This window comes from Silurus aristotelis (assembly GCF_946808225.1).
Source record: "Silurus aristotelis genome assembly, chromosome: 19".
In the NCBI taxonomy this organism is placed as follows: Eukaryota; Metazoa; Chordata; class Actinopteri; order Siluriformes; family Siluridae; genus Silurus; species Silurus aristotelis.
The window spans coordinates 4,730,832-4,875,010 of record NC_139592.1 but is presented as its reverse complement, the minus strand read 5'-3'; the positions used below and the strand labels follow the sequence as shown (position 1 = coordinate 4,875,010).

The following is a 144,179-nucleotide window of genomic DNA, read 5'->3' as shown; positions in this document are numbered from 1 at the left end:
GGGTCTTGGACTTAAACCCATGACCTTCTAATCTCTAAGATTAGATTACCATGTTCCTTTGATTAAAAATTTTTTTTTGTATAAAATAAAGCCCTGGTCCCTTGATCCATGTTACACCCAAACAGTGTATCCATAATATTAATTTCATGACCAGAAGCATTTCCCTGCACAGTTTAATTGTGCTTTAAGGGGAAAGTGGTAGCTCTTCAGTTACGACGTTTAAAACCACAGCACTGCCAAGCTGCCAGTCCTATGCCCTTGAACATGACTCTTAACATTTTTTATTTACATTATAGGGCATTATGGCAGACGCCCTTATGCAGAGCGTCTTACAATTATCTTATTTAGACATATGAGTAAAAGAAATGGGGCAAGGGCCTTGCTCAAGGGTTGGATGTGGCAGCTGTCAAATGTCATAAATGTAGACACTTTAGGGGGGAATTCCATGCATTTTCTAGCTTTGTTACTCTCATATACATGCAAATGCTCTTGGACACTAAAGCTCACAAGTGCTTCATTTAAACAGGTGCAGCTAGCCAATTAAACATTTTAAAATGGCTGCTCTTATTTAATGTCAGTGCAGCACACACTTTAGGGCTAAAGAGCTATCTGCCCTCTTCTGCATCTTATTCCAGATCTGATTCATCCAGATGCTCTACCTTCTTCTCAATTGGAGACCACTGGCTACTGTTTAGATGGTCCTGCATGAACAGTCTAAAGATCCATGAGGTTACTGTAAAGGGACTTAGAACCATGAAGATGGATTTGGACTCTAATTAAAATAAACATGAACAGTCTGCTTCAATGGTTTACAATTGCCATGAACAGCATTTACATGCATTTATGTGCCCATCAGTGATCAGTTGATAACCATAAAAATGATGGATTTGTAATGAATGGATTTTTGGTGTGGCCCAGATGAGGATGGGTTTCCTTGACTTTGGTTAATTCCGAGGATTCTCCTTTATACCATCTCAAGACTTTTTCAAACAATCGCCAGAAATTCTAATGTTTATCTTTATTTTATTTTTTATAAAACAATCATACCACAACTGAGTATGCATTATTAATGCATTACAAAATAATTTACTTAATTATTCTGTGAAAAAGATTCTTGGAATAACAGGTTGTGTTTTCATACATCTATTTATATCTTTACTTTTTTTATTTAGTTTTTTTTTATTCCCGAAAGTCGTTTTTTTATAAGGTACTCGAATATACTTTGAGAGGTTCCTGGTGATGATAATGGCTGCCTCAGGTTTCACCGATAGCCTCTTTTGTTCAAAGCGGATCTTCCTCACGCCATGATGTATGCTTTTATCCAATCTTTTTGTAAATGGCCTAAAACAACGTGTTTATTAGGACCATAAAAACAGAATCTCAGGTTCAGAAGTAGTGTAAGATGGAAAACACATCTCCGTCAGGTCGTTAAAGACGGTTACAGAAAGGTTAGCATAGCCTTAATGCCTCGCATACCAGGTACGGGAAAGCAGCTCAGTCCAAGAGAGCGTCTGCTTACACTGTGCTGAGCGATTGTGGGCAATCCATCTTTGCAGTGTTTGGACGTCGATTTGACCCCTGACATAACGTAGACAAGAAGCTCGGAAAAGGCTGTGAAATAAAAAAAGGGTAAATCTGCGGTATGTATTAGGTCACAGAGCTGTTACGTGCATTCCAAAAGCATCTACAAACTCCAAAAATGTCTCACATCATGGTCTAGACTTGTTTAGACGTACACTATGTGGACCTAAGAATTGGGACACTGGACTTTTCCAGCCATATGTGAATCTTTCTTGAAATGTTTGGGTGTGGTAGCATTACATTTTCTCTTCATTTGAACTTGAAGACCTAAACCTGTTTTAGCATGACAATGCCTCTGTGCACAAAGCCAGATCCTTGAAGATATGCTTTACATAGGCTGGGGTTGAAGATCTCCTGCAATAACGCTGAATCAACCATATTGAACATCTTTGGGAATGCTGACTGCACTCTAGGCCTCTTCACCTCACCTACATCAGTACCTGACTTTACAAATGCCTTTGTGGCTGAGCGTACATTTCCACAAACACAAAATCTAGAGAAACATCTTCCCAGAAAAGTGGTGACAGCAAACGGAGACTAAATGTAGAAACGTTGCTCCATATAGCGTATTCTATAGTGAGTTTATTGTGTCGCCGCTTTAACAACAGCTTGATTGTGTTCTCTATGGCGTAATAACTTTCCATTGTTGTGGCTCGGCGCAAATTTCACACACAGGTTTTAACACTAGCACACTTGGTCCTGTGCTGAATGGCGCTGATATGGCAGCTGAATGGAGCTGATAAGTGCTGAGCAGCCGTTTGATCCCGCGCCCGGTTTCAAAGCGGCGTTACCTGAGCTCCGCCATTAGGGAGAAAAACCAATCAGAAGGGCCTGCTCGGTGTGTAATGCCTGTATCACATTGCGGAGATCTGAGAGATAGCAACCAGGTTGGAGAGAAGGGGAAAACCCGTTTATTGTCAGGTGAACTGAGAGCTCTTCAGAGCAGCCAGACGGAGATAAAGGAGGCCCGTCATTTTTACTCGGAGCCCTTTGATCTTTATCACAATTAATTCTCTAATTAATTTCAGCATTACAGAGTGTTTCTACAGGGAATACATCTGAGTATTGAGAAGAAAAAAAAACAATTTCTGTTTCTCAAAAGATATTTACAATATTTATACTTTAATTATGTTATTACTTGTTTTTTTCTTTTTTTCTAGTTCCTTTTTTCTAGTCATATTTTCTTTGCTCATTTGTCTCTTTGACATTCTTTATTTCATACAAAAAGCAATGCAGGTCAGATCTGCAATAAAATGTTATTATAGAGAATACAGCAGACAAAGGAATACAATTTTAGATAAGGTCATTTTTCTTAAAACAAACAAAACAACAAAATCTAAAAAAGGAAGGGAAGCTCCATCCTCTTTTTTTTTTTTGTTCAGCTGCTGATATAGAGGATAAACATGTCCCCAATCATTTCTGAACTACATAAATACAATGTTTTGGATGCAGATTTCGACTTTACAATGCATTTTCATTAACAGCTTCTTAATATTAGTATTCTTTTTTTGGCTTTGTGCAATTGCAAAAGAAAGAACACTGAAATGTTTTATACTTTTCATGTGGATGATTCAAATTAGGCGGATAATATACTTACTGGAAAAGGGTGACATCAGATCTACCAGACTAGCAGTTGGTGTTATGCAAGCGAGATCTTGGCAGATGAGGTTAGGCAATTTTAATGATTTAATCGGCAAACAATCCAAAACATGAAACAGGCTCAGAGTCGAAAGCCAGGCAGTAGGTCAGGTCTGGTCATGTCATCAGTAAATAGGATAGACGAGGCTAGAAACAGGTCAAGATCACCAATCACAAAACACAGACTGAAGACTTGGTAATGACAGAGACACAAGGATACCTGAGTGTATACTTTTTGAGGTAATGAATGAACTAGAATCTATTTTATAGCCTGTGTCTGTGTGAGTGATTCCAGTATTCCAAATCACTTATTCACTTATTCCACCTCAAGTCATTTACCTCGTATGTGTGACTTATTATTATCTTTCCTTGCTTATTGTCATGCTGTGACTGTCGTATCTTTATAATAGATGCTTACAGTATGTAAGAGGTGGAAAGTAGCGAAATACAGTTACTCATATTACTGTGATTGGATAGCTGTTTTAAGGAATTTTTAAAAAAATCTGTCATTTTACTTGTACTTAAGTACAATGTTTCGTTTGTATTTTTTTGTATGTTGTATGTTTTGTTTGTAATTGTATTTAACTACATTGTAAATCATATCTGTTACTGAGTAATAAAATAAATAGGTAAAAATAATTCAAACTTTTATACTGATTAATGAGCTAAACGCACAGAAAATTTAAATGCCATAAAATCGGTTGTTCAATGCGTCTGAATTAAACAACTTCAACGACATACTGTCTGAATTCTGAATTTGCATTTGTGATTTTCTCTTATTATCATGTTGTAACAGGATTTTTTTTTTTTTTGCAGTAAAAGTACATCATTTACATCAGGCTCTGTAGTGGTTTATTTTTTTTATTTTTTTTGTTATTGCATTAAATTTGTAAAGGTGTTACTTCAATTCAAATGAACTAGTTTGAGATTTACATGCGCTTGTCCTTTTTTGAACTACACTAGAATCCCACACCTTGCTCATCAGGGACAAACTTATTCATTCTTTATCACCGCATTATCTGCGTAAAGCTGCTTTGAGACAATGTTTATTGTTAAATGTGCTATACAAATAAAAATGAATTGAATTGAATGAAATATCTATATAGGAGAGACTAAAAGAATGAGCGGGATGGGACTTTAAGTCGTTGCTAGCTCAGAGATTAGTCTAACAGTGTGTGTATGTTTTTTATTATTTATTTATTTGTGTGTGTGTGTGTGTGTGTGTGTGTGTGTGTGTGTGTGTGTGTGTGTGTGTGTGTGTGTGTGTGTGTGTGTGAGAGAGTGCACACTCAAAGGTATGCTCAATAAATAATTAATTGAAAGAGAGCGATGTAGAGTATGGAAAGTTGAGTTTTTGGCAGCCATGTTTGAAGACCATTGTGCTTGCTAGGAGAGTCCAGGCTGCACTGAGGCCTGAAAGGTGCTATACTCACATGAGCACGTGTGCACATTAAGTTTTTGATAATGCTTTCCTATGTTATGTTTGTATAATAAAATTGTTGCTGTATGTACATTTAATAAATGGGTCTCAAAGGGCAAAAACAAACAATAATGTCAAAGAATGGCGCCGTTTCTGGATCATGTTCACAAATGCCTTCTTCTTTGCATGATAGACAATTAACCTGTATTTGTGGATGACGTGGCAAACGTCTTTTTTGGAATTGGGGTTATAATTTATTTAGACCTACCGTATTTTTTGGACTATAAGGCACTACTTTTTTCCCACGTTTTGAACCCCGCGGCTTAAACAACAAAGCGGCTTATTTATAAAGTTTTCCTGGGTTTTTCCCTGTTTCACAAACTTCAAGCCAAAAAAATTAGCCCCATAACATTAGACCAATGAAATTTCCGAATGGAAACGAAAAAACGCACCTCACCTGTGTTCTGAGCTGCACGACATCAGGAGAAAAAAAGTTTTTTTTTTAAACGCACGACGATGACAAAAGATAAACTCCCAAGAGAAATAGCTGTGAAAGAAAGAAGGAAGACAGTGAACAATTACTTTCTTGGTCGGCTACTGTTTAGCTACAAGCCATTGTAACGCGTTGAGTCTGGGTGAAGGGAGAGCTCGCTAACTCCAGTTGCAACAGAAATCATATAAACACAGACAGGTTTCCAAAACTCATGCTTTTTTATTTTTTATTTTTGGCAACAGCGTTACGAGTTAGTCAAAGAAACTTAGAAATGAGCATCAGAAAATAATAGGGACATATTCCTCGTCTTGCACACACGCAGTAATACCGGGAGAATGCATTGGCAGGCTATTCCCAAAATACCGCTCTGCTCTTAAAGGAAGCGCAACATATTTCACCCGTTACACCGTGTGTAACGTGTCTTTCGTTAAAGCCTGTGTAAAGTTCATTATGTTCACTGTAGACACCTGCGGCTTATAGACAGCTGCGGCTTATTTATGTTCAAATTAAAATTTTTTGTAAAATTCAGTGGGTGCGGCTTATATATGGGTGCGCTTTATAGTCCGGAAAATATACCCTCGTGGCACTAATTGATCTTTGTGCATCAAGCACATTTCCAGATCCATTTATTAAATAACCAGTAAAAGTGAACCCTTAGTTTTATCCATTTAGGCATTTCGGCTCTGCAAACATCAGTGCCAGCTTTAATTTGTCAGTGCTGACAAATGACCAAGGGCATATAAGATATATAATCCATGGCTAGGTGCACGTTCCCCCATTTTAATGCACTCCAAGTCTGGCGGTTATTTGCCTCCACATCATCCTCTGGAGGTTCATGTGTTGCTTATCAGTGTTTCTTTCGCTGAAATGTCGGTGTAGCCCTGCCTTGCTAACAAACGTTATTTTCACCGTTGTCATGATCCTCGAAATGTGTATAAAATGCGTCAACTAACTTAAACAATTTATAACGTGTATAAAATCCTTTCATGTTATTCCATTATGATTGACTAGCACTAGTGACTAAGTATATTAATCAGAACTACAAGTAAAAACCTCTTAATTTAGATTTTTCCTACATTGGTGTAGCCAGGATGTTTTACGATTTCAAGTGCTCAAGTTATTAACATTCCCGGGTGCTTGAAGAGCTTTCCTAACAAACAATTCCTTTTAATTTCTGCAGTAAGCTATTGTTTATACAGAAAGAGTGTACATACAGACTGGTGTGGTTGGGATTTGACCTTCATATCAAAAGTCCAATTCTTTAACCACTAAACTACCAGCTCCCCAATGCCATGGATATAGATATTATGTGTTAAATGTCAGGTTCTGCCCACAAAATTTTAATTAGTTTTATTTTGTAAACTACATTACATCTTCAGGGTAAAAACTCTATATAAATGTCAGGATCTCCCTGGCACACTGCCCCATTGCTCAGCCTGATTACTTTTTATTATTAAAGCCTGTTTTTTCTATACCCCTGTGTGCATCTTGCATTTGGGTCCTCACTAAATATATATATATATATATATATTTATTTATTTATTTATTTATTTATTTATTTTACTTGATCATTGAATCCTAACATTACATGGTGCTTTGAGTAGTAAAACATAGTCCTGTTCTATTGTCCTATATTTTGTATTTGCTATTTGAACATCCTATTCCACGTTTAGTTCCCATTTGCTGTTATAAAAACCTCCACTTTTCTGGGAACATGTTTCATTAGATTTTGTGGAGATTTGTGTTCATTCAGCCACAAGGATGTAACTGAGGTAATGAAGGCCTGGGGTGCATCATCGCAAAGATATTTAATAGGGTTGAGGACAGAGTTATATAGCAGAAGATCTTCCATTTCTAATATGAAACATACCTTCATGGAGATGGCATTGTGCACGGAGGCACTGTCATGCTGGAACAGTTTAAGGTCTCAAATGAATGGAAAATTTCATGTTACTGCTTCCAAAGACGTCCTATACAATTACAGTATCTTACAAAATTGACAACATCTTCTCAAGGAAAAATACTATAGAAATGAAACTTGGATATATTAAAGAGTAGTCAATGTTCAGCTTGTATAACAGTACAGATGTACTGTCTTCTGAAAATAACTTAACATACAGCCATTATTGTCAAAATAGCTGGCAACAAAAGTAACTTCATTCTAAGAGAACATGTCAAAACTGTGTCCAAAGTGTCAATATTGACAGACAAGCAAACTTTTAGTTTCTGTAACCTCTAAATCCGTGCTGACAGCACTCATGCATCTGTTTTTAAAAGCTAGCTTCTGCACCTGACTTAACTTCTTTGTTGGACCCCTGCAAGGCCTGATTTCTAAATGGAACCTCTCTTGGAAAACCTCTGTATGACTCTGGCCACTGTACTGTAACTCAGTTTCAGGGTGTTACTGATCTACTTATAGCCTCAGCCTTCTTTGTGGGGATTAACAATTCTAATTCCTCAGAGAGTTCTTTGCCAAGAGGTGCCATATTGAACACACAGTACAGTGGTCAATATGAGAGAATTGTCCTACCATCACAATTTTTTTTGCCCTAATAGAAGATAATGTGAGGGGTGTACCCACTTTAATGAGATACTGTATATGCCTCTAATTTTGTGGTAACAGTTTAGGGAAGAACCATATACAGAAGGCATTAGTCAGGTGTATTAATACTTTTGTGTACTTTATGTACTGTAGGTAGTGTACTATTAACACACTAACCATAACCCTAACCCTTGCCTTTACTGTAATTATACTGAACAAAATTATAAAGGCAACACTTGTGTTTTTGCCCCATTTTTCATGAGCTGAATTTAAAGATATAAGACTTTTTGTATGTACACAAAAGGCCTATTTCTCTCAAATATTTTACAATATTTATAAAAACGTTTATAATTTTGTTCAGTATAATAATAATCCAGTTATATTATATATGTCAGAACTCGAATTCCCAGCAAACACTACGACATAAAACATGGCACATTGAGCTACACCACCCACAACCTGCAACACGGTCACCGACATACCAGTTACTTAAGTTGAGAACACTTGTGCTTAATTTTACACACACACACACACACACACACACACACACACACACACACACACACACACACACACACACACACACACACACACACACACCCTTAGGAGAGTCTCTAATCCTATCCACAAATGTGAAGTATTTGCTCAGATTTTGTATTTGTCTCTTTGATTGGCCTTTTGATCTTAACTCATTTTGTTTCACGGTACTTTGGTCCCAGTCTGTCCTAGTTCTGCTTGTTTGTAAATCACCTGACCTGCTGATGTTTGATGTTTGAGTCTGTTTTGTCTAAGCTGTCTGTATTTGGTTTAATCAAAAACATAAAACTGAGCTTGAATCTGAGTTTTCACATTGTGACAATAGAAAGTCTGAAAACATGTTTCTGATTGGCTTTTCTGAATTGGATTTTCTCTTCAGTGTGAATACGATGGGATGCACTGAAGAAAGACAAAACAATATTGCTGACGAGGACACGCACTATACACACACTTTTCACACACACTTTTCATTGACATGGCAATAGGCAGTATGCATACTAAAGTCTCACTGGCTGGAATGTTGAACACATAATTATTTCCGCTTTAATAATTGGTCTAAATTAATTACACCTTTCTTTCTTTCTTTCTTTCTTTCTTTCTTTCTTTCTTTCTTTCTTTCTTTCTTACAATTTTATTCCTCTTTCTTTCATTCTATCTTTTTTCTGTCCATCTATATTAATTTTTCCTTTCTTTTCTTGTGTTTTTCTCTGTTATTTTCTGTCTAGAATCATTACTCAAGCAGTAGAACTGTACACTGTACTAAATATAAAAAAGTGTACAGATTGTGCTGTAAGTGATGTAAGTGTTTTTTCCTTTTGCACTTGTTTACACATTTTTATGGCAGAACAACACATGTGCTTCATAAACTACAGCTCTTTTAACACCATTAGTGTGAAGTATACTCACATTAACACTGCACTTTATAACAGCACTGTGTCTCCGACTGGCTGTTTACTGCATTCTTTCCTGTGTGTGTGTGTGTGTGTGTGTGTGTGTGTGTGTGTGTGTGTGTGTGTGTGTGTGTGTGTGTGTGTGTGTGTGTGTGTGTGTGTGTTTAATCATTACTTTTTCATTGCAAGTTGACAGTTACACAGTTTATCTGTTCCTTGGTCTACTGTTTTGGTGAGATGAGTGCTGTGGATGTTCTTTCTTTCTTTTTTATTTCTTAAACATTTTTTTCTTCTTTGTCTAAATTTCTTTCTTTCTTTCTTTCTTTCTTTCTTTCTTTCTTTCTTTCTTTCTTTCTTTCTTTCTTTCTTATTTTATCTCTAACAAAAGCAATGCAAGTCAGATCTTCAATGAATTGATACTTACTACAGTAAAATGTAAAATGTGGATAAGGTCCACTCTCCATTGTCTTTTTTTCTTTTTTTTAATGTAGAGGATAGGCATTTACCCAATCATTTCAAAATCCATGAATATGCTGACATTTTGAACGCAGATGCTTGGGGTTAGCATGCTTTGCGTATCTGATTTATTATTTACAAAAAATTCACTTTTCACACTTTTTCCTTCATGTGATTGTTTCCTGTTGCTCTGCTTTATTAGAATATTACTTTTTTTTTTAGCTGTGTTGTACTTCTGCTTGATCACGTGTTAACAATTTTGCAGTGTTTACATCTGCACCTTTAAACCTTTAACCTTTAGGGTGAAAAGACACACAGCAGATCAGTTCAGTGTTTATGTTAAAATCTGATTCGGATCTGGGTGGCACACAAGGAGCGCCTTTCTGTAGCAGATTAGTGCTATAGGCATTTGTACTGAAAATGTTTAAATATCCTGCACTTTTTGTACACAGTTGGTACTCGGTGTAAAAGGAAAGTCCTGTGTCCTGTAAATGTGGTTACCCATGCACTGATGTTTCTCACAGATGTTTACAGCTGCTGTCAAACAAGAGTCACGTGAGAAAACGCCAAGTCCGCTTGGGACCAAAGAAAAAATCTCCAACACACTCACTCTATTGTAAATGAATGACAGGGTATTATTTAGGAGGTGGGGTTACAGTAAAGGTGTGAGGTTAAGGTGATTGTAACTTATGTTAACACTGCAAAAGTAAGACGCTTCGATTTTGTACTAAAATCCAATTACAATTTTTATAAGATGGTGAACACTGCAGTGATGAAAAGCTTATTAATAATAATCCAAAAATAAGCTAAAAAGAAATTAGCTTCAAAACGTTGGAATAGCCTTCCTAACAATGTTCAGGGCTCAGATATAATCACTTAGTTAAAACGTAAACTTGTGCTCCAATACATCTGATTAAATGCACATTAACAGCTTGTGCTTGCTAATATTATAAATTCCTCTCCACTGATACTCTTTTTGCTCTTTTGCTGATTTCTCTTTTGCTACTTATCCAAAGGTATTTAGAGGTTGCGACAGTTAGGTGCCAGCTCATGAAGATTTCTGACCTTCAAAAAGAGGATGCCAACCCCGTGAGGATCCCGAGTCATCTAGAGATGTAACAGCTCCAGTTGTATCTCACTTCATGAAGATTTTAGACTTTTAAGGATAAACAACCTCTTAATAAATATGTAAAATAACCATCTACATATGCTGTTTCTCTATAATTTAACATTTAAAGGTTCTGGCATGGAGGAGTTGGTGTTAAATTAAACAAATAATATTGAATATCAGACTGTAGAAAGGACATTAATTCTTATCATACACTTGGGTGCTCATGGTTAGTCTCACTCCAGGGTTTGTAATGTTTTTATAATTTATAATCACACTTTTGGTGTCACCCAGATGAGGATGGGTTCCCTATTAAAAAACTAATGAATACAATAAAATATAAGCGATTTTTGCTCTATAATTCTGTAATTCTAAAATTCTGAAAACTACTTTGTCAATGTCCATTTTTAAAAGTGCTATAGAAATAAACTTGAATTATTCATTCATTCATTCATTTTCTCCCGCTTATCCGTAATTCGGGTCGCAGCAGTCTAAGCAGGCCCCCGCCTTCGACTGCTGCCCAATCCCCACAGCACCATCCCTTACGGTCCCTCCTGCAGGTGGTGAGCCCACGGGGAGTAAACTTGAATTAAATAAAGTGTAAATAAATTAGAGATAAAAGGACAAAGACATACCTATATACATTTCTTTGATATAGTTTTATTTCACCGTAATATAGGGACTCTCCAATATCAGTGCTTTTGTCCTAGTCAGCAAGTTTTCCACCACATTTTGAGAATGGAATATTCAAGATTCGGTAGCACAGGAGACGTTTGTTAGGCCAAAAAATTTAATTCTTCTCTGCAACCCTTCCCAGCGACCTCTGATAAAATATATAAAAGACACATTTATTTGTGTTTTTTTTCTCTGTAACCTGTTGCCATAACAATGATTGACACGGAGGCTGGTGATTATAGCTGCTATAATGTAAGCAATAATAGAAACTTCATCATTAATTTTTTTATATAATTAAACTTAAATATAAAGGGATAAAAAGTGTAAGTTGTATAATAAATGAAAAACAACATGTCAAGGTTGACCAAAAGGCTGAATTTGGCTTTGATTCAAAATCTGGTGTGAGAATGTGTTAAAAGAATGTGTTAAGAGTAGTGTGTCACATCACTGACACAGCTCTGCATTAGAAGGACATTCCTTCTGGTCAGCAAGAGGACACGCCACGTTCCCACCAACACTGTGGAGTGATAAAATGAAAAGAGATGCTTTATAGAGCACAAAGAAAAGTGTGTCCAGGAAAAAATCCTGGCTAAGCTCAACATGGCTGGCACTCCATCTCTATTTTTTTTTCTCTTCGCACAACTTGATGACCACAAACTAGGATTGTTGGCTACATCGCAAAACGTCGTCCAGTCTCAGTGCTGGGTTTTGTCTCCGGTGTGGATATGGAGGGACGCCAAAATCCTTGAGGAGAGACAAAACAATACCACTGGATACAGAGCAGTTTTACAGCACAGTGCACTAATAAACCTACTACACAGACTTCACTTCATTATTACAGTTTATACCACAGTCAGTCTAAATATTCGATTCTGGTTGGATGAATGGTATGAGTTCAAAGCGTTAATAACACAGGGAGGCCAATTTAACCAATGTTCTATATAAATGTACTGTTCTATAAATAACTGTAACCATAGTAATAGTTTTGGTTTCATACAGAGTCAGACATTGATTGTAAATATTTCCTAGCTATGTTAGAGGACTTTTGGGTATGGTTTAACATTTGGTGAATATGGGGAAAGTTGGGATGTAAATATAAACTGAATTATGATTAATCGATATTCTATTTACAATATAAAAAACATGAACATTTAAAAAAAGTTGGGATAGGGCCATGTGTACCAGTGTGTAGCATCACTTCTTCTGTCTGTATTTATCTGGGAACTGAGGAGACCAGTTTTAGGAGTGTTGTCCTATATGTACAGGTTTCTAGCTGCTCAACAGTTCTGGATGTCCTTTGGTGTATTTTTTGTTTTGTGTTTTCAAATTGTGAAAGGTCCAGACTGCAGGCAGGCCACTTTAGCACCTGGACTCTTCTACTACCAAGTAATGCCATTGTAATAGATGCAGTAAGCATTGTTTTGCTAAAATATGCAAGGCATTCACTGAAAAAGAAGTTTTTTGGATGTAAGCATTTGTTGCTCTAAAATCTGTATATACCATTCAGCATTGGTGAAGTCTTTCCATCTTTCAAAGATTGGTGAAGCTCTGCCCATCTTTACTTCATAGAGACTTTGTCTCTTTAAAACACTATTTACACCTAATCATCTTACTGACCTGTTGCCAATCAACCTAATTAGTTGCAAAATGTTTCCCCAACTGTTTCATTTTATTAACACCTACATTTTCCAGACTTTTGTTGCCATGTCCCAACTTTTTTGAGAAATTTTGCAGCCATAAAATTTTAATTACCTTATTTTTTTTACTTAAAATGGTACATTTTCTCAGTTCAAACATTTGATAAGTTTTCTATTGTAAATAAAATAGAGGTTCATTAGATTTGCAAATAATTGCATTCTGTTTTTAATAACATTTTTGCACAGTGTCCCAACTTTTTTGGAGTTGTTGTTGTTGTTGGAGAGAAAACGTAAAAATGAGAAAGAAAAAGCATAAGGAGCTAACACCAACAGTTTTATTATTAGGTCATACTCTGCATAGGTGCACGTACCTTTCTCTCTCAAACGAATCACGTAATTGAATTAAATGAAATTTATCTGAGTATGATATAGCGCAGCAGAATTCTAAAGCTGTGTATAAAATAACTCACAACTATCAGTCTTGACAGCTCGAAATTGTCAGTGCTGGTTAGTGAACATAATATAAGGAGGATAATCCGTGCCTAGGTGTACATTACATGATTTTAATGCACTCATTCTGGCAGTTATTCACCTCCACACCGTGCATTAAACTAGCCACTAATTATCTCTTACTTATACAGTATGACTATAAATAGACATAGAAAGAAATATAACCCAACAGACAGATAGATAACCAGACAGAAAGAATGCAGTAGTCTGACGTTAAGCTGCTTGCCATTCCGGCCTTAACTCGACCCGATGCTGTGTTAACGAGGAAACCAAACATTTTGTCCTTTCAAAATTGACGCCTCGCACCACCACGAAGGAATTTCCCCCAGTCCATTGTAATTAAGCCTGTTTCTCGTTAACCTCCATCTCTGGGTGAGAACTGCTTACGTTATACACCATAAGTGTTTCCACCCTTAGGGTGATACGCTAACGACTAATGAGTCGCTTCCGCACTGGGAAACTGCTTCTGTGAGACAAAACCCACTTTTTATAAACACTGTATAGGAGGGTTGATTCAGCAGATTATCTTTGTTTAAATAAAGAGCTACGGTCCATCAACACACAATAATGTCTACGTTCTGGATACAGAAGATTATGCAGAAATATGATATAAGATAAAGAAAGAAAGAAAGAAAGAAAGAAAGAAAGAAAGAAAGAAAGAAAGAAAGAAAGAAAGAAAGAAAGAAAGAAAGAAAGAAAGAAAAGGAGCTTTATACTTGCCACATCCACTTTACATTTACTGTAAAGTTCTTTTTTCACAATTCTTTCTTCATATATTCCAGCAATATTAGGAAGCTGTGGTCAGAGCGCAGGGGCAGCCATGTTACAACACTCCTGGAGCACAAAGCATTAAGGGCCAAGTGTGGCAGCTTGGCGATGCTAAAACCAAAGGTTTCCAAATTATTTGAGCAAAAGTCTCCAAATGGAATTTTGGATTTATAGATTTTCTGTGACTGCAAGCTTTGGCCACCCTAGATTTATTTAAGAATTTAAGAATACTCTAATATTTCCTCACATCTTAGAAACATAAACTCACTGTACATTTTATTGGGAACAACTGCAATTTATTTACAAAAAAGGCATTTGGCAGACACACTCATTCAGAGCAACTTTAAAATATTTTAACCGTTTGCTCAATTTGAGGGTTGAAGGGTAAAAGTCTTGATTAGAGCCCCAGATATGACATACTGACATTTTAACTTCAATCCAAAGATCTAAAATTTGTACTTTCAATGCATTCATTTTTCAATTTTACTTGCAATCCGAAGTCCAACACCTAAACCATTGAGCTTCTCACTGCCACCCTTTTAAAAAAGTTTATTTTAGTTACATTTTACATTAAACATCTGAATGAAAAGAAATTGTTATCTCTGTTATACTGGATGTTAGTACCAAAAGGACTGAATTGAGTATTTCAGTAACTTCAAATCTGCAAACTTTCACATACAGTCTCTAGAGTTTAGACAAAATGGCAAAAAAAAAAAAAGAATAAAAAATATCCTGTGTGCGGAGGGTCTGCTGGCTGAAACACCTTATTGATGAAAGATATTAAAGGAAAATGACCAGACCTCTTCAAGCTGACAGGAAGACTATAGCAAAAAGGGTGAGCTTTCATCGCTTAACAAAGTGTGCATGTCTATTTTCACATCCAACTTCAAACACGACGTAACGAATAAAACACGAAGAGGCATGATGTTTTAGGGAAATAATTGACGTGAAGCAGAGGGGCCTGGTTTATTCTTTGAGCACTAAGCATATAAGCATGGATGATGTGAGCACCATTATCTACACGCTCACCTGCATATTGTACTTACATCTGCAGGATTTCAAGTGACATCTACTATAGTTGGCGAATTGCAGTCAAAACGTTTCTGGCCATCTGTTTGAAGAGATGGAATGTACAATGTTTAAAGATTTCATGCACAATTCTGAGCTCGGCCAAACACACTGATGAGCTCGGGCTCTTTCAAAACACTACGCCATCGTCATGGTTGTTGTCATTAACTGCATACAATCAAAAGAATGGGCTAATGTCGAAAATACATACGACTGAAAGAGGATTCGAGTTCAATCGAGAAATCAATTATGGTGTAGAATAGTGTAGCAAAAGAAGTACTTGTGTAATTGAGCACTCCTATTATCTGTACCACAATCCAAAGTTTGGTTTTAAACCAAAGTGGTTGTGTCCTAAACTGTGTCTTCAGAACACTGAAGACACAGTTTAGGACACAACCACTTTGGTTTAAACTGTGTCTTCAGAACACTGAAAAAACCCCTAACAGACATACATAATGTCTGTGATAATTCCTCAGTTAAATCATCCACACGAGATGAATGCAAGACTATTCCTAATCCTGCTTGAATAAATAAATGATCAACATATTGTACACAAGACACATACAAAGGGAAATAAGTTAAATGTACATGATTACATGATTTTTCTCAAATGTTCTTATTGTATATAACCAGAGGCAATAAAGGATGTTGTCCATTTTCTGTTGCACACTCATTGAAAAGAAGGAATGAACCTTTCCAGTAACAGAAGATAAACTCATGCATAATCCTCATCCCTCTCAACCTTTGATCATCATCCTTTTATACAATGAAAGACCAGATCCTGAATAATTCAGACCTGGGTTTTTAATCGCATGTACAGCATTAAACCTGCCACATTTCCCAAATCAGTTCAGGTTCATTACTTCACAACCTCACTTCAGGAGGTCTCCATGAATCTGTTTTTTACCCCCTCACCCCACCAACCCCCATTTCTCTTTATATCTCGTGAATCTCTGAGCTCAGTGATCAGATCTCAGGGCTTTTCCCATACCACCGCTAAACCTAGCCACAGTTCCTTTTCACTTCTTTCAGAAGTTATCGCATTTCCTTTTTGACATCACTTTCAGGATGCAATTCAAGCTCACCAAAGCAGACTTGGTGATCTATTCACCACCTATGCTGCATGGCTCAATCACAATTGCCCACTCATGTATAGTCCATCCAAACCATGTGACTCAGGCCAGATTTATTCACAGCACCAAAATCCACTTTCCCATTTTCCAAATTTCCCATTGTCCATTGCAATTTAATAATTCAAAATAAAGAAAAAGTGCTTTATTATTGAAATTCTTTCTTAGCATATCCCAGAGTTGTTAGGAAGCTGGGGTCAGCCATGTTACAGCACCCGTAGAGCAGAGGGTTAAAGGCCGTGTTTAGGGGCAGATTGGCAATACTAGGGCTTAAACCTCTGAGCAGTAACCCAAAATCTTTACTTCTAAGCTGCCACCTCCCATTCAAGGTCAGCATATATAATACTAGTTGCATGATACAATTCAAGTCAAGTCAAGTCAAGTCAAGTTTATTTGTATAGCGCTTTTCACAACAGACATTGTCTCAAAGCAGCTTTACAGAAAACAACAGTGAAGGTGAATGGTGTGCGTTTGTCCCTGATGAGCAGCCGTGGCGACAGTGGCAAGGAAAAACTCCCTTAGATGATATGAGGAAGAAACCTTGAGAGGAACCAGACTCAAAGGGGAACCCATCCTCATATGGGTGACATCAAAAGTTTGGTCATAAATCTTTCAACAATACAGAACAATTTGTGATCATCATAGATCCAGCATCAGCTTCTCCATGCCAGGGCCTTTAAACACTCGGCATCTACTTCTCCATGATCATCCATAGGTCCATAATCTTCACGAGGTGGGACGTGACTGGAGCTGGCCAAACCTCAGGAAGCCTCGGGATGGGGAGAGAAAGAGAAGCAGTGGAGAGGAATTAGCGTAGCTGCTGTTCATGATATTAACAGCACAAGTTGATAATGTGCATGTGATCAGATGTTCTGGAGCACAAGGTTGTGATGTGATGTGTGTGATGTGTGTTATGTGTAGGCTTTGCTAAAAAGATATGTTTTTAATCTACACTTAAACTGGGAGAGTGTATCTGAACCCCGAACACTGTCAGGAAGACTATTCCAGAGTTTAGGAGCTAAATGTGAAAATGCTCTACCGCCTTTAGTGGACTTTTCGACATTCAGTGAATGTCGAAAAGACAACGAGTATGCCCTTGGCCCACTTACCTCGTCTTTTTCGGTCATAAAAATGATAGGCTCTTCGAATGCGAAGGCAACTGCTTTATCTCAGGGTTGTACCTGTACACCCAGGTTCTGTCACTGGTAATGATCCTCAACATGAAGCAGGGTCATCCACGGCACAAGTTCTTGACATATGTTGGAGTCTTTTGGCACACTGACTTATAAAGGTCGGTGCTTCATGGTACTGTGCATGGAGCCTTGTGCTGCCATCTGTTGGCATATTTACAAAACTAGTCTCAAAACATTTTAACTCACTGGGTATTTGACCCCTTCTTTGACAGGCCTGTCATGTGATGTCACTGGATTCTTGGTGTAGACACTTCTATTTTTTTCAATCTAATTTAATTGACATATCTTTGATGTACATCTGTGAGCTAAAAAGCATCTCGGGCCATTCAACATGTCATACTTTCAGCCACACAGCCAACATGAGCAGAAGACCACTCTAGACCTATTAGTTGCAGATTACTTCAAAGTTTGACATCTTTTTTCAAAGTTTGAGATGCTTTTCTGCTCAACACAGGTATAGAGAATGCTTATTTAAGTTCCTCTAGCCTTCCTGTCCTGGCCAACTGGTCTGGCAATTCTCCTCTGAAATCTTTCATCAACGAGGCACTTTCACTCAATGAATGAACAGATGTGTGCTATGATACTTAGCAGGTGCACTTTGTTGAGAAAATCAAAGGACGATAAACAGAAACGATGAACAAAACTAAATTGCCAGCCAATTCAAACTTAGCCTCCAATGCGTAACAATGTGTAAAGTGTGTAAAACCAAGCACAAATCATTATGTCTGGGATGCTGTGTGTCATGGCATGACTCAGAGTTGTACATTTGTGTGTGTAAGTGTGTGGGTCCCACAGGCTATAGGGAGGAATGAATCATCATTATCCCCCAGTTCTTCCACACTCCTCTTCCTCCTCAGGAATGCATGAGTGCGCTGTGTGCCATTCGGCCCATCTGCTTCAGGGTTCATGCACATACACACACACTCACACACACACACACACACACACACACACACACACACACACACACACACACACACACACACACACACACACAAATGTTCGTTCTCTGCTAGTCCACATCAAACCAGCCACCATGCCATAAACAGATCTGCTGTAGATCTGTTGAAACTGGTACATGGCGGCAGTTGTCTGAACTCCTCTGAGCAATTAACCTGTTTACACTGTCTTGGGTCTGTCTATCTATCTATTTATCTGTTTGTCTGTACATCTGTTTGTCCATTCAACCCTCTGTCCATCTCTGACTTTGTCTATTTATTTAGCTATCTGCAATATACAGTACGGGCAAAAAAACATGTACACCTGACTGCCATATGTGGCAAACTGTAACCACAAAGATGGATGCACACAATTGTATAGAATCTCTTTGGTTGCAATTGCATACATTTTTCTCATTACTTGAATTCGATGGCCCAAACCTGTTCCAGCATTGCAATGAGCTTGTGCACAAAGCTGCTATAGAGCTCTGACCTCAACCGTACTAAACACCTTTGGGATGAATTGGAATGATGGCTGCAGTCCAGGCCTGCTCACCTAACCTACCTGACTTTGCTGACACTCTGGCTGAATGAGTACTAATGTTCACAAACACACAAAATCTAGTGGAACATCTTCCCAGAAAAGTGGAGCTTAATATGACAGCAAATGGAGGCTAGTTTACGACAGGTTTACTGGCTTTACTGGCATACTTACAGGTTTACTGGCGGCGCTATTTTGTGTTTTGTGTATTGTGTATTGTCCTGCACTGTCCTGTGTTGTCTTGCACTGTCTTTTGCACTTTTTGCACCAGTTGCACACATGCACTTTATGTGGCAAGATTCTCCTACTTAGTTCTTGGCCCTGTGTTTTTTCTGTTCTGTGACTGTTGTTTTGGGTTCTGGAGGAACGTTGTTTCATTTCACTGTGTACTGCATCAGCTATATATGGTTGAAATGACAATAAAAGCTTCTTGACTTGATTTGACTTGACTTGACTTGAATAATTGTGGAATGGGATGTTCAAAAAGCACATACTAATCTTATGGTCAGGTGTCCACAAACGTTTCTCCATATGATGTATTTTTTAAGTGTTTTTATTGTGTTGTCAATTTAACAACAGCTTGATTATGTTCTCTTCTGCGTAATAACTTTCCATTGTTGTGGCTGAATAAGGACAAATCTTCACAAGCATACTCTAAAAATCTAATGGAACAACTTCTCAGAAGAGTGGAGGTTATTATAACAACAAATGGGGGCTAAATGTGGAAAGGGATTTATTATCTTCTTCTTCTTCTTCCACTTCTTCTTTTGCTTCTTCTTCTGGCTGCTCCCATTCGGGGGTCGCTACAGCAGATCATTCGTCTCCATACTACTTTGTCCTCTACATCTGCCTCTTTCAAACCAACAGCAAGGGATTTATCTATTTTTCCTAAATGTTTTTCTCCCAACCAGCTTTACCGTGAGATTTAAACCCTCAGGGTTCTAAAACAGCATTCATAACAGTTCTGATTTATAACATTTTCCATGTGATAAGCAAATTCATCCCAAGTTCTCTTCATAGAGCACCATTTAGCCAATAACACACAAATAACATGTGGAATGTATAGGTGGATATAGAGATTAAAAACTAGCCAGATAAATATAAAGACAGAAACACAGATATACAGTCATTTACATTAGTGATAACTTTGCAAAGTTAGTACAGAAACCTGAAAAATCACATTGGTGTAGTTTTCCAGACCCTTTTGCTTTGATTCTTGCGGTGTAGCTCAGGTGCAACACCTTTCTCAGTTCTCTGGATCATCTTTGAGATGCTTCTATACGTTGATTGGAGTTCACTTCTGGACAATTCCATTAATTGGACATGATTTGAAAAGGCACATGTTTGTCTATATAAGGGCTAACAGCTGAAACTGCTGGTCTGAGCCAATAAAGAAGTTATCAGAAAGGTGAAGGAACTGGGTGTAGAACTCAGAGACAGGGAGTGTGGTGGCATGGATCTGAGGAAAGCTACATAAACATTTCTGCTATATTGAAAGTCTCCCAAGAGCACAGTGGCCTCCATAATTCTTAAATGGAAGAAGCTTTGACCAAGCAGGAATCTGGCTACAGCTGGCTGGCCAACTTAGCATTCAGGGTAATCAAGAACCTGATGGTCTCTCTGGTTGTAGACAGAAGTCATGTGTGGGTTTTTATTTTTATATATATATATATATATATATATATATATATATATATATATATATATATATATATATATATATATATACACACACACACACACACACACACACACACACACACACACACACACACACACACACACAAGCGGGATTTGATATGGGTTACAAGACTCGGGTGCAAATAATCGTGTGACATAGAACATGGAGGTGCAATGGCTAATAGGAAACATAGTCCTGTGACCTAAACCCACAGCAAAGCTTGCTTGTAATTAAATTGTTCAGACTGGTTTTAGCATTTAAGTGATGCTTGAGCTAGTGGTTGTTACTTTTATCTCCAAACATGACCTCTGAAACTGAAATACAGTGGACATTGGTCAGTGGTGCAGCGGCTGATCGAAATTGCCACAGTGTATACAGGCAAGTAGTGCACTCAATCCCACATTTCTTGAATTTTTTTCATATTTCTTTTTTTCTATCTATACTTCCTCTTGTACTTATTTCCTATATATTTTTTCCTCTGCAGTTGTATTTGATTTATGCCTGGATTAGTTATATCACTTGCATCCACTTGCATCCAGCTGTACCTGGTACCTGGTCCTTACAGCCAAAAAGCATTTAAGTCAAATCTGATCACGCTCTCCATCTTGTGTGCTTTAATTACAATTGTTTTAGCGATGTATAGATCGACACATGTGTAAACAGTTTGGTGATAACGGTGCACAATTTTAGTTTTTTAAGATCAGCCAGCAGTAATTGAGACACATTATGTATACGGCATGTGGACTAAATTCAAGGCTCATGGATCTGCAATGAGAGACAGAGAGAGGCGGAGTGAGAGAAAAAGTGAAAGAGAAGAAAAGAAAATCCAACAGAATTAAATACACAACATATGTTTCTGAAACTGGGGAAATATGGCAAGTCTGTTTTTTTTTTTTTTTTTTATGTTAGCGCTTGGCTGACTTAGCTCTAGAGTTGAGCATGAATGACCAGAGATGTACACAGATGTTCAGTAATTGGCCAGTATGAAGTGACGCAAAAATCACCCACTTAACCAGAAATCAATTGTTTTTCACAAAAAATGATATGTTTTGCATTAGTCACCAATGAAATATCTGTAATTTTGCCAGAAAATCTGCATCTACAAAATAGCACAAGCAATCTCTTCACTTATTGCAAAATAAAGCTGAAGGGATGTAAATATCTAGAGGTATGTAATAGAAGCACTGGCATCACTGAAGGTGTACAAGACAGTGAAAAAACTTTACTATGTGATTTTTGAATAACATCCATTCTTCTGGGAACCAGTATAACCAGTATAATGATGCATTTATTGATAAAAGACTTAAAAGTACTCTGGATGAGGTCAAATGCCAAATGGAACACTCTCTCCGAAAGTTATGCTTAATCATGCATGGGGTAGATATTTTATATTGCACATAATGCAGGACAAGTGCAGGCCACCACTTTGCCAAGAGTATTTTCTGCATGATGCCACCACCACCACCATGCTTCTGTCTTTCTGCCGTGTTTAAAGAAAGAATTTGGCATAAGCATGACTTCTCATGTTTCTCAATGGTGTCTGACAAATGCTGTAAATGTACTGTAATTGTGTAATCATTTAATGGAAAACAATGCTAACTCCACCCTCCTTATTCCCTTCCAAAAGATGTTACGCTCAGTCGTGTGTGGATTAAATGTTTTGGAGTGTACACAAGTTTTAAAGCAACGCAGAACAAGTGCAGACAGAAAACATTTCAAGTCGCCTCAGATCTCTAATCTGTAAAGGGCACAGAGAACAGGAAACGTGCTATTCGCTCTGATACGTTCACAAGATTTGGGTATAATGAGTCTCATTCCGACCAAATGACATCATTGTGAACTTTAGACATCTAATCGAGGCGTTGCTTCTACAGATAATCTTCATGACATTCCTATTATCCTCACATAAGTCCGAAAGCAGCATTCTGATTGGCTGGAAAAAAAGATCTGTAGGGACAACAATGCATAATGCACAGAGGAAGGCAGTGAATGAGCTGAATTGTGAGCAGCCATTTATTTTTTTTCACTTTTCAGGAAGTTCTTTGGTCAAGAGTTTAAAGTGACCAGAAGAAAAATTAATGTTTTACTAACAAGTTATTTCTAGAAAAGGCTAGAAAATAACAACAATCAGCAAGTCATGCAACAAAAAATAGAAAGCTGAAAGTGCACAAGGTTATAAAAATAGACATTAGCTAAACAGAAGGCTTAGATATGACTTTATAAATTATAATGAATGTAAAATGAAATTAAGACTAAATATCTTTATTTAGATATTTTAAATATCTTTATTTAGGGGGGGGGAGAAGATTATTTTAATGTAAATATGTTAAAATTATTAATTAAAATATTATTCTAGCTCTTTATTACCTACTCTTTTTCTAATGCAAATAACAAAGGAGATTATCTTTGAAGAATAACAAGAAGATCTCAGTGAGAACAGTGGCATGTTTTGATTTTATTACTTCACTTGTCATTGACAGGCAACACTGCTGTATTCTAGTTTAGTGCTCTGCTGTAGCCAGATTCCTGCTTGGTCCAATCTTCTTCCATTTAAGAATTATGAAGGACACTGTGCTCTTGGGAGACTTTCAGTGTAGCAGAAATGTCAGACCATGACCTACGACCACTCGACTTGGAACATACAACCTCTAATATATATAAATATATATATATATACATATATATATATATATATATATATATATATATATATATATATATATATATATATATATATATATATATATATATAGAGAGAGAGAGAGAGAGAGAGAGAGAGAGAGAGAGAGAGAGAGAGATTTTCAGACATTTTTATGTAATTTATTAGTACAATCTCTGTTTTGAAATGTCACTCCAAACTTTTCTCGTGGCTTCTCACGAACTATCAGATTTTTCACGAGTAGATTGTAAAGATTGTAATTAGGCTGCAACATTACAAAATAAAAAAAAAAGTGAAATAGGATTGAATGTTTACCGAATGCATAAAACACCATCTTGTAAATAAAAAAATATACAAATAATACTATTCTGTACATGATCTAATGTATTTTGGCACATTAAGATATACAGAACTTACAAATTATATTTTTCTATATTAAAATTTTATATTTCTTCTCAACTTCTTAGATCAAAAGCTGTAGATCTGCTGTGAAGTACCTGTGCTTTGTGTTACAACCCACTTTGCGAACAACTCTGGCATTTAAACTTGTCACTGTGCTCCATACGCAAAACTAATATTCTGACCTAAGATGAACTTCAATCCACAAAAAATCCTGCTTTGTGTAAGACAATGACGTTACTGTGAAAGTACAGGAACCAGGATCAGATCAGTATTATGGGACTCTGGACATGCATCTGCTTCTTGTTAAAATTAATCATGGCGTCTTTTAGGATCATGGACACACAATTCAGTAACATAGTTTTTGCTCATTTTTTGAGTCACACACACACACACACACACTTTTCCATGACACCACTAAGACTTAAACATGCGACATCTGCCGCTATGAAATGCATTGTTAAGTGCCTTGAGGCTTAGCATCTACAGGAAAACATACAGGGTAAACAAAAGTGAGAGGAAATACATTGGGGTTCATCAGTAAGATGGGAAAAGGTGCATATTAAGATTTTTTTTACTATAGTTGTTTGGAAGTACAGAAGTGACCTGAGGTGAAGGGGAAGCAGCATAATGAACCCTAGAATAGAGTTGAACCTTTAGCACTTCACAGTGACTTAACCTAGAATATCCAAAATTTATGAGAATGCTACCTTATTCTGGAAAATCCTTCACACGTCACTATGACGTGACTTTAATAGATTGCAGATACCGAATAGAACATGAGACTAGTTGTCATTAAACTGGCCCCTTTTTTTCTTTAATTCAATGCCTTTTACAATGCTTTTTTATTCCAGATATTACAGCTTGTTAGGAAGTCAGGGCCAGCCATTGTACAGTACCCCAAAACAAGCTTGGTTAAGGGTCTCACTCAAGAGCCCAATAGTGGCAGGTTGGTAGTGCTAGGACTTAAACACCTGCCCTTCTGTGCAGGTTGTCAGGTGTTCAAGGACTACCTCCAAACACTCCATCAAATCTTTACTGTTAAATGTTTGGCCCCTGGACAGAAGTAATGAGATAATAAAATTAAAAGCCATGTAAGGGTGGTGAAATGTGAAACATTGCCACACTTCTGAATAAAAGTCGAAGAATGAAATGTGTAGTGTGACTGCAGCTTCATACTGTAAGATTGTGTAATGTAGCAGTAGGATATATATATATATATATATATATATATATATATATATATATATATATATATATATATATATATATATATATATATATATATACATACAGTAAGGAAAATAAGTATTTGAACACCCTGCTAATTTGCAAGTTCTCCCACTTAGAAATCATGGAGGGGTCTGAAATTGTCATCGTAGGTGCATGTCCACTTTGAGAGACATAATCTAAAAAAAAAATCCAGAAATCACAATATATGATTTTTAAACTATTTATTTGTATGATACAGCTGCAAATAGGTATTTAAGAAGCATATCAAGGTTCTGGCATGGCCTAGCCAGTCTCCAGACCTAAACCCAATAGAGAATCTTTGGAGGGAGCTCAAACTCCGTGTTTCTTAGCGACAGGCCAGAAACCTGACTGATCTAGAGAAGATCTGTGTGGAGGAGTGGGCCAAAATCCCTCCTGCAGTGTGTGCAAACCTGGTGAAAAACTACAGGAAACGTTTGACCTCTGTAATTGCAAACAAAGGCTACTGTACCAAATATTACCATTGACTTTCTCAGGTGTTCAAATACTTATTTGCAGCTGTATCATACAAATAAATAGTAAAAAAATCATACATTGTGATTTCTGAATTTTTTTTTTAGATTATGTCTCTCACAGTGGACATGCACCTACGATGACAATTTCAGACCCCTCCATGATTTCTAAGTATAGAAAAATAGCAGGGTGTTCAAATACTTATTTTCCTCACTGTATATAAGATAAGATAAGATAAACCTTTATTCGTCCCACCATGGGGAAATTTCTTTGTTACAGCAGTATGAAGGAAAAAAAAAAAGAAATAAATAAATGCAAATATATAAAAGAATAGACAAATAAGACATACTATAATATTACAAGTATATACACAACACAACATGAATGTGCTTTCTTAAAAATAAAAAAAATAAAAAAATAAAATAAAAAATACATAACCCTTAGTAAAAAACTTACTAATTAGTAGTGTCTGTCTGGCTAATAAACTAATAAAACTAACAAGCTAGTAGTGTAAAAAATTTCATATGCTGGCCGTAAGCAATATTCATCTCATGTTTGTACCAGTGTAGTTGTTTAGAGACAGACTGGTTTTATGATATTAGTTTTAATTTGATTTATTTGATATACTTACCATTTTTTTCTTCTAATATGTAGTAATGTGTAGGAGTAAAGCTTAAGAGAAAATGTGTAGAAAATGTAGCTCTGGTTATCCAAGATGACTGCCCCCATAATATTCCTTAATAATTACAGTACATTAGGAAAGCCCATGGGATATTAGTGAGGAACTGGAAGGGGTCTGGTTTTTGAGGAAAAGATTGCAAGTTAGCTACACTGGCTATGCAAAGCTGAAGAAACAAGCATCACTACACATGAAACATGTCTTGGAGTATTGAGTGCATTTGAGTTGAGGAGGATTTTTCACTGACAATTTTTTGAGCTTTGACACTGGTCTGTCACTTTAGGGCAAAAAAAGCAACTATTCGCTATACAGCACTGGTGAGTTTATCTGTAATTTCAGTTGTGGCTTTTTGTAGCCTTGAATTTTGTGATTTGTGTTTGTACCATGATCTGTGTGAGTCGAGTAAAGTCAAATAGACATAACACACAACCTCATAAATACACGAATTTCAGGAATGTTTGAATTAAAACACATGGTGTGTGTGTGTTTGTGTGTGTGTGTGTGTGTGTGTGTGTGTGTGTGTGTGTGTGTGTGTGTGTGTGTGTGTGTGTGTGTGTGTGTGTGTGTGTGTGCGTTGCATGTGTGTCTGAGTGAGAAAGAAGCACACACCACCTGCAACCAATCAGCACTTTCTCTGTTTAAACTCATCCAGTGTAGTAGAGATGATCTAACTTCACAAAACTCCTGTGATTCTGTCCAAGTCCTCAATCCTCTGTGCATTGAAGTTAGAAATCTCCAACTAAACTCAGCTTTAGTCCCTGGATTGAACACTATATTGTTGAGTTAAAATGTTTACAAAGTGTCTTTTGCCCTGCATGTTTACCACAAAGTGAGTGTGGCTGGTATATATGGTTGGTGTTGGTTTTCAGTGCTCTACTCTGTTTGGTCAGACGATGTTGATTATTTTCTATAAAAGCAGCTTGCAAGGTTCATATAAGATTCGTTCCATGAAATTATGTACTTTTTGAAAATGCCGTTCCACATGTAGTCCCAAAGGATGTTCTAAATTATTAAAAGTGCATGGGGAGATTTGTGCTCATTGAGACACAATCAATCAATCAATCAATCAATCAATCTATCTATCTATCTATCTATCTATCTATCTATCTATCTATCTATCTATCTATCTATCTATCTATCTATCTATCTATCTATCTATCTATCTATCTATCATTGGGAGCATTGCATTGCACATTTAGTCCCAATTTGCTTTTATAATTCCCTCCACTCTTCTGGGAAGATGTTCCACTAGGTTTTGGAGTATGCTTATGGATATTTATGTTCATCAGCCACAAGTCCACAAAGCCAGAAGACATGTACTGATGTAGGTTTGAAGACCAGGGGTGCAGTCAGCATTCCATTTCATCCCAAAGGTGTTCAGTAGGGCTCTAAGCTCTATAGCTTTTATATATATATATATATATATATATATATATATATATATATATATATATATATAGATCTTCCTCTTCAAAGCATGTAAACTATATCTTCAAGGAGCTCACTTTTTGCACAGGGGCACTGGCACGCCCCTGTACAATTGAGTGCCTCCAGCTTTGTGGTAACAGTTTGATAAAGAACAACATATAGCAGGAAAGGGCAGGTGACCCAATATTTTTGGCAATATAGTGTAGATGTGACAATGTGAAAAATGGTCAAAATGGAGATAGAGCACAAGTAGGGTAGTCAGTAGGCCTTTAGTTGAATGATTTGCCTATGGAATGATGTCAAATGCAGTGTTGTGCTCTAACCTAAGATTTGAATTATGTAACACTAGTGATGTACTGTTTGGCTATGTTGTTTACTACAATAGTATTGTAATGCAGAAGAAAAAAAAATACATTCTAATTATCTCTGAATCCTGTGGCGTGTTCAGTTAGAGACATTCTGTAGCCGCAGGCTAAACGTTCCATGCGACAAGCTTTACGATGTTGCGTTTCTGCATTTTAATATATATTAGCTTCCTGTCGTTGTAAAGTAACAGCTGTTTTACGTTTGAAAACCTACAAATTTCATTTTTATGGCTTGGTTAACACGTCTTTGACACTAATGACATGTTTGTCACCATGTCCTTCTCCATGTCTGGCTGTCTCTCTTTTTCCAAAGATGTATGTGTGAGTATTTGTGTGTATTTAAATAAATAAATAAATGTATTTATGTGTGTATATATATATATGTATATATCAAGCACAATGTATTCTTACTAGGGGTGTAACGGTGCATGTATTTGTAACAAGTTTTCCGGTACAGGGCTTTCGTTTCGGTACACATGAATGCAATCCTTTTTACTTGCGGAGCATAGTAACAGTCTGAGTTCCCTCAGGAACGTATTAAATAGTGGAACGCAAGTTTGTTTAGTTTCCACCTTGCACTTAAGCACATTTTATAAATTACTTTTAAACATGAAAACATTCACAACAATGCCATGCTCTAATGTCCAGCTTCAAGAATTTTTTCCTAAAAGGAGAAAATCCTGACAATTCCACATATCGGGAAAGTGAGCAAATTTATGTTTTGCATTTCTTCCCCTTAACCATACTGGAATTGATTCAAAATGTGACTTGAAGACTGAGGTATATATTGAACCATGAATTGTGTACCATTACATCCCCAATTCTTACTAAATTAGGCTTGCTTAATAGTTAAGGCTTAGGTTATTAATCCGATGGTCAGGGGATCAAGTCCCAGCTGCCAAAGCTGTGCTCCTGAGCAAGGCCCTTAACCTTATATGTCCCAGAGGTGCTATATCATGGCTAAACCTGTGCTCTGACCCCAGCTGATGCAATAAAAAGAATGTCACTGTGCTGTAATTTGGTAAGGAAATGGTAGTGGTTAAGACATTTGACTTCTGATTGAAAGGTCATTAGTTCAAACACCAGCATTTCCAAGCTGACTTTACTGGGCACTTAAGCAAGGTGGTTAACCCTCACCAAAAAAGTGTGTTTAGAAAATTCCACAAATATAATGTATATGTGACAAAAAAGACTTCATCATATAGAGAAAAATAAAATGTATTCATTTCTTTTATCAGAATAAATTTGAATAAGAATACCTATGTGATTCATTACATAGGTCATAGTTTGCTAGCTATTATATTTGTATTGATCGCTAATCCCTGAAATGTGAGCATTATATCAAGTGACAAATGGCATTGTTTGTTTGTTTTTGTTTTGTAGCACAATAAGAATAAGAATGTATATCGTATGGATATTTTAAACTTTTTATTAGTCATGAACCTAATTTTTAACCCAATATAAAATTTTGACAGTTTTGTTTTGTTTGTTTTTCTCTTTTATACTAACATTTTCCACTCTCTTCCCGTGGGCTCACCACCTGCAGGAAGGACCGTAAGGGACCGGTGCTGAGAGGATTGGGCAGCAATCGAAGGCGGGGGCCTTGACAGCCCGATCCCTGGACACGGAAAAGTGTCTGGGGAATCTGCTTAGACTGCTGCCCCCGCGACCCGAATTACGGATAAGCGGGAGAAGATGAAATGAAATGAAATGAAATTTTCCACTCTACCGCTATGGCACTGGAAAATCCACAGAGGTAGAAATACCAGCAGTGCCAGCATGGTGTGTGAATTTCCAGCCCTGACTGTCCCACTCCAGTTCGTTAATTGGTCTTAGCAAGAGATGCATCGGATTGTTTTCCTTTTAATCCCACTAAAACCGTTTGGAGGTGTGTTTTCTAGTTTCACACCTCCAGTTTCAAACAAACAACCTGTGAATCTTGCAAAACAAAGATAAAAAAAAAAGGTTTTTATTCATTCCTTTCCTCCTCTTGTACCTGTTTTGAACGCATTATCCATTCATTCTTATTAACATTTATATTTTGTGTACATAACAAAACCAGACCTTTGACAATCTATCATCCATTTAATTGCTAACAGTGACTTATAAAGTGTTAAAAACCACATACACATGGAGGTTTGAGACACAACTCCAGATGAGAATGTATAATGATCTTTAGCTTCGCAGCTTGAACAATTCGAAACATCTGTAAAAAATTAATAAATTAATTAATAAAAAATTCTCGTTCATGTTATCTGGGACAACTTTGAAGCTCCAGTGCTTCAATTTGTGCTATTGATATCAGAAGGAAAAATACATCTCTTTAATGGCTGCTAGGATGAGCTGTCATAAAGCAGAAATTACCCACAAACATTCAATATTTACCTCAGATGGGTTAATAAAATATTCAAAAATAACCCCATATGATTAAATCTAGCATTAAATGCCAACCATGGGTTTATTCAATAAGGTAAAATAACATAGTCCTAAATACATTAACACAGAATATGTATTATTTGAACTCTACAAATAAGGTGAACAAGATTAGCAGTTCCAGAAAAAGTATATTTCCACCTGTGAATGTTGAATAAAACATAATAAGCGACTAGCATTATGCTGTGTCATACTTCCAGTCATCTTTTTTGTCATGTCACATCACATAATATCCTAGTGTGGCATAATTGGTGTCTAAACTGACTTTAACCACCATTATGCATTTAGCACAAAAATCATTTGGCTGTACACTTCCTAGCTTTGTTAGCCTTGAAGCCTAATTCAAGAAACAAACTTCAAGCATAGTTTGCCTAATTGACCAAAATGCTCTGTTACAGGTAAATGCATAGCCGTCATGTTCAATATCCTGGTTGGGTGACTGAATAAAGCGGGCATGGTTAGAACTGGGCAAATCTCACAAAGAGTGTAAACGTGTCTTGTTTCATTTCCCTGAGTAATACAGAGCGCTTATATTCAGCCATATTTAATTATATGGGAACAGACAAGCCGAGTCAAAGTGACAGCAATTAGACAAGATTCCTGACATGCCATGTCAACCCACAAACCCCTGCAGGGCAAATAGGGAGTTCTTATTCACACACAGCCATATTGCCCTTTAACCACATGCCTTTTTCTTTCTGTCTCTCTGAGGAAAAAAAATAAAAAAGACTTCCACTTGATTACCCATAGTTGTTTGCGGATGTTTTAAGAAATGGATACCGCAATGTGGGTAGCATTTAGACAGGGGGAGAGTCTGCAATTGTGTCCTGAGCATTTCACTATGGGAAGAATCAGCACTTAAATCCACCATGTATTCAACAATTATTAAACTATTCAAGCTTTCCTTGTCCTATTATGAGAGTGCTATATTTAATAATAATCTAGCATGTTCCACCATAAGTGTGGAGTTGAGCTACTTGCTGAGGACTTGCTGTGCTAAACATCTGGCTATAATTTGCTCTGAAATGTTGGCTACAAACCTAGCAATTGTATTCATTATAGAAATGTGGTAGCAGTTTTATGTGGAATATTTCTATGACATTCTTTCAGAACACTTATCAAAAAACTTCATCCAAGAAGCTACTGTTGAGCACATGAACATTCATTGACAAAATTGGCCTCATTGGTATTATTTTACTATTACTACTGAAGCTGGATTCTTGTTTCTGATTGGTCAGAAGGTGTTGACTGGTTTTCTATTATGTCTTATTCACATCACTGGAGGATTAGTGGTTTCTCTTACTGCCATGGCTTGGGTTAAATTTCCAACTAGGTTACCAGTCCCAGTCAATCCCCTTGTGTGGATTTACACAAGACAGTGTACTCCCAATGCCGGTTCCAAGCCTGGATAAATCAGGGTTGCATCAAACGAAGGGAACTCAGAATAAAAAACTGTGCCAAATCAAAGCATGTGCAGAACACTGATTTTTTAAGGAGTTAAGTTAATGAAGCATTTCATTCACATGGACCTTTTAGGGTATGCCAAACACTCCACATAATTCTGTGAATTTTTTCGTAAAAAAATGTTTATTTAACATTGTTGGAAGAAGGCTTCAGTGTCAGCAGTCAGAGGTAAAGGCAGAGGCACAAAAAAGTCTTAAAGAAAGAAAATGTTACAGGAATGAAAATGAAACTTTTAGCTCTAGCTGTTTAGTAGCTATAACGTAAATGATAACAGCAACAAGGTTATTTCTCTGGCATTCCAAAAAAGTCCAATTAAGTTTTTTTTTTTCAGAAAATCTAAAAATATTAATCATTAACAAATTGCTGAAATATCGTCATAGGGAAATGAAAAATGTTTGGGTTTTAAGTGTACTTTTTAATGTTCCTTAATTATTTTCCTATAACAGCATAACCCAAGCAATTTATTCCTTATTAAGTGTTATGTTGTGCCACATTACAGGTCAGTGTCCTCATCTCAGGCCTGATATTTTCATTCAAATTTGTAGACATTTACTAAACTGACGAAGTCCAACTCCCTACCATATCTCCAAAATTGTTCCACAATGCATTAACATCATGGATCCCTCACACAGTAAAGATAAAATCACAAGGACATGAAAACACACTAGAATAAAGAAAGTATCCAGTATACAGTACTCTTGCACACCCGGCCTGGATATTCTCTGTCAAAGAAATTCTCAGTGTCTATTTATTATCAAAAATCATTTCTCATACTTAATATAGAACCAAATAACCACAGAGTGTGTGTTCTGCTTTCCTGCACCCTTGAACCTCTTGAACTGTTTATAGAGCAAGGTCGAGTTTTTGGCATTAAGATATTCTACCCGTCGTACACACAAATAATGTGGTTTTATCCTGAGAAAGTACAGTTTGCTGAGTTCAGGCATCTTGGATGAATTTAATGACTGGGACTTTGCCAGGAGAGGAAATAGCAGCCTTTGTGATCGGTAGCTCCTGTATGTGGTGTTATGAAAATCCTGGAGTTTTACCCACATATATGCAATGTAATCTGTCTGTTAGACTGAGGAGCTACTGGATTTTACCTGTGTGCACAGAGGATGGATGGTTTTTAACCCCTTACACTTGTTTCAAATTTTTAATTAAATGCAAAATCAGACCGTTCCTTTCCTTTAAACTGTTCTATCATGGTGTGGATGGAAAGGGAAATGGTGTAGGGGTGATCCTGAAGGAAGAGTACAGTAAGAGTGTAGTGGAGGTAAAGAGAGTTTCTGATGAACGGGAAGCTAAAAGTTGAAGGGCTGATGATACATGTCATCAGAGCTTATGCGCCACAGGTGGGTTGTGTGATGAAGGAGAAGAAAAGATTCTGGTGTGAGTTAGATGAAGTAGTGGACAGTGTACCTAAGAAAAAATGTTTGGTGATTGAGGCAGACTTTAATGGGCATGTTGGTTAAGGGAACAGAGGTGATAAGGAGGTAATGGGTAGGTATGGCCTTAAGAATAGGAATGTGAAAGGGTGAATGGTGGTAGATTTTGCTTAAAGGATGGATATGGCAGTGGTGAATACAAATTTTAGGAAAAGATGGAGGAGCATAGGGTGAGTATAAGAATGGAGGAAGGTGCACACAGGTGGACTATATTCTATGCAGGAGATGCAACCTGAAAGAGATTGGAGAATATAAGGTGTTGGCAGGGGACAGTGTAGCTAGACAGCATAGAATGCTGGTCTGAAGGATGATTGGGCAACTGATGCAGAAGTGATAAGGCAGACTGCTAGGATGGTACTTGTTGTGACATCTGGAAGGAGAAAGTAAGACAAAGAGGGATGGTGAAATAAAGAAGTGCAGGAAAGCATAAGGAGAAAGAGGTTGGCGAAACAGAATTGGGATCGGCAGAGAGATGAGAAAAGTAGGCAGGAGTACAAGGAGATGCGTCAGCAAATGTAAAGATGTGGCAAAAGAAAGAGCATATGAGAATCTGTATGGCAGATTCTGGAAGGTGAGAGGATGCCTGTGGAATGAAGAAGGAGTGTGATGGTACGATTTTTTTTAAATATGGGAGATGTGCAGACCTGCAGTAACTACAAGAGAATAAAGTTGATCAGTCACACCATGAAGTTGTGGGAAAGAGTAGTGGAAGGCCAAGGAGGATGTGGTGAGGGAAGACATGGAGGTGGTTACTTTGAGAGACAGATGTAGAGGACAGGGTATGGAGACGGATGAGCCTCTGTGGTGACCCCTAACAGGAAAAACCAAAAGTAGAAGACTTTTTTTTTATTATAAATCTATTTTAAATGCACTCTACAAGTTAAATTGGTTTGGATACAGTTTAATTGAATTGGGCCTCATAATGGTTTTGATGGTTTTCTAGTTTGATTTTGACTCTTCTTACTTTCATTTGGACTTGATCTTGACAAGCTACAGACTCCTTAATATGAACAAAGTGGACTGGTACACACACAATCAACGAAAAAAAAAACAAAACAACACAAGCTGTTGTTTGCACACTTCTGTTGAACCAAAAGTTTAGTTTCCAGTCAAATGTTTACATGTACGGTTTGTATTTTAAATTTGTATATGAAAATCCATTTGCACTAATGTGTTACTGTTTTTTTTTTTGTCTCTTGTTTATTGTCTTTTATTGTGTGTGTGTGTGTGTGTGTGTGTGTGTGTGTGTGTGTGTGTGTGTGTGTGTGTGTGTGTGTGTGTGGTTGGGTGTTACATAAGTTGCTACATGTTGGATGTAGCACCTTGGTCCTGGGAAACGGTTTGTTTCACTGTTTACTGCACTGTATATAGTTAAAATGACAACAAAGCCTACTTGACTTGACTTGACCTCAACCCACTTAACACTCTTAAGTCCTGGACTTGAAATGACACCCATGACTGCAGTCATTTGACCTCTGGAAAAACTACCCCAAAAATAGGTGTGCCATGCCTGTAGCATCATACTCAAAAAGACGTAAGGCTGGATTGAGCAAAGGCTGTGAATACATATGTACATGTCATTTTTTGTTTGTTTGTTTGTTTTATTTTTTATAAATTTGCAAACAGATTTCAAACAAATTCTTCTTACGTTGTCTTTATGGCTTATTGTTTGTAGAATTTTAAGGAAAATAATGAATTGAATTCAGTTTTGGAATTAAGCTGTAACATGACAAAACGTGGAAAAAAATGAAGCGCTGTGAATACTTTCCGGGTGCGCCGTAAGTCATTCCTCCTAGCTTTTAAAAACTATAAATACATCAAATTCTCAAAACTTTTTTCCAACTGCTTTTGTTGTCTTCTCATCTTTGTTTTAGATGATGACAGCACAAATAGCTGCGTCATAAAACAGCATAGTACACATTGGGGGAAAAAAACCCTATCCGCCCTCTTCCACGTGCTTGAGCTCATAGACAGCCACAATTGTCTAGTGTCTGTGTGATTGACAGGTGAGGAGCGTATTCCTTCCCTCCCACCCAGATAACATGGCCTTATTTTAGACACCCAGCGGTTGTGGCAGAAAATCAGATTTGTGTCGCTCTAAAATAATATGCGAATATATGATAATTTCATATCCATTGTTTTTTGAGGAAAGTGAACTAATTCGCTAGTTTCCAAAATGAAGATTTAACCATGGATTATTTACCAAGGTTCCACAAATGATTCACAGATAAAAGTGATTAAAAAGTAATGGTTAGAAAGCAGATGTCTTCTGTTAGAGCCCCAGACTCAGGTTCCTTGCCTGACCTGACTTATCCCTTCATGATGGCTTTCATTTAGGTTTTGGTTCTTGTTACAAATGTCTGACATTCACAGGAAGCGCAAAAGGGAGAAAAAGGATTTTTCTACTAGAAACTGTCATTTGGATCACAATCAGATGGGGTTTGAATCTGATTGGGAAAAGAATTGCATGTGTTTTAATGCATTTCAAATGTCATTAATGTCACAAGGCTTGTGAAAATGGTTTCACTGATCTCCTCGATACATTGACAACCGAGAACGTTGTGCACAAATAAAAAAAATATATAGATTTAAATCCAAAGTGCCTTGAATCTGGATTTCATATGTTGGTTTGCTATACAGACCGTTTAAACTAGTTTACCCCCACCAAAAAAAACCATGATCATATGGTCTTATATGTGTCCTCGTAATATGTCATGCCCTAATTTGGGAATACCATCAATAAGTACTGTTTCGATTGATCACCAGCGGGGTGAAAAGACAGATCGATACAGCCTGCAGCAATGTGACACAACGTTATGTGGTAAACCCACACAGAATGTTTATGATGATCTGGTTCCTCCACATGCTCATGTGTTATGGACAGGTGTGACGGATCCGAGCTTTCATCAGCCCTGTGCGTCAGCCTCGTCACCATAGTTACGGTGCCAAACACCGGAGCAAGTGTTCATGACACGCCTGAAATAAAACAAAGGATGCAATGTCGGCCTTGAGAGTGAGCCGACAGCTGCAGCGCTACGCAGGTGGAAAAAGCGTGCGTTCACTTTAAAGAACTAATAAAGCTCATCTCAATCTTTCTTTATTTCTTATAGAAGTGTTAAACTAATATCTGACTAACTGGCTATTGTTGTATTCATTGCATTGGCAATACTTTGTAAGGAATAAAACACTGGCTAGTGTGATATTATAGGAACGTAATCAGCGACTGGTTTTGTGATTTAGCTTGACATAAAACAGGAAATGTTACCAACCCGAAGTTGATTTTTTTCCTATGTCAGCAAATTCCTAACTGTTTTTTTTCTTTTTACACCAATGATATTTGCCAGTGATTACACAATTTATCCTTTTATAGTTGCATATGTTCTCACAAGGTAAGTAACACAACATAAATAAATTAAAGCTTGTCATATTAAATAGAAAAATGTTCCCATGGAAGAAACCTAAATTTATGGCTTTACCTCTAACCTTTATGTAGCACTAACACTACTTATGTAGCACTGACACTGTACTTCACTAGGGCATAAATATTGAATAAATCACACATTTTATCTGTTAATGCACAACATCTGGCTTACAGGTTCCTATGTATGTTGTTGCTCTTAAATGTCATATATTAAAACAAGTATGATCATGTAGACACTTTATAATTAAAATGTTTACAGCTCCTGCAGTGGTTGTAATACGATTTTAAAGTGCATATGATCATCTATATTGTCTTCTGTACAAACTACACATTTCACATGATACGTTGCCAGATGTTTATTATTTGCTTATATACCCGTCAGCCACATTATATTAAAATCACTGATAGGTGACTTTTAGGACATTGATTATCTCATTACAATGGCACACTTTTGGGGGTGGTATATATTAGACAGCAAGTGAACAGTCAAAGTTGATGTGTTGGATGTAGGAAGGATAGACAAGCTGGTAAAAGAAGTGTGATGCTCTGGGCAATGTTCTACTAGAAGACCTTGAATGTGGATTTGACACATACCACCTACCTAAACATACCAACAGTATAATGATAGTAGCATATTTTAGCAGGATAATGCACACTGGCAAAAGAATGGTTTGTAGTACATGACAAAGAGTTCAAGATGTTGACCTCCAGAGTCTCTCAATCAAACATCTGTGGATGGAAAAAAAATCTTAGACGACTTATATGTTCTGGTCTTGATGTCAAGTTTCAAGACTAATGGTGCTAACTGGTGCTATTCTGACCACGTGCATTACCACATCTGTGATTTCATCATGGTCTGCAAGTTAGAACAAAGAGCAAACGTGAAATTCTTTGTGAAACTGGGCAAATCTGCCACAGGGACATTTGACCTGACATATGGCGATGATGCAATGAGTCCTTCAAGAGTTTTGAGTGGCACACACGCTTCAAGAAGAACATCACTGGAAGTCAACAAGGTATCAGGAAGACCATGATTGAGTTCAACTCCAAATAATGAAACTGTTAGGCAACTTGTGCATGACCATCATCATGCAACTTGTGCATGATGATGGTCAGAAAACAATCGACATGATCTCACTTCCGCATCTACCTTACTCGGCAAAATTTGGCTCCTGGGGACGTGAGGTCACCGCGTACCATTGCAGAGATTCAGTGCGAATCACAGAAGGTGCTTGACATGATTTGAAAAGACGACTTCCAGGACATATTCAAGAATTAGCAGGAATGCTGGGAGCGCTGGATCTCCACAATGGTGTCAAAACATTGACTATTTTGAAGGTCATAATGTGTAAGCATAAATAAATCAACTTTCTTGTAAAGCCACCTTGTAATTCATCCCTTGACAGGTCAGAAATGTTTTGATGCCACAATGTAACCTTTACAATATTAACCAGGTGGGTTTTGAGTTATGGCCTATCGGTGTATTGAAATGTAACAAAGAGAGGTTAATGGTAGCTAATTGTATAGGTAAGTCTCTCATATATACACTTTGCTCCTACTCAAGGATTTAGTCGAACATTAAGGATTTAATGATTGTTTGGAAATGATTTTTTTCAGAGGAACAAAACTAGACAGGACCATAGTAATAACTGTGTAAAGGGGCTGTAGGGAGAAACACTGGTACTGCTAAATCTACAGAACCAGCCTCAAGCGGAAAAAAAATGAAATTGTTGCCGTGTAAGCACTACCAGGGCATTTAATGCACTTTGTAGATATCAAGATATGTCAAGCATCCATACATCTTATATTGGACCGAAAAAAAAAATCCATTGTATAGTTTTGTGTACTCGGGTCGAGCCTCCTACATGCAGGACTGAGTGAAAATGTGAAATATCACTCCCTCCTCTTCACTCATTCACTCCTCAGCTACATCCTCCCACTGCACAGCCCTTCAGAGCTGCCATTGTCCTGTCAAGGCCGAGCAAACATCCACCCTGATATCGACAGATGAGAGATGGAGAATAAACATGACACGTCGGAAAACAAAGAGAGCAGGAGTAAAACATAAAAGATGATATTCATGAAGAAGCCGTAACTGCTACTGCCACTGTCTGTCTGTGAAGCTTGCAAACGTCTTTAAAGTACAAACAGGGTTATTTTATTCAGATTTTTAATACACATGAGCACTAACATTTGATCCATGACTTGTCTTTTATTATTATGATTTGCAAGTTGAAACTTTAGCAAGTGCATATACTATAGAAGTAGCTTTGAAGGTATACCATTACAATCGGCTCTTATTTACGCTGTCCATCAGTGGAAATAGGATCATCACTGACCAGATGTTATGTAGGTGGAGGACCATTCTCAGCACAGGAGTGACATTGAGATGCATGTGTGTGTGTGTGTGTGTGTGTGTGTGTGTGTGTGTGTGTGTGTGTGTGTGCGTGTGCAATTGAGGTGAGTGTATCATGCACAGCATTGTTCCTTGAATGTATCACTGTGTTAAGAAACACAGCAAAAATTCTCCAGGCAGCAGTGATACTGAGCTTATAAACTAAAACTCATGACTAGTTGTAGCTCATCTGCCTTAAGGTTCTTACTTTTCTACATTGTCCGCTTTTTTTCAGCTTGGACCTGTCCATTGTATTCCGATTTCTCTCACAAACAAGCTGGATATTTTTTGTTGTTCGCACCATTCTCTGTAAACTCTGCACACTGCTTAATGTGAAAATCCTTTTGTGTAAAAAGCTCTGCACTTAATAAAATGTTCAATAAAAACAATAGAGGCTATGTGTTTGCAACTAAGATCACATTTGAAATCCAATTCTGTTTTTTTTTTAATGTGGAAATTACCTGAAGCTCTTGATCTGTATCTGAATGTTTATCTAAAATAAGTAGGTGAATAATATGGATGTTCTTAATAATGTGTTTTTTGAGTGTAATTGTGATTGTCATTCTTGTTTATTAAACAAAAATTATTGTGCACATTATAGCACATGGCCAAGCTGTGAATGCTAACGTTTTAAATAATTAGAAATGCACGGCATATTTTTTTATTTAAATATTTCTTTAATAAAACCCATAAAATAGCATGTTTTATTTTCAAATACCAAAATGAAATGTATTGATTTGAATAGAAGATATTTGATTTTTTTTTTTTTACAAAAACAAATACCCATGAAGGTGCATGAAAAATTAGCTTAGCTACTCCTTGTTGTTCATTATTATATATATATTTTAAAAGGTATGTAAAATTAATTTTATGACCATCAATTCTGTTTTGTCACCTACATATTACATACAGTATAAAAACAAAGGTAACGCATACCATAATGGAGCTCACTGGAGCTCACAGGGCATTGCCATGCTGGAACAGGTTTGGGTCTCCTAGTTCAAGTGAAGGGAAATTTTAATGCTTCTGCATCCAAAGACATCATTTAAATTTGTGTGCCTTTAGCTTTGCGGTGATAGTTTGGAGACGAACCACATATGGCAGGAAAGTCAGATGACCATAATAATACTTTTGTCCATATAGTGCATATAAAATTATTTAAATCCTTGTACAGTCCCTGTGCAGTTCTTTTTCTTACATTATGTGTTAACCAATCCTATTTTATTTACAGTTAAGACTGCATTTCAAGATGGCTATTTCATATCAAAATCAGAGCATCATCTCAGATCCCATTTTATGAATAGAATAGTGGTGTTGCACTTGATATGAATGAAGTAATTAAATCTATGAGCACCTTACAAATATATGAGCTCCTCCCCCCTTACCATAACTATAGTCATTCATAAGTTTACACACCAACTGGAGCAGGAAGTTTTGGCGTTTTTTTTTTTTTTTTTTTTTTGCAGCAGAAGCGTGCCATCCAGACCTGAGACACAAGACCAGGTTTCACATTTAGAAAAGCAGAAATGAATCAATTCATTGTAATCTCTTTATATAATGGAACAATAAGTGCATTCATTATCTGCACATAACACTGCAAATCAGATTGAAATTTAGGTTGTTTTACTGGCCACAAAATATAAGAGCAAAACCTTGACAAAGAAGTCGCAATAATAAGTGAAAGTGTAACACTGAAAATAACAGTAAAATGAAACCAATTCTGTAGTGTCCCTCTCAAAGAATCTTCCCACATTACCTGAACTGCCTTCAGCAAACCGGCAACATGCCAACAGAGAAAACATCAAAACATTAGTGTCACCACACCTGGAGGATGGAGAAACACACACACACACACACACACACACACACACACACACACACACACACACACACACACACACACACACACGTACACACGTGTGTGTGTATACATGTTTTTTAGATTAAAATTCTGATATGCACTAATGTGTAAGATAAAGATCTCGATTCCACTTAAGCAATCGAAAGAAAAAGCCATTTAGCCGAATTCCTACATATGAAAATATTATACAACATGATAGTATTTGTTACTGTGTTAACACCCCAGTGTTTATCCTTTTAATTTTTAACGTTTGTCAGGATTAGGCAAGTTCACAAAGCAGCCACACCTTCATTTCAGTAGAAAATGCTATGGTGAAGAATTTCATGACAAAGTATGTTTCAAAGGGCAAATTAATGATTGGTAACCAAAAACTTGAAATGAGTCACAACAGAAGAAAACAGGCAGAGGTTCACAAACCGCAAGAGAATGTTTAAATTTATACACTAGGAAATTTAGCAAGACTTTGCAAAAGGTAGTCTAGAACACTAACAGACGGGACTGATCGTTAGTAAGCCAGCACAGAGAATTCATGGAATCTTCTAGTATGTCTAAAAGTATGTCTACATTATAAGAGTGTCAGCTCCCCAGACACACAACCTGGGCATTAGCCGGGTAACTGAGGAGCAGGTTGACTAAGATCTGGGACGTCATTTGATCATACACTTGGCCTATCATACACTGTAAACTCTGTAATTACTGTAGCAAATTGTGCACACAATAACTGTCTACTAATGGAGAAGTGTAGGGCTCTTGGAGGAACCAGAAAGGAACCAGAAACCACCAATCGTAGAGGATTGCTAAATTTAAAGATTGCAGTACAGTTCAGTCAAGTGATAAGTTTCAGGGTTAACCTGTCAAGACAAAAGTATAAGTTCAGGGGTAGAAACCAAGAAGCCGGGTTGGACTATAGGAAAGTTACTATTATTTGGGATTGTGTATTTGCCATTTTGAAAAAAAAAAGTGTAAAGTTCTTCCAAGAATTACCTCCACTGGAAAATAGAGAGTGATCATTCAAGGTGAACTGATTTATGATATCAGTGAAGGAATGCTGCAACAGAGTTTTATTAATTTCCACATGGCTGGTAGCCAGATACCAAGTCTTGTTAGGGTAGGCTGAAGTAAACTGTGGTCTCTGTCTGAAACTACATTTTCATGTATCATGCACAATATGGCGTCAATGGACGTTTGTGAATGTTTGTGGACACCTTTGCCAGAAAGTTTGAAGCATTCAGTATAAAAAGTATTTGTTTAGTGCACAATTTGTTTTACTGCAACTGAGCGGTCAAGTTAAATGCGTTCTAGGCACAATGTGACATCAGTGAAAACATGGTTTGCCAAGGTTGGAGTAATAGTGACCTGTACATAGATCAGACTTCCTCACTGTACACTGTACACTGTATGACTTCCAGTGATATAAATTGGAACATAAACTGCACCCCAAGCCTTTTCATCTAGCCTCAGTGCGTGATCTCACTAATAATATTGAGAAAAAGAAAAAGGGGGTGACAATATCTAAAATGGTATATGGATACATATAGGCATATGGTTTGATGGTCAAGTGTCCACATAGAGAATTTTTCATTTAAAACTCTATCAACTATTATAATGTTGTGTTGCCTTGTGAGAATAGTAAATAAAATAATTATTATGTACTATGAGGTAAAAACACCTTCACACCACCAGATCTTCATTACTGTGGCATAGTTGTGGTGCATGAACCATTTAAATGGAAATTTTATGGCTAAGTAGACTACCAGACTTTTTTTGGTAAACTACTGAATGGTCTATACCTCAATGTTCCATTGCAACAGCAATACCTTTTTCAGTGATTAAAGTGCATTTGAAAGTGTATTAGATGACAGATGCAACAAATGACAAGTAATGGATCATGGTTTCTTCGGGAACACAGTCTTTATCACAAGTACATTATAATCCAGGATACAATTTAGTGTAACAAGTGAATAGGAGAATCTTATTCAGATTAGACTACCTTGAATATCTTGAAGAGCAAGGATCTGATAGCTACCAATGAGTCTTGAGAGCTCTCCAAACAGTATCTGCATTCCTTGAAGGACATCTTAATAGCCAACAGCACATCTCCCCAGAATACAGGTTTTAGAGATCTATGTGCACAGATTCATTTAAAAAAAAGATCCTGTTATTGAGGCAGAACCACTGTCACTTGGTAAAGCAACTATTTTCATTATAAACTGAAGTGGAGGGTGAGGAGATTAGAGGCGTATTTTCTAACCATTTTTAATTTTTGAAATGATACAATTAGAAAGCAACTACATACAAATATTGTATCTCCAGCTAATTTTGTCACTACAGCACCTTTTATTACATTGTACCTTTTTTCACCTCTAATCACAACGTTTGGAATAAAATAGCGATTTTGTTTAAGAATCTTTTATGCATTAGAATTGATTTTCTAGCGGATGTGTCAACAGAAATTGTAGAAGTGTTCATAACAGATTATATGCATGCATATATATATATATATATATATATATATATATATATATATATATATATATATATATATATATATATACTGTATATATACATATACTGTATATACAGTGAGGAAAATAAGTATTTGAACACCCTGCTATTTTGCAAGTTCTCCCACTTAGAAATCATGGAGGGGTCTGAAATTGTCATCGTAGGTGCATGTCCACTGTGAGAGACATAACCAAAAAAAAAAAATCCAGAAATCACAATGTATGATTTTTAAACTATTTATTTGTATGATACAGCTGCAAATAAGTATTTGAACACCTGAGAAAGTCAATTGTAATATTTGGTACAGTAGCCTTTGTTTGCAATTACAGAGGTCAAACGTTTCCTGTAGTTTTTCACCAGGTTTGCACACACTGCAATAGGGATTTTGGCCCACTCCTCCACACAGATCTTCTTTAGATCAGTCAGGTTTCTGGCCTGTCGCTGAGAAACACAGAGTTTGAGCTCCCTCCAAAGATTCTCTATTGGGTTTAGGTCTGGAGACCTTTTAGGCCATGCCAGAACCTTGATATGCTTCTTACAGAGCCACTCCTTGGTTATCCTGGCTGTGTGCTTCGGGTCATTGTCATGTTGGAAGACCCAGCCTCGACCTATCTTCAATGCTCTAACTGAGGGAAGGAGGTTGTTCCCCAAAATCTCGCAATACATGGCCCCGGTCATCCTCTCCTTAATACAGTGCAGTCGCCCTGTCCCATGTGCAGAAAAACACCCCCAAAGCATGATGCTACCACCCCCATGCTTCACAGTAGGGATGGTGTTCTTGGGATGGTACTCATCATTCTTCTTCCTCCAAACACGTTTAGTGGAATTATGACTCAAAAGTTCTAATTTGGTCTCATCTGACCACATGACTTTCTCCCATGACTCCTCTGGATCATCCAAATGGTCATTGGCAAACTTAAGACGTGCCTGGACATGTGCTGGTTTAAGCAGGGGAACCTTCCGTGCCATGCATGATTTCAAACCATGACGTCTTAGTGTATTACCAACAGTAACCTTGGAAACGGTGGTCCCAGCTCTTTTTAGGTCATTGACCAGCTCCTCCCGTGTAGTTCTGGGCTGATTTCTCACCTTCCTAAGGATCATTGGGACCCCACAAGGTGAGATCTTGCATAGAGCCCCAGTTTGAGGGAGATTGACAGTCATGTTTAGCTTCTTCCATTTTCTAATGATTTCTCCAACAGTGGACCTTTTTTCACCAAGCTGCTTGGCAATTTCCCCGTAGCCCTTTCCAGCCTTGTGGAGGTGTACAATTTTGTCTCTAGTGTCTTTGGACAGCTCTTTGGTCTTGGCCATGTTAGTAGTTGGATTCTTACTGATTGTATGGGGTGGACAGGTGTCTTTATGCAGCTAACGACCTCAAACAGGTGCATCTAATTTAGGATAATAAATGTAGTGGAGGTGGACATTTTGAAGGCAGAATAACAGGTCTTTGAGGGTCAGAATTCTAGCTGATAGACAGGTGTTTAAATACGTATTTGCAGCTGTATCATACAAATAAATAGTTTAAAAATCATATATTGTGATTTCTGGATTTTTATTTATTTTTTTATTACAGTGGACATGCACCTACAATGACAATTTCAGACCCCGCCATGATTTCTAATATAATATAATAATATAATATATAAGATAATATATCTAATATATATATATATATATATATATATATATATATATATATATATATATATATATATATATATATATATATATATATATATATATTATGGGTTTTGTGTGTAAGAGCTTTGGGTGTCCAAATCTATTTCAGAAGTTTTTCAATCACAAAAACACACACAATAAAAATTATGACCTGGCAAGTGTGATCTATTTACTTAGAAACATATTTTTACTAAGTAAATAGTTTATTATTCAAGACTATAAGATTTATTACCAAATTAGCCTATAATTATACATTAGGCACAGTGACCAGAATCCTGTGGGCCATTTGTTTGAATAAAAAAAATCAAGCATAACGTCAACATTTAGCAAGAACAATAGGTGTAATCAGGCCAAGCAGACATGCCCATATTATACATGACAACCTGTCAAACCACTTTCTCTCAATGATTGCAAATACACACACGGATTAGCGCAAACAGGAAAACACAGGTTTCTACTATCAAAACCACTCTATTGAAAATCCTTCATCCACTTAGCTCTGGCACGGCCACTCTTATTCAAACATGAGTATCTAAATAAATATTGGCCAGCCAGAACAGGAAATAATGGCCTACTTTACAGAGTCAGCATGTGCAACTTGGGCTGATTTGTTGTTTATTGGTTTCTGATTTTTCTTCCATTACAACAATGTGTTGCTCTGAGACAGACCACACATCGGGTGAAGACGAGCTGAACAGAGAGTGTGGATGTGTGTAGAATTCGTTGGCCGTGGATCAGTAACAAGCGTTATCTCAGAATTTTAAGAATTTTTTAAGGAACATTTAACACAAGGTTGTATTATTTTGATTGGAATTCATTTAAAGTGTAAAATATAAAGTGTAGCTGTAACTTGAGTTCTAAGTTAATATTAGTAGTATATTTGTAAGGTGATTCACGGTGCATCTCTATTTAAATATATTTATATATATACATTGGAGACCCCTGGGTAAGTGTACTTGTAAGTGATAGCATAACATCTGAGGCTACAATCTGGTGTTTGTTTCTTGAGGTTTAGGTTAAGTGTAAGGGTGAGAGAGAATGTTCTTAGAAAGCCCTTGTGTGTATCTCATACATAAGTAACATATTTTCTACTTTTTCCGCACAGTAGGAAGGTCTAGTTTGTAGAGACCGCTCACTGGCTGAAGGGTTATATAGGTAGAATAGACATGGTTCAGTCCCGGGACATGCCTTTGAATTGTGAGTAGAAGCAGCTGGCATTTCCGCACACAGCAGGAAAATGCATTCTAAAGATGCCTGACCTTCAGAAACCTCAGAGGTGGTTCATTTTTTTGTAATGTATTGTACAATACTGTTTATTGATGTTGGTTTTGAAAATGACTCTAATAGAGTATGATGGATGGTTTAGAGGGTTTTTTAGCACAACTTAGCAAGATTATACTGTCAGTAAACACTATGCTAACATGATCACATTAGGAATTCAAAGTGTTTGAGAGCAAGAACTCCTAAAAAATAGGATGTGATGTGGAAAATTCCACAATTATATTCACATTAATATTTCACAATTTAAATAAATTGTATTAAATCATCATATCATTATAAATCACCCAGGCGCTTGGCATCAAAACTGGTGAAATCTTTGTTGACACAAATACATCTGAGAGAAGATTCTTAAAACAATTCTTACGAAAGTGTGATTGATTGCATAAATCCATTTGGTGTAATAAACAGTGGACAAAATGATATTATATACTATATATTGTCTACTGGTGGTCTAGTGGTTAGGATCCGGCGCTCTCACCGCTGCGGCCAGGTTTCGATCCCCGGTCAGGGAACCAACCCCAGCCACTCTTAGTGCCGGTCCCAAGGCCGGATAAATGGGAAGGGTTGCGTTAGGAAGGGCATCCAGCGTAAAAACGTGCCAAATCAAACATGCGGATGATCCGCTGTGGCGACCCCTGATGGGAGAAGCCGAAAGAAAGTTTATTATATACTATATGGACAAAGGATTGTAGACACTGTATGTCTATTTTGAACATGTCATTATAGATTTATTCCTCATTTGCTATTATATAATAACTTTCATTCATCTGGGAAGATGTTCCACTAGATTTTGGAGTGTGTTTGTAGAGATTTATGCTCATTTAGCCATAAGCTATATTAAACTGTTTTTTATGCACAGGAGCATTGTCATGCTGGAGCAGGTTTCCCTACAACTGAATGAAAACTTTTATGTCCAAAGACATTCTATACAATTGTATGCCTCCAACCTTTTGGTTATGGTTTAGGGTCTAATGACTCTAAAAAAAAAGTCATGTCTCATGTCTCACTCGTTGCAGGTGTTTCCAAACATTTGTAGTGTACTAAATAAATAATGTGCATGCACATAAGAAAACCATGGATACTGTTTTCATTGCATTCCTTACCATAAGGAATTGAATGAATTAATTCCATTCTTAACATCACTAAATACATGTTATTATAATTGAGCATAGCATAGTTATACTAAACTGAGATGAATGATTAATGTACATTATGTCTATGTAATGAGGTATGATATGACCTGGAGAAATCCAAATCCTGTTTATCCCTCTCTTTGCGAACAAAAAAAACACCATCGGAAACGTAAAGCAGAAGCAGAGAGGGTTTTGTTGTGTTGTGTAACCTGAGCAGTGTGTGTTCAGTGTTTAGCACTGGGTGTGGTGCGACAGCACTCTATAGATCAGTGCATTAAAGCTAACACACTAAAAACAAGGGATTAAAGGCAAGCGCACAATAATTGTCCGCCACATGACATCCCGGTGTTAAAAAAAATAAGCGATTGGACAAATTTAATAAAAAAAAAAAAAAAAAAAATCATATATATATATATATATATATATATATATATATATATATATATATATACAGTGAGGAAAATAAGTATTTGAACACCCTGCTATTTTGCAAGTTCTCCCACTTAGAAATCATGGAAGGGTCTGAAATTGTCATCGTAGGTGCATGTCCACTGTGAGAGACATAATCTAAAAAAAAAGATCCAGAAATCACAATATATGATTTTTAAACTATTTATTTGTATGATACAGCTGCAAATAAGTATTTGAACACCTGTCTATCAGCTAGAATTCTGACCCTCAAAGACCTGTTATTCTGCCTTTAAAATGTCCACCAACACTACATTTAGTATCCTAAATTAGATGCACCTGTTTGAGGTCGTTAGCTGCATAAAGACACCTGTCCACCCCATACAATCAGTAAGAATCCAACTACTAACATGGCCAAGACCAAAGAGCTGTCCAAAGACACTAGAGACAAAATTGTACACCTCCACAAGGCTGGAAAGGGCTACGGGGAAATTGCCAAGCAGCTTGGTGAAAAAAGGTCCACTGTTGGAGCAATCATTAGAAAATGGAAGAAGCTAAACATGACTGTCAATCTCCCTCAGACTGGGGTTCCATGCAAGATCTCACCTCGTGGGGTCTCAATGATCCTAAGGAAGGTGAGAAATCAGCCCAGAACTACACGGGAGGAGCTGGTCAATGACCTGAAAAGAGCTGGGACCACCGTTTCCAAGGTTACTGTTGGTAATACACTAAGACGTCATGGTTTGAAATCATGCATGGCACAGAAGGTTCCCCTGCTTAAACCAGCACATGTCCAGGCACATCTTAAGTTTGCCAATGACCATTTGGATGATCCAGAGGAGTCATGGGAGAAAGTCATGTGGTCAGATGAGACCAAAATAGAACTTTTGGGTCATAATTCCACTAACGGTGTTTGGAGGAAGAAGTATGATGAGTACCATCCCAAGAACACCATCCCTACTGTGAAGCATGGGGGTGGTAGCATCATGCTTTGGGGGTGTTTTTCTGCACATGGGACAGGGCGACTGCACTGTATTAAGGAGAGGATGACCGGGGCCATGTATTGCGAGATTTTGGGGAACAACCTCCTTCCCTCAGTTAGAGCATTGAAGATGGGTCGATGCTGGGTCTTCCAACATGACAATGACCCGAAGCACACAGCCAGAATAACCAAGGAGTGGCTCTGTAAGAAGCATATCAAGGTTCTGGCATGGCCTAGCCAGTCTCCAGACCTAAACCCAATAGAGAATCTTTGGAGGGAGCTCAAACTCTGTGTTTCTCAGTGACAGGCCAGAAATCTGACTGATCTAGAGAAGATCTGTGTGGAGGAGTGGGCCAAAATCCCTCCTGCAGTGTGTGCAAACCTGGTGAAAAACTACAGGAAACGTTTGACCTCGGTAATTGCAAACAAAGGCTCCTGTACCAAATATTAACATTGACTTTCTCAGGTGTTCAAATACTTATTTGCAGCTGTATCATACAAATAAATAGTTTAAAAATCATACATTGTGATTTCTGGATTTTGTTTTTTAGATTATGTCTCTCGCAGTGGACATGCACCTACGATGACAATTTCAGACCATTCCATGATTTCTAAGTGGGAGAACTTGCAAAATAGCAGGGTGTTCAAATACTTATTTTCCTCACTGTATATATATATATATATATATATATATATATATATATATATATATATATATATATATATATATATATATATATATATGTCAAAATAAACATGCGATAACACATTTAATTTAACGGCACTAATGTTATTAGCGTGCACTTAATGCAGCGAACATTTCGGTATGACCATTTTTATAAACAAATATAAATGTCAATATAAAATTGGTGAAATTAAAACTTCCAACGTAACACATATTTATTCACAATGTCCTTTCTTTACTGATATAAAACAAATCTATAAACTCCACCCACAAATTATTTTAAATCACTAAACATTTGGTTTACTCCTCTTCCAAGTCTCAAATCAAGTACCAAAAACCGCCATGATGCATCCGACAGTTAAAACCGTCTGTGTGGAAACGGCAAAAGTTTTGTTTAGTGTCCTGATGATTTGCGTTATTTAAAACATTATAATTAATTAAAAACATTTGCAAGAATATTTTGTCTTCATGCTCTATGTTGAGTTTGGTTTCACTAATAATTCTCCATGCCTATGTTGATACTCATGACAATCATGCGATTAAATATTTCATTAATATTTCATTAATTAGTACCTGAATACCCCTAACAGTATTAATTGGCTATAATTAATAATTCAGAGGTGAAAAGTTATTGGAACTTTCCCAGACATGCGTGTCAAGTAAGATCTCTTAACACACGAAATCTCAGGCTAATGATAGACATAGACATGTCAGGCGTCACATGCCCAGAGTTGCAGGACAACCTGAAAGCAGCAGAATATTAGTAACAACAGATCAATAAGATATTAAGAGATGCGAGAAATCATGTTTATTAATCCAGCAATCGACGATCTGAAGGAAGGGGGTTGAAAATACAATAGCAGTTAATGGCTTTGAAATCTGTGTAGAGGATTCTCTTGTTTCTCTTACAAACATGTGTGAGAACTGGGAGGACATTTCTTATGTTAGAGCAAACTTTAAGCATTTTATTTTAGGTATGCAAGGCGAATTTATTATAATGTTAGGAGTAGCAGGGTTAGGAGTGATAGTAGAAGGAGTAATAGTGGTAGTTGTGGGGAAAGGTTAAGTAGAAATTATAATATTAGTATTAGTAGTAATAGTAGGAGTAGTCAAGATTCATAGTAGTACTGTGCTGCATCACAAACATGTATCCCCAGCAGAGAGAATCAATGCCATTACTAAAGCAAAAATAAACATAATTCAACTCATTCATATGCCACCCGCATACATGATTTGAAGCAGAATCATCAACCTCATAAAATTACCAGGGTTCTTTGCAAGTAAGAATGTACAAAAAGTATAAATGGTTCATTGAAAAGCCTAATTGTTTTGAACTGTTTGGGCTGACCTTTTTATAATATCCAGCTTTTCTTGAAAAGTCCATCTTGTTAATGTTCTTGTGAGTATATCTGTTATCAAATCTATTTTTTTTCCTCTCTGTCAGTCATTACAGAATGAAAAAATCAAATTCAATTTTTGAGCTTGTACGGTTTACTATGGATGCAGGTTGTGAGCTCTCAATAAAGTGCTCTCTGACCATCCAATCAAAGGACGTGAAAATGCAGAAATGTTTGGACAGCTTAAAGTGGGCCTCAGAGTGACCAAATCAACGTCTGGTTGGTTAAAGCAACAGCTTCAAGCAATATGGATTTGAATCAATAAGAGGCCAGCGATGGGTGCCAGCTGAAATTTGATTGGATAGAAACTCTATCCAAAACTTACATTTGATGCACTGCTCAGAGACGCAGCACATACAAAAGAAACTCTATAAAATAAAGATAATAGACTATTGGTTATATTTTCAAGGTCTGGGGCTCAGGATTTTGTTTTAATTCATCACAAAGGTGTTTAATGGGGTTGAGGTCAGAGTTCTCTGCAAGACACTCAAGTTCTTTCACTCTAACCCTAATACACCATGTCATGGAGCTTGCTTTGTGTACAGGAGCATCGTCATGCCGGAACAGGATTGGTCCACACACACACACACGTTACTTCTAGTGATTTACCCATAGCACCATAGATTTTTTCAAATCTTTAAAATCTGATTGGGCAGAAAAATACATTTATAGGATACATCTATAACATTATTATTTCTAAATTAATAGAAACAGATGGATGCTCCACATAAGTGGATCAAAAATGTCTATTTCTTGATACGGAGGGCAATTTTGCTACACAGAACCCTATCTGGCATTTATAGAAGAAGTCTCCAGAGTCAAGAGCTGTAGCAGTCATAAGTTTGGAAAGGTTTAGGGTTCACAGAGAGGTTTACACACTGTAGTTATTCTATATAGTTAATTTGAATAGCTTAATTGTTTTTGCCTTTGGGAGTGAAGGATGAGAGGTTGGGGAGGAATCAATATTGTGTGTGTGTGTGTGTGTGTGTGTGTGTGTGTGTGTGTGTGTGTGTGTGTGTGTGTGTGTGTGTGTGTGTCTTTTTATCAGTGTAAAGACTTATTAGTAATTGTAACAGTGATAATGCAATTCAACCTTTGATACCTAAAACAGACAAAAACAAAACATCTAGCAAACTCCCTTCACAAAAATCCATCCTCTCCTCATCAAGAGTTGAAAAAAGTAAACAAAAGTTCAATCAACGTGAAGCGATGAGCTCTGGAGGGGAGGAGCGGCTGCAATTGAGGGAGGGAAGAAGGGAGGAGGAGGAGAAGTGAAGGCATTAGGACCTGCTGGCTCACTCTGTGCAAGTTCAGAGAGGAGAAATGTACGAGTGCAACTTTCACAGCCATCAGTTTTCACAGAGTTGAGCCTGGATAATCCAAAAATATATATATTTATATAAATATACACACAATCCACAACAAGAGGATTCTGAGTTTGGGATAAAAAGAATTAATAATAAATTATTCAATAAAGTTAAAGAAGCTGGACTATTGTCAACTTTGGGACTTGTTTTAGTTTTGTACACGGTTGCAAGAGAGGAAAAAGAGAAGAGATCTGAGAGATCTGAGGTAAGGCCCGACGGCTGATCTGCTCCTCGCTGAAGTGAGTGTCTATGTGTGTGTGTGTGTGTGTGTGTGTGTGTGTGTGTGTGTGTGTGTGTGTGTGTGTGTGTGTGTGTGTGTGTGTGTGTGTGTGGACAAAGTTTTTGGCTGCTTTCTCTACCTGTCTGTGCAAAACGAGACGTCTGTCATTATGTGCATGAAGCAGAAAGACCTGAAATGCAAGAAAGGAAATAATATAAGAATATCCCAAGAAAATAGTTACATACAGAACTGTATACTCTGTGTGTGTGTGTGTGTGTGTGTGTGTGTGTGTGTGTGTGTGTGTGTGTGTGTGTGTGTGTGTGTGTGTGTGTGTGTGTGTGTGGCAGGTTGGTTGATATACTGTATCATTTTTGTTTCAACAAGAATACACTGCAGTCTGAACAAATTCACTCCAGTGTGTGTGTGTGTGTGTGTGTGTGTGTGTGTGTGTGTGTGTGTGTGTGTGTGTGTGTGTGTGGGAATTGATGGTGTGCAAGGTAAAGTGGGATCTTCTCAAACATTTTTTCCTCTTTCCCACAACGGAGAGACCCCTGAAACATCCACCATCAAATCCTCCACCCAGTCAACCCCTCTTTCCCTCAATTCTCCCTCCCCTTCTATATGTACTGATCGTGTTACACAACCAGAAAGGCTCGCTATCAGTGCAGACATGGAACACGTTACACGCTCGTAGCGTTTTCAGCGGGGCAGAGTCAAGGCTTAGCATGTCAACCTGACTGAGGAGGAATAACGATGGGGATAACATCAGTCTTATCAGAGTCAGGTTTAAGACAGGAAATGAAAATCATGTTGCAATTAGTCAGTTAAAAAAATGTACATTATTATTATTATTATAATTAAAAGGGAATGCACAATATTGAAAACAGCAATAATAAAAAAGTATGTATTTTGTGCATTTCATGCATAAAAAATGTTTCAATAAAAACAGCTATAACAGAAACCAAAATTTGCCTAAGCAGTAAAAAAGAAAAAGAAAAAAAGACCATAATGGAAAAATTGAGATAAAGATTTAATGATAAAAGTTGTATCAAGGTGAATAAAGATTAAAGGATACATTTTAGATTTACAATTACATTTTACAATTAGAAATGATTTCTATCCAAACAGCTTAACTACATTTTTTTCCCAAGTCTAAGACCTGAGAAGCTCTCTTTAGCATGTGAAATTTTATCCACTCACACGAGACACTGATGAAGTACAGCCACTGTCTGTAAAGGATAAAGAAAGATATTCAGTCAGAGCATTGTCTGGCAAAAAAGGAAAAAAAAAAAAACCTTCACACATATTTGTTTGTTTTCTTTCTCTAATGTGTTGATTTTGTTCTAACATTTTGATTCAATTTTTTGTTTCTGACTGTCAGATTAATTTCTGATAAACTTTCATGTCTGTGAGTCGAAGTTCAATCCTGTAGAGCAGAAGTGTGTACAAAGCAGAAAGCCAAGACCTGCTTTTGTTCCATTGATTTTAAATTCAATTTGTCAAATTATGGTTCCTTCGTCTTGAACCTGAAAAACCAAGCGAATGTCTTATGGAAGTGAAGTGTCATAAATTAGCAGAATACAAGATGTCTGTTGGGAAAAAAAAGTGTCTCTGAACACTAGATTTCAGTCTGGAGTTAACCAGAGAAAATCAAGCACGGCTGAACTTTTTAAATTTCCTAGTAAGCAAATGTCTATTTTTTTTATAATTATAATAATGCAGTGTAATTCATATAAATCTATGGTTTACCATCAAATCTTAAAGTTGCAAAGACACACTAATCTGTACACACTGATTCCTGCAAATATATTTGACAGACAGACAGACAGACAGACAGACAGACAGACAGACAGACAGACAGACAGACAGACAGACAGACAGACAGACAGACAGACAGACAGATAGATAGATAGATAGATAGATAGATAGATAGATAGATAGATAGATAGATAGATAGATAGATAGATAGATAGATATTATGCAGAGTCCCACAAAAGTGAGTACACCCCTCACATTTTACCAACCATTTTAGTATCTTCTCAAGGGACAATTCTATAGAAATGAAACTTTATATATTTTAGAGTATTCAGTGTGCAGCCTGTAGAGCAGTACAGATTTACTGTCCTCTAAAAATAACTCAACATACAGCCATTATTGTCAAAATAACTGCCAACAAAAGTGAGTACACCATAAGTGATAACAGCTGTACGTTTAACCATGCAAAGCCAAATGTCCTATTCATCATGTCCATGTTTTTGTCTGCTTGACAGGACCATAGAAATTTGTGTATCTTGTATTAGAGCAGTTAAAATATGAGTACAATTCTCTCATACTGTCAACTGGACATTCCAAGCATAGAAAACCTGGAAATAGTTAGCATTTGTCTTCAATGCTGAAGAATGAAAGACAAATCTCACTTATAGCAATTTAGAAAAAAAAATATCATATTCCTAACCAGAGTCTGGATTTGATCATCAAGCTTGAGACCACGAAGAGCTGCATTTATTCTATTTAAAGACAGAATGTCAAATTATATACGTATTTCTGTTTAAAGGATTTAAGCCTGAGCTGCTCTCATTTGTATTAAAAATTTAATAAATGAAAGGACGAAAATAAATCGCAATTTAAACCGATAAAACCTGACAATGCTGCATATCTCCTCCTTTTCGTGTTCGCTATTACATAGCTATGCTTCGTTCGATCTCCTTAGAGCTTGAATGTAATGGCAAATACATCAGAGGAAAGTTAGCATCCTTAAAAGTTTTGTATTTTTTGGTACCATGACTTTAGCATTACATTGTCTACATTGACACAATAATGTACAGATTTGGGTTATTTAGCTCCACTCAGTAACCGTCATCTATTTATGTCACCTAGCAACAGAGTTCCAAAAACTTTAACCACGTAGACATGTCATGTGCATGTCAAAAAGCATGAATTCAACAGTTCTTTGTGAACGCCCTGTAATGTGGACTGTCATACAGATTGCACAATGTTCGTCAGTCTAAGAAATAATGAGCAATAATGTCCTATGTGTCATATGATGCCTATACATTAAGTTACATGCCTAAGGAAGTGTCAGAGCTTGGTATAAAAAGTAACATGCCGAATAACCGAATGTGCTGGATCAAGTGCTATTTTATAATCTGCAAAAAAAAAAGTAGATAAGGTATTTAAAAGAAAGTTTTGCGGTAATTATTGTAAATGCTATAATTATTTACACTATTTATTTTTCAGTCCGAAATTTCTATACCTCTTTATTTTATAAAAAATGTTAAACTAAACCCTTGCATTTAGGTAGTTGTGTAGACACTGACAAAACTAGTACATTTCTGGCCAAAATAATATCAGGCAGCCTCAAAAATAGGACAATTTTAAAATTACACACAGCAGCGTCGTAACCCAACTCTGAATACTCTGAACTTTCCTTGCAAACACACCACTATAGCTTTTACACACTGTAAATAATAGGAACATTCATTCTTCATAGTTAATAAATCAATTAAGAAATTCTGTGAGTATTCCCACATTAGATGAAGCATTGCTGCAAGGGTGCCAGGTTTTTTTTTCCGGTTGAAGAGCACAACCGGAAAAAAAAGGAAAACGTTCTACACAACATCAACTATACATGTCTGCGTTTTTTACAAGGTTTTTCCACACATCGTTTTGGGGGTTTTGCCACTATTGCCTTTAGTTTGCACATCAGGGATACATTTATACATTTAAAAATGTCTTTAATGAAATCGATATATTTCCGTAATGCTACTATGTGACCATGTGTATATAAATGACATTGAATTAAATAGACATTATTCCATGTTAAGAAGTTTGGCATTCTGTGTTTCCTATAATAATTTTATGATTTCATGGTCAGATTTGATTAGGATTCCATATCAGTAATATACTTTTTCTTTTTTTTTTTTTTATGTGAATGCCTTAAAGGCTTCAACTCAAGTAATATCTAACCTCAGAGGGAGGACAATGACAATGTGAACGCTTTACACAGCAAAATTTACTTAAGCAGCTGCATAACAGAACTCAGACAGAATCTAAATAACTTTTGCACACTGGAAATGCAAGTATATGATTATTTATTTATTTATACAAAAATATATCAAATTATATAGAGATTAATACAAAGTATACGGTATATATTTCAGTAAAGCTGCTTAGTGACAATAAAATATTGATTGAATTGAAAGGTCATTAGTATATGTTTGGCATTGAGTGTTTCAACATCAAACTCAACATTACAACAACTAAAACCAACATCTTAAACCAATTCAAAAGTTCAAAAAGGTGAAAAGAAACACATCGTCAGTGCTGTAAAGGTATATGGTCCTGTCATGTCACGTCATGTCAAGTTTTACTGAATTGAATCGGGAGGAAAAAGAATAAAGGGAAAAAGAAAAGAGGGAAAACGGTATGCATGGTAACACTGATCTGAGGTATGGAAGCAGATGGACAGTGGCCTTCTCCTCCTATACAATGATGTGTGTTGTTATTATTCATGAGGCTTCTCGGGTTTCCCATTGAACCTGAGTTAAAGGTCTCTCTCTGTAGATATGTGCTCACGCAGCGTAGCACGCCGCAGTGTAATGAGACGTAATGAGGCCTAATGAGAGCAGCTGGGACGCTCGCGCAAACTCTCGGGGGAGTTACAGACAACTTCATTCAGCCAGCTTCCTCGTTCAGAATTCAAACAGTCCTTCATTTATTTACGAATAATACAGTATCTATTGTACAGATTAGCAATGTTGCATGTAGGGTTTATGAATTCGGCACTGATATTCACTGTAGAGACGCGCTCTTTGTGTCGCTCTGCTTGTGTATCAGCATCATTACATAGTTGATTTAGCCAAATTTTCATTAAGCTAATGATCAACACTTGTCTCACATCGCTCGTCTAGCCGCATGCTCATAGTGCACTAATCTCATCAAATCTCCAAAAGTTTCTAAAGAAAAGTTATTTATAATCTTAATTAATGCGGTCAAAAAGAAAAACTACACACAACAATTTGGCATCACTTTTTTAGTGCCTTATGTTCTGGAAAGTTCTGAAGGTTACTTCAGTTGAGATTCCAGAACCAATAAGGAAGAACACTAAACTTTTAAAAAGCAATACAATTGTATATCTAATCTTTCTTGTTAGTATAACAGATAATTAATGAATATGCAATATTAGCCCTGGGAATCTAATGCTCTAGGAAATATTAATTCTGAAGATTAAGGGACGACCCTGGGAATATTGATCCTAAAGAACATGGGGCCCTGGGAATATTAATGCTGATTAATAAAGGGCCATGGATATATTATTCATGGGGAATAACCCTATGGATATTAAGTGAGACTATAGTGGGAAGTGGGACTATAAATCATGTGAAAGGAAATGGCCCTGGGAATATCAATCCTGGGGCAAAAAAGTGGGAATATTTATCCTGGGGAATAAGGCCCCTGGAAATATTAATCAAATGGAATAAAGGGCCCTGAGAATATAAAATCTGGGAAATAAAGGGCCCTAGGTAAATGTAGAATTTCTCTAAGCTTTATCCTTCCCTTCCTGATTTGTATTTCAGTAGTAAAGGATTAATGTTCCTGATTAGTCATCTTTGCTTCGGAATAATTTTTTATGTATCTTTCAATTAGTCCATATTTATTTAAACATAGCAAATTAGCCAAGATATTAGGGTAGCAGATAATAAACTAATGTAGCACTTGTAATCAGGCTCGTCTCTGCGTTGTGTTTTAAATAATGAAATTGGCTTGATGCTTCATTTCTGTAGTTTGGACAATTTGCCTTGAAATGAAAACAGCCTGAAAAACTGATCAAAGTCTGTAAAAATAAAACGTTCTTTATGGGAATCACCACATGATATAAACAAGGATTTATAGAACAAAAGATATAAAAATTATTTCAAAGCCAATGAGAAATTAGATGAAGGCAGAAGAGAGGAAGAGATAAAGAAGAAGCCAAACAGACAGGCAGAGAAATGGAGTGAGAGAGATGGACAAACAGAAAGACACAAACAGACAGAGGGAGAAAGTGTCAAACAGACAAATAAAGAGAGGCAGGAGAAAGAGAGACAGACAGACAGACAGACAGACAGACAGACAGACAGACAGACAGACAGACAGACAGACAGACAGATATACAAACAGAGGGAGGAAGAAAGAAATTAAAAGAAGTAGACAGACAGGTAGAGACAAACAAAGGAAGAACAGACAGACAGACAGACAGACAGACAGACAGACAGACAGACAGACAGACAGACAGACAGACAGACAGACAGAAGAGAGGGAGACAGAGAGAGACACATAGTGAAACAAATTCACAGACAGACAGACAGACAGACAGACAGACAGACAGACAGACAGACAGACAGACAGACAGACAGACAGACAGACAGAGAGAGTAAAGAGAGTGAGAAAGGTGGACATACAAATACTGTAGAGACAGGCAGGCAAACAGACTTGAGGAGGAGAAAAAGATACAGACAGACAGACAGACAGACAGACAGACAGACAGACAGACAGACAGACAGACAGAAACTCCCATCGCAGTACATTGCAATACTTTCGTTGTTCTTCCGCATTTTATTATTAGAAAAGGAAAAAAAGGCAGAAGGTTGCAATTCCTGTCATCTGGCCCGTTTAGTTTGGCGCTCAGAACTCTTTATGTAGGACATTTTTCCCGAAATGTCTGTAGTGGTGATTAACGGGAAAGGAAACTTCCAGAATAAAGATTGCTTTTCAAAAGTGAGCATTTGGTGTTGTACTTGGCCATGTCTGTTATTGCCTTGTTCTGTATTTATTGGGCCTATTGACTTTGATTATGCTCTGGTTTGGTTTTATAATTATAAACAGATGCACCAACATTTTGTTTGGAAAAAAAAAAAAGCTGACTTCATTTAAACAAACCAGTTTTTGCACAAAAAAAAAATCCCTCTTTTGAGCCATAGGACCAGGTATAGAAGGACATTTTGCTTTGATAATAATGTAAAATAAAAATTCCTGTTCTGCACGGCCGTTTGAACGAACGTCAATACATGTTCAGAAATCCTTGTTTCCATTCAGCCGCTGCACGAACCAGTCACTTTAGTTCATCTTCACTGAGGCGGTAAACTGCACATCATGCCTAGTTTACGGTATTTACACTCACATCAAAAAATGACTGTCGGGTGTCAGGTTGTTTAACATGCAAAGATTTAAACATGATGGGGCATGCTTTTACAGGAAAATAACAAATGATAATTCATACATTTGAATTCATCTTAATTTTATTCCTCTTATCCAGGGAGGCGCAAGGAAATGAGAAATTATGGAACTAGGAGTTGGTGACCCTAGGGCATCGGCTATCATTTGGAACCAGTGCAACCTCATTTAGAACCCCTTGCCATAAGTTATAGTGGAACAATGGACTGGTGCAGCAAACGAGCATTCACTGAAAAGCATTTTCTAAGAGTGAAAAAACGTCATGATTGTGTCCTGTCTGCTCATTTCAAAGAAACGGGTTCAACCCATCAACTCAAATTTTCTCAGGTGGTAATCGAACGGCCCACACACCAGAGAACACTGAAGCTGTTTGAGCTTCCACCGTGAGGAGCCTCAGCGCTTTGTGCCACAACACGCATCATTGCTATGTTGAGCTGTTTCTTCTAAATGACGTAACCATGTTGTAATCGCATGAGCAGACGGAGCATGATCACGACATCCTAACTGGTAACGATGCCGATATTCACTTTGCCCGGCACTCACACTATCACCATTGTTATTAAAGATTTTACAGCGAACGCTCTTTGCGTACCACTCCACTTCTCTATTATAACTACTGGCGAAGGGTTCTAAATTACGTCACACCGGTTCCAAACAAATGCCGAAGTCCTAGTTCCAAAATGTCCTGTTTCCCTGCACAATCCAGTACATGTATATCAACTTCCCAACTGTAATAATCTTTATTTATTTAATTTAAAAAAAAGGTTGTACTTTTAAGTTATTTATCGCTGCGTTTGATGTTGTGCAATGTCTAAGAAAATATTTCCTGTTAACACTTGCGTTACAGCAACTTTTTGAAATGTAACAGATGATTCAAAGAACTTACCAGCATGAAACATAGACGTAAACCTGAAAATGAGCACGAGCACTGAACTGAAACACACACGCACACACACTAAACTGTGTGACTGATCTCTACAACCCGGACTCAACACACACAATCATATTCATTGCACACATCCATGCCCATAAAATATCACCTCAGTACTACAAACTGTTTACATGATGTTTTTGCACATCTTTTTTGACTGCTGCTATTGCTTTTTTGCACAAACCATTTTGTGCAAATTTTTTTAATTACAATGTTCACTTCAGTTCTCTTTTACACACCGCACTGTTTAATATACAACAGCTTTACTGTGTTGTCTTGCACTGTCTTGTTTTGTCTTTGCACTGTCTGTCTTGCACTGTTCGCACCAGGTTGCACACGATGCACTTTATGTGGCGAGGACAATTACTAGTCCTTTACCCTGTCCTTTTCTGTCATGTAGCTTTATGTTGTTTATGTAGCACCAGGGTTCTTGAGGAACGTTGTTTTATTTCACTGTGTACTGCGCCAGCTATATATGGTTGAAATGACAATAAAAGCCTCTTGACTTGACTTGACTTGAGCAACATGAAATAACAAACAGAACCTCGGAAGAGATGTGAAGGACAAAAGCTGTTTCTGAAATTGCTCACTCATTCATTCATACAAAAATTTATATAATTTTTAAATACATTATTATTATATAATTCATTAATGCATTAATCACCGATATACAGCCTGTCACAAGGTTATTAGATATAATTTGCACCAAAAATTTCCATACTTAGTTTTTTCTATTAGTTTTCTTTGTGTCCTCAGATATAAAGTCCAAGGTTAATTAAGAAATGAGTGTTTACATGTTAGATCATCACGTGTGCATTATGTGTATGGCTTTTTGTCATTTACTATTCGTTATCTTGTTTGCAATATATAGCTGTATATACATATACAGTATATGTAAAACATTTGCATCTCTTGCTGATCTTGATCGGAAGTAAAATATGGTGCAGTTTTAATCGCAGTTTTCATAATTTACAATGAAATGATTTATAAACTGAGCTGAAATGCAACCTAAAAGCCATGACTTGATGTGTGTTGATTTCCCCCGGAAACAGCAAGTCAGAAAAGAGGTGTTTTGCCTGTATCTCCTGCTGATTTAGCAATGGCTTAGCAATGTATATAAATAATAAGAACCTTGAACTCTTCTGCATGAAGATTTTTTTTACCAGTTTGACGTAAAGATGTGCTTTGCCTGGGTTGGAGTAGAAGATCTTGAGTGGCCTTTTATTTATCAGGAATACATAAAGCAGGACTGGGGTTATAGGGATTTTGTGTGTTGGCATCTATATGCGAGTACAAAGATAAAATGAGAGGGATTGAAACTGGACTGATTTTAGTTTGCACACACAGGTTTGTTTGTTTGTTTGTTTAAAGAGCTGGGTTTTTTTTTTTTATAATGTAGCCGCAATTCTGCACTATATAGACAGAAGTATTTGGAGCCCTCACTTTTCCAGCCATATGTGGTTCTTGTGGGGATAAGTTAAAGATGAGTTCTGCGGTTAAGGCTCTGGATTACTGAATGGACGGTCAGGGGGTTCAAGCCTGGGTATTGCCAAACTGTAAATCTTGGGCTCTTTACCCTCTGTGCTCTAGGGGCACTGTATCATGGCTGACCCCAGCTTTCTAACATCACTGGGATATGGGAAAAAATTATTTCACTGTGACAAAAAAAAGCCTCTTTCTATTTACCTCAAACTGTTACCACAAATTTGTATACACAATTATATAAGATGTTTGGATGTGGTAGTATTATATTTGCTTTATATGGTTTGGAGTGGAAGATCTTCTGCTTTAGGGCTCTGAACTCAACCCTATTGAACACCTTTGGGATGAATTAAATGCTAAATGCACACCAGGCCTCCTCACCTCACCTACATCAGTACCTGATTTTACTAACACTCTTGTAGCTGAATGAGAACAAATCTAAACATACACACTCCACAATCTAGTGGAATCCTCCCAGAAGAGTGGAGGTCTAAAATGGGGATTAAATGTGGTATTGGTTGTTCATAAAGCACAAGACTCTAATATTTAGGTGTACGTAAATGTTTGTCTATGTCATGTATATGATTTAAGTAAATATACAGTGAGGAAAATAAGTATTTGAACACCCTGCTATTTTGCAAGTTCTCCCACTTAGAAATCATGGAGGGGTCTGAAATTGTCATCATAGGTGCATGTCCACTGTGAGAGACATAATCTAAAAAATAAATCCAGAAATCACAATATATGATTTTTAAACTATTTATTTGTATGATACAGCTGCAATTAAGTATTTGAACACCTGTCTATCAGCTAGAATTCTGACCCTCAAAGACCTGTTAGTCTGTCTTTAAAATGTCCACCTCCACTACATTTATTATCCTAAATTAGATGCACCTGTTTGAGGTCGTTAGCTGCATAAAGACACCTGTCCACCCCATACAATCAGTAAGAATCCAACTACTAACATGGCCAAGACCAAAGAGCTGTCCAAAGACACTAGAGACAAAATTGTACACCTCCACAAGGCTGGAAAGGGCTACGGGGAAATTGCCAAGCAGCTTGGTGAAAAAAGGTCCACTGTTGGAGCAATCATTAGAAAATGGAAGAAGCTAAACATGACTGTCAATCTCCCTCGGACTGGGGCTCCATGCAAGATCTCACCTCGTGGGATCTCAATGATCCTAAGGAAGGTGAGAAATCAGCCCAGAACTACACGGGAGGAGCTGGTCAATGACCTGAAAAGAGCTGGGACCACCGTTTCCAAGGTTACTGTTGGTAATACACTAAGACGTCATGGTTTGAAATCATGCATGGCACGGAAGGTTCCCCTGCTTAAACCAGCACATGTCCAGGCACCTCTTAAGTTTGCCAATGACCATTTGGATGATCCAGAGGAGTCATGGGAGAAAGTCATGTGGTCAGATGAGACCAAAATAGAACTTTTGGGTCAGAATTCCACTAAACGTGTTTGGAGGAAGAATGATGAGTACCATCCCAAGAACACCATCCCTACTGTGAAGCATGGGGGTGGTAGCATCATGCTTTGGGGGTGTTTTTCTGCACATGGGACAGGGCGACTGCACTGTATTAAGGAGCGGATGACCGGGGCCATGTATTGCGAGATTTTGGGGAACAACCTCCTGCCCTCAGTTAGAGCATTTAAGATAGGTCGAGGCTGGGTCTTCCAACATGACAATGACCCGAAGCACACAGCCAGGATAACCAAGGAGTGGCTCTGTAAGAAGCACATCAAGGTTCTGGCATGGCCTAGCCAGTCTCCAGACCTAAACCCAATAGAGAATCTTTGGAGGGAGCTCAAACTCCATGTTTCTCAGCGACAGGCCAGAAACCTGATATAATCTGAAGATCTGTGTGGAGGAGTGGGCCAAAATCCCTCCTGCAGTGTGTGCAAACCTGGTGAAAAAAATATTAACATTGACTTTCTCAAGTTTTCAAATACTTATTTGCAGCTGTATCATACAAATAAATAGTTAAACAATCATACATTGTGATTTCTGGATTTTTTTTTTTTTAGATTATGTCTTTCACAGTGGACATGCACCTACGATGACAATTTCAGACCCCTCCATGATTTCTAAATGGGAGAACTTGCAAAATAGCAGGGTGTTCAAATTCTTATTTTCCTCACTGTATATATTTTTTCGCCATATCTCAGCTCTGTTTTTTGTAAATTACAGATGTCTACGTTTCTGCTTTTACCATTAAAATCCAATGCACACAGGTTGCTTTACTGATTAATGGAAAATTCCACTGGACCTTACCAAAACAAATGTTTTTCTACAACAGTTTGTCATTTGCTTATTGCTCCAGCATTCCTGGTTTGAGTTGAATTTCCTGTCTGTTCTAAGTTTATTTTATGTTCTCCCAAGGCCCATATGGTTCTTCAGGTTCCTCTTTTTTCCAATAGGTGAACTGACTGCTCTAAATTTGAAATGCCCTAAATTCAGTCAGCCTTGATGTAACCATAAACTGTACTTTTCTTTTGCATATTGATAATCCGACAATCACATGCTCAGATATAGAACTGTTATAAAATAATGTATAAGTTTGTTCTTTATAATTGTACGTTTTCCCCAATGAGCGAGCCAGTGGCGAATGTGGCAAGGAAAAAATCCCTTAGATGGCATGAGGAAAAACAGTTGAACACTCAAAAAGGGAACCCATCCCCATTTGGGTGGCACTGAATGTCCATTAGTTACAGAATCATCATTGTTAAGGTGCACAGTGATTAGCACTTAAATGCAACCTTGTTTTCAACCTGCCTAGATTCCTCCACACTACCCTACTACTATACTCCTTCCACTGGCCTCCTGCAGCCACCGAACATCATATTTAAAACACTGATGCTCACAAACAAAGCCAAACGATAGCAAGCAAAGCTTCATCATAGCATTTTTCTCATCTCGCACTGCACCACGCACCCTCTAAACCTCAACCATTGCTCGACTTAACCATTTATCTTTCAGGGAAAACTTTAGGACTCTTCTCTGTTCTGGCACCTCGGTGATAAAATTAACTTCCACTTGATGCCCGGACAGAGTCACTAACAGTCTTCAAACAATATCTCTCCTTGCACTATATAAATAGCACTTCTCATCCCCTTTTACTCAGATTGTGTTCTTTCAAATCTGCATTAGAAAACCTGATAAAGACTTCAGAGCAATTTTGTAAGTCACTCTGGGCATAACTGTCTTCCAAATGCCATCAATGTAAACGTAAATTGTTCATAAATAGGTCTCTTCACATTTTCTCTTCTGTTTTCTAAAATTAGAAATGAAAAATCTTGCTTAATTTTCAAGCATGTGCAACATAGAAGTGTTCTACTTTGACATCAGTCTGTGTACGTTGCATTCGTTAAATGTTAAAAAACTATGAAATAATTATTTTAAAATATTTTTTTTATTTAGAATGTTAAATATTTAAAATATGCCTCAGTTTTTTGTCACCGAATTGATTCCTACACTTTGTGATTAATTGAATAGAGAAAAAATTATAAATAAGCAAACAAAAAAAGAAACAAAAAAAGACAATTTTTTCTTTTATTTTATCCAAATGAAAACAAAAAAGGAAACAAGGGGTCATAATTCTGAACCTGTAGTGACCTATTGCTTTTGTAGTTTTGTAGACGTAGTAATTATACATCTAAAAAAAAAATCAAGCCTTTTTTGTTTTCACGTATCCATAAAGAAACAGGAAAATTACTTGTTTTCCATAGTTTGTTTCTGAAGTATTAGAAGAAAAAAAAATTAATAAATCAAAGAAAGAATTAATGCAACTTACACTTACACTTACTCTTATATTATGATGGTTAGTAAAAGTCCCTAATCCAATTAAAATCTTGTTAAACTCTCTGACTTACCCAGAGCCATGTATATGTAAGTGTGTGTGTGTGTGTGTTTGTGTGTGTGTGTGTGTGTGTGTGTGTGTGTTGTTATAGTAGCGTCTTGTTTATTTAAGAAGTGATTACCAAACGGCCCCAAGGCCCGTGCAACACTAAAACCCTTTACAGCAGTTTGTAACATGTTTATATAAAACGTGTGTATTCTGTACCGCTTAACTCGTGCTGAAAGAGCTGTAACACACCCCACAGTGTGATCGTGATCATGCGCCAACTTACAATTTATACCTGATCACCGAAACATTTTCCTAACGGTTCTACTCTTTTTTATTACCATAACCACTGCTTATTATGATGATTGAAAGTTAATAGTTCGCACAGGTGTGGAACAGCTGCACAAACAGTGTTAGAAGTATTATGTGTGTGTGCACACACATAATATTTCTTTTTGAGGTCTGGATTTAAAGTGTGTATGCACGGATGTCTAGCATTGTTTGTGCAGCTGCAATGCACCTGAAAAGTATCAAACAAACATGTTAATCATCATACGAATCATCTTTTCTTTTTGTTTGGGTTTATCCCATTTTTCTTCCAGATTGGTTACAGCTAGTTTCCAACTCCTGGCTAGCTCTCGACGATTACATGACACCTACCAGGCTAATCAGATGTCTGTCAGATGTTACGCCTGACACAGTTTCTTTTTTTATATTATAGTGACTTTAAAAATACATTGGAGTAACACTGAATGTTTGTTGTAGCAGATTTGTAGGGTAACAGAGGCGTATATAATAAAAGAAGTGTTTGAGCTAGCATATGCAGTCTATGCATATAGTCTGGAGAAACATAAGTATGTGCAGAAGCATTGGTGTGTGGTGTAACAGAACTGTGAGGTGTAAGAAATGCTTGTGGAAACACAGACGTGTCCAAAGTGTGTGAGTAAATGGTTGTGTAATAATATAAACATAAGGTGTAAGGAGTAACAGAAGTATGTTTAGTAGCAGAAGTGTGTAGAGTAACAGAAGTATGTGGATTAGCAGAAGTGTGTGGAAAAACAGAAGTGTGTGGAGTAAAAGAAGTATGTGGATTAGCTGAAGTGTGTGGAAAAACAGAAGTGTGTGGAGTAACAGAAGTATGTGGATTAGCAGAAGTGTGTGGAGTAACAGAAGTTTGTGGATTAGCAGAAGTGTGTGTAGTAACAGAAGTATGTGGATTAGCAGAAGTGTGTGGAGTAACAGAAGTTTGTGGATTAGCAGAAGTGTGTGGAGTAAAAGAAGTTTGTGGAGGTACAGAACTGTGTGGAGTAACAGTCATGTGTGGATTAGCAGAAGTGTGTAAATTAAAAGACCCTTTTCTCCATGCCTTAAATGCTTTATTATGTGCAACTTGAAGTTAATAAAGTTATTGAAGTTACTTGAGTATGGATGTGTGAAATTTATCCAGCTAAACACCTGCTAAAATGTACAAATGTTCATATTGTATAAATTATCAGGCAACCAGAAACAGCTAAAAATTCCAAGAATGTGACCTACCTCTCTCAGTCTTTCTCTCAGTGTGTATAATTACACCTCAGTGCTTCCGTTATTGATATAAACTCTGTAATGAGTCAGGTGTGTAAGATACATTTTGGAGTGGCGTGTGTATGCCAGATGAAATTATGTCAGGTTAGAGCTAGTGTGTGTGTGGGTGTGTGTGCATGTGTGTGTGTTTAAAAAAAGTGAAAGTGTGAAAGAATGAAGGTTTACATTCTCATACCATGATATAAAATTATTACTGTTACCAGTTCATATAGATAATGGCTTTATACAAGGCATTTGGAATTCTTCTATAATATTTAATTATATTCATTCCAAAAATCATGTTTTATCTGATTTCAGTGCTGTTCAGCCTTGGAGTTCAGACACGAAAAACGTTTCTATTTTTTATTTAATTTCTCTGATGTTTTATTTGACCATTTATATATGATTTGGTGTCGTTTTTCATTTTGTCAGATCAAAAAACCTGGCTCCGTAATTTTTTATGGTTGAATAAAGAGCGTGCAGACAGCAGAAGGTCGTTTTTAAAGCAGCAGATGTGAGCAGGAGTGCTGAAAGATGGTAAACTCATCGATGGGAAGCGCAATGGCGTTCAGCCGAACAGCAACGACTCCAGTGTCATGAGAACATCGTTGAATGTCAAGGCCGTAAAGACATAGCAATCTGGAAAATGTGTCGGAGTGGTGCTCAAGGTCTTTTCCTCCCACGCTACTTCTGTTCTTATGTACATGTTCAATTTTATCAGCCAGTTGCAAAACATGGCCGTGTAACACGTGCCAATTAGCAAAAACAACAAAAAAAAACGGTAATCTAGGAATTTCAGTAAAGGTGTTTTAGTCTAAAGTCTAAAATTTTACATTTAATCTTAAAACTTAAGCCCAAGAAATATGGGTCAGGAAATATAGCTGGAAAACTTCATCCAAAGATCTTAAGCAGAAGACCTTTAGCCCAAGTCCTGCATTTGAGGAACTCTATGTCCTGTAATTTGCAGCTAACTTTTGCCCTGAAAATGTATTTCATATACTATAGGTGAGACTTTTACTAGGAACTTAACATTAGAAACTAAGGCTAAGGAAGGCAAGAAATGTTAGGTCAAGAACTATAAATGAGAAATTTAAGCCAAGGTACTTGCATTTCTTAGAATGCCCTTATACAATTCCTCAGCTATAGTTCCTGATAACATTCCTTGTTTAAAATTTCTTCAGCTAAATTTCCATAGCTGAAATGTCTGTTATAGCTCCTGACCTTAAGTTCTTTGGCTTGCTTTAGTTTAGAAGCATTAGATGAAGAAAAAAATCTGTGAAATTTTGCCCAAGGAGCTTAAGTGCAAGACCTCTTACCCAGAACCTTCAGCTGAGGAGCTTGTACCTAGTAATTTACAACCCCAAACTTTATCCTAGCAACTGTAGGTCAGGAACTGTAAATAAAAGATTTTTTGCCAAGATATTTTAGTCCAGGAACTCAAAACAGGAACTACTGCTGTGGAATTGGTCCCAATATACTTAAACCCAAGGACATCCAAGTGCAGTTCTCATTGTGGCTCTTGGTGCAATTTGCCATTGTTGTTCTAGGAGCCAGGAAATGTGTCAACAAACCCATCAAGAACCTAACCAATTAACAACAACAAATCAAAACCAGTTTGAAAGTGGTAACCATACCAAATAAATACAATGTAATAATTGATTATTCTGTTTAGTTCGGACCCTGCCTCCTACTTTCAATCATAAAGAAAGTTTGACCTCAAGAAGGTTTGAATGGTACAAGGTTTGGATGAGAAGGCCTCACACGATGTTATTATACACATCAATGTTTTATTAATGTAACAATATCATGCTATTATCACAACTGACTGTAAGTACTCATACGTCATGGCAGCTCTTTTCCAGATCATGTTGAGCAGCTCATATTATCAGGGCATTATTGTTATTTCTAAAGTTCACTAACTTCAAGTTAATATGGGACTATGTTTGTATGTATGTATGAAGGAGTTGCATTGCGTGTTTTTGGATTTGGAGAAAGCGTATGACAGAGTGCCGAGAGAGGAGTTGTGGTATTGTATGAGGAAGTCTGGTGTGTCAGAGAAGTATGTGAGGGTGGTGCATGATATGTATGAGGATAGTGTGACAGCAGTAAAGTGTGCAGTAGGAACAACAGACTGGTTCAAGGTGGAGGTTGGACTGCATCAAGGATCAGATATGAGCCCTTTCCTGTTTGCAGTGGTGATGGACAGGTTGACGGACGAGGTCAGACAGGAGTCTCCATGGACTATGATGTTTGCAGATGCTGTTGTGATTTGTGACGGGAGTAGTAAGCAGAGTGGGAAGAGCCTGGAGAGGTGGAGGTACGTGCTGGAGAGAATGGGAGAGAATCAGTAGGAGTAAGACAGTGTACATGTGTGTGAATGAGAGGAAGGGCAGTGGAGCGGTGTGGTTGCAGGGAGAAGAGGTGGTAAAAGTGGATGAGTTTAAGTACTTGGGGTCAACAGTACAAAGTAATGGTGTGTTAGAAAAGTGAAGAAAAAAGTGCAGGCAGGGTGGAGTGAGAGGAGAAGAGTGATAGCAGGAGTGACACGTGATAGAAGGGTGAAACGGAAATTTTATAGGACTGTGGTGAGACCTTCTATGTTGTATGGTTTAGAGACAGTGGCATAAGTAGCAGAGATAAAGATGCTGTAATTTTCTTTGGGAGTGGAGTACATGGGGTATATCGGTATTAGAATGCTGCGGATGAAGCCGCCAGGAAGGAGGAAAAGAGGAAGGCCAAAGAGGAGGTTTGTGGATGTGGTGAGTAAGGACATTTAGGTAGTTGGTTTGAAAGAGGTAGATGTAGAGGACACGGGAATATGGAGATGGATGATCCGCTTTGGTGACCCCTAATGGGAGCAGCCAAAAGAAGAAGAAGTAATTCTATGATTCTCAAGACAGTTATAGTTCTAAAAACAGTGTGGTTTTAGGATTCTCACGATGTCCCTGGATAGGTGATACAGTTCTAGGCATCTCACTGCAGTTGTAGAGTCTTCAAAGTAGCTTTAGGAGTCTCAAAGCATGTGGATTCCCCATTTTTTTGCCATTTCTAGGATCCACATTGCAGTTTTTGGATACTCATTGTGGTCCTTGGTGCAGTTCTAGGCATCTTATTGGTGGTTGGTCATTGTTGTTCTAGGATCCTCAGTGCATTTCTTGGAATTTCACCATAGTTCTTTGGGATATCAGTGCAGTTCTAGGATCCCTGGTGGTCTAGTGGTGGATGTGGCGCTCTCACCGCTGCGGCCTGGGTTCGATCCCCGGTCAGGGAACCAACCCCAGCCACTCTCAGTGCCGGTCCCAAGCCCGGATAAATGGGGAGGGTTGCGTTAGGAAGGGCATCCAGCGTAAAAACATCTGCCAAATCAAACATGCGGAGGATCCGCTGTGGCGACCCCTAATGGGAGAAGCCGAAAGAAAGTTTAGTGCAGTTCTAGGATCCTTAATGTCGTTTTTGTGTTCTAGGCTTAGTTGTACCTCACTTAAATGCTCTCCCCATTGTGCAATAAAAAAAATATACGTGCAATGCCACTTATTTACTTATTCCTGTCTTTTACTGTGCAATAAAAGCTTTTATATAAATTTTGAATAAAAATGTGCAATACCAATTACATTTTATTTAATTGTATTTATTTTTTCTTCCTGATTCTGATTGTAGGCTATTCAGGTGAGGTTTAGGTTCCTCTGTGTTGTTTGTTTAGCATTGATCTTGGTTTCCCTGAATAGTTCTTAGAACCTCAGTGTGGTTTTAGGGAAATCATTGTGGTTATAATTTCACCACCGCTGTTTAGTGTGGCTATAGGATCCCTAATAGAATTCTCCAGGTTGAGCTAGGATTCTACAAGCCTCAAAGCATGATCCTCAATGTGGTTTGAGCATCATCCTCAGAGTTGTATTCGGATCCTCAGTACATTTCCAGAATCTGCACTGCAGTATTTTGCTCCCTAGGATAGTTCTCTAGAGAGTTCCTGGATCCTCATTGTGGATCAGGTTGGGATCGGATTTGACTGCTTGTCTGAATGAACTATTTAGGGTGGATCATTTCTGAGCTGAGAAAACCAACAATGTTTCGTAGATATTGACGTGATGAAAGCATTGTGATTGCTGATGACCTCAGCAGTTTATTAATGAAAACACTTAAACGCTAGCACTTAAACGCTATTTCCATGTGTATTTTTTTCAATCAGAGTTCACAAAATATTGAGTAATGGAGTAAGACCTATTACACGGCAGGGACGTCCGAAATCACGGCACTAACTATAAAGTCTGTCCCCATGCTCCATCTGCTTTCACTGTTAGACAACTTAACGATCTTAACAGCAGAGCATTCAGAAAATCTTCAGTGGTTCTCTTCTTCTTTAAATCTTTAATTGGTTTCATCTTTTATCTTTTTATTTGTTGCTTTTATTGCAGTAGTGTGCCATCAACGGTGAGACACACATATAATACATTTCCTAGAGTAAAAGTAACAAAGTTTCGAAATGAATGAAACCTGCAAGCAATTGAAAAATTTCTAGTAGTTAAAAATTTTTTTTACACTGTTCATTCAAAAACCTGGGAAAATCTGCTTTTTTTTTCACCCAATATCTAATTTTTTTCCCCAGGTTTTTGAATGAACAGTATAAAAAAAAAATTTTACTACTAAAATTTTTCAATTTCTTGCAGATTTCAGTCATTTCGAAACTTTATCACTTTTAATCTAGGAAATGTATTATATGTGTTTCTCAAAGTTGGAGGCACACTACTGTATAGGATGTCTTTGCATTTGACAGAATTAAATGTTATCCTCACTTGAACTAGCAGACCCAAACCTGTTCCAGTATGACAATGCCCCTGTGCACAAAGCCAGCTCCATAAAGATGTAGTTTATACAGGTTAGAGTGGAAGATCTGCTGTTATAGAGCTATAAACCTGATTGAACACCATAGGGATTATTGTGAAAACTGCCTGCACCCCAGACCTCCCCATCTCACCTTTAGTGTGTATTAAGAGCTTCAAAAGTACCACAAGTACCTTCTTGAGGCCTGACAATGTGCACAAACACCAGCTCACTTTATATTATACCTTATTATATTCTCCCTTCACGTAAACCAGGAAACCCAAACCTGTTCCTTGACACTGCCAGTGCACAAAGCCAGCTCCATGAAGATATGCTTTACACGGCTTGGAGAGAAAGATCTCCTGCTACAGATCTCTGACCTCAACCCTATTGAACACCTTTGGGATGAATTGGAACTCTGACTGCACCCCAGACCTCCTCACCTCACCAGTACCTGACTTCATTAACACCCTTATGGCTGAATGAGCACAAATCTCCATAAGCACATTCCAAAATCTAGTGGAACAGATTGCCATAAGAGATTCCCATCAGAAATGTGGAAATATTCAAAAAGTGCAGGTGTAATGTATTAGAGTAATGTGTTAGGAGTAACGCTTTTTCGACATTTTAACAGACGTTATCTACCTACAAACTAAAGTGATTAGAATTAACTCATTAATTCACTATTTTTCACTATTTAATTTTACTTGATCTAATCGTGTTATTTACTGTGTAAGTACAACATATAGTAGACTGGTTATAAAACATTACATAACATGACCTTTGCAGGAATTTAGCCATGGCAATAAATAAACTTGTGAAATATAGCTGCGTTTTTATTTAAAGTTCTCAGGAATAATTGCTCAACTCGTTAATCAAACCCAAATGACATTTACAAAACGACAACACATTCATCTTTTTTAATACAATTTTACAATTCAACTATGAGTTATTTATGCAAGTGACAGATACATGATCAGGTTGAGATTTTGTTTTTGATACTGTACAGAGATTAGTATGAATCCCGGGACTGCCACAGAGCCGACGGGCAAACCTGCACACTGTGTTCACTAAGGGAAAATCCGAGAAGGGCAAAGGAAGGGTAACTGTGTTTTGACATGGCCTGTGACATCTATTATCTGAGAGCGTGCCCAAACATGCCAGATATTCATTTGAAGTCATGTGCATTTAAAATATGGATAGCTTTAAACCTTTCCACAGTCTGTGCAATTTCTTTACTTAAACTTCCAGAGTAGTCAATGTTTGTCTTGAGGCCAATGATTGTTGACAGTCTACATGAACTGTGGATTATGTCTATCCACTGTTTAAACAATACAAATTGATAGTTTGGTGCATCCAGGGTCCAATACTGACACTTATTGTCCAGGTAATTTTTTGTCCTGTGGCATAGTGGGTCTAACAGCACAGCAGGTCTAGTAGCTAGAGCTAACAGGCCACACCCACCTTGACCATTTTTTAATTCATTCGGATCAGTGAGTTCGGCTGGGACTTTTGTTTATTTCTGACAAAGTATTTTTTTAAATAATATTTCACACTATACTGTAAAATATGACATTTTAAATAAAAAAATACATGACTGGGAGATTCTTGAGTTTATAAATGTTGAGATTTAATTTATTTAATAAAACAGTATCATTTTTTAGCAATATTAGCATTAACCAATTCTTCCACCAGGCAGTATAGTTCAACGAGAAGTTTTTATAGCTAAGCATCATAACAGACAATGATTAGCATAGCCTATGCACTAATCTTTAATTGGTCTCATCTGCTATATTTTTTCACAATGCTTTTTTTGCTGATAAAAAAAAAAAAATATATATATATTTTATATAACACATATTAAATGTACAGTAATAACTAATTCTTTTACCAGGCAGTGAAGTTCAACAGTAAGTTTTTGTAGCTAAACAACATAATGGACAAAGATTAGTGTAACAAATTGCAATTATGGTGATGTGGCCACTGCACACTTCAAACACACCTTAGCCAATTAGAATTTACAAATATGTATTACATTATCAAAGGCATCAATTCACCCACTCTAGCCATGGACTGTTTACTTCTACACTACTTTACCATGGACTGTGCCCATCTGGGAGATGGTATAGGAGCCTTCGCTGTCACACTATCAGACCCAGGAACAGTCTTTCTTTTCCTCAGTTGTCAACCTACTGAACTCCTCATCCAACTCATTCAACTTAACACTACTCATAAAGACTGCATTGTACAATAACATGTCTCCATACTTTACACTTCAATTCTTTTCCGTGATGTCTCTTAGTGTTATTGCCTACAGCTGCACATTCTCTTACTATTGCAGAATTTACACCATTCTACCTCATGTTGCCTTTTTGCACAGTTATAGTCACTTTTCAAACCTTCTCTTCACATTCGCATTCACATTATATTAGATTTATTTATTTATATACTTTGCCATTTGCACGTCTGGTTGGATTCTAGCTGCATTTCATTGACCCTGTAGCAAATATCATTAAAAAAAAAATACTGTACTTTATTAAAGCAATCTGTCACTTGTCATTTGCATGACCATATTAATTGCTTTATATCATTACAATGTGATAACAGAGAAAGTGGCATTTTACATATGGAGGGTAAATACCATTTTACTAAAGCAAGCTCCAAACCTCTACACTACAACCACAATTGTGCCACCTACATCATCTGGAGCAGTTCTGAATCAATATTTGTTTAATAACATAACAAAATCATTACAACCCTTAATACAATACAACCTACTCACCAGAGATTGCACTCAGCACCTGTAAGCCAGTGGTACAGCTCGATTCACTCGGTCCCGGGCTGAGACAAGCTAGCTAGCTTCGGGGTTCGCCGACCTGCATTACGATGTCTAGCTTTTTTTGAAAATGGATGTTCGAAACCAAATCAATTTCTCTTTCTCCGTAGGCATAAAAAAAATGTGTGCAGAGCTACACACGTGTTTTGCAAGTCAAACTTGGCTGTAACAGTATCCCTCTAACCAACCAATCAGAGGACTGAAAAAAGCTGACGCTTTTCTGGGCCAGCTAGCTGCCCTGTGGGACGAATTTGAAATCTGATCGGTTAAAAAAACAGAACTATTTCTTAAGGAGACTATGGTAAAAAAAGCCAGCAGAACAGCCTTCGAAGGCCCTGGAAGGATAAGATTGACATGGCAGCACATAGAGGCTGAAATCTGATTGGACAAAAACTCTGACATCCACATACACGTACTGGAAGCAGTGCAGCCGAGAGAAACGCTATGAAATGAAGAGAATAAACTGTTGGGAATAAATTAATAAAATTTCATGGAACAAATATTAGAATTTAGGTTGTAAATGTAGGTCAGTGCTTCTTATAGTGTTTAGGCCAGCAGAGAAGGCTTTGCTGGCCCCGACCGCCCACCACTGCCATATATCCTCTGGTTCAATGTTCAGCAACTGAATGCAAAAAAAATGTGGATGTTTTATCTGAGGGTGAATTGTTGAAAAGGTCAAATATCAACACTGATCAGATATTGCTTGCATGTTGTATTTCTTAAATAAATAAAAAATCTATCCATTTTAAGAATTATTTTTAAGATTAGTATATAATTCCTTGGACTTCATGGATTAGTTTGTGCTCTGACATGCACTGTTAACTGTGGGACCGTATGTAGATAGGTGTGTGCTTTTCCAAATCATGCCCAATCAAATGAATTTACCACAGGTGGACTCCAATCAAGTTGTAGAAACATCTCAAGGATGATCAGTGGAAACAGGATGCACCCGAGCTCAATTTTGTGTGTCATGGCAAAGGCTGTGAATACATATAGTATGTACATGTGATATCTTTTTTTCTTTTTAATACATTTTCAAAGATTTCAAACACACTTCGTTCACATTGCAATTATGGGGTATTGTTTGTAGAATATTGAGGAAAATAGTGAACCTAATGCATTTTGGAATAGGGTTGCATAACAAAATGTGGAAAAAGTAAAGAGCTGTGAATACTTTCCGTATACTTCTTAGAATGTGCAAAACAACCAAACTTGAGGTCAATGAGCTACAGTACACCAGCAGAACACCACTTTATCAAGATTAATTGGTAAATCCTGTGAGGAGGATTCCTCCACCTTGGACAGTTGTATGCTTTAAATGTTGAGCAACAAAATGCACAATGATTAGCATATTCAATGGCAAAATAGTAGGATAGAAAGATTCACTGTTTCATTAGAACATTGGCATTAACGTTAACAATGTGATGCATCTGTCTGAAAAAATAATACCGATACAATTTGGAATTTGTAAAGCGATGCATCGTTTTTACCATAATTGCATTAGTAAAAAATTCTTTATTTATATATAAATTATAAGCAGATGTGCTATACTATTATTATTTTGAAAGTGACCAATAATTTGTGACCAGTATTTTATATGTAGATTGATTTCTGTTTGCTAAAATGTTGGTCTGTTGAACAGGATTATGCAGACCGAGGCATGTACTGAGAGTCACATAAAATATAGATTAACATGGCAGAGGTAGAGCTGCATCTTCCTGCAAACAAAACAGAAAAAGAATGTCTGGTTTTATTTATTTATTTATTTTTATTTTTGCACCAAAAAGGCCTGTTTGTGAAGGGGTTATGTGTTAGAAATCAGAATCGTAAATAAATTTATGATTTGCTGTCAGTCTGAACCAAAGAAATAAAAGCAAACTATCTGTACCATACTGAGTTGGATAGCATCATATGGATGGATTGGACTGTAGTTAATGTCAACAGTCTGCTACACTGACTCAGGAATACAGTTCGCTTCTGATCATCATCACTGTAACCCGCAACATTGTATATCTGCTTCAAATGGACATTCGGTGCAACCCAGATGAGGATGGGTTCCCTCTTGAGTCTGGTTCCTCTCAAGGTTTCTTCCTTATGCCATCTCGGGGAGTTTTTCCTTGCCACAGTTGCTCATCAGGGACAAACGAACTTACAAAGAACATATTTACTTTTAATCGCCACATTATCTGTGTAAAGCTGCTTTGAGACAATGTTCATTGTTCACTGCTTTATATGTATCTTTAATGTATCGTAGGCTATGCATCAAGATGCGAATCGCATTGGCCTTAGTTATGGAGAGGCACGTCCTTAGAATAGTGGCAGTGTAACATTTGTACTGGTTAAATAGAGAGTTCTGTATTGTCGTGAATTGCAGAATGGATTGTACAACCACTTAGCCAATATACATTATGCTTTTTTTTTTAAATAATATGCATCGGCATTAAACCAAGCACAGTTCTCCAACTATATCCGGATTTCTGTGAAACTGCGTAGTGACAAAGTGCTTTACAAACACAACTCAACTGTATAGAATCCGAGCCCATGAGAATATTTAGTTTTTAGAATCGTGTATAATTATCTATAATCATGTTTAATTTCACTCTGTGAAGTGGTTTGTTAGGGCTGGGGTTCCTACAGTTATTTACAATAGCTCATTCAGTTTTTTTTCCATCCTTTCACACTGGAGCATCTTAGTATTCATTCATTTCACGGTGTCTCTCGCTCTTTTTCTCTCTCTCTCTCTCTCTCTCTCTCTCTCTCTCTCTCTCTCCAATATTGACTGATTAGAAAGACCTGTTTCTCATTAACTTGAGTACAAATATCCGTTTCAAACTCGATCTGGTCGATTTCCTGTTGCTGTTGTTTCCTGACATTTTGTCTGATCTGATTATTGGTCAAGACTCAAGCTTTCTAGAATAATTTGCTATTCTACTATTTCTGCTGCTCAATTCTAGCAGTAGGACCTGCTTCAGGTCAGTGGTTACGGTTTGGGTGGTAATGCTTAGCAGGTCATGGGTTTCAATAGTATGACTGCAGGAGACATTTTCTGTTGTGTTTAACTCAAGGAACCTATTTAGAACATGTAAGAAGATTTATTGGTGCTACAGATTCTGCTTACATTGTTTCGAGGTTATTCAGCAAGTTCTGTAATTTTGTCAATCAGGATCCAGTTTCCTGGCAAAAGTATGTCCAAAATCCAGAGCAAAAAAATAACCCATACTTCCTATTAGCAATAATAAATCTATCCCATAAAAGATTGGATGAGGATAAAGACAATGGCACACATTTATTCCCTCCCTAGCAGTTTATTAATACATTTAATTCTAATAACATACATACATTCAGCTCAACTAGCTAACTAGCTTGCCATATGTTGTTATATTAGATGCTACTTACTCAGTTTCCAGGAAACCAACACACAAGACTTTAACTTAAAACATCAGTACAATAGCTCCATTAAATACATCAAGGCTTTTCTATTGGCTCCAGAAAACTGAGAGTGATCTCTAAACAAATGTGAACACTTCTTTCTTTTGTACTCTTTATATCACATCCATAAGCTTTAGGCTTGACTTAAATAATGCTTTAAAAGCATGTCCTAACCCTGCTGAACAGAAAGGCTGAACAATGACAAGCTGTCAAACTCAATAGACAACCTGCTAAAGCTTGGACTCTTGAATAGGTGCTGCAAAAGCTACAGTTCAGCTTTGACCTTCAGCACACCAAATTACAAACCCTTCGAGATTATGTCTTTAGTAAGCTCTTATATTCAGTCACTCAGCGAGTCGTTCTGTGAGTTCAAACGTATCGTTGTTCAGCAAATCCTGTTGTGACGTATTTCAAAGGGAACTTCATCACAAATCATTAAAAGAGAATTCCATTAAGTATCGTTCTTTCTTTCAGCAGGAAATAAATCAGAGTTTGCCAAGAGGTTACAAACTCCACCGAGTTACTGATCTCTAATCCTATGTAAAAGGTTTTTTCTGTGCTGTTTATTTTACAGCCATCTACATTTCTGTTGTGTAAAAACATGTAAAATCAGATTTGAATGAAGTGCCAGACGTATTGAAGAGACCAGGGCTTATAATGAATAGACATTAAAGTCAGTTGCAACTGAACATCATCATTTGTACATCATCAGGTAAACATCATAATTAAAATAATCATTAGCTAGAGTGTAAAGCCAGGCCTAACCTGGTAGTTATGAGTAAACTATGGTAGAAATTTGGCTATGATAAAGCTTTCTGATTCCAACATTCTCTTTAATTTGCTGGAGGGGAAAAAGGGAAAAATCTGCTCCAAATGAGATTATATAGCAAGTCAGAAACCTGTTTTGAAGAATATTAGAAGAAGACGATGCTAATACTTCATCAACAAGGCCTGAATGCTTTTGAGTTTGGTTCCTCTAAAGGTTTCTTCCTCATAACATCTAAGGGAGATTTTCCTTGTCACAGTCACCATGGCTGCTCATCATTGATTAATGCACACCATTCACCTTAACTCTTAAAATTCTGTAAAGCTGCTTTGAGAAAGCGCTATAGAAATAAACTTGACTTGATAAATTGTCTAAATGAAGAAACCCCTTTTCCAGAATGTCCTATAAAGCTTTCTGAATGACTTGGATTTTACAACTTAATGTTAGCATGGAAGATTCTCTCGCAATTTGTTTATACCAACTTAATTAGTTTAAACCAAAATATTTCAAAGGTTTTGGTTTTGTGTCAAAAAAAAAGTGCGCAGTTGGGCTTTTGTAATCATAGTTAAATAATCATACCTTGTTCTTAGGCTGAAACCTGCAAATAAATGATTATAAATTTATAGGTGAAAATATCGGGTGGGAAATCTGCCTACATTATAGCCAGAAGAATTATTAAGAAATTATAACAAATATACAAACTGTACTTTTTTAAACTAGAGTAATTCTGGCTTATTTATTGTTGCTCATAAACCTTACTAGATTTTTTTTATATGCCTATAGATTGGAACATATGCAATAGCCCTTCCACTGAAAATTTATTCATTTGACATGTTTTTCTGACTTGGCATTAAACCAACATACTTCTAGGAAGAATTGCAAAATATCGAGTTAAATAGTTTTGGTATTTTTACTGGTATTTACATTATGTTCCCGCATTTTCATTTCCCTGACACTCCTTTGCCCCTATCTCTTAGAAAGTTAAGTTATATAGTTATCTTCCCATTTCAGCTAGCTAGAACATCAACTTTATTCCTTTCTAAAGTAACAACCACTCTGAAATAGACCTATTTTCAATATAAACAAACTGTTCTCTATTGGATCACTTAAGTTCACCATGACCCCCCGCCCCTTCACGTCTTTATTCAAGAAGAACTTGTAATTGTATATGGGCTGTTCACCCTGCTGCTATTTACAAATAACTAGACCCCATACTATGGTTTAAAGTGGTTTTGTGAAATCACTGATATTTAGAGAACTTTAGGGTTGTTATTTGTGCTGAATCCAGTTAGATAACATGAATGTTGTTTGTTATTACACCACTTTATAGTTTCTCATGGTTGTCCTTAGGTCTTGTTTGTACCACAGTGTTCTTGGCTCCAGTTCACTGGAAATTTTGATTGTCCAAAGATATAACCGTCATGGCCTGCGTCTTTATGTTGGCATATCCGCCAGCAATGCAACAAGTCAAATTAAAAGTGCTTTGCGTAATTCTGCTTGTCTTTAGATACTATGGCTTTAGAGGAATCTCAGGGTAATGACAATAGTTTATGTCCCACATCTCTTACAAGGTTAGAAAAACTGAAATGGGAATTTTGACAAATTCGTTGACACATTTGCACAGGTACCAGGTCCATTTCAGAAAAAATTGGGTCCATTTAAAAATAATTACCATAAGTTATCAATGCAAGGGAATTTTGAAGTGTAAAATAAGTGCAGATGTAAAGTAGTAAATGGTCTTACAGTAAACAAGGCTATAATGCTCAACGGAAAGAGTCACAAAGAAAACAATGCAGAATTGATCCCTTTACTCATAACTTTAATATTAGCCATCATCAATTTTGAAACTTTCTCTGTGGCAACACAATCCCCTAAACAGTATCAGAATTTTGTGTAAATTTGAGACAAACAACACTGTGTTTCATTGCTCAACTGTTTGTCTTTAGCTTCAATATAAATACCGGCTTTCCACACTGAACCTTACAGCGTCTTCATTTGTGCTCAGTCATAAGCATTCTTGGCATCCTGTTGTTTCCCACTAATTGCTTGAGTTGCTATTGCTTTTGCTTCCCTTCTTTTTTCATAAGACATTACTTGGCCAGGGTTAATTTCTCCTGTTAACATCTGTAATGAATTATTTGCCTGTCCATATATTTGTGCCAAACCCACACTTTAAATCATTCACTCGAAAATTTACAATAATGTACAGGTATCAGAGTTGCCAGTAAAGTAATTTTTTTAACAGTAGATTTATATTGAAAATATTTACAGGAAAATACTATATCTGCATAGAGATAATTACGATTTACAATGTATTTCTGTATGTGTACAGTATTACTACCTTGCATTACTGTACAGAACATTTCAAAAGTAAAATACTTGTAAATATATTTATAGTATGAAATTACAATGTAATCCTCTAACTTAAAGCCTGGGGCACCAAAGCATATAAAGTTAGTTTTAGCCAAAAAATGTTAGATGTCCCATGATGCATTGTGTTTCCTAGAATTTTACTGCAAACCAAATGCACTGTTCTAATTACTGAACAGGAGTATTCTTTTGTAAAATACATTTTGTACATTTACAGTATTAAATGCAAAACATATGAATAAAAAATTCTGTACTTATTTATATACTATATATAAATACATCTTTATTCAGCTGCTCCCATTAGGGGTCACCACAGTGGATCATCCATCTCCATATCACTCTGTCTTTACCTACATCTGCCTATTTCAAACCAACCACCTGCTTGTCTTCCCTCATTACATCCATAAAACTCCTTGGCCTTCCTCTTCTTCTCCTGCCTGGCAACTCCATCCTCAGCATTCTTCTACCAATATACTTCATGTCCCTTCTCTGCACATTAACAAATCATGTCAATTGCGCCTCTCTCACCTTGTGTCCAAAACATCGTACCCGCACGGTCCCTGTAATAAGAAAGTGGCCTCTGGCTTGCTTATTATAGAAACTAGGGATTTAGGGGTTCGCATCTCAATGCATTACCAACAATATGATACATTAAAGATACATATGAAGCAGCTAGTCAGGCGATGCGATACAATTCGCCCCATTACGATGCAGTGCGTTCTGATTTTAATTTGATTCAACACAATACGATTCATTGCAATACGATGCAGATAGTTAACTTTTATTTCAGTGGTTCAGACAGACAGCAAATCATAAATTCACAGTACTTAATTGCCTTTAGACTTCTAATGCATGGCCCTTTTCAGAAACAGAAAAAAAAGAAAAAAGATTCAATAAAACCAGATGTTTTTTCTTGTTCTGTCTCGAGGAAAATGCAGCTCTACCTCTGCCATGTTAATCTGTATTCTATGTGACTCTCAGGACACGCCTCGGTCTCTGAAGTGTTACGTCCTATACATGTGCTGTGGTGCTGAGAGAACGCACTTGACAAACAGTTTAGTTAGAAAAAATCTATCTACATATAACATATTGGTCACAAATTACTGGTCACTTTCTAAATAATAAAAGAATAGTGCATCTACTAATAATTATATGTAAATCAATTGTTTTTTTAATTATGCAAATGCAAACTTATATCCAATGCACATTTTACATTGTTAATTTTTTTGCCGATGCACAAATGCAAATCAGTGAATCCTACCATCCCTAAAAGACACACTTATATGGATCAATTTACTATTACATTAATATGTAATTTATATGTAATCTGTTTATTTTTTTTAAAGTTGGTTTATGCCAATCTCCATTGTTAAAAGCCCAACACAAATAAAATTCAAATGAATTTAAAAGATATTATGTCTAAGATAATGGCCTCCCTATGTGAATATAAACTGAAGCATCATATCAATTAATTTAATTGCCCATTTAATAGCTTGTTACATGACCTGCTCAGTGGACCGGCTTCATTTCCTTTTAATAGACTCACCCATCAAACTGCTTTCCGATGCAAGCATCAACATCTGCTTGAAAAATCAGCATGCTGATGCAGCGTATATCCGGACAGCCACAAAGTTTTTCAGCCCACCCCTGAGTTATTTTGGTATCAAGGTATCCCTCAGGGGAGAGGAGAAAGAACTGGAAATGAAATCATTTAGTATCACCTGTAAGGGACTTGTAAGTTTGCATCGCAATCGGAGCGTACAACCGGTTGTTCCCGTTGTGTATTCTGGACTACATGTGCATGAACTGTTGAACATATATAAAGTTGTCATCAGTCGTTCTGCTTTAAAGTGATATACTCAGCCACCATAATCGCTATGGTATAATGGCTCTGTGTATTGACTGAAATGTGCATTTAGAATAACACATGGTAATAATAATGGTTTTGACCTTGATATTAACCACAAGTAGGATTTTATGGGCCACAGACAGCATGTGAAAGAGAAAGAAGGAGAACGAGGGACAGAATTGGAACTTTCAGAAAAAAAATATAATTTATGAAAGTGATATTTCTGGTATTAAGGCTTCCCGGTTCTGTATTCCAGTTCAGTTTATCAGATCCAAGTTGTGCTATTCAGGTGAGCATGCTAATTAAAGACTAAAATTCACATGAAAGCCTTCACTGAGCCTCACAGAAGACAATAAGGGTGTATTTAAATTCAAGTAAAAGCTTTTTTTTATCCAAGGCATGCCCTGAATTGTTCAGAAAGATTCTTAGCTGTCATTTTTATTTCATTAAAACAATACATTGGATTTCAAAGGTCTGGGATGACCAGTGCCAAATGTTTCTATTTTGCTTTTTTTATGGCATTATATATTTTTGTATTGATAGACGCTTGAGGGAAAATAGTAAAATCTTTGAAATAGTGACGAATTTATTACGATTTGCAACGTCTCCTTTCCATTTTAATGACAATGTGCACTTGAATTCAGACTCAGCAGTTTTGAAATTCATTTATTTGTAATTAATTGTAATAATTTTTTTTATAGCTAATGAAAGGTTTTAGATTAAATCCTTCACAGTGTCCGAGTGAACACTCTTTTTCGCACTCTCTGGTGTTTTGTACTGTTTTAAAGATTTATAATCACACTCTTGATATCACCCAAATGAGGATGGGTTCCCCTTTTGAGTCTGGTTCCTCTCCAGTTTACTTCCTTATGAGATCTAGGGGACTTTTCCCTTGCCACAGTTGCCCCAGGCTGCTCATCAGAGATAAATACACCTCAATCACTGTAATTCTTAAATTCTGTAAAGCTGCTTTAAGACATTGTCCATTGTGAAAAACGCTAAAGAAATAAACTTGACTTGACTTGACATTAAACCTCACTTTCTCTATATTGCCATTTCTTTTTAAACAAATAAAAGTTTATTTATTTATTAATATCATTATTAAAAAGAAGAAGGATAGGGATAAAGTTACCTTATAGGCAGTAACTAATCCATATTTTACACTCTATTTATCTCTGTATAGCTGCTTTGGGATAATGTCCATTGTTAAAAGCAGTATAAAAATTAAATTACATTTTAAAATGAATTTAATTAAATCAATATTAATAATAATAATATCAATAATAATAATAATAATAATGGTGTCTGGCTCTGACTTTTCTTTTGTAAACTGTAACCATGATTCAACAAAACAAAATTCTGTGGTTAAGCCTTCTTCAAAAGCATGCTATTGTAGACAAATTGAATCTGATTTTGGTCCGTAGCCAGAGACGCATTGTTCGATTGCATGCAATTCAAATATAAACTGATTTTTTTTTTATTGCTATTTCAATCTCTAATACATACCCTGTCAATTGTCCTGATGACAAAAATGAGGCCATCAGCCTTTAACACCACTTCATAATCCTGTTGTTGCTGTCAGCACCTCAGCGTGTATGTGTACTTTGGCAGAAGCACCATGTCGACACCCAACACTGAATCAGTTAACACACTGCACTCGATGTGTCAGATGTAGTGTTCAGTAGCAGGATGTTTGTGTTTCTGAAGGACGTTCATTTATCCGACGCTGACAATCAATTAGTGCAGGATGCTGTAGGTTAAATGCATCGAATGTGTACAATACATCAGCTGCAGCATTAAAGTCTCATATCAATATGCACCTAGCATTTTATTCAAGCTAGTGATGTTATTTCAGTGCAAACACTGTGACATCACTCACAAGCTTCTCAGTTAAGATAAACGTAAAAGTCAATAAAGTATAATAGCAACTAGCTGTCTACACACAGAAAAATCAGGGTACAGAAATATACCTACGAAGAGGACAAATGCTTTGTCGCTCCAGCTGTACCCTAGCAGGGTACAGTAACATAGCTCTGAGCATTGGTACATTTTTATACCTTCTTGTTTGTATTTTTTTAGGTACATTCCTGTAGTACAGCTAGCTAAGTTAAGCTAGTCTTCCACCTGCTATTAGCATGCACATATTTGGGCAAAAGTTTTCCAGCCGAAAACTAGCTAATAGATAGCTAATACTAGTGCCAAATACTGTATGTTGTTGGGATATAACAAAAGTGTGACATACTATAAGGTTGTTCAATCATTGGAGAAAATAAAAACACGTAACTGTTTTATTCACCTTCCTTGAAATTTCAGAAACAGCTTTCTTCGCTCTCATGTCCTCTTAGAGCCAAGTCTGATATTTTGGGGACCACAGATTATTTTTCAACCAGCAAGCTTTTTTCAGTATTATCTAATAAAAAAAATAAACGTCTCTGGAAAATGCTATTATTTACTACAATCATATTGTACCTTTTTCAGCTGAGATAAAGACACACGTAGGCTTGTTAACAAGCATTAATATGTAAGTGTTTACTCATTCAGCAAATATTAAGATATATCGCTAAAAATAACATTGCTGTAAAAGTAAGAAAATAAGCAGTAATTGGGAATTAAACTGTCATTTTCTATCTTTTTTTGCTGTTGTTGCTGTTGTTAATATATCATTTGCCATGACAATGTGTTGAAAATCCCAGTTCAAAACCACAACCACTTCCATCTTCCAAAGGAAGATGTTCCACTAAATTTTGGGGCTGAGATTTACAGTTATGGTATTTTGTTCAAGTGCACAGTAGTGGCAGCTTGGTTGAGCTTACCTTCTTATCAGAAGTCCAGCACCTTAACCACTGAGCTACCACTACCTGAGCTGTGATTTCATGAACTGTGATCATTCACATAAAAAAGCGTTAGTAAGATCAGGCACTGACACTGAATAAAGAGGTGCAGGCCATCTTCCAGTTCATCACAAATGTGTGTAACAGGGTTATGGTCAGGACATTTCAGTGAAATGCATTATATATTTTTATTCACCAGAATATTGCAAGTGAAAGATAATCAAATCGTCCTTCGAATGTAAATGGATCGCTATCCATTTACATTCATCGCATTTCTTTTACTTAATGCATTTCGTTTTCATCTACAGGCCCTTCTACATGAGCACGTGTTTATTACGAGTGTGCTACAAGTCTTAAATGCAGAAGGGAAAAAGAAAAAAAATTTCAATGCAAATATTAGATTTGATCTGCACCATAGTGACTGAGTCACTTTGGTTTATTAACCTTTGGGTTTTTTTTTTTTTTTTGCATTCTTTATTGCAAATTGCATAAACAAATGTTTTGCTTTTAATCAATTAACTGTTGTGTTAATTTGCTCAGATTTTATTTTCATTGCCTTTGCTATTGGTAGCACTAATACGTCTTTTTTTAAATGTCTGTGCTTGTGTGCGATCGTGTATGTCATAATTGAACAGTTCAGACAATTCCCTGTACACTGTATGTCTAATTTAATTGTGTGTGGTTTGTGACGTGACCTCAGACAGTGACCATGAGTTAAGTAGGAAACAGAGGAAAGTAAGAAAACCGTAAGAATAGTGTGTGTGTGTGTGTGTGTGTGTGTGTGTGTGTGTGTGTGTGTGTGTGTGTGTGTGTGTGTGTGTGTGTGTGTGTGTGTGTGTGTGTGTGTGTTTGCTTGTCAACCTTTAAAGGCTTCATCTTGTTCCACATCATCCAAAACATTACAGGTCCTCAGAAGAAAATCCTATGGCTGTTGATAAAAATGTGAACAATTAGCAAACGATATCATTGTGTATCTGTAGCTGTGTCTTAGTCCAATGATTGATGTCTGTAGTATTTAGGGGTAGTGCGAAGTGTGCACTGAAGCAAGCTGTCAGAAAGATTCGCTAAACCACTTTGACCTTCTGTGACTGAGCCAATGTGTGTTTACAGAGGGAAGCATGGCGAGCACATTTCAGCGTTAAAGTGCAACGCACGTTCGTCCTAGTGTAAATACAAACCCCCTTTTTAGTCAGCCTGCATCCATCAAGTGAGTGTGTGTTTAGACGGACCGCACATGTGCTCCATGTGCAGGAAACACACCACAAGAAAGTGACCACTTGCACCAAAACCACACTTGGAGAAAGGCAGTGTGGGATTTTCCTCATGAGCTCAGCTTTCACTACTTCTTCTCTCCACTTGGAACACTTAAGACCAACACCGTCATGGGTGGTATCCCAAACCGCATTATAATGCACTACATGAGCATCTGTTTCAAAATATCAAGCTGTCTGTAACACATTATTTAGCAAGTGATTTCTTTTTTAATGGAATGAAGTTCTCGTTCTATCACCTCAGATTCTGTACAATATCCCATAAGTCACTTTATGACATCATAAACTTCTACGTTCTCTGTTAGAAGGCAGTTAAAAGCACACATTTAAGGCTGCAATATGTTGCAAAGGCCACTTAAATGTCTACACCGTTATGAAACAGGGTAACACACGCCTGTCCTTTTCCTTGTCATTCGTTCCTTGTGTCTAATTTCCCCTGTAGAGGTGACAGAAATTAACCTTTTAAAGTATTACTCTTTTTAGTGCTCATAAATGTGTAGTCTAAAACCGTATTAAAGGTAAATGGATGGTTGTCAAAGTCAAATTGTGTACAACAAAATAGATGCGCTAATTCTCACTAGCTAGATGCAATAAAGTCATTCAGAATCAATCAGAAATGAAATTTTTAGTTAAAATTATTACAGATGCTTCACATTTTTAAAGAAATACAAAAGTGAACTGTGAGAGACAGACAGTGTCTTTCCTTACAGTCCAATCTCAGTGATGTCAAAAGATTGGTTCTAATTTGGATGGCAGAGTTTTGCTAACAAAGCTAGTATGGACTGAGGAAAAGAGACAGCAGGTGTGTGTGAGTAGGTTTGGGGGGTTAAAATCATTGTATGCCCAGGAGTTTTGTCATACACAAAGCAAATCGATTCTTTTATTCGCTGTTATGTGAATGTTGTGAGCCGAATTGAATATACAAGGCGTATACAACACATCCCTTTACTTTCTTTTAGAAAAGTCTCAGTGGATACGTTTGTTTGTTTTTTGTCATTTGTTGTGTGAATGTTGAGCCGAGTGCTTTACTCTGTTTTGCAGCACCACAACCAGGGAGTTAATTTAGTGTGCGGGAATTAATTAAATATATTGTCTAAAGTCATAGGGTTTTGTTTATTCCAATGAAATATAAAATTTGGTGTTCGAACGTGAATTAACAAACAATTGTCAAGATATTTTAAACTTTTTCTGGTTTAGAAGGCAGTAAATCGGTCAAGAGCTGAAAGAGTCGACTCTTATTGGTGAGACAAGGAGCCGAGTGATTCAGCAGGAATCCCCATTGTTTATAAAACTACCTCATTTTGGATTCAAGAGAGTCTGTGCGTGCGTGCGATAGATTCAAAGTTCACGTTTCAAAATTTGCTCGAAAATGAAGTGCTTTACTGCCCTCTAGTGGTTATTTTTTTATAACAGCTTGGACAATAGAACAGGTTGGACAAAAAAGAAAGGCATCTCTTAAAGTGGACAGATTAAAGCCTAATCATTAGCAAAATTTGAAGTTGGAGTAAAATAGTACCACCTCTTGTGGGGCGGTGGTGGCTCAAAGGTTAAGACTCTGGGGATACTGATTGGAAGGTCAGGGGCTCTTTGCTCAAGGGGCCCTGTATTTTGGCTCACCCTGAGAGAGAGAGAGAGAGAGAGAGAGAGAGAGAGAGAGAGAGAGAGAGAGCGAGAGAGAGAGAGAAAGAGAGAGAGAGAGAGAGAGAGAGAGAGAGAGAGAGAGAGAGAGAGAGAGAGAGAGAGAAAGAGAGAGATAAATTAATTCCAAATCCTATCTTGATCATATCATAATTTTAAACATTATGTTTACATGATGTCTCCAGTCTACCTTCACTAAGAAGACCATAAAGTTCGGTAGTTAATACTTCGATGCAATAACTGTGTGTGTGTGTGTGTGTGTGTGTGTGTGTGTGTGTGTGTGTGTGTGTGTGTGTGTGTGTGTGTTACAGAGAAAAAGCACACAGGCTGGTCCTGATGGCAGGCTCTCAGGGCTCAGCCAGCACTGGACACTGGCTTTAGGAGCCCACAAGACGTTCCCTTCAACCAAGAACATTTCACAGGTGAACCAGATGTCTTACACTACAGCCGAAACAGTGAACAAACATTTACATTTAGAGAGTTTGGCAGACACTTTATTTGCTGATCGACAATGATCTGAGCAGATGAGGTTTTAGGACCTTGCTCAAGGGCCCAACAGTGATGGTGCTGGGATTTCACAACCTTCCAATCAGAAGTCCAGGGTTTTAGCATTGGGGAGTTTAAAGTATAACTATATTGCCAAAAGTATCGCTTCTATCCTTCTGCTACATTCTGCCAATAATCTTTGAAAGGCATAGCTTAGGATGATAAATTGTGTAAACAAGCAAACAAACAAAAAAGACTCACTTCACGTATTTGTGAAACGATCTTACGTGAGACAATCGTCCAGTGTTTGTTAGAATCAACAAACGTGTCTTGATTAATTCATTGATTAATTTTGCCTAGAGTTAGATGTTAGATCTGATTAGTCTGACATCTCTCTCTGTCTCTTTGTCTCTGTGTCTCGCTCTCTCTCTCTAGCTCGTGTGCCCATGAGGTCGTCGACGCCGGTCCTGCTCTTCCTGATCAGCGTCCAGGCTGCACTCAACATGGTGGGAAACGCCCACTTACATGAACCAGCCAATCAGAAGGCAGGAAACCAGGACTTGACCCACGATGACCTCATTCCCACAGTTGACCCTAAACTGTTCAACAAGCGCCGTTACCGATCGCCCCGTGTGCTCTTCAGTGACGTAGTGCCCCCCAATGGCCATTCAGAGCCTCGGAGTCCTCGTACACGGCGAAGAGTGCGAGACTTCCAGAACCGCGGCGAATACTCCGCCTGCGACAGCGAAAACCACTGGGTGGGAAACATGACCCGGGCAACGGACTTAGCAGGAAACGAAGTGATGGTGCTCCCTGACGTTCGCATCAACAACGTGGTCAAGAAGCAGATGTTTTATGAAACTACATGCCGTGTCACAAATCGTGGCCCCACCCACCGTGGGATGAAGGCGGGAACAACCGGGTGTCGTGGGATCGATAACAAGCGCTGGAACTCCTATTGTACCAATACACACACGTATGTTCGGGCGCTAACTTCTTTCAAGAATCAGGTCACCTGGAGGTTCATCAGAATTAATGCCGCATGTGTGTGCGTGGTCAGTCGAAAATCGTGGAAACACTGATTTACAAGTCATTTTACCTGTTTCCCGAGTGCATGAATTGTGTTCATGCTTGCGGAGAAAGCTCGTTCTCTGGAAATAGCTGGATGCGCTAATTGTTGGTCCAAACCCACCCATCCATCTTCTCCGGAAAGAAAAAACCACACGAATACACATTGTACTGCCAATTCAGCATACCAGACTCCTTACCCCCCTTTTATTTTTTTTCTCCACCTACAACACCCTGACCCTGTCCTGCCCTACCTCACACTGTAAATTATTGGTCTGTTAAGTTATGATGACTGCATGACATATTTATATAGTTTATACAAGCAAAAAATATTAAATATGTATTTGTATATACAGTATACATCCGGAAAGCAAGCATATGTTGTGTCATTGATGTTGTTCATGCTGTTATTTATTAAACACTTCAGTACAGTGCATGATGTCTCCTTTGAGTCGAGTGGATTCGATTGGTGTGCCTCAATATCACTTTTACCGAGTACATTACATGCAAAGTGGAAATGCACATTGGTGTAGGACAAAAATATGTGATAAATGCACACAGAGCATGCAAACTTAAAACCGCCAACTAAAAAATATCTCTGCTAATCGCTAATCATTGGCATTAGAGAAAAATTACCACAAAACATTTTCATTTTAAGATATCATAAGGAATCGGCACTCTTAAACACAACTGAAAACCATTTGCTTGATTTAAAATGCTGGCTTGGTAAGGGGAAGCTAAATAGAGTAGCTTTATATAAAAATTAGCTAACAGCCTCCCAAAACGATGCATTTAATATATTTAGCTGTCTGAGGGAGTTGCCATGTTGGCAAAAAAAAAACAAAAAATAAACCAACTTTGTACTGTAGATACTCTCTCAAAATGTATTAAATATACTAGTTTTTTATTAAGTAGAGCCACTGAAGTACATACATTTTAGCTACATAACTGTTTTATCCGAAAAATATAGTGTTCGAGTATGTTGTATAGTTTTAGACACAACTGCACACAGCCTTCTGAGATCATTGTGATGATTAGGCCTGCAGTTTGCACAATGTTAAACTTGCCAGCTTACCTGGTAGCTGCATCGGCTTTGCAGTTTTTAGTGTAAAACTGAAAAAGCAGACACCTTTTTTTTTTTCAGGTGTGGAATTGGGTCGATACAGACATCTGGAATTGTGAGCTTTGGAATTAGTGAGCTCCGGAGCAGCCATGTTTTATCCAAGAGGATGTTTACACATCCTGGGAATGATGACAGAGAGGAAGAAAGAGACAGAAGAGGACCTGTGGGAGCAGTGTATGTTTGTGTATGTGTGTGTGTGTGTGTGTGTGTGTGTGTGTGTGTGTGTGTGTGTGTGTGTGTTATTCAATGAAGCAAAGCTCATTTACTACTGGACAGGTGTTAATAAAATATTCATATGAAGGACATTTAAAAACATTTTACTCTACATTAAGGTACGTCATCCAACAGCGTAATACACATGCCAGCTAGTTTGTTATGCTGCGTTCCACTGCATCCACATTTCACAGTTGGGTTTTCCAGATTTCCAGTCCAAAGCTGGAAAAAGCATTTGTACTTCCAAATTCCTAATACCGCAGTGCTTTTGAATGAATCTGATTGGTCGGAAGGTGTTGAGTGATTTTTCGATAAATGTGTGGATAAAAAGAGAAGCTGGGGAAGAAACGACTGTCTATAGTTGCTATGAAATAAGTGACAACATGATCTACAGTAGTTTGCCCCGAAGATGTTATGCAAATGAAAAATACTGATAAATATAATGCATGTAGTTCTCAAGTGTTAAAAATTTACTTAAACATTACATTATAACAGTAGCAGCCCAGGCATATATACATTTCACCCATAGGCCTTCAGTGAGTCCTACCTGAATCAATCCACCTTTTAATACCATCATTATGACACTATAACTATGGAAACCATCAATATTATAGTGAAATGCAGTATAACAGAGCGCTGCATCACAGACAGTTATCTCATGCAGCGAGAAAGAACTCAATTCACCAAGTCACATTTCACTGCAGCCACAGCTGTGCACCTGCTTACATCATCTCCAGCAGAAATATCTATACTAACTTCATAAAATGACCTGTATTTAATTATTTTTTATTTAAAAGTTGGGACACTGTGTAAAATGTAAATAAAAACAGAATGCAATGATCTGCAAATCTCATAAACCCTTATTTTATTCACAATAGAACCTATAAACATATCAAATGATCATAATCACTTGGAATTCAATGGCTGCAACACGTCTCAAGAAAGTTGGGACGAGGCAACAAAAGTCTGGAAAAAGTTATTAAAAATAAACAGTTGGAGAAACATTTTTCAACTAAAAGTTTACTTGACAACAAGTCAGTAAGATGATCAGGTATAAACGAGGAAACGACTTTTTCAATGAAGGCCTGCATATTTAAACAAGACAAAGATAACTATCTATTCTATTACATCTAAACTGGCCTGCCTGCAGTCTAGACCTTTCACCACCTGAAGACATTTGGCGTGTCATGAAACAAAAAATAAACACAAGGACACCCAGTACTGTTGAGCAGCTAAAATCCTGTATCAGACACATATGAGACAACATTCCTCTCTCAAAATTTAAGCAACTGGTCTCCTCAGTTCCCAGATGTATACAGAAGATGTGATGCTACACAGTGGTAAACATGGCATTGTCCCAACTTTCTTGAGACCTACAATACTGCAGCCTGTTGCAAATTCAAAATGACTCATGAAAAAAATGACCTTAAAATGAAATATATTTTTAATTTAAACATTTGATTTATATATTTTTTATGAATAGAATACAGATTTATGAGATTTCACACAGTATTTTACACAGTGGAACAGTGTCATTTTTTGGAATTGAGGTTGTAAACAAGTCCAACAAGACTGAGGAGGCTTACTAGAACGCCGTTCTTCCAGAAGATTTACTCTCATTTTGATGACGCAGTCGAAACACTGGTATTAAAACCCGATTTAAAACACAGCCGTTCAACAATTCAGAGATGACAAGTTGAGTTCAGTAAACCAGCACTTGATGATTGCATGTCCAGCTGTGTTGAATTTCACACACACATCTGGATCTTTGTAGACTGATTCTCTCTGATCATGCTCACCCTAAAACCCTGAAATGTGTGCAGTAAATCTTAGAGGGTGTTTGTGAGTCCCTCCATGAGAACATGAACCGCTTGTGTTTGAAACATTTCCTTTCCCCTCACTGTGGACCCTCACGTCTTGAAATAACGATGGAAAAAAAGCCAGAAACTGTCAACTCGAGTCAGAGGAGTGTTATAACAAAATTGGCCTACAAGCTAATACTGACATGTTTAAAGTTTGAATAACTTATGCATCTCGGTTGAACATGCCTAATTTTGCTGTTTAACATTACAAAAAATACACTATATGGAAAAAAGTTTCACTAGATTTTGGAGTGTGCTTGTGGAGATTGTGCTCATTCAGTCACAAGGGTGTTAGTAAAGTCAGGTTCTGATGCAGGTGGGGTGAGGAGGCCTGGGGTACAGTCGGCATTCCAATTCATCCCAAAAGGTTGACTCAAGACACTTCAACCCATGGAAACAATATCTTGATGAAGCTGACTTTGTGCAAATGGGCATTGTCATACTGGAACATGTTTGGGTCTCATAGTTCAATTGTAGGGAAAATTTCATGCTAGCACATCCAAAGACATCCTATAACAATTATGTGCCTCCAACTTTATGGTAATAGTTTGGAGAAGAACCACATATCACTGAAAAAGTTAGATGCCCTAATACATTTGTCCATATAAAAACTTTCTTTCGGCTTCTCCCGTTAGGGGTCGCCACAGCGGATACTCCGCACGTTTTGATTTGGCACATGTTTTACGCTGGATGCCCTTCCTAACGCAACCCTCCCCAATTTATCCGGGCTTGGGACCGGCACTGAGAGTGGCTGGGGATGGTTCCCTGACCGGGGATCGAACCCGGGTCGCAACAGTGAGCGCGCTGCATCTTAACCACTAGACCACCAGGGGACCAATACATTTGTCCATATAGTGTATATAAATGAATGAAACTATTCACAAAGCTAATGTGTACCTTTGTATACCTCATATATTTATGTTGGGTCCTTAGCTTTTTCTCTCATTTTTTAATACTAGGAATAAACAAATGAACATGCTAGCTAGTCAATGAAGTTTCTTGCTAAGAGTAACTGTCCACATACTTATTAATCTATCTATTAACAATGCTAATTTTGTAAAAAAAAAAAATATTGTACCAAAATGCACAAGGGAGCATTCATACATTGTTTGAATATTTTGAATATTTGAATAATTGTTTAATATTTTGACATCTGGCAGATACTCTTATCCAAAGCGACTTACAGCAGTCAAAGGTTAAGGGCCTTGCTGAAGAGCCCAGAAGTGGGAGCTGGGTGGTGCTGGGATTTGAACAACCTTTCGATCAGAATCAGACATCTTAATGTTCTAACTATTATTTAAACGTAAAAAAAATTGGGGGCATCCAAATACCTACTTAGCCAGCAAGAAAATGTTCAAAAGAGTTTATGATTTATATACTGTATGACTCTGGGTAGCACTTGTACAAAGTTTTTTCTGAACCTTTCTACCTTTGCTAGAAAATTATTCCAGAATCATAAATCAGAATCGGAAATAGCTTTATTATTAAGTATGCTTACACACACAAGGAATTTGACTTGGCGTCAGGAGCTTCCAGTGCAGAAGTACAGACATAATGTAACAGAATAGTAAACCAGACAGTTAAATAATGCAATATATACAAGGTAAAAAAAGTTGTTAAATAAATGTACAGATGTAATTTACAAGTGTTCAGTTTACAAATGGACGATTTGGATTCTATGTACAAACATGACAGTTATAATGGACAATGTGTAGTTATAAATATTTTAATTGTTCATGCTGAATATAGCCTGAGGGAAGATACTGTTTTTGTGCCTGGCTGTTCTGGTCGACGGAGCTCTGTAGCAGTTCGAAGAAAGAGTGGGCTGGGTGTGTGGGGTCCAAAGGTAGCCTCTTGATGTCTGATTTGGTAGCTAAACCAAACCAGACCGTTATAGATCTACACAGGACAGACTCAATGATGGCCGAGTAGAATTGTTTCAGCACCTCCTGTGGCAGGTTGAATCTCCTCAGTTGACAAAGGAAGTACAACCTCTGCTGGGCCTTTTTAGCAATGGAGTCAATGTTATTGTCCCACTTCAGGTCCTGAGAGATGGTGGTACCCAGAAACTTGAATGACTGCACTGTTGTTAAAGTGATGTTTATGATGGTGAGTGGGAGGAGTGCTGGGGGATTTCTCCTAAATTCCATGATCATCTCCATTGTTTTGAACGTGTTGAGCTCCAGGTTGTGGTGGTTGCACCAGACAGCCAGCTCTTTAACCTCCTGTCTGTCTACATCCTCGTCTAGATCCTGGATGAGTCCGATGACTGTAGTGTCGTCCGCAAACTTCAGGAGTTTGACAGAGAGGTTTTTTGACAGAGGGGTTATTTTCTTCTTTACTCACTAAATCAGTAATTTATTATTTTAAAATATAAAAAATAATTTTAATTATATATATATATATATATATATATATATATATATATATATATATATATATATATATATATATATATTATTTTTTTATTTTTTATTTTATTTTTTTCAATGCCTTGCAGTGCATTAGTGCACACTGCCATCTTGTGGTAAATTTCTTGAATCACAGCACAGTTACAAAATGGCTGAATGGTGTGGTAAGGAGATGGACAGTTTTTACACGGGTCTGTCCTAGCATGAGGCATAGAACTTTCAATGGAGAAGCTTAGATACCAGACTGTTCCTGAGGACACATGTGCCTCCAGTTGAACTGCCCACCATTGAACTAAACAATGTACGTAATAGACACTATTCGGTGATGGTATTAATGGTTAACCACTGATGGTTTTTAATGGTAATTGTAGTGCAGCCATTAGAGTTTTTGTTCTGGTTTCTGTCTCCTGTTTTTTTGTTTTTGTTTTTGTTTTTTTTTCAACAATTCACACATTACCCCACTAGGGGGCGACGCAGTTCTTCACCAGCAAACTTGCACGCCTGATTACCTCATCCTTATTTATGACTTTCCACACAATTTAGCTGACAAAACAAAGGTCTAGCGAGACAATATGCTTTGAAAGACCCCAGAGAGAAAGATTTCACCTACCAATTAAAATTAGCAAAGGGAAAACACACACAAACACACAAAAACGAAAATACACATTTCCTGGTTTAGGTTCAGGGTCTTGGCTCTCTTTTGGGAATTTTGATGTATTCTTATCTCTGGTGTTTCAGTAAAGCAGAATGCATGTTAGTCATTATGTACTGATTTTCCTTAAAATAGTGGATTTCATGCCAACCACAATGTGCGTGGGTGCTTGGTTTGATTTGGACAGCAGTTCCATATTACGTTCTCACAGCATTCACTCACTCAAGTTCAGAGCTTTCCATGTTACTGTGAAACCTGAAAGTGTAATCTATATCCTGAAGACTTTCCTGTGGAGAAAAACTTCCTGAATGTTGCACTGGAGTGCGCACACTTTAGACTCCTTACATCTTACATCTCTGTACATAAAACATCCTGCAAGTCATTAGAGGTTTTTCCTCAACAACACTCAAAATCTGTTCATGATGCTAAGTTGCCAAACGAGTCCCTATAACATAAGCTGTTACGATAGAAGAAAATAACATAAAATCTGTACAAATAAAAGCTAATTATGCTTTTCAGTCCTTTCACTACCTCATTTCTCCTAATGCTATATATTTATTAGCCATTGTTTTTCCTTTATTTGTTTAGCTATTGCTAGTTTTTAAGCTATTGCTAGTGTTTAGCTATTGCTAGTTTGATTTAAGCTGATGGGTGGAGCCTCACACAGCGATAATCTTGGAGCCATTTCCATTAAAGTGATTTGTACATTAAATCGGAAATCCAGTTGGCACTTAATCCCATTACACTGCATCACAGCAGACATCTAAATGCATTCTAAATGCTTTTTTTCCTCTAAACCCCCTCAGAGATATACACACTCCCTAGCTTCTCTTCTCCTACGTTGCTAGGTTATGGTTTGAACGTTGCTAGGAGTTGGCAGACCCACAATGCAGCCGGGCTCTCATGAGAGGTGTTAAAAAGAACACGGGCATTAGTTAGAAGAGGTTGTGGTGGAGTGGCAGTGAGACACTTCCTTCCTTGATAAGTGCATTGTAGTTTTGGGTTTGAAAGAAAAACGACACAGAGATCAAATAAACCTCGCTGAGCCGGATGTGAAATTAGCAGTGAGAGGTTTTTTTATCGCTGAAACAAATTCAAACCCACACGCTAACAAGAAGAAAAACAGGGATGTGATGATGCTGTGAGCAGAGCTTACTTTATCTTGTATATAACTAATTTACAGGAACACCAGCCAACCATGCACATTCAGTTCCTTTCAGGGTTTGCTCGACCCAACTCAACATTCTCCTCTTTATCTCGGATGTTTTTTGCACTCATGGCAACTTGCAGATATCACATTTTTCCTCGGTCTGCATGACGTGACCATTAAGCGAAGCTTAATTTTTTTTTGCTTTGCCCTGTTTCAACATGATTAGCTGACTGAATATTTGTATGAAGTGTAGGCATACAGATGTTCCTAATAAATTGGCTGGTCAGTTAATATACTGTATATACTTCAGCTGAACAACCATAATGCAATTTTTTGGTGATAATGTACTGTATACACTAATTTACTTTGGCTTGCATACTTTAAACAAAAGATGTGGGCGCAAAGCAAATGTATAGATAGTTCTTTGAGGGAGAGGTTCTAGAGATGACATGGTGATATGACATGACCTTGATGGAAACCAGACTGCAAAGGGTACTCAAATTCTGAGTGACACCATATAGAGGGATTGGAAATCTTACAAAAAGTAATCAAATAGAGAAACAACAGAATGTGAAGCAAGTATACTGGATTTAGACATGAGCATACTGAGGAAATGAGATTTTAGCAGTGGTGGTCGAAGTACAGAAAGCATGTACTTGAGTAAAAGATACAGAAGGTAAAAGATGACTTCAGAAAAAGTAAGTGCTCCCTTAAAACTTTCCTTTGAGTAAAAGTTCAAAAGTATTTGCCTTCACATATATTTAAGTATCCAAGTACTAAGATTTATTATGACTATGATGTCATAGTTTTTATCATTGCTTAATCAATTCAGTTTATGTGAAAAGACTCTAATGTTACTCTTAGCATGCCGATCTATTACTAGAATAATATTAATGAGTCAAACACCGCTTCATCACTGGATGAGTAAAGCATGTTATCACAGCAGTCCACAAATTTAGATACATTTTTGAGAACTCCATTTCTTGTAACAATATCACCCTAAATGCATTTATTGCACAGTTAAATACACACGTCATTGTGCACAATTTATGAAACTCTCAGAACCAGAACTATACAACTCCTTGGCTAATTGTAGCCATAAGATACATACAAAATCTATATCTTTATATGTCTTTTAAATTATCATTTTAAGCTGCACTGGAGATTTCCCCTTTACTAAAATCAGTTCAGGACCCATTCAGTTCAATCACAGAAAACATTTATAATTTATTTATTTATCATTAACCTCAATTCATTCATTCATTCATTCATTCATTCATTCATTCATTCATTCATTTTCTCCCGCTTATCCGTAATTCGGGTCGCGGGGGCAGCAGTCTAAGCAGATTCCCCAGACACTTCTCCGTGTCCAGGGATCGGGCTGTCAAGGCCTCCGCCTTCGACTGCTGCCCAATCCTCTCAGCACCGGTCCCTTACTGTCTCTCCTGCAGGTGGTGAGCCCACGGGAAGTAACCTCAATTAAAGGCAACCAAATGTATAAGTGCTAGTTTAACTATAATCTAACTACACTAGCTAGATTGCAATTGTTTTGTTGCTACACAGCTTATGATAAAATACAAATACCTGTATACAAAATTATAATGTTATGCAATCTAAAAGAAATATTGTTGCTCTATGTGTAAAAGCATAAAACTGTTATGCAGTTATTAGCCTATTTAATTAAATGCATTAGCTTATACTATTCTCATAACGAGATGAGTGATAGAGCTGCATACACACTTTTATCCTTTCCACAATTTTCCCATACTTTTTTCTGAATTGGGCTTCTGAGGATTTACATATTTTTTGTTATCCATAATTTAAATTTGGATTCAGCACTCCTTATTGACGTGACGTCACCCAAACCCCGCGTCTTCTTTTTGTGTGTATCAGTGAGGTAACTTCTCTGGGGGGTGGGTGCACACTCTGAGTCCTGACCAGGTTCATTGACTGTGACATGATAACAAATGATGCAACCGTGCAAATAAGCGGTAAAAGAAAAACAAACAAAAAAAACGATTTTCTTTTTGCCATGGGTGCCCAGTGCCGCTCCCAGATACACAAAAACAACTTAAGTACAGTTACGAATTACATTTGCTTTGTTACTGTCCGCCACTGGATTTTAGATGATCACTTACTGAGAGGTTCAAGTCTTGTAGGGTATGCATGTGTCAGGTCTCCGCTGAATTCTAACTCGCTGTAAAAACATGGCCTACAAACAGGGCTTCCACAGATTATAACAGCCAAACCACACATACACACTTCTATGCTCACATCACATATGCATACCTGTTCCCAATCACACACACATACAAACACACTCAGAAAGGCCTTTCATTCATTAATGCTGTTTGTGAAGTATACACTCTGTTTGTGCTCTCAATAAATACCAAGCCTCAATATAATTTTTTTTTAATTCACTGGGTTTATTGTCTGTTCTGGGTCTCATTTTGTTCAAGTTTTGCCTAGCGGATGGTGTTTGCTGATTGATTGGTTGAATTGTATGTTTTGAATTAAATTGTATAGAATTGTATGTTGGTTGAATTGTTTTTTACCTTAATTTCCATCCTGGAGTTGTAGCCATCACGTTATTAAAGTATCTAAAATACATTTGGATTAGTCTGCATCCTCATTGTATTTCTCATGCTTCATTGCTTGTTTCACATCCTGGGAAAAGTGGGTGGAAAAATAAATAAATGTTATTATGTGTAATAAATGTGACTATGGCAACAATAAACTGAAAAATAAGTACATTAAGTCTGAATGTTTTGCCTGGCGAGCTCCATACAAACAAATTTGCATGGATTGTAAAGCTATCATTTACATTTATGGTATTTGGCAGACATCCTTATCCAGAGCGACAATAATCGCATTGATACAAACGAGCAGTTCAGGGTTAAGGGCCCAAAAGTGGCAGCTTTGATGTTATGGTGACTTTTCACTAAGGATATTAAAAGTTTACTAAACATTTACTGAATAGTAGGAGACTTTTTGTGTCATTTGGACAAAAGTATTGACGCCTGACTTTTGCAGCCATGAGTTCTTCCCCAAACTGTTTCCACACATTTGGAGACACACAATTGTATAGAATGTCTTTGGTATTGTGTTAGCATTACATTTTCCCTTAAACTAGGAGTCCCAAACCTGTTCCAGCATCACACTGCCCCTGTTCCCAAAGCCAGCTACATGAAGATGTACTTTACATGGGTAGAAGTGGACTTTTTTTGTCGAATTACCTGTAAGAAACTATGGACTTTTCAGGTTATGATGTAGCTGTCGATAACAGAAACTAGCACATTGATGTTGCACATTATATGTAATGAAATGACGCATGTGTTGTGCTCCTTGAAAATAGAAAATGAAAGCAAGAAATGTATGGCATCATTAATTATGTCCACATCAATTGTTTTTATTTCTTATTCTTTTTAAACCTAAGCTGAATAGTTTGTGATGGTTTTGTTCTTAATATTCGGAATCCATTTCCTACCACTACTGGCATTAGGACTTGTTTTCAAAAGCACTTTTGGAAGTCACTCTGGATGAGAGCATCTGCCAAACGCCATCAACGTTCAGGTAAACACATTTTTTTTAAACAGAGGTTGATTAAACATGAAATATCCCCTATCAAGACATCCCATCAGAGTTAAATTTGTCTTCTAGTGTTTGAAATGAAGTCATGAACCTGCTACAAACACTTATCTAAGTTGAGTGAAGTAAAAAAGTAAAAGTGTGTGAAAGATGTCAGTGTGACAGGTATGAGGATGGAAGAGAGGTCTTTGAGAGCAGAATCAGAAAATGCTCTTCAGGAGGATTAAGAAATTTCCTTAGTCGCTTTGTAATAATAAAAATAGGCAAGGACACTGAACAGGCTGCAGACAGTCCGACTAAAAATACCACATGAGTGTGTCTCATGGGGAACACACACACACATACACACACATTTGAGTAACAGATGTCATCTGCTCTGGGGTTCAAAGACCTCACTGAAGCCAAAATATATTTGACTAGCTCAGACACCACACTTATTTTTTCTACACTTATATTTACAAATTACAGAGCCAAGAAACAACGTCTTTATTGTTCTTGCCGCAATAAACAGCTTACCCTTCAATATATATGACAACAAAGCAGCTTGTCATGTTACAAAGCAACCATTAAGTCTTGAAGGCTTTCCCTCGAGGGAAAACTTATTAGTCTTAGATTGCTGTTAGATTGCTGATTGCTAGTCTCTGTTGCTAGGGTTGTTGCCATAGAAACATTAAATAACATTTTAAAACAGTCAGCAATAAGATTAGGTGGTGAATTGTTATACTAATTAGAATAAATAACAGGGTGGAGTTGGATCTGATCGATCTGATCAAACTCCTTTTATAAGTCCTAACTGGTTATTTACAGGGAACTGTACAAGTCAAAACAACTCATTTATCTGGTCTGAAATATGCTTAATTGGCATCCCCTTCCAAATTTTTGGCCTGACTCTCACCAGGTAGGTGATACTGGATCAGTTCAGACTCAGGCCTTCCTGATTTTTTTATAATTAACTCTGTCCAGGTGGATGATTCTGGATTAGTTCAGAAAACACTCTCCATCGCCTTGAATTTTTGACTCAACTGCGTCCAGATAGCTGATTCTAGAACCTTTTTTCGCTACACTCTTCTTAATTAATTTTTCTTTTTTTATTCCAACATAGTCAGTTAATCTGGATCAGTTCAGACTCCACCCTTCTGAAATCTTGGCTCGATTCCGCCCAGGTCTGTAATCCTGGCTCAATTCAGACATCGCCCTGCCCCCTTGAATTTTTTAATGAACTTCCCCCAGGTAGACTCCACCCTTCTGAATTCCTGGCCCAACTCTGTCCAGGTAAATGATTCTGATAGTCCAGACAGTACCCTCATGAGTGTTTATACTCGACTCCATCCGACTCTTGTTCAGTTCAGAACCCCTCCCCCTCGGTCCTCTAAAATCTTTGACAACTTTGCCCATGTAGGTGATTCTGGATCAGTTCAGACTCCACCTTTTGAATTTTTGGCTCAATTCCGCCCAGGTTGTAAATTTGGATCAGTTCAGAACCCGTCCCATCCCTTTGATATTTTTGACATAACTTCACCCAGGTAGGTGATTTTGGTCAGTTTAGATTCCACCCTTATGAATGTTTGAGCCAACTCTGTGGCCAAATAGATGATTTTGGATCAGTCCTGACCCCATCTGAAATTCTTTGTCTCGACTCTACCCAGGTAGGTGATTCTTGATCAGTTTAGACTCCAGCCCATGGACTTTTGGATCTACAGTAGGGGGAATTTAGTCCTAATCTCACTCACAGTCCACTAATTTGTGATAACATCAGAGGTGGCAAAAATACACACATATTTCGTTTAAGTAGAAGTACAGATATAATGTTTTAAAATACTCGGGTAAAAGTTGAAGTACTGACTATACTCTTTTACTCAGGTTAAAGAAGTTTGGGTTCTGACATGTACTTAAGTGTAGCCATTATTACTACCTGTTTTAGTGTCACGCTGGTAACTGGACCTCACATGATATTAATATCACTGCTTTCAATCAATTTAAATATTTAATCGCAACACATTTTTAATCTGTTCTAAATGTTCCATAAATAATTACTTTACTTTTTTTTATAATCTAATTAACATGTGCATGGAGAAATATGGATGCTTTTTGCAATTGTATGATTATTATTATTAGCGAAAACAAACTCAACATAGAGCACGAAGACAAAATATGCGTGTGAATGTAATTATGGTGTACTAAATTATGTAAACACCAAACTGAACTTTTGCTATGTTGCTATGAGAACATGTACCACTTCTAACTTCCATATGGATTACAGAATTATTCACTGAGATTCAGTTTGTTTTATTTATGTGTTTGTGAAAAGAGATGACAGAGACGGCAGAGAGCGCCCCCTGTCTGTTTTCTTTATTTTACAATAGTACAGTGTTTTGTCTTTTTTATGAGTGTATTCGAATAAAAGTAAAACCTTTACAGATTTGAATGATGTATTGCTTTTATCTGAATGATCGAAAAAGGCAGTGTATTTTAAGTTCATTTTGGCATTATGAAGAGGAAATTATCATGGCGAATTTTGGTGCTGATTTGAGACTTGGTGCATCAGGAAAACAAATGTTTGATGTAAATATGCATTAGAATTTTGACATTCCTAATATATATATATATATATATATATATATATATATATATTACTACCAAACGAATGTCAAATATTGTTTGCATCACTGACTCCCACTGTCTCATCTATGTTAACCCAATACTTCTTGTTGCCTTCTGCCTGCTCATTGTGAGCTTCGTAATTTAGCCTACGTCTGTGGGGTGTGAGAACCAGGAAATGATAAACCAGTGAATTGAAAAAGCTGTGCAATGAGAAGAAAAATATTGATCGTCTCCCCAAATAGATTAAAACTTAAGTAACAATCCTGTTTTGGAAATGTAAGAAGTAGAAAGTACAGATATTTGTATAAAAATGTAATGAGTGGAAGTAAAAAGTTGTCTGAAAAATAAATAATGAAGTAAAGTACAAATACCAGAAAAATCTACTCAAGTACAATAAAAAAGTATTTGTACTTAGTGACTTCCCACCTCTTTTCATATTTAACGCTTAGTTACCACTTTTAAACCTAATCTTAATGCAATATTCTTTGAAAGATTAAAGATACTATCTAGATCACCTGACCACATTACCCTGCCTCAAAGTTCTTAGAATTGTCCAGCCCTTTCATCTGTTTGCCATCTTATATGTAAACACAAAACCTTTACTGGTGTTCATTATATTCTTGGTGCATTATATGTTCTAAACTGCTTCGTCCAAAGAAATCTTTAAGCATTTGTTTATTTGTCCGAGACAGCAAAACCGTGCCCATGAAACTTTGTGCAAAATCTTTGGCACCGACTATCACGTCAACTTTAATATCAAGCTCATATATGGTGTTCCTTTGGATCTGAGAAGCATACAAGGATGCATGCTTAGCTCAATTCAGAAAGAGAGAGTGAGAGAGAGAGAATCTACTTGAATACCATTAATGCAATTCCATATATGGTGTTAAGAAACAGAGAAACCATTTGCCAGTTTTCAATGACATACTGTATATCTATTACATGCCAATAATGACATTTTAAGTCTTTGTGTGTGTGTGTGTGTGTGTGTGTGTGTGTGTGTGTGTGTGTGTGTGTGTGTGTGTGTGTGTGTGTGTGTATGTTTGTGTGTGTGTTTTATGTAGACATTTTAACAATAGCAGGGATAGTATCAGTAATGACTGGAGAATTCCTGAATGCCTGGTTATATTCCAGTCTTATTACTCTGAACTAACAACATTTGTACAAGCAGCTCACCGCAGACGGCTCTCACTGTCTCCATTAAATTCCACATCCAAGACTGTGTTTGTAGTCATTCAGGCGAAGAAAACCAAAGGCTCCTGTCTAAGTGGATAAACAGACTAACATCATTGTATAGGGCTGTGTATCTTAAATCTTTATACAAATCGGGAAAACAAAGATTCCTGAAGTAAAAGGTGTAATTTATATATTTAAAATTGTATACCCTATGTTTATCATTTTGGAAAAGCTTATACAGCTCTTGCTTTTACAATGTACATTATTAAGTCTCTCAGTGTAAATAAGATTCTGGGCAACACTCATTTTAGAAATACAGACAATAAACCAATTGTTTAATTGTTTGGATGCTTTGGATTGAATGCATATAATTTGTTGTCTTGAAGACATTTTGCCTTTATGGTTAAAATCTGGTTCTGTTTGTACTAGATAAAATTATTATATATTATATATTATATTATATATATTATAATTACTGTTAGTAATTACTTTATATACAATTATTTATGGTGACTTTCGTTTTAAATGACACCTCACAAATATTTAATCTCACATATATATCTCACACACACACACACACACACACACACACATATATATATATATATATATATATATATATATATATATATATATATATATATATATATATATATATATATATATATATATATTTATATTTATTTATTTATTTATTTATATATATTTTTTTTACATATAACTGTGGTTGTGTTTAAAATCACTTTACTATGAGAGCAGTGTATATCTGTAATTTCTTGCCCTGATGGAAGATTTCTTTGACCCTGGCAACACTTGATGGCTGAAATATGATTGGATAGAAACTCTAACATAAACATACATGACTGGTAGCAGCACAACCATATTTAGGGTTTTTGTGTGTAAAAATGTAATCTGGCTGTTCAAGATATCTGCCCTAACGCATTCCAATGTTCAGTTACTTTGTGAAACTTCATGTTTATACATTAAGGTCCACTGTTTCAAAGCAAAGTCTAAGGGACATCACTGAGGAAATGAATGTGGTCTGTGAGAAAAAGAAAGACTTCCATTACTTGGTAGCCACATTAGTTCCGAAGATGATGTAATAGCAATCTAGAGCAACTAACTAACCCACATTAATTTCTGTAAAATTGCATGATGTGACTTCTTCTTTCTGTGTAAAAGGCATGCATCATTCATGTTTTTTAAACAACATATCTTGTTTGTCTTGTTTATCTGATATAGTTATAGCTAACATAATATTCAGTTCATCATGTATGCTAGCATTACAACTTCAAAACCATTCTCTAATAGTAACTGATGTTATCAAGTTTATTGAACTTGTCTCGACTCAGGGAATCAAGGGGTGCCTATTAAACCATGTCAAAGTTATGACCATAAACATCCCTCAGAATTAGGTCCAAAATTGACCTGATGGTGGCACTAGAGAGTTGGGAGCGCTTGGCTCAAATTTGGTCAAAACAGTCCCTCAGAAAATCGCTAAACAGCTTACCAAATTTCACAACAAAATACCTTAGGCAGAAAACCAAAATTTTGTTGTTTGATTAACCATAAGGTGCCTACAAACCTTTGGTGCTTGGGCCCCTAATAATAAAAATAATCTCTCTGTTAATGAGCTCCAGTGCAAAAGTAAAGATGTAAACATGTCTTATCTGATTGTCAACCACTGAGACAATGTGAATTTTGTGTTTGTTACTTTTTCTTGGTTATTTATCCACATCCACATATCTGAATGTTTCTGTGACATATATATATATATATATATATATATATATATATATATATATATATATATATATATATATATATATATATATATATATATATATATATATATATATGACAGCGTTCTCCACATACCGGGTCCATTCACCATGGTTATAATAAAAATATTTAGATAACTAATCTTTTTGCATCTGCAGACAGACAATGATGATTAGCAGCTGGAAAAGAGCACATGGGCTCAGGCTGACTTTAGCGTAGATAAATGAACAGCATTCGTGCATTTCATCTCACGTAACTGGATCCTATACTTCATCCAAACAGCAGCCTGCATATACTCCAAACTGAAATTTTATTGCTTTGTGTTTTCCATTGGCTGTTGCCTGATGAGCAGTGAGTTATTCTTCCTCAGGGTACATATGAATTTTAAAGGGGAGCTCCACCAATATGTCTGTATTAACATCTGAGAGAGCAGAATTGTGCTGTCAGATTTCTGAACATTCTTAAAATAAACAAATAGCCTATTTTGACTCATTTTGGTTGAAGTGATTTTGAATTATAATAATTGTAAACCTTGCAGAACATTCGGAAAAGGCTGAACCTGAACAACAAAATATTACACAGAAGTTAGAACACAATGATGAATACCAACTAATCTAAATTTATTACTGTAGATCAATTCATAACTTCATTAAACCACTATGGCATGGTGTTGCCCTCAAGCAACAAATCATCGTTTTGCTAATTTTAAGTTATAACATCACAAAACATGTTTCTATCCAATAAAATAAGGGGCTGAAGTTTTTATTTGGAGGTGTCATGGGCCTATCAGCGAAACACCCAGGAAGGAGGGCAGCCACTTGACAAACCAAAGGGTGCCATCACTTAGTGGACCATCCCACAGAGTCTTAGCGGTGCCTCAGTATACTGAGTTATGAGAAGGAGCAACCTCAGGAGAAGGAAGGACTGAGGAGTAGTGTGGCAGAGGGTGCCACCACTGAATAGACCATCCCACAGAGTCTCATCAATGCCTCAAGTATGCATCAAGGGATATCAACATCAAGTCCTACACAACAGATCCAATAAAATACGGGGCTGAAGTTTTTATTTATTATTAAAAGCTGTAGCTAATTGGTTAAGATATTGGACTTCTGATAGGAAGTTCATGAGTGCAAATCCCAGAAACACCATGCTGATACTGCTGGGCACATGCGCAAGGATCTTCACCTTCAATTGCTCAGTTGTATAAATGAGATTTGCAAGAAAAAAAAAATCAATCTGGATAAAGGCATCTTACAAATGCCATCAATAATATTTACTTTATTGCACGACTTTTAATACCATTTTACAGAATATTGAGGTTTTTTTAAACGTTTAATTGTTGGGTACTTTGTAATTTATATTTAAAAAGACAATTCATAGTACTACATTTATAATAATATTGAATATGTTTAATGAGCTTTTAAACATGAATGCATGTTAAATAAATAAATACACACATTGCTATTTTAATTTTTCTGCCATTTCCATAAGCAATGTTTACATTTTATCACATTCCTAAAAGATGAAATTTAGATAACATTTTGACAGAATTACTATATTTTAAGTTGCCACTTTGAATACATTAAACACACAAAATAAAAAGTCTTCCTCCAGGATCACAGGGTTTTGACAAAATTACAATTTAATACAAGATGATGTAAAACTCCAAACTAACTAGAACGCTACACAAAGTGCACATGTGCAAACAAAAGAACACAATAAGACAATAAACATAGAGCATCTTACGTATATCAGATTTCACACAGAACAACAGAAATTTAATATCAAACCAATGTTAACTCAACATCTATGCTTTTCAAAAGAAAGAAAAACAAATAAAGAACATGATCCTAGTGCATTATCCACACTATCTGTAGGAGAGCAAACAATGCAGCAACTCAGAATTATTCAATTATTCATTTATCTTTAGTAACTGGATCACTTGACTAATTTCAGCTGATTTGTCTTTTGCCACACCCGAATCCCGAACCATTTTGCTGGCACACAAGATGAAACAAAACTATTACTTTGTATATCCTATACAAGTGAGTAAGTCCAACACTGTGGTAATAGTTTGTGGTAAAAACACAAATGGCTGGGAGTGTGTCCCCATACGATTGTCCATATAGTTTATCTTCAGTATGAGTTGACGAAGGAGAAGTTTGTGTGTTTGTATTTAGAGGAAATGAGTGTGTTGCAATGATAATAGCACTTCCCTAATAAACTCTCTTGCTAAACAATTTTAAGTGTTATTACAGGTTAGGTTTACAGTTTCTCTCTCTCTCTCTCTCTCTCTCTCTCTCTCTCTCTCTCTCTCTCTCTCTCTCTCTCTCTTTCTCGCTCTCTTTTTTCACTCTCTCTGCATTTACATCCTACACTATATAGAGTTTATTAGAGGGACAGCGCATGTAGGATGTTTTGGAGACAAGGTGAGGGAGGCGAGATTGAGATGGTTTGGACATGTGCAGAGGAGGGACATGAGTTATATTGGTAGGAGAAAGCTGAGGATGGAGCCACCAGGAAGGAGGAAAAGAGAAAGGCCAAGAAGGAGGTTCATGGATGTGGTGAGGGAAGACATGCAGGTAGTTGGTGTGAAAGGGCAGATGTAGAGGACAGAGAGGTATGGAGACGGATGATCTGCTGTGGCGCCCTAATGGGAGCAGTCGAAAGAAGAAGAAGAAGAAGAAGAAGAAGAAGAAGAAGACTATATAGACAAACATATTGTGATACCTGACTTTTCCAGCCATATGTGGTTCTTCCAACACATAGAAGACCCAAACCTTTTAATATAGTGTACTTTATTTTTAAAAATAAAATAAAATAATGCTTTCCTCATTCTGGACAAGACTGTGAAAGGTCATGGTGTAAGTCATGACTGTAACATGTGTTATGAATGTGCAGCATCCTGTTTTAAGGCCAGTGAAAGGTGACAGCATTCAGACAGCAAAGACACATATACAAACACACACACACACACACACTATATATATATATATATATAGTATATATATATTTATATATATATTTATATCTGCAAGGATATAAATCAATTAATATGTTATCCAGTTTTAAAGTTATGATTTATAAAAAATTTAATAAATAAAAAGAAAAGAAAGTAAACCAAACAAAAACGAGTGGTGGGTTGTCAAAGCCAGCAGGACCTTCTCAGCTGTCCTTAACACTATCAAAATTACTGGCTTATCTTTTAATACATTTTTTTCCATGTGTATATATATATATATATATATATATATATATATATATATATATATATATATATATATATATATATATATATATATATATACAGTATATTAAATTATTTCCAATTGTCTATACCCTTCATTTCATATCTGGGATATGCGAATAAATAATTTCAGTGTGAGAAGTGAAAAGCACCTTTTCTTCTGGTTGTGCTGCTTCCAGGAGTGTATGTTTATGTTTGAGTTTTTATCCAATTATATATCAGCCACCATGTGTTGGCAGGGTCAAATAAATCTGCCTTACGGCTTTCAGAATCAACAGTGTAGGCGCCTGTAGCATAAAGTATAAAGCATTTTCACATCCTTTGATTGGATGATCAGAGAGCGCAATAACCAGATCTCGCAAACCGCATCTGTTGCAAACTCTACAAGCCGAAATATATTTGTGTAAATTTAATAGCTGTTTTTATAAATCCACAATGACTAACAGAGGACAAGAAATTGATTTGCTTTCGATTTTCAAGACGGACTTTCAAGAAAAGCAAAACAGTTTGCCTTCATTTTAAATCCCCCAGGAAAACCGTAATGCATGGGGTTTTGTGATTGAAGAACTCAAATGGTTTTACAAAAATGCACAGAAAACCTGAGTTGATTTTATGAGGGTAATATTGATGTTTCTGCTAGAGATGATGTATGTAGTTAATGCAGTTGTGGCTGCAGTGAAAGGAGACTTGTTGAATTCCGTTCAAAAAAATGTTTTGGGTTTCTTGGCATTAGCAATGGCATTCATTCATGAGACGCCTGTCTGTGATGCAGTGCTCTGTTATACTGGTGGTTTCTATAGTGTCATAAAGATTGTATTAAGAGGTAGATTGAATGAGGTAGGATACCACCTACTTGAAGGCCTTGGTGTAAAGAAACTCACGGCCCACCAGGAACAAAATTATAAAAGCTTTTTTTTTTTATGATTAATTAATATTATAGCAACCTTTTGGACGTCATGGAAAGAGGTTTTCTCTGATTGCAAAAGGAAAGGAAAGGGGGGGAAAAAAAGAGCAGTTTGCTGTCGTTGCTTTTGTCTGTCGAGAGTCTGGGTTCCCCCTTGGTTTTCCCCCATGGTTGCAAAAATGGGCGGACACACACACACACACACACACACACTCTCTCTCTCACACACACACACACACACACATATACAGATAGAGGGAGATCTAATAACCCTGTGCGCTTTGACAGCAGCTGCTTCTGACTCTCAACTCCGGATCATTACTTGTTTATCCAAACAAAACATTTTAATTGAAAAAAATTTAAAAAGAAAAATCCAATATGGGGAAAGTGGAAGGTGGAATGAAATGCGTGAAATACCTGCTCTTCATATTCAACTTCATATTCTGGGTGAGTGATGCCTGTTGATGAAATGCTGAGAAATGAATCCTTATAAATACTGGTTTTATAATAGAGCTAAATGGTGTATGGCTGGAAAAAAAAGGAAAGGATGAAGGGAAAAAAAGCCCTTTCTTTCCATTTTCCCCCCTTCGTCTGCGTCTCAGTGTGTGTTTATCCCGTCGGCCATGGAAAGGTAAATCAGATTTTCCATTATAGGAACAAAACGCCCCTTTTTCCTCTTTGGAGTTCACAAAGAGCTCCCTATTCCACATATAGTGCACTGCTCAGGCTCCAGCAGCTCCTCATTGCATCCTGTCTGGATATTGGTTTTTATTCTTTCCATGTTTTCTGTTTTGTTTTTGCTACACACTGAAGCCATGTGATTGATCTGTAGCCAGGAATGTCAGCTCCTAAATATTGACATCTAGATGTGTTGAACTTGTACCATTTGTTTGAACGAAAAATATTTGGAGTGAACAAATATTGAACCATCTGACTGCCAGGTATCGGTGCCCAGGTGTGCCCTGTTAAATGGATTGTTTGTACAATTAATGGCTCTGTATGTCTTGTCTTGGTTTGTTTCATAACTTTGCATTTTCTGAAAAAAAGGATAAACCAACTTAAAAACCAGAGAGCTGTATGTGGGAAGTTTTTTTTTTTTAATTGAACAAGCATTTGGATTTTTTTTTCCCTTTAAATTAATAAAACATCTGTGCATTAATGAGCAGACATAAAAAAAAAAAAAGGTAATAAATGCAAAACATCAGCAGTTTTTAGATGTTAAGACCAAAACCAAGATACAACAGTCACTGAAATCAGCAAATAGAAGACTAGAATACACTGGAAATTATAAAGAATTACAAAGAAGAGCCACAAAGTTCTGCAACCATGATTAACCTCACCAAAAGTGATGTAAAGGCCAAACTGTGGAGTAAGAAAAGATCTGCTCATGATCTAAAACACATAGGCTTATCAGTAAAGCATGGTGGAGGTAGTGCCATAGCATGGGCTTGCGTGGCTGCTTTTGGTAAAAGATCTAATGATAATTGATGATGTTTCTAATAATGGTAGCAGTAGAATGACTTCAGGAATATACAAAAAAAAGTTTATTCCTGTCTTGACAATTTACATAGATATGCATCTCAGTGTATTTGGGTGGAACTTCATCATGGAGCAAAACAGAAGTGATTAGAAGTAAAAGCAAAATAATATGCCGCTGTTTTTTAGTTTGACTATCTGTGCGAATACTTTTGCTCACTCAAACTGGGTGGTCTGTCCATCAAGGGTGCCATCTTTAAACCTATTTAACACTTCTAGATATGAATATCAGGAAATTGTAGCTGAAATTCTGATCCATCTATTCTGATGACCCTTTGTTCAAAAGATAAAAACAATCGAATTGGTTCTGGCGTCTCAATACTTTTGGAGGGAACCTTCACGTAAGTAGCCAATTGCATAAAAAAATCTAGGTTAATACATTATTTTTTTCCTGTAAAGGAAAATTCTTTTTTACAAAATAGTTCAAGTTTCCTAAAAGCTTATTCAATACCGTTACAGAAGGTTTTCAGAAACCGTCATCATCATCAAACCACAGAAAAAATGGTTAAGCGTAAAGATTTATGCGAGTTTGACGAGGGCCAAATTGTGATGTCTAGACGCCTGGGGCAGAGCATCTGCAAAACTTCAGCTCCTCTGGGCTGTTCCAGGTCTGCAGTGGTCAGTATCCATCACAAGAGGTCCAAGGAAGGGACAGTGAAACCAGACAGGGTTATGGGCGGCCAAGGCTCATCAATGTGGGGAGCGAAGGCTGGTCCGTGTGGTCCGATCCAACAGACGATCTCCTGTAGCTAAAATTGCTGAAGAAGTTAATGCTGTTAATGCTGAATGGGTCAGGACTGTTTTGGCAGCAAAATGGGACAAACAGAATATTAGGCAGGTGGTCATAATGTTATGCCTGTTGCACACACAGAGACACACACACACTCCAACTGCCTTGTATCTGGTTGCCAGGTGTTGATTAAAGGTATCAAACACTGTAATACACACATAATGTTCTAGCACGTAGTTGATAAAGAAGACGATGATGATGGTAATGTGTGTAGTAGCAATGCTGATGGATATTACATTATAACAAATATATTTGATCTACAGTCAATATCTGTCAATGACCAGGCTATAATTTATCATCCACAGCCATCCATTATTAACCAGAATTCTCCTGAGAGCAATTCCAGGCTCATAAACATCACACTGCCACTCCCAGTTCACCAGACAAAGGGTACTTAACAGGGGGGGAATACTAAGTGCACTGTGATGTTCTGCCCTGTTGCAGCAAAGTCATAGTGGTATGACTGTTAATACCACAGCATGTGTAGAGAAATTACAGATGGACGAAACATAGCACAGTAATATCAGGTTACTGCTTCACATTTACAGACACCTGACATTTTATAATGAACCCTCAATCAACAAGCTGAACATCAACACCACGGCCCTGGTTGAAATTTCAATTCAGATTGGCGTTGATTTGTTTTGTATTACAGCAGCTCTGATGAGAATGCAGGTTTCCATCAGCTTTAGTTCAAATGACCGGTTACTATTACCGCACACTTTCCAGTATGGATTTAAAAGCATGTAATGGTCGTTAAGGTGACAGGTTTTTTCCTTTGAAAGGAAACATTTATTGAAGGAGTCCCCAGTGTGAGTGCTTTGTAATGTAGTCAGAGAACTTTATGGTTTACCTCAGAAATGGAGGGGGTTGGTAGCTTTGTGGTTAAGACACTGGACTTTGTATCTGAAGTTAAAAATCCAGCCACATCAAGCTGCCACACCTTGAGCAAGGCCCCTAATTCCATAGCAGCAAAACGTCCTACATGCGCGGTACTTCTAATGAACTCTTTTCTAAAATCATAATGAATATATTTAATATATGAACAAATATTGAGGAAAATAAGGCATGCATTAAAACTGAAACTAAAAGTAACACTCCAAAATAATAAAAAATAGTTACATTTCAAAATGAATAAAAAAAAATAAAAAATTTAAAAAGACACTTTAAATAACGCAACCCGGAAAAACTATCAGTATGGATTTTTGTCGATAGCCGTTAATTCCATCAATCAACTATCGGTGCCGATTAATCAGCAAAACCAATGAATTGGTGAAATTGTAAGTTGATTTTAATATGTAAATAAAAGCAGGTGAGGTCGGGACTATTTAAAGCTGCTGTAACCTGCTATAATGGATGTTTTTTTTTTTTAATAACACTCAATTGTTATCCTCCTTTTGCTGTTATAATAACCTCCACTCTTCTTGTAAGGCATTTTGCTAGATTTTTTGGGCATTGCTGTGGGAATTTGTGATCGTTCAGCTACCAGAGAATGCATGTAATCAGGAAGTAATGTTGGTTAAGGTGGTCTGGGGTACCAGAAGTGTTCAGTGGGGTTGAGGTTAGGGCTGTGTGCAGGACACTTATTTGTAAGACTGCAGCACAGAAAGACGTTCTATTAAATTGTGACCCACATACAGCTGCGATGGTCGGGCATCCACATACTTTTTGGCCATATAGTGTAACCGGATGAAAACATTTTACATCTCACACACACACCCACATAGAAGAGAGATTGAGGCTTATATCAGGTATTTAAGCTAGCATACACCGAAACACACTAGCATCAGCAAATGCAAATTTAGCCAAAAGAAGCTATGGAAAAGCAAAACCAAGGTTGACTGGTTTCCACAAAAGGCACAAGTGGTATGTGTTTAATGATTAGCCGAGGTGATTTTTTTTCTCTATATATACACACACAAAATAGACATAAATAGACTATTATACTAGAAATAGACTAATGTAACAAGTGTTTCTATTAAAGCTACTATGCTTTCTTTTTCCATATTAATCCTGAACTCACGAAGTTCTGTCAGTATCGTACCACATTTCTGAACCTCTGATAATCAGTTACCGGATTACAGGATCAAATTCATTCTTCGTTTTGTTTTTCTGCGATATCTGATCCACCCTTATTAAACATGTGAACAAATGTAAAGATGTGATTGGGAAGTGGTAGCTCAGTGAATGAGGTATGATTGGAAGGTCATGGGTTTATATCCCACCACCACCAAGTTGCCACTGCTGGGCCCAAACCCCAACAACCCTCAATTGTTTAACTCTATTACTGAGATAACTGTAAGGATAAGAGCGTAATTTTAATGTGCTCTATGGAAACTGACAGCCTCAAAAATCATAAAAGTGTGTGTGTTTGCACGTATTTAGCTTTTTATTTGGACATCAATGGGATCAGATGCTGCCATGTTGAGCGAAGAGTGTCGATGTCCTTACAATCAAACGGTCCTTACAAAAAAAACCTATCTATTGTCCAACTTATCTATTGTCTAAGTTATCAACTGTCTTATAGTTTGTTACAATAATGTGTGTGTCAGTGGAAGTTCTTTGGAAAGAAAAAAAGGGAGTATCCCATCATTCCAATTGATCCCAAAGGTGTTCATTATTGTTGATTTCAGAGCTCTAAAGCAGGAGATCTTCTACTCCAAGCCATGCAAAGCATATCTTCATGTATCTGGCTTTATGCACAGGGGAATTGTCATACTGGAGGTTTGGATCTCTTAATTCAAATGAAAAGAAAATTGAATTCTACCACGTCCAAAGACATTCTGTACAATCGTGTGCCTCCAACTTCGAGGGAACAGTTTGGGGAAGAACCACAAACGGTTGGAAAAGGCAGGTTTCGCATTACAGATGTCCAGTGTCACAATGTCCTTCTGTCAAGTCTGCTGATTTGCACAAATTTCTTTCCATAAAAAAAAAAAAGAAAATTCAAATTAAATGATTTGCATTAAAACTGGCCCCACCCCTTTCTTTTTACTCATAGCTGATTAAATCAACATTCAACAGAAGTCAGATTGGATCTGAGTTGACAAACAATAAAATCAATCGATGCATTTATATTGAACTGAAACTATAAATATATATTATTATTTAATTTAACTCACTACTAGTCACAGATTTTTTTTATCTGAAATCATTTCTATAAATTCCTTATTTTAATGTAAAAAAAACAACTTTTTTTTTACTTTCAGAAAAAAATCTATGCCTTACATGCAATATTACAGAAAAATACATATAAAAATAATAGAGATAATATAATGATGATTTATAATAATAATAATCATAAAGATCATAATTTTAAAATAGATTTTTTTATTTTATTTTCAAAAGCCATTGTAGATATTTCACAGCATGTGAAAATATACAATAAAAATAATCACTGTACTTATATGATTCATATAATGGAAAGGATTTCAACTAACACCTTTAAAAAAAAATTTATAAAAAAAAGGAACATGAACAGAACTGCAAGTTGCAGAGGAATACATTAAAACAAAAGAGAGAGAGAAAGAGAGAAAAATTTATTATGAGACTTTTATTATGCTGTATTTTTAATTTTTGTGTGTTTGTGAGAAATACATTTTTGTACACTGATGTGTTTCATGATATCGTTAAGCAGGGGCCATGTGATGATTATAGTGAACAGTTATGCCACAATAGACTTTGTCATCCAAATGTAGTAAAATAAAGCTAGTGGAAGCTGCAGATTTGATATAAAATATTCATATTTATACACTTATACAATCTAAACTAGCTAAAATATATAGGTAGTTCATGACTGAACCCATCATAACTTAAAAATATCATAAATTGAGACATGGTGACTTGTGGTTTAGTGTATAATTTAGCAAAACAGAGCAATTTACCCTACCCCACGCAAAACATTAAATATTTGTATAGTTCTGTTGTATCACTATCGTCATCATTAGATCGAAAATATTATAGCATCTAAAAATCGTCTAAAATATATTTCTAATTATAAATGTAATTATCCATACAATTATTTTGGTAGCCATTGTATAAATCTTTTTTGTTTTTTTCTAAACGTCTCTGAGAATCATCATCTGCTCTTCTGGATTCTGGAGAACGTGTCAAATGCTGGGCTGTAATCTTCTCTAGATTTGTAAACCTCAAATAAAAATGTATATTTAGTTTTTAATTTGTTATAAAAATGTGAACATAGATACTCATAAAAAAAAACCCTGAGAAGATACCATAACCCAGAAATGACCGAAGGAAAAAGTGATGAAGCACACAAAGGCACTAAAAAAAGGATGAGAAGAAACGAGGAACAGTGAAACTCGCGGTTTGAAGCTGCAGTAGAAATGAGTTTTTTCCACTGTTTTGCTCAGGCTCATGGTGTGGGCTGTTCCAATACTTAATTAGAGTTCAGTTAGAACTACAAAAATACGTTTTACAACACGCTGAACATATATAAGCCGTGTGTTTGTGATAGTTGATTATTAATTCCACATGATTTTATCACCACTACCCTACCCTGAGAAGGGCAGATTATTTGGCAGAATCGCCATGTCTCTGGATATCGTCTCGTTGATGTCCTTCAGAATAAAGAGTGTGTGTTGAAAAGGCTATCCAATGGCATCCCATAATATTCCATAACATCCCAAAATAATATTCTGTGCAGTATTATAACACAGTGTGGACACGTTTTTTACATTTCAAAACCTATGAAATGTGATATCAGCACACTGAAAAGCGATTATATCTATAATCCATGAGCAACGTGAAGTTCTCGATAAACACACACACACACACACACACACACACACACGCTTAGTGTTTTAACACGGACAAATCTGAAGCTCTCGTTTAGCTATTGCATTTTCAATTTTTTATTATTTCACCATTTGACTCCAAAGTGAAACAGGAGGAGAGGAAGAGAAAGTAAAAAGACAGCACATGATAGTAAAACAGGTGGTGGTGGTGATGATTGTAGTGGAGTTGAGATGAGTATGATGATGATGATCATGGTGATTATTGGCATGAAGATGACTGTGATCACAGAGATAATGGTGATTAAGGAGGTTGAAGGTAACACTGGTGACAGTAATGGTATTGGTGAAGATAATGATGATGATAGTGATGATTATGAACATGATGTTATGAGTATGATGATGCTAGTGGTGGCCTTAATGATGATGAAGATGCTGATAATGTTGGGGGTGATAATGATGTATTATGGTGATAGTGATGATCAAGGTGGTTGATGACTACTGGTGACACTGATGATGAAGAGCATGACGATTAAGTAGATGATGTTAGTGGTGGCAATAATGATGATGGTGGTGATGATGATGATGATGGATACTGCTGATGTTTGGAGTGGTGGTTATGAATAGGAGTCATAACGTTGATGATGTTAATGATGAGAATGATGATGATTCCATAATTATGGTAATTATGAAGAACTGTCCTCCATCTCCTTGTCTTAATGTCTCACTGTTTACTTTTTCTCTTTGTCCTCATCTCTTTTTTCTCTGTAGTTAATGGGTTCTCTGGTGTTGGCTGTCGGTTTGTGGTTGCGGTTGGAAAATAACACGGTCGCTCTCCTGGATGGCGACACGGCACCGGCCACCTTCTTCATTGGTAAGTGTGTGTGTGTGTGTGTGTGTGTGTGTGTGTGTGTGTGTGTGTGTGTGTGTGTGTGTGTGTGTGTGTGTGTGTGTGTGTGTGTGTGTGTGTGTGTGTGTGTGTGTGTTCTTTCACCTACTGTGAAAAGACAAAAGGTGTGCCATAGTTTTTCCTGGGAACCTTGGGGAGGCAGTGTAGCCATAGTAGTGTTTAATGTAATACTCTATTATTTAGTTTGGGACGTAGCCACTCATAACTCATGTGCCTTTGTAGGCTCATTCGAACCACTTTGCTACAGACTATTAAGTGTGGTTTGGGATGCAGCTCATGTGTAGATGCACTAATGGGAGGTACTTGATCGGTGGTACTTTAGTCTTAGTGTGGTACAGTATTTTGAGGTGTAGTAAAAGTAAGGTGCTGAGTTGAAATGCGGCACACTCTTCTGCCACAGCCTGTGACTGTTTTAAAAACAGGAAACTGCGGTGTGTGGTTTTCAGTAAATACGGAAACTTGAGAAACAGACACCTGTTTGAGACTGAAGGGCGCTCACAGTGTTGGACTGAAGTGTAGCAAAAGTGGGCGTGGTCTAGATATTTAATTTTGTGTCAATTTGCCTGTACTGAGCATTAGAAAGTGCTCTGTGAAGGATCAGCAAGTGCAGGGCATCGTGTGATCACGGTGTGTGTGGGCGTGGGCGGGTGTGAAGGAGAGTGGAACACACACTCATCATCACTCATCCATTACCCTGTCTAAAGTTTCCTTTTAGATAAGTTCAAATGGTGAGTGGCAAAAGAGTAGTTTGAAAGTGTGTGTGTGTGTGTGTGTGTGTTTGTGTGGTCGCTAAGCTCCAGTTTTTTTGCAGTGATGTCATTGTCACAGTGAACATCCTCCTACATTCCAGACACATAAATAACACACCTACAGTGCACTCGGCTATATTTAATTGTAGTCCCGCAATCTACGTGTGTGTGTGTGTGTGTGTGTGTGTGTGTGTGTGTGTGTGTGTGTGTGTGTGTGTGAGTAAGAGAGATTCCTATTCATCACTTTTCCCAAAAAAAAACACACTCCAAACACTCCATCCTGGTGCCCCACTCTTTTGTTTCTAGAAAAGGGGGGGGGGGGGGGGGGCTGTCTAGAAGGCAAGGATTTAGTTTAATGGGTGTGTCCCAAACCACACTCCCTATTCACTATATAGAGCACATTACCAACACGAGTCCAGAGTGGATATGTTTCAAACCGCACACCATATTCACTATATAGAGCACATTACCAGCATAAACCCAGAGTGGATGTGTCCCAAACCACACCCCCTACTCACTATATAGTGCAGCACATTACCACCGTTATGAGTTCAGGGTGGATTTGTCCCAAATCATACACCCTAATTATGATATAGAGCACATTACTGTACCACCGCCATGAGTCTAGAGTGGACATATCCCAAACCACACACCCTATTTATGCTATATAGCACATGAATGTTATACCATGAGTTTAGAAATGGATGTGTCCCAAACCAAACACCCTATTCACTGTATAAAAGCACATTACCAGCACCATGAGTCCAGAGTGGATGTGTCTCAAACCACACACCCTATTACTTTATTGAGCACATCACCGTACCACCATGAGTCCAGAGTGGATGGGTCTCAAAACACACACCCTTATTCTCTAGTGTCACTTTATAGAGCACATAAAACTTATTACGAGTTACAGTGGACGTGTCCCAAACCACACACCCTATTCAATATGTAGAACATATTAATGGCCATGTCACATTTAACATATTCACTACATAGTTAGCATAAACCTCATCATGAGTGCACAGTGATCGTGTCCCAAATCACCCAGAATAATATTGTCCTTTAAATGCCACAGTGCAGTGTTGATGTTGTCCCAATCTACATACACTACACAGTGCACACACACTGCATCATCAGCCCACAGTGGCCGTGTCCCAAACCACACCTCCCTTCATCTCTCGCTCTCTTTATTTCTCTCTCCCCCTCTCCTTTCATTTCTCTTTCTCTCTATCTCCCTCTCTATTCATTTCTATCCCCCTTCATATCTCCCTCCACTCCTTCTCTCTCTCTCTCCACATCTCTTCCATTCCTCCCATCTCTCATTCCCTCCACACACCCCCATCTGTCTCTCTATCACACCCCCTCTTTCTATCTCTCGCTTTCGTCACTCTTTATCTCTCTCTCTCTCTCTCCTTTATTTCTCTCCCTCTCTCTTTTTTTTTTTAATCTCTCCCTCCATCTCTTCCCAGTATCTGTGATGAAGGTAATGAGATAAGTGAAAGGGCAGATGAGGTTAATGACATCATCCCTCAGTGCATACTGATCATTGTCCTCACACTGAGGCTCGTGTTTCAGAGCTGCTGTTTACATAAAGCCTGATCTTACAACGCCCTCTTGTGGTCAAATTGTAATTACAGCCCAGAACATAGTAACAATAGTAATTCTATAATAGTACTCTTTAACTATCTAACTAATCAGAATGTGATGCTCAGATACTGGATGAAGTCGTTGATCCAACTCATTTCACTAATCAGAAAAATATTGTGCTGTTCGACCTCACTGCACTTGAGCAGGACAACAGAAGATCCAGTGAGTGAATGTAACCGGCCTCGTCTCATTTCTGTTGCGTAGGAGTGTACATCCTGATCGCAGCAGGAGGTTTGGTGATGTTGGTGGGGTTTTTCGGATGCTGCGGTGCCGTGCGAGAGTCTCAGTGTCTCCTCGGCTCGGTGAGTCCTCGTCCCTCTGTCCAGAGCATGTATTTCTGTCCTTTGTTTCTGTTTCTGTCATGTACTAATCAACTGGCTCTTATACATTTTCTACATTTTCTTTTTTCCCCCTCACTTCTCACCTGTTTCTACCTTTACTGTTTGGTCTTTTTCCTTATTTTTTTTCAAAATGTTCTTTCTTATTTTCCTAACCGTAATCCCTTAAACGTAATCCCGTAAACCCTTTCTCTCCTTCCTCTTCTTTGTTCCATTCCCTGCCCCTGATTTCCCTTTTCTCCAACAAATACGCTTGAGTTCATTATCGAAACAGCTTCTGGAACAAAGGTGAAATGTGCAAAAATTCTCTTTGGTTGTTAACATTATAAGCAACACTAGTAACAACAACATCAACAATAAAAACAGTGATAGAAAATACTGTAGTAGTTGTTATATCAGTTGTGTAATAGTTAAGATTATTTATTTTGTTTATTTTAGTTTTTTTTGTTATTATTATTATTTTTTACCTTCAGAATGCACTGCAAAAACTGTGTGTGTGTATATATATATATATATATATATATATATATATATATATATATATATATATATATATATATATATATATATATATATATATATATACAGTTTTTGCAGTGCATTCTGAAGGTAAATAATAATAATAAAAAAATTTTTTTTTATATATTTATATATTTAATATATATCCAAGCTACCTGAGCCCTTAACCCTCACCTGCTCAGGTGTTAAAATGTGATAACTGTCTCTCTGGATAAGAACATCTGGTTAAATGGTGTGAATGTGAAAGTACCTGTACCACACTTTGCGTCCGGTGTTACGTTGCATTGTGGATTTGAATGTGTTTTGTAAAACCCTGTCCGTAACTAACACATAAACGTACGCCTTTGTGTGGAACTGCAGTTCTTCGCCTGCCTCCTGATCATCTTCGCAGCTGAAGTTGCCGCTGGGGTGTTCGGATTCCTGAATAAAAACACGGTAAATCGGAAAAATACGCGGACACTTTTCCGCTTTCAGCTTAATTGGTTTCAGTAGCTCGAGTTCATTCTCCTCCTGCTTTTAGATTATTGAAGACATTCAGATGTTTTATGCAGAATCTGCCAAAGGTAACAGCACAGCGATTCTCAGCAGCTACCATCGAGTCGTAAGTGTCGCACTGCTTATTGCTCTGTGTGTGTGTGTGTGTGTGTGTGTGTGTGTGTGTGTGAGTGTGTGTGTGTGTGTGAGAGATGTCGTTTTTCATTGGCTGTCCTATTTTGTTGTATTTCTCTGCGCAGCTGAATTGTTGCGGCACCAAGGATACACAAAAAACTGTGTGTCCCACCTCCCCACCTGACACTCAGGTAACTTATTCCACTCTTGTAATTCAGCACAATTACTCATTTTAGTTATATTTTAACAAAAAACAAGCATTAAGTCTTGAATTTTTTAATCCGATGTTCCTTGGGCACTTTATCCTGAAAATCCTGTTATTTTCCTGTCAGGGTGAATTGAAGCGTCGAACAGCATATGATATAAGATTGGGCTGGTGAATAATTTGGGCCAGTTGTCGCATCATTAGTCATTTGCATAAAACGGAGAAAATGTCACTTTGTCGCTTGCTGCTGTTGCGCAAAATCGCAACCGTCGCGTCTCAATCTGTACATTAGGGATGTGTGTCTCCATAACTGAGGCCGATGCGATTCGTATTCTGATGCTTAGCCAACGATACGATACATTAAAGATACATATCGAGCAGCTACTGATGCGATGCGATTCGAATTTTCAACACAAGGCGTTTTAATGGAAAAAATACGATGCTGTGCAATTCAACACGGTGCAGATATTTCGCTATTATTTCTTTGGTTCAGACAGACAGCAAATCATCAATTGTGCCTTCAGACTTGACCCCTAACGCATGACCCCTTCACAAACAGGCCTCTGTAGTGCAAATAGATGAAATAAAACCAGACGTTCTTTTCCTGTTCTTTCTACAGGAAGACGCAGCTCTACCTCTGCCATGTTAATCTGTATTTTATGTGACTCTCAGGACACGCCTCCGTCTCCGTAGTGCTGTGATACGTCATATTCACGTTGCAGCAGTGATGCTGAGTGAACGCGCTTGAGAAACAGTTTAGCGACGAAATACTGATCTACATATACAATATTTGTCACAAATTAGTGGTCGTTTTCTATATAATATTCAAAACAATAAAATTATAGCGCATCTACTAATAATTATAGATAAAAAAATTTATTGATGCAAATATGTTCAAAACGATGCATCGAGATACAAATGCCGACTTTTTTCCGACACTTTTTTTTGTATAAACCCTTAAACTCTACAGGATTCCTAACATAAAATCCATGAGGCTGCCATAATCAAAATATGCTATTTGTTTCAATGAGTCTCGATGAAAGTCCCTGACTGTAGCGCATTCGTAAGTCCAACAAAGTGAGGTTTGACCCAAATGTACAATTTACAGTATAAACAGTCCAAGCACACACAAAAAATTTAAATAAAATGTTTTACTGTTACAGTACCTTAAAATGGTAGTATAGTACAACAGCTGGCATACAGTGGCTGGGCAAAAGAGGCTGATCCTGCATCTACACACTAAGAAGATTCTCGATCCCCCCTATCACTTTACCTCAGGCCTTCTATAATATTGTTGACCTCATTGGCATAGCAGACTTCAGATTTTCCATGATCTCGTCCTTGTTTCTTAAAATTGTGCTGAAGCATAAGCGTCGCCAACGAAATCCGTTTGCCTCGGCCCAATCTCGCGATTATTTTTATTTATTTATCCATGGTTATTGCTCTGTGCCTTTTAGCAGTATGTGGCATCACCACTACTTTTCTGCTGGCTTCCGGATATCCTGGGCTTAACAGTGGACATTGTCCCAAAGCAGCACCTTTTGGAATATTTAATTATTTTTAATGTATACATTTTCTGTATGTGTACATGGATGTTGTACATTGTAAGTTGTCATTGTTTGACAAAGTATACATTTAAACAAAAATAAACAACTAGTGCCAAAAGATTCAGGGGGGGTTACTTCAGATTCCTATTTCCTGCACAAGGGACCTTTGGACTATTTTTACGTTAAAAAAGTAACCAACATAAAAAGCAACAAATCACTTAGTCAAATTAGTAGGGAATGAAAAATTTCTGTTTCTCATCATTTTCCCCTTGGCTGCATTATTTCTGTTTCTTTCTTGATCATGTTTTTGGGAGTTCAACTATTAAAAATTAGAATTAGATACTAAGCAAATGGACAAAATAGTTTGAATATGGTTTTGTTCATTTTGCTGAAGGAGATTCAAAGATCCAAGTCAGTAAATGATTCAATCTTCCTGTTACTAAGGTCAGAAACAGTCAGTATTGAAATACTGTGCCCTCTAGTGGTGAAGAGAGGAAGGACCGAGTGGAAATGTGACTGTGATTCAGCTTTTCTTTAGTTTTTCTCTGAGGAAAAATTTTCTCCGTACTTATGTCCTAATTTGTTTTCTTTCCGCAGAACTGTGAAGAAGCTATCCAAGACTTTTTCAATAGCAAACTCTTTATCATCGGATACGTGGGGATCGGAATCGCTGGCGTCATGGTGAGTGAAACGTCCACATGGTTCCCCGAGTTTTCTCAATCAGTCAAGGGTTTTTCTTCTTCACTTTTTTAACTGGATTTTGCCTACAAGTAGCAGTAAAAATGGTTATCGTATTTCTGATTTTGTTCAATATCTGTCTGATCTCTGCAGATTATCGGGATGATCTTCAGCATGGTCCTCTGCTGTGCGATCCGGAACAGCCGCGAGGTCCTCTGATTTTCTGACCTTTAGCCTCTGCACCAATTTTTTTTTTTCACAGACACGGCAAGAGCTTCGAGATCAAACGAAAATTTCTCGATTTTTATATATTTTTTTCCACCATGGTTCAGAAGCTGCCAGAAGGATTTCCTATTTTAAACTTTTCTTTTTTGTAGGTTGGATTTTATTAACATTTTGTCACTTTACCTGCTGGATAGGTGTCGTACATATTCGGTTTGTGAAGCTGTTTTGAGGAACCTAATTTAATTTATGTATTTCTGCCTGTGGTTGAATCTACTGGAGGCTTCTGTTTAAAGACTGGGGTCACATGACCAAGCGCGATTCGCCCAGCGTGACATAGCGAGCATGTAAAATAACGCATGAAGTCCGAGTGTTTAATGACGTGAGTGCACTACAACAGGAAGGGAACATTTGTTGTGCAGTGTAGTAAACATTCTGTGTGGTTTGGGTCACACCCTTAATAGAGTAATAATATTGATCTAGAGTTAGTGCTTGAATGATGGTAAATAAATAATCCTTAATAGTGCACTCAAGCTTTTGGATCTGATTAACACCTTATTAACAGCATATCTGTCAAAACACATTGCAGTTTTCATCAACATTTGCTGCGTGACACACAGAGGACAAATTTGTATATACTGTTGAGATTCGTACTCCATTTCCTTTTGTAACGTGTGTGATGGTGAATATCTGTAACGTGCTGTTGGTTTGTGTAGAAGCTAGACATCGTCGTTTCCGAAGTACTTCCTCCTGTTCGGCGATGACGTATACGATCAATTAAAGGTGCCTTTCTCTTTTATACGACTTGTAAACAGTAACAATGAGAACTTCAACCCATCCATTTAATATAATCCTGATGCAGCTTTTTGCGTTCTGGTCCCGTTTTTTAAAAACACACTCGTCCACTTTGTCCGGGATCAGCTAAGTTCAAGTTGAGAAAGCGTTTTGTATAAGTGTTGATAAGGAATTGTGTTGATGGCGTTCACACTAGCGAGTGTGAACTTGTTCGGGATGCTCGCTTTTGTCACCCACCAGTGTAAACGTGACCTACTTTAGCAAAATGATTTACCCAGAAGCAGCTGCTGTGATCTGACGTCGTTTCCATGTTTTTAAAATGGAGGACCAAAAAAAAAGTTGATGAAACTGCTTAGCTGGACTTCTTATGTAACCAAGGATGCATCTCAAATCTCAAATTTACGTTTTAAACTTAATAAAACCATATATAAATAAATATAAACGGGGCAAAATTAAAACCTTCAACACAACACACATTTATTCACAACTTCTTCTCTTTACTCAGATATAAAAAAAAAAGATACATTTAAAAAGAATTTTGAATCACTAAACATTTGTTTTACATTTTGCCAATTCTCAAATCGAGCACCAAAATCCGCCACAATGAACACATCCGGCAATTAAAACCGTCCGTGTGGAAACAAAGCAAAAGTTCAGTTTGGTGTCCTGATGATTTACGTGCTTTAAAACACCATAATTACTTTCGAACATTTACAAGAATATTTTGTCTTCATGCTTTATGTTGAGTTTGGTTTCACTAATAATAAACATACAATTGCATAAAGCATCAATATTTGTCCATAGACGTTGATTAGAGTATTAAAATTTTGAAAAGTATTGATTTAAAGTACATTAAGAAACTGATAAAAATGTGCGATTAAATCGATTGACAGCCCTAATATATACATACACACATATATATATATATATATATATATATATATATATATATATATATATATATATATATATATATAGAGAGAGAGAGAGAGAGAGAGAGAGAGAGAGAGAGAGAGAGAGAGAGAGAGAGCTATAGAGATAGATAGATAGATAGAGAGAGAGAGAGAGAGAGAGAGAGAGAGAGAGAGAGAGAGCTTATTGAGACGTACCATAATTGATATACCAGCTAGCTACCTAACTAGCATGCCAATTAAGGAAAAAAAAGCAATTGCATCAACCATGTAAAACATTGTTTATGATCCGGATAATGAACAAGTTATGTGACTGAGGTTTGGATCCTAAATGATGGGAGCAAACAGTGAGACAAAGTCGACGAGTGTGTACTGGAATCTGGACGGAAACGTGGCTAAAACTGTAGTTATAGCGAAAGTAGGCGTAGCTTAGTAAAGTCTCTTTTTGCGGACGTTGTTTAGGCATGTGCTGCTAATATACGGTATATATTATACGCAGTACTCAACAATTGTGATACATTTAAGGTTATTCTGGACACTTGTTGGTCATGTTTGGATGAACAGCGTTAATTCTAATCTTGACATACACATCCTTTCGTACCTGGGGCAAGAGGGAACATGAATGACAGAATATATCTCAGGAATCTGGTCTAAACAGTACTTAAACCTCTTAAATACTATTTAGGATGGATTCCTTACATGACTGTTAAGCGATGTAGCTGGAGGACATAAGAGATACCAGAGATCGGCAAATATGTTTGGGGTTCCACTCTGTAGTTCTTATTTTAATACAAACTATTATTAATATTGAAAGGGCACAGGATATATATATATATATATATATATATATATATATATATATATATATATATATATATATATATATATGAAGCTTTTAATGGTCTTAACAACAAATCACTGGTCAGGAAATCTGATAAAAATTTGGCAGGCACAGAGGTACTGAGACTCTCCTGCACCTCCAGTCACTCTCTTACCTTCGCTGCAGTGTAGTGTTTGGGGTGAAAAAGAAAAAAAGAAGAAATGTGTTTTTTGTACATTATTCATGTAAATTGTCTAATGTAAAATTCAGCACATTTCCGGGTTGACAAAACCATTTCAGAGACTCTTCAGCTTTTTGAAACTCGTTAGCGGTGAACGGAAAAACATTCTTACTGTAAAAAAGTTGAATATTTCCCTCAAGGCTTAAACATGTAAAGGACAAAGCCAGGCCATACAAAATGACTTTGTGAAATGCTCGTTCCTTGCTTTTTTTTCTGAGCAGTGGTTTGTTTGTATTGCTATTAAAAGCTTCATTTTCTAATATTTTGGGTTTGGGGTGGGTATTTTATAAGGGAGTCCCAATTTTGCTAAAGATTCAAGTAAGCCAAGAGGTTACGATTTTACTCATAAGTATAACGACTGAATTTGATAATTTGTTCTGACACGTTTAAAAGAAAGTAGTGCAGATTAATGCAGTTAAAAAAAAGTGTATTTCCATGTTGACGCACTGTACGTAAGGCGTGAAATGATCTGATCTAAAGACAAGCGTGATGATGTATAATGAAGCCGAATCCGAAGTGAAACTCAGCTGAGATACGCATTACTGTGTTGAAAAGGATCGAATTGAATATTAGCACATGCCTAAATCTGATTAATAACAGGACCATACCTTAAACAGAGCACCTGTGTGACTGTTTGAGGTGTGTGTGCGTGTGTGTGTGTGTGTGTGAGTGAGTGAGTGTGTAAACCCGGCTCATCTTTTCATAGCTGCTCAGAATGTAGGAAATGCATGTACATGTACACAACGCATTTTGTATGTAAAGTTGCATGGCTTCTCATGGCAGCTTAGATCAGAGCTTATTGTGTGTTGTAATATTTTTCTCGTACTGTAAACAACAGAGCGTTGTCAGCGTTGGTTGTTTTGTTGTTGTTGTAGTTTTAATATTAAAACGTAATTTATTTATTGGCTGATGAATTCAAACAGCAGTTAGGCTTCTCAGGATGCAAAAGTGACATGAAAGAACAAATAAACTTTTCGGAGGTTTTACATTCTTGTGTCGTTTTTGTGTCTTGTGTCATTACTGTAAATAATCGAAACAAGCTTTTAGACCATCTACGTCATTGATCCCATTTGAAACCCGGCAGAAGTAACTGAAGGTGAAAGTACACAGGGAAAAAAATGTAATATTATTTGTTTGTTAAAATAGGCAACAAATACTTTTTAGGTGCAGAAATAAGCGATCGAATGAGGTTTCGGAATGAATTCAATCGCTTTTACATAAATTCTTATGGGGAAAACTAGTTCGAATGTACGAGCAAATGGACCTACGAGCAATTTTTACAAACGAATTATGCTCATCTAATGGGGTTTCACTGTATACCGGAGTAAAAAATAACATTACAACATTCAAACGGAGTGAAGTTTCTCCACAAAAAAATACAGTAATCCCCCGTTTTCATCACGTAATTTTTCCCGGTCTCTCACGGATAGCACCATAGACCAAAAAACCTATAGGGAATTGTTTTTATTTTGAAATAGTGATTTATATATAATTAATTTTATAAAAATTTATAAAAAAGCACATACTAAGTACAAAAAAGGAAAAAAAATACTTCCTTATAACTATCAAACAACTTGTTTTCATTTCCGCTTGTGATACTTTTCTTCCCCGCAGTGCTTTTTCTTTCCTGTTCGCCAACCTTTTTTGCAATTATTATTAAGCTAGCTATTACCTGCTGGACAGCTTCCTTATAACAATCATCATCCCTTTTACTAATTTTTCTTACATCTTCTTACAATGTTTTTCAATATTCATTTCTCATACTCATCTTCCCCCTGTCTGCCCTGTCTTTCCAGTTTTTTTCTCTTCTGTTCTCTATCATTTCTTTTGTGTTATAAAATTTCTCAACTTCTCTCCCTTTCTTTTACTTCTTCTATACCTATAAATTGCCCTCCTCCCCCTTTATTTTTTTATTTTCTATACTTAAATGAATCCCTGTTGTGTTCGGTATGATTGTTGTTGGTTGTCATACATTTCCATATGGTTTAAATACAGTGTGGAGGTTTTTTTATTGATTAGATTTTTTTTAAGAACCACAAAAGACTAGTAATGCTGCATTAAAAGCGAAGTGGTAACTTGTACTGTAATTCATAATGAACAACCAGTAAAACATCCCCGCCATGTAGAATTGCATCGTCAATACGAGGTTATTAGATCTTTATCAATTCAGTATGGCTGCTCACACAGAGAACATTGTACAGTTTTCTATAAAAAAAAGCAGTTTTAACTTTTGATATGTATTTCGTTCCAGGTAATATCCTGCTTCCTTATAACAATCATCATCCAACTTGTTCTCATTTTTCTTCTTACATCTTCCCCCTGTCTGCCCTGTCATTCCAGTTTTTTTTTCTCCTCTGTTCTCCAACATTTGGTTTTTGTCTATTTTTACATTTCTCTCCTTCCCTTCCTTTTTTTTTCTTCTTCTTTACCTAAGAATTGCCCTCCTCCTCATCTTTTTTTTTTAAGGAAGGAGGAAAAAAAATATTACACATTCTAAGTAAAATATTCTTAAAATGAAAGTGACAAAAACATGTAAAAAAGTAAAAATACTTCCTTATAACCATCATCTGTTCTATCTTTTATGGAATTAGCACAAATCACTACAAGCACACTGCATACTCTAGTGGAACATCTTCCCAAAAGAGTGGAGGTTATTATAATGGCAAAAGGGGGCTAAACATGGAATGAGATGTTAATAAAATTAAAAATAAAATTATGCTCAGGTGTGCATAAAGTGTATATTTTTAATCTACTTAACTTTGTAAAGCTGCTTTGTTAATTGCATTAAACTGCATTAAAAGCTCCCCTGGTTGATTTCCTTCCTGAGCATGAGCTCAGTGTGTATGAGTTTCCCAAGATGTTTTTTTTGCTCTTGGTGTCATCTTTCGAGTTTGAAATGAAGGCAGCAGGTGTGTGGTAGGGTTTCAGCCTCACTGCAGATTGTGCACTTTTTACCCAGCTGTCAAATGGCAGTTCGTTACCGGGTGCTAAACATCACACCACTGATCTCCAAAACAAGATTAAAATAATATCCAAATGTACAAAACCTTGACATTTCTTTCAACAATGTACACATTAAAGTGTAGAGTTCTTTCTCTATTTGAGCTAGCTGTACGCAAGCATGCTAATCGGCTAGTTGAAGGATTGTACGATCCTGACAGAAGAGACTGCATACTTTTGAGCTCTTCGTTTCGCCATTTTTATATGCATTATATCCTTCAATCTTCTTAAATATGAATTTTTTTTCACTATTTCTGCCAATTTAACCAGAGCAGATTTTATGTCTTTCTGCAATGGGTTTGGCGTCTTCATTGGATTTAATGTTTTCTAGTAAGGATGCTAATTCTTTCATCAATTCCAGCATCGCTATATTAACGGTTAAGGTATAAAATTTTAGCCTGTGAAATTGATTAGTGGAAGAGTGCAAATAAATGTGTGTGGAATATACATGAAAACCTTTTCACACAATCTTTTTGGAATTTATTTAAGCTTTCACAATTCAGAAGAAAAAACACATTTTTTCCATTCATCAGCTGTTTATGTAAATTCAGGTAAGATCCAAGCGTATTTTCTTTTTTCTTTCTAATGAACTGGAATCTAATGACTGATGAAAAGTTCATAAATGCAAAAAAGAAATATTTAAAAGGAAAATAGTGAAAATGTAATTTAATGTGCATTTTAAAATAATACACACTTGTTTATAGATTCTTTGTCAAATAAATCAGTATTAAGGGGTTCAATAATTTATTTTTACGAATCCCTGTTTGAGAACCGATTTGTTGGTGATTGTCATACATTTTCTATCGTTTAATACAATGTAAGGGTTTGAAATTCCCCCAAAAAATACACAAAAGACTTGTAATGCAGTGAAGGCGTAGTAACTTATGAAATTCCATGTAAAAAACTTGTCAAAATGGGTTGTCCAGTTCTTTTCCCAGTTATAGGGCGGTACTGAGAACAGGGTACATTCTCTTGTAAATTATCTGTTTTGACTTTAAATATGTATTTTGTAAATGCTATTTGCTACTATCCACTGGCTAGCTTGTTACTAAGCTACGTCATGTTGGTTTGTGTGTGCAACTCTTGGTTCCAGGTTACAGTCAGGTCAAAAAGTATTTTTAAGTATACGTATCCATAGGAAGGATAGTGAAGCACATTCTTGATATTTGGCTTTCATTCAAGGAACATTAGCTAATTGTGTGATTCTGTGATTTAGCCATGAATGAACACATAATGTTAACTTGTTAGCCCTGAGTTAGCTTTGAGAGGTGCATGTGGATTGTAGGATAGAAGGGCAGGAATGTGCTGTCAGATATAAATTATTATCACTATTGTAAGTAGGGGTTAATAATGGCTCTCACACACACACACACACACACACACACACACACACACACACACACACACACACACACACACACACACACACACGAATGAAGACATTCACTAGAGGTCACAGTTATTATGGACTCCCATGGCATAATTTGGGTTTTTTATTTACATCTTCACAACAGCAAAGATAAATAAAATTGCATTCTTTTCAGAACATTACACCAACCATATTCTTATTCCGTCACATTTTTATTGAAAAAGAGGTCTCAAATACACAGGGGTGCTTGAAGTGTGCACTTGGATGTCTAGGGCTCTAATATTGATCTCTATGAGAAAAAAACCAAAAAAACGTTTCTTTGGATTTTTTGACCCGACTGTCTGAGGTATGTTACTGATCAACACTGATGTAAAAAAAAATTCTAATCCCAATTCTAATCCACCAGGCACCACCATGAGTGAGACTCATTTTACTATGACTACAAACCAGGAGGTCTGAAGGCTAACACCTACTTCCTCCCAGATACACGAAGTATTTATTTTCACCTGGCTGCATGTGATGCCTCCCAGGCATAGTAACACTCTTAGAGCAAAGCTCTACCTGCCCTCTTTTGTATCCATAAACCCACTAATGTCCATGATTTTCTAACATCGCTAGAAAAGAGAGAGTAAGGCCGCCCCCCCACACAGAGAGAGCGGGCAGTTTAGCTCCCTTGGCTCTCTTTTCTGTTGTTCCACTCGGGAGCCTCTATATGAATTATCTTTAAAACTTTTTTCTCACTGTTTAAATGAAGAGCAAAATTGCAATTCCAGGAATTCTGTTAAGTACCAAGTCGGAATCGTTTTCCAAGCAGGATCTGATATTCTGAGCTTTTTTTGGATCCTGTTTTTAAAACGGATGGTAACCACACCCATGAAAATGGACTAGACACTTTAATTGGAACTCCTGTCAAAGGCTACCTACTAAAATGTAATGTCTGAGACAAACAGGGACAGACAGGTGAGAAGAAGACAACAGGGCGTGGGTTCAGCAATGTGTTTAATATGCACTCGTCAACTTCCCTTCTCCACTTCTCTATAGGTTGGATGGGGTTTGAGTTTATATCAGTATAGATTTTAGAGCAGTTGTTTAATACATACAACTTTACAATTGAAAATATTTGGAAGTTGATGAAGGCATGTTAAAAACAATGCTGATTATTGTCCAAGGCATCCCTTCCCTCATTGAGGGAACTTTAAGGCTGGTCTTGGAGATACAGTATGTTTAAAAAAAGTTTTTTTTTTTTTTAATTCATATATGTTTTTAAAAAAACATGGTCTCAGCTTAAGAATAAAGCCTCCTGTGAGATGCTAATGCTAGCATTTCCATAGAAAAACTCACACCATCTCATTCTCCAAATGGTCACAGTGTAGCTGCATCAGACTTTCATTTTTAATGTTTATGTGGTTCAATATTTAGATTCCGATATTAGGAAACTGTCCCAGGAAGAATTCCCCGACGCCGATGAAATAAACAACTTGCGCGATGCCGAATAACGGAGCGATGACGAGCGCTCTGCAGCCGGCGCCCTTCAGCAGGGCAGCGGGGCCTTCTTTACGGATGATCTTACTGCAAGAAGACGAACACACAGGAAGGCACGTTTTAGAAAAGCAATGCAGTGTAAAATCAAGATTTTCACTTTAAATGAATAAGACGATGATAAACTGCTAAGCTACAGCATGTAACACAAACTACTCACGTAGCTACAAATATTTTATGCTAATCTAAACCCTAAATGCAAACTATCAAGATATATCTATTACACCAACCCATTAATGCTAAGCCTATACCTGTTACCTATAACAGATAACCACAAAGGCATAATTAACCAGCAACTATCTAAATTTAAAAAGCTAAATCAAGGCTAGGTTCACAAGCCAAGATTGTAACTCATGAACTACAACTGCTTATATACAACCAAATAAATGCTAACCATCAAATGATCATTGCTAACCAATGCATACAACTATGCTAACCCTGCTTATTTACCTTGAACCCAAAACTAATGCTTTCACCTCTGACTTCTAACTGCTAAACTATGACTAATATGACATCTCTTTTTCAATCCTATTTTATCAAGTTTACTCCCCCAGTGTAGCACTTTTAACTTTCAAATTATAATGGCATGCCCAAATTGACAAACAGCAAAAATCATGTTTATACCTGATTCACTTAGACAACGTGACTATATTTCGCTTCTTAAGAACTCAAAAGCGTGATTTATCAAGCTTAATGAGTTTGCTGAGATCAGCTATTATAACCCATGTGTAAGGACATTGGTTAGGTGATGGTGATGATGAGGGTGTCAGTAGTCATGGTATCCATACCTGACACAGTCAATTACTCCACTGTACGTCTCCTCGTGTGCACCTTTAGTGAGCGACTGCAGCCTCGTTTTCACCACTGATACACAAAAAAACATCAGAATTTTGTTCATATTTCACACTGTATTTAGATAACAAACACAAAAACACACACACATTCAGATATACACATGCTGTGGCTTAATCTGTATGTAAAGCCCTACACCTAAATGTCACCAAACATGAAATCTTTGTGAAACCACTTATCTAATAGTTGCGAAAAGTTACTTTTACCGATACATATTTTTTTTTATAAATAAATTAATTTAATTCTCACACGGTATGTGGGAATCTATTTCTATATTAGTAGACACATGAACACACTCTTACCATCACAAGGACTGACTGCAACCGCAGCTACACTACCAGCACCACAGCCTGAGGCAAAGTTCCAGTAAAATGGTGCGTTTTCAGCCTCGGATGGTTTTCCCAAATTGTTCAGGTGAGCAAACAGAGGGAAGTAAACAATGGAAAATGGAATATCTCTGGAAAAGAAGCGAACAAAATGCCACCACAAGGATCAGCTAACAGGAAATTATTTGTTTTATCGAAGCTATACAACAGTACGTGTTTATACATATTATATATATTTGTGCACAGGGGAATTATCATGCTGGAACAGGTTTGGGTCTCCAAGTTCAAGGAAAATTCAATGCTACTACATACAAAGACAATTGTGTGCCACTTTGTGGTTAACAGTTTGGGGGGGGGGGGGGGGGTTGATCACATATAGCTGGAAGTCAGGTGTTATAATTTTTTTATCCATAGTGTGTATACATAATTTTTGTGGTACCTCATTAATGTTGCTCCGAGTCCTTTATAAAGTCCCTGAACGCCGTGAGCGCGCAGTAACTCCTGCGTGATCTGGATGGCCGAGTTTCTTCTAATGTGTGTGGTTGGTCCGAGGCTGTAGGCGCAGTTTAACACCGTGCTCCCTGCTCCAAGCTTTAGAGCCGGGATCACAGCTACATTTCTCTGAGCTACTGCACTCACACACACACAAACAGCCAGTCAGAACACACTATACTTTACTCCTACTAGTAAAAAGTAGCAATGTATAAAATTTGCCATGTGTGGCAGAATTATTGACACCCCACTGATCATTTTAAAACATATATGCATGTCATGTGTAGGACGGTGCCAAAATATTTCTCACCAAGCCTTCCTGCATCCTGAAGTTGAATTTTGAGCATCTCCATGGGTGTGGTTATGATGACTTGACACACTCCGGCTCCACATCCTGCCAGCATTTCTTTAAATACACTCAATCTGGAGCTGCAGAAATGCATACAAAGACACTGTATTTACAATCTATAACTATTATTACATTTCTAATTAGATCTATATTATTATTCGATGTAATGTTTGACTGGAGGAACTTACTCTCCTTTGCTGAGGTGATGACGGAAAAAGTCATTAGCGGCCAGTTTTATGGCCTTCTCGGGGGTCACTAGGGTCAAATTGACTGCTGCTCCTGTACAAATGCAGAGAACAAAGCACATGTCTCATTTCAGCATATATCACACACTAACAATAGTGTTTATTATCATTGATTATTCATATTTGATTTTTAGATTAGTGAACAGCTATATATTTATTGGTGATTTTATATTTCTTTACCTCTGTACATGCCGAAATAGCCTTCAGACCGAACCGTCTTGATCAGACAGTCCATCCTAATCAGAGATAACATATATCAGAGTAAGTTTCAAGGATTCATACTCAAAGCACACAGAAATTGCAATAAAATTACATTGTGTGAACAAAAGTTTGTGGACACCTGACCGTCAATCCCATTCATTATATTGACCTATATAACATCTTCCGGAAAGACTGTTTATTAGTTTTTAAAGCGTAGCTGTGATCATTTGTGATCATTCAGCTACATGAGCATTTATAACAACAAGTACTGATGCAGGGTGAGGAGGCCTGGAGGTGCAGTTGGTGTTCCAGTTCATTCTGAAGGTGTTCAGTGGGATTTAGGTGCAGGAGGTTCTTTGACTCCAAACTTGACATTTGTGTTCAAAATTGTTCTCGAACTGGAACAGGTTTGGAACCTTTTGGTTCCAGAGAAAGGAAATTGTAGATCATTTGGGGCAGATTTATGGCAACAGATTGAACAGTCCCACATATGGCTGATGTGATGGTCATGTGTCCACAAAATTCCAGGTATTTAGTATAAATATACTATAACTGGTTGTGCAATGACTATATCACATGTTTTAAATGAACACTGTGATGGCAGCATGTCGTACACTAATCATTGGCATAGCAAAGTGCATGTGGTTTCAGTTGCAAAAGTCTATTCTTGGCTGGTTACATAACACAAGAACGGATGTACTGTATAAAATAACATCATTTTGCTCTTCTTGGGTCATTATATCATCCAAAAACTGCAGAAAAATCTAAATAAAAAAACTGTTTCCTTCATATTACTAGTATGTTATTTGAATAACTTCCAGTGGAAATTATATAAATGTTAATTATATACTCTGAGATCGGTAGATTCAATCACAAATCTTCTCCTTTGACATGAATCCAAAATACATTGGCACACCGTGTTTATATCAGCACAACTGCAATAACCATGCAGTGATTTTATCTTATATATTTCCTAATCTCACACTGTGGTTAATACCAGCCTACACTACTGACTTCTGCATGACTTGTTACTCTTTTTTACATTTAAAATAGTAATAAAAAAATAGCAGCAAAACACTGAGGTGAAAGAGGCAGCAGTGGCAGCAACCGCACATGCAAATATTGGTGTTTGTTAGTACATTGTCTGTGCAAGCTATCCAACTAGCAATAGCTTGCCTCCCTGCTCTTATTTCGTGCTGTAGCAATGCGAGTTGCTGGATGTACAGAAAACAGATATTTATACTACCCAGATACCAAACAGATGATAGTCCAATATCATACATTCCATCGCTGACCAAAAATAATTTTGCTCATTGGGCCAGTGTTAGGACTTCAGATCCATCTGACTAGCATGTGTCAGCTTTGGCATTGATTCAAATTTGACAGGGTGCTTCTTTGCTAACATTTTGGCGACTGTTGGAGCTACGAGCCAACCTAGCCACCCAAAAATAGACCCTGAGCTAGTTTGTTACCTGGCTAGATACCGACTTCTGTTTCATGAAGACTTGAAAGAAAAAAGTCTCTCAGCCAAAATTTGTATTACTTTCTGCAAAAAAAGTAATACAAAAGGAATTTAATTTTTATTTATTTATTTATTTATTTTTTGGTATTTGTATGCACACGCATAGACAAGATAGCGGGATGATCAAACACTCAGCAGTGTTACATCAGCCGTAATCCGTTCTTTGGAAAGCTGCCAATATAAAGTGAGGGGAAACCGGTTCTTTCTTTTGTAGAGGAAACCTGCTCTAACCTGCTCATTGTTAACTACATTGATCTCTTTTTTCTCATTTTTTTTCTTTTTTTTTCTTTCAAATGTCAACTTTTTTTTGACAGGGTGTACAGTGACTGTGTGCTGTAGTATACAGTTGTGTACAACTTTGGGCATGGTGTGTGTGTGTGTGTTTGTGTGTTGTGAGGATAGGATCCTACATGTTTTTGTACACTTGTTGGCTGCTGCGTTGATTCTGAAGTCTCGTCTTGGCCAAATCGATGGGGAACACACACGTGACTCCGACCAACCCTGCTACACCTCCGTTAATAAGTTTAGCAGGAAGACTAAAGACGGAAGATGGAAAAAACACAGGAATGACAGTAGTTAACAGTTTATCGATAATGTTTTATTGTACGTGTTTGAAAGGACTAGAGTGTGCAGGAGGTTTGCATGCTGTAATGTGTGGTTTGAATTGCAGTATATTTTGAAATGTGTTCGAGCAGAACTGAATATCATCGACCAGCTTACCAGTTCACTGGATTTTATAGCTGCAATCTGATTGAATATATATTGCAAGAAATACTTCCATTAGAGTTTTTGTAAAAGCTTTTGGAGACGTGGTATTTTTGCACAAATCTTGTATTAATTTGAATGATGTGTTATTGCCTATAGCAGATTTTCAACTGTGGAACAGCTGTTCTGCTGAAGGCAGGGGTTACTGTACAGTAGTTACTGCCAAAATGTGTGTGTGGGTGTATCAGCGAAAACTTTTTCACGTTTGCCCTCCAGGTTAATACTCCACACCAAACTATTTGAAGAAACCAGAAAAAATGTTTTACATTTGGACCGGTTTTGGAGTGCTATACTATACTTACTGTTTAATTTGCATTTATCTTAATTATTTATGTATTTATTTATGCAGAAAGTTTCATTGCAAAATACTAAAATCACCATTTTTATACCTGACATTCTAGAAGTTGGTATAGTTTTGCATATTCTAGCATGCAAAAGCACATAAAATCTTGATCTGGTTTGTTCATATTAATATTTAAATTTGGTTTTAATTTCCTACCTGACTGGTTGTTGAGCCATGGTTACTCGTGGTCGGGGTGTGTGTTGTGTGTGAGTCTGAGGCAGGAGCAGAGCAGTCTGACAATGTGTCAGGGCTTTATATAGAGACACACACACCTTAGAGCTCGAGCTTAGAGCAAAACTCCTCCCCACTCTCTCTCTCTCTCTCTCTCTCTCTCTCTCTCTCTCTCTCTCTCTCTCTCTTACACACACACACACACACACACACACACACACACACACACACACACACACACACACAAACAGACTATGCCTCTGTGAGGAACTTTTATCAAACTATTATAAGTGGTAAGTATAAGTACCATTATTAAGTAAGTCTAAACACACACACACACACACACACACACACACACACACACACACACACACACACACACACACTTACTCATAAATTCAATCATTGCTGTTGATACAAATGTAAAAGACTATGTAATTAAATGCTTAATATTAATATTAACTTTAAACTTCAACTTTGCAAAACTTTTACTTAAAAACCTGAGATTTCTTCAGTATATCTGTATAAGTAGGATTCTGGGATGAGGCTACATGTGAGATCAGATTGATATCTTAAATTGACTTCAGTGAACCAATTACTCACGTTCCCATTCATCAAACTATAATGAGAGCAATTTATACTCACAGTGAAAGTTCATCATATAACACATGCATGTTCCATAACCATTAATAATCAGTAAGCTGTGGTTTGGCTATAGATAGATAGATAGATAGATAGATAGATAGATAGATAGATAGATAGATAGATAGATAGATGGACGGACGGACGGACGGACGGACGGACGGACGGACGGACGGACGGACGGACGGACGGACGGACGGACGGACGGACGGACGGACGGACGGACGGACGGACGGACGGACGGACGGACGGACGGACGGACGGACGGACGGACGGACGGACGGACGGACGGACGGACGGACGGACGGACGGACGGACGGACGGACGGACGGACGGACGGACAATTTTCAATTTGATCGAGTGTAAAAAGTATTTGATCCCATACCAACCAGCAAGAATACTGACCACCACACATCCAAATTAGTCTTGTCCCTTTTAAGAAATAACATCTCTAGGTTACGAATGTAACCCTAGTTCCTCGAGGGAATGAGACGCCATCGTAACGCTTTGTACGAGCCCCTGCGTTCCCAAAGCATTCCCAAAGCGTGGGGAACTCCTATTATCAACTCATTATGTGTATAAAAGACACCCGTCACAGAATTATCCTCCATTTAAACCTCTCCATCATCATGGGCAAGACCAAAGAGCTGTCAATGGACATAGGGACAAGACTGTAGACCTGCACAAGGCTGGAATGGGCTACAAGACCATTAGCAAGAAGAGACCAAAGGTGAGAAAGAGACCAGTGTTGCTGTGATAATTTGAGAATGGAATAAATACAAGATAAGTCAATCGCCCTTGCTTTGGAGCTCCATGCAAAATCTCAGCTCATGGGGTAAGGATGATTCTGAGAAAGGTGAGGGATCCACCCAGAATTACATGGAAGGAGCTTGTTAATGATCTCAGGGGAGCTTGGACCACAATCAGCAAAAACCATTGGTAACACACTGAGGTCCTTCTGCTCCAGAATGCACATGAACAGGTCCATCTTAAGTTTGCCAATAAACACCTGTATGAATCAGAGAATGCTTGGGAAAATGTGATGTGGTCAGATGAGACCAAAATTTAGCTATTTGGCATCAACTCGACATGCCGTTTTTGGAGGCACAGAAATGTTGAATATGACCCCAAGAACACCAACCCCACTGTCAAACATGAAGGAGGAAACATTCTGCTTTGTGGCAGTTTCTCTGCTAAGGGTACAGGAAGACTTTAACACATGAACGGGGCCATGCGTTGTAGAATCTTGGATTAGAACCTTCTGGCTTCAGCTAGAACACTGCAGATGGGTCATGGATGGGTCTTCCAGCATGACTCGATCAAATACAAATTAATATATAACCCTTTCTTTAATGTTTTTAATTTTTTTTATATTCTTTAATAATCTGTCTCTCTGGTAAAATAAACCTACCATAAAAACTCTACACTGCTAATTTCTTTGTGAGAAGGTAAAGCAGGTGATCAAAAAAAAATTTTCCCCACTATACCTACATACATACATACATAAATACATACATACATACATACATACATACATACATACATACATACATACATACATACATAGACTCACAAAAATAAACATTCCTCCAATTAGCATTTTTGTGAGACTGGAAGCTAATTCTGTCTGTTTTCAGGGCCAATGTAGCCAATAGATTTGGTATTCAGGATGCAATAAGCACAAACCATTTAAAATGATTTGCTGGGTATTTAGTGTCATGTAACATCTGTCTGATGGCAACTGACCACATACTGAAAGCTGGAAAGCATAGAGAATTGTTGGCAGGGGCAAGAACATTCCCAAAATATAGATTACATCGAGCATGGAGAAATTCAGTGTCATTAACCAGTCCATTAACCCTCAAGAGTCTATGGCCATATTTCAAGCACATTTGTGGTGGTTCAGTTGTTTTTCCTGCACAGACTAATGACTGCTAAAAAAAAATTACATTTATTTTAATGTAAATGTTATGTTGGAAATGTAAATGTTGTGTTGACCACTGAATAGATGGAAATCCAGATTAATGCTCATTGAGGTTTAAAATATATATTTTTTTTAAATGTAATGGCTTAAGTATTTTAGTAGTATGTGTTTTAGTCATAGTTCATGTTATTTTACAGATCTTGGCAAGAAGGACAAAAAAAAATACATCTTTAAACCAAATAATTTCTTATGGCATCATGTCAGATTGTGGCCCAGATTCAGATCAAGATTCTGCATTTATAAATGTGTATACAGAGGCAGAAAACACTCCCCTGTATAATAATTCCACCACGTTCAGGCCACAAGCAGGACATTTTGAGGTATTAGTGCAGAATAACAGTAACTAAGTGGAGAAGCCAAAGGGAGCTAATTTAAGATGTGTAACATAATCTAGAGCGGATGATTGAGTGAAACTAGGACAGATCGAAACATGACCCACTGCTTCTTCTGCAGAGGGATGTATGCTGAAAGCATCAGCAGGCAACCACAGCTGCTTTCGGATTATATCAATAAATATTATGAACAAATAATTTTGCTGACCCATTGGTGAACAGTGAAGTAGCTTTTTCGTATATCTGTACTTTACAAAGTATTTCCAAGACTTTAACTTTACTGCATTTCAAACTCAAATATCTTTATACTATTTACTCAAATTCATTTTGAAAATCAGTCGTTCCTTCCTTATATACTTACACCAACATACAGATTCAACAGCAAGCAGAACATTTTGAGAGGAATAATTGATGGAAGAAACTCCTGAAGAAACCTGCCACAACACCTGTGGCATTTTATAGGCTCATGATCATTTTAATAGATATCAAACAGTTTTTGACTAATAAATATAATTATATTAATAGATTGGTGTGCTGCGAGTAACAGGGTCTTTTCACAAGAGTTTTGTGAGCTTGTGACAAAAATTATAATAGGAACATTATAGCTATAACAAAACAAATACTTTTGTACTTTTACTCATGTGAAAGTTTAAAGGGACCACTTTTACTTTTACTGAAGTAATATTTTACCCAGTGTATCTCTTGGATTCAAGTACAGGGTTTGAGTTTATTGTTCACCAATGTGGTGAACAGCATCAGAAGTTCCGAGCCGAAATGATCACACCTTAGACAAAGGGACACTAAACATACATGTCCCCCTAATTACACATGACTTCTTATTTGAATTTCAATGTTCAGACCTCCAAGACAGACAGTTTACATAACACTACTGGACATACCACATAGACATATCACATAAAT

At 37.1% G+C, this 144,179-nt stretch overlaps 3 protein-coding genes across 3 annotated transcripts; 2 read left to right on the top strand and 1 right to left on the bottom strand.

The window, feature by feature from the left end:
• The first annotated feature begins 52,450 nt into the window (after window positions 1-52,450).
• Window positions 52,451-91,582, top strand: ngfa (nerve growth factor a (beta polypeptide)). The gene is made up of 3 exons (XM_083521148.1): window positions 52,451-52,729; window positions 89,904-90,014; window positions 90,514-91,582. Exon 3 carries the CDS (start codon window positions 90,525-90,527, stop codon window positions 91,158-91,160), a length of 636 nt encoding a protein of 211 aa, XP_083377274.1. The 5' UTR covers window positions 52,451-52,729; window positions 89,904-90,014; window positions 90,514-90,524; the 3' UTR covers window positions 91,161-91,582.
• Window positions 91,583-112,054: 20,472 nt separating this feature from the next.
• On the top strand, window positions 112,055-126,884 carry tspan2b (tetraspanin 2b). Its single transcript, XM_083521146.1, has 8 exons — window positions 112,055-112,302; window positions 119,704-119,806; window positions 122,446-122,543; window positions 123,459-123,533; window positions 123,619-123,699; window positions 123,833-123,898; window positions 126,057-126,140; window positions 126,291-126,884. The coding sequence occupies exons 1-8, from the start codon at window positions 112,234-112,236 to the stop codon at window positions 126,354-126,356; spliced, it is 642 nt and encodes a 213-aa protein (XP_083377272.1). The 5' UTR covers window positions 112,055-112,233; the 3' UTR covers window positions 126,357-126,884.
• Window positions 126,885-133,585: 6,701 nt separating this feature from the next.
• On the bottom strand, window positions 133,586-140,420 carry slc25a55b (solute carrier family 25 member 55b). The gene is made up of 9 exons (XM_083521143.1): window positions 140,286-140,420; window positions 139,432-139,557; window positions 137,479-137,534; window positions 137,242-137,332; window positions 137,015-137,133; window positions 136,652-136,841; window positions 136,189-136,343; window positions 135,823-135,898; window positions 133,586-135,064 (listed from the first exon to the last, which is right to left on the bottom strand). The coding sequence occupies exons 1-9, from the start codon at window positions 140,303-140,305 to the stop codon at window positions 134,911-134,913; spliced, it is 987 nt and encodes a 328-aa protein (XP_083377269.1). The 5' UTR covers window positions 140,306-140,420; the 3' UTR covers window positions 133,586-134,910.
• Between the last annotated feature and the right edge of the window lie 3,759 nt (window positions 140,421-144,179).

Bases quoted from the DNA above. Each gene is read 5' to 3' on its own strand.
- ngfa (XM_083521148.1), top strand. From the start codon at position 90,525: ATGAGGTCGTCGACGCCGGTCCTGCTCTTCCTGATCAGCGTCCAGGCT.
- tspan2b (XM_083521146.1), top strand. From the start codon at position 112,234: ATGGGGAAAGTGGAAGGTGGAATGAAATGCGTGAAATACCTGCTCTTC. The intron at 119,807-122,445 runs GTAAGTGTGTGT...TCTGTTGCGTAG, and splicing joins ACCGGCCACCTTCTTCATTG to GAGTGTACATCCTGATCGCA. The intron at 123,700-123,832 runs GTAAGTGTCGCA...TTCTCTGCGCAG, and splicing joins TCAGCAGCTACCATCGAGTC to CTGAATTGTTGCGGCACCAA.
- slc25a55b (XM_083521143.1), bottom strand. From the start codon at position 140,305: ATGGCTCAACAACCAGTCAG. The intron at 139,558-140,285 runs GTAGGAAATTAA...TTCCGTCTTTAG, and splicing joins ATGGCTCAACAACCAGTCAG to TCTTCCTGCTAAACTTATTA. The intron at 137,535-139,431 runs GTAGGATCCTAT...ATCTCTGATTAG, and splicing joins CAACAAGTGTACAAAAACAT to GATGGACTGTCTGATCAAGA.